Raw genomic sequence first — 144,179 nt, 5'->3', positions numbered from 1 at the left:
CTGTCAGGTCCGAAGAATCAGCGACCAGGGAGGACTCGGGAAGCAGGGCAGGAACAAACATGACGGACACACACAAAGACAAGAAAACAGGAGAGACGAGACAGGCACAGATCAAAAATAAAGACTTGCAAAAGACTAAGGAGATAAAACTGAAAAGGAAAAACAAAAGTAATAAAATACTAAAAATAGTAGACTGGAACTTTTATTAGGAAAAAGCTAGGAATAATTGACTAGAACTATAAACAAAGTTAAAACAAGACAGCAACCTTGCTGAAAACCAGAAAGAAAATAAAAGGAAAAGTTCAAGAACTAAACCACAAAGACTAGAACTAGACTATAGACTAAACTTAGGAACAAATAAAAACTATTAAAAAGAGGGAAACTAGACTGGATGCAATATACTGGATGCAAGCTCTAACAAGACTGAGGCTCTGTCCACACGAACGTGGGTATTTTCAAAACCGCATCTTTTTCTTTGTGGTTTGGCCATTCACCCACATTCAAACGCAGCACCAGGTCAATGAAACCCAACATCTTTGAAAACTCCTGCCAGGTTGAAGATTTTCAAAACTCCGGTTACAGTGCTGTCATATAGACAACGAAAACCAAAGATTTTGGCTTGTGCATCGAAATATGTGTCGTTATTTCCAGCTACTGGAACCTTTTTTAGGCTTCTGATTGGCCAACATGGCTTTACAGTTGAGATTATATCACCACTTGTTGGCTTGGCCTGCGCTTGACAGTGCTTCATAGCATGCTTTCACATTTTCATGTGGATGGAGTTTATTTAAAAAAGGGAAAACTCTGTTTATAAAAATACCCATGTACGTGTGGACATGACCTTAACACACACACACACACACTAAAAAAAGGCAGGACAGACAAGGCTGTCAGGGCAGGATTCTGACATTTCTTCCCTTGCAATGCAGCATAAAAATAATCCTTTGGAATGTCCTATCAGTCGGATTCCACCTTCATAGATTCACCTGCAGAGCAGTTCATTAATTCAGGACACAAAATATGCTTGACTGATTATGACAGCTGGTTCAATCTATTTAAATTTATGACTTAGTTAACTAATGTCTAGACTTTTTGGGGTGGTTGCTATTTAACAGACAACCAGCATAACATATTTTGACCACCACATATACAAATGATTATGTAGGAAACAGGAGATATTTGTATAAACATGTATCAATTGCAAGAATGTACCAAAGCGTTGGCAATTTGTTCAATTCAATAGTATGGTTCTTTTCTGGGCAAGAACTCTCTGTGTATCCATGCAGCCTAGCATGGATAAGAGCAGCGATAACCCCCCAGGGTAAACAAAACCAACAAAAAGGTCAATAATTTTATGTACACATTTTAGTAGTGGATGGGGATGGAGGAGGGTAATTAGCTACTGAGCAATGTGAAAACTGCTGATAATACTGAGGGACCTTATATAAGAATGCTTAGATAGGTTTCATATTTCCATAGGTAGACGGGGATCATCTGAGAGTCAGCTGATGTGAGCTTGATTAACAAGACCTGCTACTCTCTCCAGCTGGAGGCATGTTAGTGTTCCTCTCGAACAGCTAGACTTCTCAAGCAAGCTACTGCAGTGCCACCGAAGACTTCCGTAACCATGAAAGAAATGTGTTAAACGGCATGCTCTTGCTCTCGCTTGGGTCGCTGAGTGCACACATGTGCATAAGAATCCAAGTCTAACAGTGTAAATAACTCAGAATGCACAAAATAACATCCCCCCTGTTAAGCGCAGCATATTGCAGCAACAAGCGTCAGAATTCGCCCCAATCTAATGTGCACCAACACTACTGTGAAGACTGGTAAAACAATGCTCCTGTTTTCTTGTATCTGCTTAAAATTCTTAACTGACAATGTAAATGTTTTAATTGAATTCCATTTTAACACAAGCTGGAATGTTGTTTCAGCATCTGCTGTGATGTAAGCTGTGCACTTTAACAAAATATAAGTATTTGGTGCATGATGTAGTTTATATTAACAGTTGTTGTGAATGTATTCATTTAAAATGACAATGTCAAGGTTAGATGCCTTTTTAAGGAATGTAAGAAAATATCAGTAGAGAAAAAAGGTACTGTTAAACCTAAAACACAACACAATGCAATTTTTGGTTTGACAAGAAAAGTCTATGGAATATAACATGAATTTGCTGTTAAATTGCTACCAATGTGTTGTGTTTGAAAAGATGAAAAAGAAAGAAAATTGTGCTTTGAGTAATGTTGTTTGCAGGCACATCACATAATGTTATTGTCTGTACACTGGTGCAATGAAAAACGTGTTGTAAATAGGCATGCTATTCACAGTGGAATGCATCAGAGGAAAAGGCGCTTTCATGGTAAATTTGTTCAATCATTTGTGCTATGCTCTTTAGAGACATTCACCGAGAAAGAGAAACATGTTTAATCTTCATTGTTTTGTAGTTTAAAGGTGAGTGAAAGATAAAAGCATTGAAATTACTTTTAAAATGCATTCCAGAGAAAGGCAGCTAGGTGTTATTAGATACATATCTTCAGGCTTAGAAAAACAGAAACACACAGTTAATTAAAAGATATAATCTCTAAACAATTTGTACATTTCACATTACAAGTTTGTGGGGATGAAATATGTCCTGGCTGGGATTTCTACATTTTATGCTGACTGGTGGTGCGCGGTATTACAGCAGCCTGGCAGATAATTTCTTGGAATCTGTCATTTGCCACAACAAATACAAAATAGTTATTAGGACAGTCCTGATAAGTGAAATTTAATAGACACAATAGCACCATTCTCTAATGCAGACTGCATAGGGCACCAATTCCCAAGGGGAAAACTATAGTATAATCCTGCAGTGAATATGCAAGGTTTCTGGTGTCAATCGCTTCTAGATTCAGTATAAGCTAGGCAAAATCTGTTCATTAGGCTGCTTGATGTTGTAAAATAATTCATTATCATGATCATGAACACACAAGTTTGCATTGCAAATAGTTTTACTGTTTACTGCACAATTACTTTTCTTAGTTCTTTATATATAACAGCTAATTAATTGGTCTCAACCAAACATAGAAAGTAGCTTACTTCCACGTTGAAAAATAAGATCTTTATTTCCAAAAAACTGAAATTAAAACCTGAATACAGAAGTTTGTATAATTTTCAGAATAGTGCTATAAAATAGTATAAGAAAGCTTATGTGTACACACACACAAAATTCTGGTAAAAATATGGCCTTAGGACTGCGGCCCTGAAACTGCAACCTCCAGACCTTCTTTCTTATTCAAACCACAAAAGAAAAATTATATTTTCCAAGTGTACTGACGTTATGCAATGGGGTTTAGCGAAAATTAAATGAAATTATTAACTTTTATTTAACGAAAACCCTGACCTTGACCTTTGACCTGAGCAGTTCACACTAGCTCGCCCAAGAAAGCACACAACGTGCCTGGAAGAATTGTTCTAATATATCCATGAAGTTTATAAGACAGATCTCTCTTCCTCTTCCTCAAGGTGAAACCAATAATTTCACTCAATAGGCTTTATATTGTACAAAGGCCACTGTCACATTAAAAATCTGCAAAGATGGAAAAGCCAACAAGTCAGCCAATCGCTGTATCTTCATGTTCAACTACAGATTCAAAAATACATAATGAAAACAAAACAACACTACATTTTAAAGGGTAAAGTGATATGTATTTCTTTGCCAGTTTTACTATAGCTTCATTAGCAAGAAATCAATTAATGAAAAGTATATTCACATCAGCACAACTTAAATCATTGCCTAGTATTGGATTCACAAGAGACCAAATAGACAAAAGCATAGACAAGCATGCAGGAAGCAGGTGGACTGGGGAAGACAAATATCACTTGACAGCAACTTAAGTTCATCGCAGGACACAAAATAAAACCATTGTCCAAACAGTGTTTCATAAAAGAAGACAGTCACAAGATATCAATGTCCATCTTGAGTGATCCAACCCATCTTACTCTCATTAGCTTTTATCCAAGCACAGCACTAATCTATGACCTGGCGAGTTTTGTAAGTAATGTGAAATAAGATTTGAGAACTACAGTTACAGATTATCAGTACATTCCTCACACAAAGCAATTGTATGGTTTTTAGAAGGCTTGAACTATAGCACATGAGATCAATTCAGTTCAACTTTATTTACAGACTCAAGATCCATTAGCAAGAAGCTCTCAATACTACAAACCAGAACAATAGACATAAAAAAAGACACTTTTACAAATACTTTCCTCATAGAGGACTAATATCGCACTTCAGTAAGTCTAGGATTTGACAACAACATTATTATTTGAATTGTCCAGCCGACCAAAAAATATATTTCTACATCAAAATTTCTCATTAAAGCAGCGAATGATTGTACTCTTGCCTTGCAGAATAAATCACTCGCACTGCTCCATCTTGGTTTTGTCAGCAGGATCCTCATACAGTCATTGTATGCAACCTGAAGCTTACATAGGCTTTCTTTCTTAAACTTAACCCACAAAGGAGCAGTATAACAAGAAGTAGAATATGCTCTAAAACGTTGTATGGGTGTTTTGTGCTTTTCATTAAATTAATGTGACAGTGCACTAAATCACATCTCTCCTTTTTATACAACATTGTGAAGTGGTATAATGTATGTAACAGTGCTAACTGCCCACTTGTCTGTTCATTATGCAGATAAACGCAATAGTGTTGAGTGATCACATAGTCTTATGTAATTCATAAAGTACCACAACTAAAAATATCTTCATATTGGTGAAACGTCCCCCACTTAGTGCTTAACAGGCTGAGAGGCTAATATGGTTCATCTAAACATATTGCTTTTGAAGTTTCTTTTTTGTGTTACTCAAACTTGTGGTAATATTCCCTACTTCATTCAAATATGTAAAGATGGACAAGATGCCCTGTCCATGCACAAAATGCATGTGTAAACAGCTCCTGGAATTAGTGCTGTGAGCAACAAGCAATGTGTGAAAAAATGAGCAGTACGATGAGTTAGCTTTCTTGTATTGCACAGCTCATAACAACACATCAGGCTCTAGCTGGCACTGAAGAGTCAGAAGTCAGCAGACTGGTGAGGTCAGCTCAATATTTCATGGTGAAGCACGGTAGTCATGAAACTTGACTTTACAGAGACAAAGATGAAAGTCAGCATACTATCTTACATCATGGCAGGTCATTAAGGGAGAGTGAAAAACTCTGGAAATAGTTAAAGATCATTTTCACTGACCCGACACTGAAAAACTTCTAAAAACTGTGCATATCATCATCAAAAATATATGTATAATACATCAAATATTATATGGTGACATTTATGTGAATTGATTCAAATTAGCTTATTTTAACTGATTTAAAATTCTTCTTCATTCACATAGTCGTATGAAAATCAGAAGGGGGGATTGCAGACAACAGTGTTCCTCAGCCCCAGTGACACAACTTCCTACTGAGATAATGGCTTCCAGGAATATCTAACAGGTATCATTTTATTTGCCCACTGAGGTGCTTTTTTACCTCCAATTCATGCTAATGAGCCATTGTTCTCCTTGCCTGACATCCAACATGTTTCTGAATGCAAATGCTATATAAAGTAAAGATTGCTATGCGTGGTGACTATGTAACCAAGCATGTTTCTAAGGTTTGCCTAACCATAAATGACTAATTAACAAAACGAGAAGTGTGTGTTCATTGAATGTACATCTGCTTTGCTCCCTGGAGGTATGAAAAGTACCCCGGCAGGCATGAACATATTTCTACCACAAGCCCTGAAGGAACAAACACACATCACAATTATTCATAGGGCAAAGTCACTACAGGAATAGCATTCTAATTCGGTCTATTACAATTGTTTACATATGCCCAGTGCTTCTGTTCTGATTGATTTGCTGCCAAAATGGGGCCTGCAATACGTGACTCGGAATCCGAAAGAAATGTCACAGGCAGTCATTTAATCTTTCACCCTCCTTCATTCTTAATCAGTGAGAGTGACAGAGCCACCGACAGAGGAAGGGAAGATTTCAGCAATAACAGATCGACCTTGTGCATCCTGCAGGTATTATTTTTTTCCGTTCATTATTTTTGTCGATAATTTGAGTAAAATCATCAGCAACTCTGAAACAATGGAGCTTAGAAATATTATATTGATCAGGTGCTTCCAAGGCATGATGAAGATTATTGTTTAATTACATAACTTTCAAGACAGACCAAACCTTTTCCTAGAAGTTGTAGCTTAAAACGGTACTACACATTACTAGGTGGCCTTAACTACAATGTACTTACATTTTCATTAATCATTTAATACAATGCACTTGTTGTGTACATACATGTTTTTACATTGTAATCATATTTTTTAAAATACCTGCATGTAATTCAATCTGTAATTAAAAAATACAAATAGTAAATGCACAAGGCAGTGAGGATGCCTTTCTGTAATTTTGAGAAGTAGAACTATTACAAGCTTTATCATAATTTTCTTCACGTTTTTTTAGGTATTTTCCTAGTTTTTTTATAAATAAAATTGTTATTCCTCTCTATACCGTTCTTTGATGAAGCATCGTAAATGGTCTGCTTCTCCTCTGTAAACTGATGTAGCATTAGTTCACAGAAGTTCTTGTTTGCCAATGGTCTCAAGAGTCTTTCAAGAGCACTGAGCTCTCAAAGAGGTGATCTGAATGAGGCTGACTGATGACGAACATTGAGATGTGTGTGAATTTCCCTAAAGAGGTGGCCATGCCCCATTAGAATAAGAATGGCTCAGCTGGCTGATTGCAGAGTATGTGTGAATGTCCCTGTGCATGTGTGGAGATATAAGATCTTGCTCATCAAGTATTTTTACTTCCTTTAATTTGTATTTTATTTATTAATTAATTTTTCTGCTGCTACAAAGGCTATGCATTGTAAATCTGCATCTGTCAGCTACCAAACACAGCTATAAACGAAACAGATTAAATACATGTGAAATACATGTAAAAACTGTGAATCCAGTGAGCAGTGCTTTACCTTTCAAACTGTTAAGTTCAAACCAAGGGTCAAATCAGCCATGCTCATCAACCCAGAAAATCAACCTTACGCAACACAACTCATCTTTAATTAAGACTTGCTCGATGCCCTCTATTATACTGCATGACATAACAGCAATTTTCTGATAAAAGTAAAACTAGAAGTATAGAGAGTCATGTCAGATTATTTTAAATTCTTCACATCCAACATTCTCATTTGAATCCTTTTCTCGGAATTCTTTCAAGCAGCAAGTTTGAATTAGTCATAAATGTAAACAGTGGCAAGATTCTGAGCTTCTGCATATCTCAGGTAAAAGGAAATTACACAACGTTCGTGTTGAGTTTAACAAGCCACCATTTGTTCCCCCCCAAAAACTGCTAAATATTAACAAATTTTCCACACATAAAAAAAGTCATGTGTAAAACTGTTTAGCAGCCAATAAAATGTTCACAATTCTTTTGAAAAACAAAAACTATTAGAATTTTTTTTTTTTGTATGCAAATCCTGTATTCGTTCGCATGATTCACTAAAACATGAAAACTATTTTTTACACTTTTTTCATACAAGTAAAAAAACAAACATACATGCCATATACTGTATATCAGACAGACGTTATGTGAGTTTCATGGTGGATAGAGAGAACAATTCAGTAAATGTGAGTAACATACACTGCCATAAACAACTGTCTCTCAGGCTAATCAGACACTTACAGTATGTAGAATCCAGTGTGCCTGCAATATCACTGATACCGAGTTTGCTCAAAACGAACTTTCCCTTTTACATCACTGTAATGGATAGCAGAGTTTTGGCAGATTCACCACAACACTGTTCCACTCTGCCTGTGTGTTAATTGGCGCAGTGTCAGTTTCATCTCTGCCAGGCTCTGAGGTTTAGCTGATCCATGCCTATCCTTAGTTGGCTCAATACCACCCCCAGATGAACTGGTAAAGAGGACTGTTCACCAGATGGTGAAGTCCATCATCCACCTGCCTTTAGGCTGATCTCCCACCTGATCCTCATTAGTCTCCTGCTCCTCCAGAATGTACAACCTTTACATCTTACATGCTCAACAGTGTACCTTATATGAAAAATGCATGTTTTTTACAACCGCACAGAGGAGGTGACATCACTCCCAGTAAAAAGGAAGGCACAGCAAAATAGAGCTGAAACTCCAGATTAATTTCAGTCAATATTAAAGTGATATCACAACAGTATGCGTGTTTATGTTTTGTGTATGCAAGAGACTAACAGCAGGATTGCAATTTTGATGTTGATTTTATACTCTAGTTTTTTATAAAATAAATTTTTTTTTCAATGGAATAAAAATGGTTTGCTTTTTTCATGCATTGTCTTTTTTTCACTTTCAATGAACAGTTGTTCCAAACCATTGCATGCATGTCTCTGAGAAACACAGTAGCCTAGTGGCATTTTGATTCTGTGAACACATTCTTTTGAACAAAACAGTTGAGTGAATTGCTCAATGACACACAGTTGCTTTTTTTTGTTCTTGAACGAATCAATGTTTTTTTAATAAATCAACTGACTGAATAATTTAATTACTCACCACTGAGATGTAAGGGAAACAGATCAATGTATCTCAAAGAGAATCATTTAAGATTTTAAAGGGAATTTGAACAGAATCACTGTTTCACGGCTGATCACTGAGATGTTTAACATTAAATCTGCACTGGATATTAATATCCAAAGTATAGTGAAAACACTATCAATTAGCACAGTAACAAGATTGGCAGTTTAAGACATTAACTTGTAAGCAGAAAACACAAGATACTTCTCTTTTCAATATGAATAAGGCTTTATTAGATAAATCTAAGACATATAAGCTAATCTAACACATGAACGCACGCACTCACACATTCACACAAGTTTCAGGAAGATAGAAAGTTAGGGAAGAATGAGTTTAAGAGAATGAAAATGTGGAATCCCAAGTTTACAGCAATATGTGAAATTGCATAGACATAAACAGCCATCAATCACTTAATTAACCCTCGCATTGAGTTCCTCAAAGAAGTTAAAATTATATTAGATACACCAGTACAAATGTGAGTCTGGAGGTAGTTACTTGCGTCATCTGTGTAACAAGATTCCCTTTGTTGTCATTGAAAGGGGTTTCCCGATGTCGCTGATTGGCTGGAAGTTCAGTAGTCGCTGAAGTGACGTCTTGGGAAGCCCGTGGTTGGGCGTTGGCTGAAGATGCAGAGTTGTGTGGCTGGTTGAAGTTGAACGGGCAGTCGAGGTCCGACACAGCGTTACAAAACTTAACTCAGAACACGAAACTCTCAAACGGAAAACAAAAGAAACTAAAGTAAAAGAACAAAAGTAAAGTTTGACGAGACTAGGTGGTGTTTCTTCTCATCGTGCCTAAGTAGCAGCAGGCGTGCAGGCCGACGCACACTGGAACCGCACTCAAAGAACGCTAACAGTGATGATTAAAAGCAACAGCTGAAAAGCGAATGCTAAAAGCCGAATTTGATGGTGTCCTGAGTATTTAAACTGGCCTTTTGGCCACACCTCAGATGTTGTCTTGACCAGTCAGATATTGTCTTGGCTCGGGGGTATCATAAATCATATGTTATCTTATCAAGCACGTGGTCCAAATTTTCCCGCTCTTGCAGGGTCTAATTTTGGACATGATTCCTATAACAAGAATATGATACATTTGACAAATAACTGATGGTCATTACTTCTGTTTCAAGCAAGCAGATTCAAGCACATTCATACTAAACATGAATATGTATCCTTAAACTATCCAATAGTTATTAAAAGACATACACAAAGTTATTATAAACATGATAGTCAAATGTGTGGGTTACATATAAATGAATATGGAGTTAAGCGATGGACTGATATTCATTTATAAGTCCTTTTGAGTTCATTTTGGTCCATTTATATCTAGAAAAGACAGTTTCTGTGTCATTCTCTGACATAAAGATTTCTGTGGAGACCAGTGCCGGTTGCATGAAACTCCTTAATTGAGGGTTTCCCTGAGGGAGAAAAAATCCGTGAGGTAAGGGATTTCATTAAGAGCGTTACAAGAAACCTCTTAACTGTCACCCTTACCTAAGTGTTTATACTAAGCATTTCACAGTAGTTTCAGACAACACACGGCAAAGATCGCCGCGGTTGCTATAGTTACTACATCTAACAGTAAACAGAACATAACGAACTACAAAGCCAAACGCTTGCTAAAATCACACTTGTATTACAACCCGAATTCCGGAAAAGTTGGGACGTTTTTTAAATTTTAATAAAATGAAAACTAAAAGACTTTCAAATCACATGAGCCAATATTTTATTCACAATAGAACATAGATAACATAGCAAATGTTTAAACTGAGAAAGTTTACAATTTTATGCACAAAATGAGCTCATTTCAATTTTGATTTCTGCTACAGGTCTCAAAATAGTTGGGACGGGGCATGTTTACCATGGTGTAGCATCTCCTTTTCTTTTCAAAACAGTTTGAAGACGTCTGGGCATTGAGGCTATGAGTTGCTGGAGTTTTGCTGTTGGAATTTGGTCCCATTCTTGCCTTATATAGATTTCCAGCTGCTGAAGAGTTTGTGGTCGTCTTTGACGTATTTTTCGTTTAATGATGCGCCAAATGTTCTCTATAGGTGAAAGATCTGGACTGCAGGCAGGCCAGGTTAGCACCCGGACTCTTCTACGACGAAGCCATGCTGTTGTTATAGCTGCAGTATGTGGTTTTGCATTGTCCTGCTGAAATAAACAAGGCCTTCCCTGAAATAGACGTTGTTTGGAGGGAAGCATATGTTGCTCTAAAACCTTTATATACCTTTCAGCATTCACAGAGCCTTCCAAAACATGCAAGCTGCCCATACCGTATGCACTTATGCACCCCCATACCATCAGAGATGCTGGCTTTTGAACTGAACGCTGATAACATGCTGGAAGGTCTCCCTCCTCTTAAGCCCGGAGGACACGGCGTCCGTGATTTCCAACAAGAGTGTCAAATTTGGACTCGTCTGACCATAAAACACTATTCCACTTTGAAATAGTCCATTTTAAATGAGCCTTGGCCCACAGGGCACGACGGCGCTTCTGGACCATGTTCACATATGGCTTCCTTTTTGCATGATAGAGCTTTATTTGGCATCTGCTGATGGCACGGCGGATTGTGTTTACCGACAGTGGTTTCTGAAAGTATTCCTGGGCCCATTTAGTAATGTCATTGACACAATCATGCCGATGAGTGATGCAGTGTCGTCTGAGAGCCCGAAGACCACGGGCATCCAATAAAGGTCTCCGGCCTTGTCCCTTACGCAGAGATTTCTCCAGTTTCTCTGAATCTTTTGATGATGTTATACACTGTAGATGATGAGATTTGCAAAGCCTTTGCAATTTGACGTTGAGGAACATTGTTTTTAAAGTTTTCCACAATTTTTTTACGCAGTCTTTCACAGATTGGAGAGCCTCTGCCCATCTTTACTTCTGAGAGACTCTGCTTCTCTAAGACAAAGCTTTTATAGCTAATCATGTTACAGACCTAATATCAATTAACTTTATTAATCACTAGATGTTCTCCCAGCTGAATCTTTTCAAAACTGCTTGCTTTTTTAGCCATTTGTTGCCCCTGTGCCAACTTTTTTGAGACCTGTAGCAGGCATTAAATTTTAAATGAGCTAATTAAGTGGATAAAAGTGTAAACTTTCTCAGTTTAAACATTTGCTACGTTATCTATGTTCTATTGTGAATAAAATATTGGTTCATGTGATTTGAAATTCCTTTAGTTTTCATTTTATTAAAATTTAAAAAACGTCCCAACTTTTCCGGAATTCGGGTTGTAATATATTTTTGCTAAGGAGAGTACAAACATAACAGAAAACAAAAAAACGTAAACCAAACTGGACAGAGGACGAAAAGGCAATTCTTTTAGAAGAATTCACAAAAAGAAAAAACATTCTCCAAAGCCACTATAACCCATCAGTCAATCATTCGCACAAATCGAAAGCCTGGGAGGAGATTACTGAAAAAAAATTCAAGAAATCTTGCTGTCAAGCGAACAGTAGAAGAAGTTATGAAAAAGTATGAAAACATAGTGGTGAGTTCAAGAAAAGAAATAGCAAACAATAAAAAAGAAACCGGAAAGACCAGTGAGTAAAGTTCATGCTCGTGCCTGATAAATTGTATCAAAAAGGTATCGCGCTTGGTATGGAACAATGTTATTGTTTTGCTGTGTAAAGGAGGAGGGCCACCGCCACAAGACCTATCCGACACAGGGAAATTGGTACAAGATATTTTAGGGAAGGATTCTCCTTCTCTAGTCGGTATTCCAGGCGTTCCTCAAAGCAGTTCGGGAAGCAGGTAAAATAATGCAAATGAGCGCTACAACCTAAATTACATATAGATACATATGTATAAACTTTTTTTCGTGCAGTTTGTAAAACATCTTTTGTTTTCATAAGTGGTTATAATAATAATAATAGTTTTCAGCCTTTCATCAACCATTCATCGTCTCCAAGGGATTATTACAATCATTAAAAACACGCCTTGGTATTTCCTCCTCTTCAATTAACACTAAATCAGCCATCGTATTTTGAGTTTAAGTTGACTTAAGGGAGCTGTTTCGGTCCCTTAAATTTATTAAGGTCAAATGGTCACTAAGGACTTTGTAGCAACGCTTAAGGGAACACTTAGATAATTAAGGGGGAAAACTTAATAACAGCCTTAAGTTCCTTAAGGAAACCCTTAGGGTTTTTTCTTGCAACCCAAGTTTCACTAAGCGTACACTTAACCTTACATCTAAGGGATTTCTTAGCATAAGGAGTTTCATGCAACCGGGCACAGAGGATAAAAGGCCCCCCTTAGGAATTTCAGTCTGGTTCTGCTAGGTGGGGGAAGTCAATCCAAGGATCTTGTTTATTACTCTCATGGGTTTACATGTGATGGCCGGCATTGCATCTCAATTACTTGCCCCAAATTTGACAATCTCTTCTCCGAACTGAAATTGTCAATAATTGTTCTAATGGTGTTAATGTCGAAAGCTGTTCTGTGAAAAAGTTGGTTGGTTGATTGGTTATCTTGCTTCTGACTCTGGCACTAGGAATGATTTGCAACATCCTGTTGCCTTTCTGAGGAATTCGGCTCATGTTTCAGTGCTCCTGATCGACTCTTTAATTTGTCTGGTTCAGGTCTGATACGCTACAGAGACTTATTTCCTTCCTGAATGAATCACTGTTTTAAACAAATCAGGTTAAAGAGATGTGTATTTAATATAGAGAGGGAGTGTGTCCTAGCCATAAGGCTTTTCTAGAGTTTGGGAGCCAAATGCCAAAAAAAGCTGGGCCCGGTTCCCCAAAACGTTCTTATCGCTAAGTAGTTCTTAACCTATCCCTTAACCTCTCTCTTAACGTTATGGCACGATTCCCGACACGTTCTTACGCTAAGTATATCTTCTGTAAGTCATACTTTCGTAAGGTTGGTCTGGACCATTCGTAAGTTCTCTCTTATCGTTGTTTGAGATCAAGACGCTAGTTGCCGCCACTGTGTAGTCTTTAGAAATCAGGGCCCGGTTCCCCAAAACGTTCTAATCGCTAAGTAGTTCTTAACCTATTCCTTAACCTCTCTCTTAACCTTATGGCACGGTTCCCGACACGTTCGTACACTAAGTATATCTTCTGTAAGTCACACTTTCGTAAGGTTGGTCTGGACCATTCGTAGCTCTCTCTTAGCGTTATTTGAGCTCATGACGCTACTGTACAGCAGTCTTTAGAAACCAGGGCAGCGAAGTACAAGTCAAACTATGGTATGTTGACAATTTTGTGGCTCAACAATGATTTTCTGTTATTTTTTAAGACTCATAATAAATTATGTTCGCAATGGACACAGGCCTATTTATAAAGTTGACTTTATGTGGTTACAGAACTAATAAGGTGGTAATTAGCCTAGGCTTTTTCGTAATGTAATTAAAGCGAATTGGCAATCATTTTTTTGATAAGATCTTTAAATGGGTAAGCATGGTGGTGTCCAGTAAGCGACCAACTATGGCAGTGATCCAACGTGTTCTTGTATTGAATCAAAGACGGGGCTGGACTCGGAGCCGTTTAGTCCATGTCAGTTTTTTTATTCGGCAAAACTTAAGCCCTTTTGACATTTTGCCTGACGTGGCTATATTAAAAAAAATCCCCTCCCAAGACAACTCATTGTGGAGCAGCTGGACCTTCCCAGACCTGCGCTGGCCAGACTAATGCGGCGGAATTCTGCTTTAAGCCCTGAAGCCCAGTGCTACTTTTTTTTTTTTTTTTTTTTTTGCTACTTTTCATCGAGATTCATCGAGGTCGTGGGAGAGGGCTACAGCCTAATCAAGACCTCTGTGTGGAAGTGCGTCCACACAGTCACCAACGCCCTTCTGCGCAATGCCGGGGATTGCATCCTGGTGGATGGCACTCATCCCTATCGCCAATCCATCAGTGAATGATCAGGCGTAGGCTACTTATCGCGAAAGGAAGACGCGGCCATAAATGTGCAGGTTATAGTGGACCATAGGGGTGTGATATCTGACCTGGTGGCAAGGTCGAGCAACACTTCAAGTTCCTCTGACGAGAGGCTTGGTGCCCTTTTTTACGTTGCTTTCGCAGCATATTTTGTATCTAACTCTCTCTCTCTCTCTCTCTCTCTCTCTCTGTTCATTGTAGATAGGTTGCTTTTTATTAAAAACATAAACCAATTGCAATCAATACCGCATTAAACAGAAGTAACTACAGCTGCTTGCCAATCAATTCTAATTGTAAAGTACCTTGCCATTAATATAAAAGTGCATTATATAATTTTTATAAGTCGTTAAACCCATGTCAAGAAGCGGCACAAGTGGCACAACGGGATGGATGATTAGCGAGGGATACCCGGTTTGTCTTACCGTCACAACATATCGTGTGAACATTACTGACCCTTTGATAATTTAATTTATAGTCTATATTTTACTGATAACTTAAACTACGTTAAAATAAATGTTACTGTAATAATTTGAGGAATGTTTCATTTGCATAGAATGTGTTTTCTTTCTTAACGCTGTATTGCACCTTCGCCTGAAGTGGAAAATCGATTCATGAGCAATCGATGCCAACTAATTCAGCACCCTGACTTTGGACAGCGCTCTTGTAACGTCGGACGTAAGAGGCAGCGTGCTAAGAAGCTTCCTAAGGGACACTTCGGGGAACATACTTAGAAACATCAACAACTTTGGTAAGATATATCTTTCGATGTCTTCTTAGCGCGCTAAGAATGAACGTTATCGGGGAACCGGGCACAGAGCAGCGCAGTACAAGTCAAACTATTGTATGACGACAATGATTTTATGTTATGGACATTTTAAGACTCATAATAAATTATGTTCGCAATGGATACAGGCCTATTTATGAAGTTGACATTATTTGGTATCAGAACTAATATGGTGGTAATTAGCCTAGGCTTTTTTGTAATGTAATTAAAGCGAATTGGCAATCACTTTTGATAATTAAAATCTGGATTTAAATTAAAAACAATTTGGCTCTAAATGGCTAAGATCTATAAATGGGTAAGCATGGTGGTGTCCAGTAAGCAACCAACTATGGCAGCGATCCAATGTGTCCTTAATTGAATCAAAGACGGAGCCGGACGCAGAGCCGTTTAGTCCATGTCAGTTTTTTTATTCTGCAAAACATAAGCCCTTTTGACATTTTGCCTTACGTGGCTATATTAAAAAACAATTCGCCTCCCAAGACAGCTCATTATGGAGCTGCTGGACCTTCTCAGACCTGCGCTTGCCAGGCTAACGTGGCGGAATTTTGTTTAAGCCATGAAGTCCAGCTGCTTGCAGCGCTACGTTTTTTTTTTTTTGCTACAGAGAGCTTCATCGAGTTCGTGGGACAGGGCTACGGCCTAATCAAGACCTTGGTGTGGAGGTGCATCCACACTGTCACGAACGCCCTTTTGCGCCATGCCGGGGATTACATCCGTCTGTCGGCAACACGTCAGGAAGTTTGTACTGATAACTTAAACTATGTTAAAATAAATTTTACTGTAATAATTTGAGGAATGTTTCATTTGCATAGAACGTGTTGTCTTTCTTAATGCTGTATTGCACCTTCGCGTGAAGTGGAAAATCGATTCCTGAGCAATCGATGCCAAGTAATTCAGCACCCTCACTTTGGACAGCGCTCTTGTAATGTCGGACATAAGAGGCAGCGTGCTAAGAAGCTTCCTAAGGGACACTTCGGGGAACACACTTAGGAACATAACAACTTTGGTAAGATATATCTTTTGAGGTCTTCTTAGCGCACTAAGAGTGAGCATTATCGGGGAACCGGGCCCTGTACTACTTTATTGCACTTTAATAGTTACTACCAAAAGTACAGAGCTTTGCGACCTTAAGGAGCATGATGGATTGTTGTGTGACAGAAGACTAGTTATAAGTAATAATATTTTTAAACTGATACGAAATGTAATAGGTGTAGAGACTGTAAAATTGGGGTAATATGATCATAGTTTATTGACCTGGTAAGGACTCTAGCAGCTGCATTTTGGACTACCTGTAGCTTGTTTATTGAAGATGCAGGACAACGAGCAGTGCATTGAAACAGGTAACATGCTTGGCACTGTTTTTAAGATGTAAGAATGCTGTTTTTGTAACGTGAAATATGACTTTCAAAAGACAAGTTGCTGTCTAATATAACACCCACATTTTTGACTGTAGAGGAAGTAACAGTACAGGTTCATCTCAATAAATTAGAATGTCATGGAAAAGTCCATTTATTTCAGTAATTCAACTTAAATTGTGAAACTGGTGTATTAAATAAAATCAATTTACACAGACTGAAGTAGTTTAAGACTTTGATTCTTTTAATTGTGATGATTTTGGCTCACATTTAACAAAAATCTTTTATTTTAAAGAAAATAAATTCACTGTCTCAACAAATTAGAATACTTCAAGACCAATAAAAAAACATTTTTAGTGAATTGTTGGCCTTCTGGAAAGTTTGTTCATTTACTGTACATGTACTCAATACTTGGTAGGGGCTCCTTTTGCTTTAATTACTGCCTCAATTTCGGCATCGCATGGAGGTGAACAGTTTGTGGCTCTGCTGAGGTGGTATGGAAGCCCAGGTTTCTTTGACAGTGTCCTTCAGCTCATCTGCATTGTTTGGTCTCTTGTTTCTCATTTTCCTCTTGATAGCCCATAGATTCTCTCTGGGGTTCAGGTCTGGTGAGTTTGCTGGCCAGTCAAGCACACCAACATCATGCGCATTTAACCAACTTTTGGTGCTTTTGGCAGCGTGGGCAGGTGCCAAATCCTGCTGGAAAATAAAATCAGCATCTTCAAAAAGCTGGTCAGCAGAAGGATGCATGAAGTTCTCCAAAATTTCTTGGTAAATGGGTGCAGTGACTTTGGTTTTCAAAAAACACAATGGACCAACACCAGCAGATGACATTGCACCCCAAATCAAAACAGACTGTGGAAACTTGTGGAAACACTGGACTTCAAACAACTTTGTGGAGAAGCTATGAGCTTCTCCACCCTTCCTCCAGACTTTAGATTCCAAATGAAATACAAAACTTGCTCTCATCTGAAAAGAGGACTTTGGACCACTGGGCAACAGTCCAGTTCTTCTTCTCCTTTAAGCCCAGGTAAGATGCCTCTGACGTTGTCTGTGGTTCAGGAGCTTACCCTCCTTGTGAAGGGAGTAAATGATTGTCTTCTGGACAACTGTCAGATCAGCAGCCTTCCCCATGATTGTGTAGCCTGGTGAACCAAACTAAGAGACCATTTTGAAGGCTCAGGAAACCTTTGCAGGTGTTTTGAGTTGATTAGCTTATTGGCATGTCACCATATTCTAATTTGTTGAGATTGTGAATTGGTGGGTTTTTGTTAAATGTGATCCAAAATCATCACTTAAACTTCTTCAGTCTGTGTGCATTGAATTTATTTAATACCTGAGTTTCACAATTTGAGTTGAATTACTAATTCACGACATTCTAATTTATTGAGATGCACCTGTACATCCATCTAGATGCAAATTATAATAGAGATTTTGTGATATAAGAGATTTGGTGTAATGTTATTAGGTCCAATAAGTAATATCTCTGTCTTATCCAAATTAAATAGGAGAAGATTATTGGTCATCCAATCTTTTATTTTCTATTTTTATCACAGTTTTTTAGCTTAGAATTAGAATTTGAAGATCAAGGTAAATTGTTCTTAATTTGTCTTCCAGGAAAAATGAAGGATCTTCTGTTATTTCCGAAGGGCAGTACTAAATGGAAATAAAAAATTATATAAATTACAACAAAATAAGAAAAATTTCTTAATCCTGTTCAAAGTTTTCACCCCCTGGCTCTTAATGCATCGTGTTTCCTTCTGGAGCATCAGTAAATGTTTGAATCTTTTTTAATAGTTGTGTTTGAGTCCCTCAATTGTCCTCAGTGTGAAAAGAGATGGATCTCAAAATCAGACATTCACTGCTGGAAAGGGTTCAAATATGCAAAAGATGCTGGAAAACTGAAGAATCAGCAGGACATAGAGGATTTTTCTGAAGATCAGTGCTCAGTTAAACTGTTCAGAACAAATAAGGAACTCATGAACAAATGTCACAAAAAAAAAAAAAAAAACATTACTGGATCATCTATGTAACGACACAAAGTATTAAGAACGAAGGGGTCCCCAAACCTTTGAAGGGGGTTATTTTAATAATTTCAGTTATTTTTTTGTTTGTTTTGTTTTGTGGACTATATGTAAACATCTTTTATGTAAAGTATCTCAACCAGGACAGTACTAAATAAAAAATAACATGCATTTTGTATGCTCTCTCTTATTTTGTTAAAATTATTCACATTTTCTGAGATTCTGCAAGGGGTTCCCAAACTTTCGCATGCCACTGTATTTGATTATCTTCAAAATAAATATGGGTTGCACATTATTTTACAATACGTGCACTTACATGTACTTATAGTGTACTTACAGTGTATTCATCTAAGAAAGTTCTGGTAATACAGGGTAACTACACAGGGTAGGGTTAGGTTTAGAGGTAGGTTCATGGTTAGTACCTAGTTATTACATAGTTATTGTATAGTTAAGTAGTACATAGTATGTACATGAGGAACAGGACTGTAAAATAAAGTACCACCATATGTGCACCTAAATCATCTATAGTTCTTCCATTCATATGCAAATGGTACTGCAGATAAAACAGCTCATGATTCAGCTGAAATAACAGAGAAATGGTGAAAACATCAATTGTTCCTTTCAGTAAAATAAAAAAAAAGCTATCTTCCAAAAGGCATAAACCACATGCTGAATTTCCATCCTGTAGTTCTCCCTCAAGATGTTTTGTTTCCACCTACATATATTTAGCTTTTCTTGCAGCAACACTTCCTGTATGAGTACAATTTAATCTAGACTGGGAAACTGTGATGTTTTAATGCAGTGTGTATGTGACAAATAAAATATGTTTTTCATGTTCCTACCATTCTGAAAGTTTCCTTCACAGAGTAGGGATCTGTATACTCTTGCTATTCACACTATTTCTTTCTTTCTTTCTATTTTTCTTTCTTTTTAATCGTTACATAAAATAGGCATACATTTGCATTTTTTGCAGTAAATATGTAGCATGTCCTTTTCAGCATTTGCATATTTGTAGCAATGAGGTGTAGGAACACTGCTTCAAATGTGCTAGTGGCTCATCACCTTGCTGTTCTTCCTGCCAATACCCTCAGGTGAGCGTGTTAAGAGCAGATATGAAGCACTTTCCAGGGGTCTAGCTGGTCTAAAGCTGGACAGTCATGACTAGAAGGAGGATATTGCTAACCGCTCCCCAATTTAATTGCCTACTTGAGCTGACACAGATGTGCCAAATCTGACCACTTCACCAGACGATCTGAAGTTTGGTGGAAAGAGTTTAAATTAGTGAGAGAAAAGATCTTATGTACATCTCAGTAGGATGGTAGAGGTGCCAAGACATGGGCATTTTAGAGTTGACATAGATCCTTTTTTAAAGGATCCAACACTGACTGGAGGGGCTCATGCTGAACTGTTACATTATAAAAAATTCTGAAGTAGGCTTAAGTTTGTCAACTACAATAAGAATTCCTTTAATGTTTTTTTTTAAGTAATTTTCTTAAATGTTTAATGTTCTTTGAGCTCATTTGTGTTCTCACTGAGATTTCATTGGGAGTGTGATGTAGGCCGAATGAATTAAAGCAATAGTGCAGACAAAAATTAAAATTTGTTGAGAATTTAAATTTATTCACCATTGGATTTGGAAAAATGTAGCATTACATCACTTTTTTCACCAGTGGATCCTCTGCAGTGAATGGGTGCCGTCAGAATGAGAGGTTAAACAGTAATAACAGTAATCCACACCAGTCTATCGATTAATGACTTGTGAAAAGCTGTGTTTGTAAGAAACTAATTCTTGATTAAAGTGTTTTAACTTTAAACCATTGCTTCTTGCAAAGTTGAATTGAGACGACATTCACTGGAGAAGGCAATATTATGGATAGAGGACTCGTATATTTTAGTTGGAAGCACTGGTTTGAAGTTAAAACACTTTACTGATGGATTTGTTTCTTACAAACATATAGCTTTCTGCTTCACAAGACATTAATTAAAGCAATGGTGTCGTGGATAACATTGGAGACTATATTGTGATGTTTTTTATCAGATGTTTGAACAATCATTCTGCCAGCACCCATTTACTGCAGATGATCCATTGGGAAGCAATGGATTAGGAAAGTAATGCTAAATTTACCAGATCTGTTCAGATGAAGAAACAAACTTATCTACACAGCCTGAGGCTGAGTACATTTTCAGCAAATTTTGTATGCACGTGCTTGTGTGAATAGTGTGAATGTATGGGGAATAAGACTTCTTTATAAGACTTGATGCACATATTCAACACACTGTGCTGTTTTATTAAAACATTCGGGAGGTATAGCCTCGTTTACTTAATTATGTTTGTTAATAAACTTATGTTCGAATATGTTTATTCCTCAGGGACCTTGTAGTGTAATATGAAGAACAGTATGCAGAATATTTAAAAGCAACAATAGTTCTTCAGAATTATAAAATACACACCTATTAGGCAAGAAAAAAAAGCACAGCTACAAAACACATGATTAAGCCTAGGAAAATGCTATAAAACACTTAAGAACAAACACACAGATTGTTCCCTCTGAAGGGCATATAGTTGTGTTTTCTCCATTATCTCTAGCTGCATCTCATAATAAACTGATTTCAAAGGACAAAATGCCAGACGTCTCATCTCACCATGTCCAAATAACTCATCTTACTCACCTTGGGCAGCCCAAATACAAATGTGTGACTTGCACCTATACACCTTGTTCCTTTCACATAGCCTCTGATTTTCACATTACAGTACATCAGTTAAAAATTTCAGTTCAAATTTATGAAGTGCTGAATGCCATTATGCTGTAAAAACATCAGTTCACAAATAAAATTCCTATTTTTATTATATTTATATATATTTTTTACTTAAAGGAGCATTGCGTAGGTTCTGAAATTTCTAACCGTTACTGACACCAGTGGCCGTTAGAGGAACTGCAGCCAGTCTCATGCTCGTTCTCAGTGCGCAATGCGCATGCTCTTTTTTTTTTTTTTTTTTTTTTACTTACGAGGAGTGTCCGTGTCTGAATTGTGCTGGAGGCTGGTCGCTTCTTTCCATCCGCAGAGTCCATTTGAAAACACTATTGCTGCTGCTAACTATAATGGCTGGCGTGCCGTACGGTTGTAAGCCCAAGTAGACGAGAATGCGCATGACGTCGCATTTTGTGAATTTTCGCGCCAAATCGGGTCCGACTCCTCCACACCGAGCGCCAACCTCCCGCTCTCTCTCGTGAGGCCAATAAGGAAGTGACTAAAACTGCAATTCATCGACTGTCCGCTTGAGGCTGGCTGCAAAAGAGAGTCAGTCCCATAGACTCCCCATGTTAAAATGCCTAACTTTACAGCAGGAAAAAACATGTTTACAGTCTGGTTCAAAAAATTATTTTGGTCTAAATAGCTAATTTTGCCCTTCATGACAACTGTGAGGGGGGTGAATTTTTTTTATAACTCATCCGTTTAAATTATATTAAGACTTAAAGTTCTGCATAATTAAGGGCGTGGCCACTTGAGTGACAGGTGGATTGCCGCTGCAGACACTGCCGTCGTGCTAGGTGGGTGTGGAAACAGCAACTAGCTCCCGCCTTTTTGCCCATTTTTGATTGTCCGGGAGAGTCGCGTGGTGACGCGCTGCCAAGATGGCGACGGCCCGCTCTACACACTTTAGGCTTCAAAAACTATCTTCAGGAGTCTACGGGTGACGTCACGGACACTACGTCCATGTTTTTATACAGCCTATGCTCCACACACAATTGAGCCTACAGGCTAATAGATACAAACGGTTGGTCTGGGAACGCCCCCGGGAACGCCCCGTCACGTGATGTGAATTTAGCCCGTGGGGGAAAACATTGCCTTGGCGCCAATTGAAATACATGGGACAATCACGCCGAAGAGTTGCTGTGTCGTTTTCTGTACCTCCAATAAACTAACAAATTATGAATTGAAGTTCTACATCCTTCCTAATAAACATACAGAACCGGAAAGGATGACAAAATGGCTACAAGCAATAAGTTGTGAGGATGATCAAGGGAAGTTGTGGAATCCCAAGACTAAGCGTGTGTGTGTGTAGTCGGCTTTTCAACACAGGCAGGCTATATTAACATCGTGTTCATTATTAACGTTATCAAAACTGTGTAAGGTTGTTTCAGTAAGTGGCATGCATATATAATTAGCCTTATCATTCTACCTGAAGCAAAACTATGTAACGTTAGCCTAGTGTCGAACATAAACCCACTTAAAAAAGCGTGTGGACACGTAACAACTTAGTTTTGTGTCAGAACTTTTACACTTTCATTCATAAATTCACCCTGTCTGTGTTTGCGAAACGATTGAATCGCGGAATCCAGTCAAAAATAGAACTTGCTGTATAAAGCAGAACGTCACGGATTTTGGCTATTTTTGAATGAATACATCTACATTAGGGCTGTAAAATGAATCAAATATCGATATGGACTAGTGTATATGAATATTAAAGTTAAAAGAGACTACAATTGTTCTACGTGTCTCTGGGAATGAGTGCTCAATATGTGCATTTTTGTCATTCAAATACATACGATGTTCGCAGTGTTTTCCCCCACGCCGACTCCGCCCTCGCCACGCACCCAGCTATGACTAGATGCCGACTGTATCTATAGAGGCAACCGTGGTGGAAAGTCGAGGTGTCATTCTTTTTTTTACATCATGGTTGGCTCATACATGTACAAATGAAAAATCTTAAAGATTTTTTAAGTAAAAACCTCCACATAGCTCCTTTAATTCTTATTGCTATTATTTTAGAGTAAAGGTAAAAAAAAAAAATGTTTTTTTTTTTTATACACACACATTAAAACCCAACAGCAACATTTTCATTTTCTGAAAATGAATGTTATTTTCATTAATTTAAACAGAGCAATGAAAGAAAGATATGGGTATAATAATTCAAGATTAAAATTTTACAATTTATATAAGAATTTAATCTTATCTCATGATGAATTCTGTCAGAGGAGTGCATGCAAGTGCGTTCTGAATTAAGCAAAGTGTATATTGTGACAGATGGGGAGCTGAAACACAATGAGCTGCAACAGCTGGACAATGAACAAGCAGGTTAGGGTGAGAGAGCTGGAGAGTGTAAGTGTACATAACTATGTCCCCCCCCCCCAATACAGCAGGTTCAGACATGCATGAGATGGACAGCAGCATGTGAACATGTTTATGCCAGTCCCACATATTTCAGTCACTACGATCTGGGGAATACAACTCTCTCTCAAATCATCTGAATGAGGGAACAAAAGGGCAGACAGTTGCATTCTCTCCTTTGAGAATTCTGGGAAAAGAGAGAGAGAGAGAGAGAGCCAAGCAGCTTACAATATAATAAGTAAAATGGTGAAATCGTAATTTTTTTCTCCATTTATGTGAAGAATAGAACTATACATGTATATTCGCTTCTTTACTTATATCAAGCTCAAATTAACTCTTAGTTTCTATTCAGCTGAAGGAACCATGGACTTAAAGTACTGCGGTTTAATTTGAACACTGATTTGGGCCACAAAGAGCCCCCTGCAGAACAAAAGAGAGAATTCGAAAGGGGATAAATCATGTTAGACTGGCCACCTGGTCTTCTAATGAAAAAGAGACTGGACAGACTGTGGCATTAGAGGTGGTTTAATGAGGCTATGGGTACAGTCAGAACCCAATCTTTAGAGGCTTAAATAAAATATGTGTTCATCCAGAGCTAAGAACAGTTGAATGCATGCTGGGTCTTGTGACTGGATGGACTGCTGTGATCTTTGCATTGCATCAAATGCAAGTCATTTTGATATAAATCTAATCTGACTGGGCAATCAGTCAGTCTGAGCAAGCAGTCAGTCTGAACTTTTAGATTGGAACCTAATTTTTAATTCACACCATTATTAATTCTCAGTAATAGCTGTCAGTCAGATGCTATCCAGTATAATAACTGAAAATCAACAATTACACAATTACTCTTTCAGCTCTGAGATGAGCTGATCCTTGAGGCACAACCTATCAGTTTCACAACTAACTCTAATCCTATAATGGAACAGGCTTGCCTCCATTCCAATTGACTTTTCAATTTCTAGCATATTAACCACGTCTCCTTTGCTGCAGACTGCATCAGTAGTTTTGTCACTCAGACTTATTCTGAAACAAAAAATGGGCATCAGCCTTTGTTTGGCTTTATTTAGAGCTGTATATTTCACTGATTTGAAGAATCTATTCTATTCTTATAGATAAATCTATATTTGTAATATTCCTATTGTCCTTACAGATATCTTTTTGTTTTAAAAACTATAGCCTATATCTTAAAACTATAGCCTATATTATCTATCTATCTATCTATCTATCTATCTATCTATCTATCTATCTATCTATCTATCTATCTATCTATCTATCTATCATATATATGTATGAAGTATTTCACATGCTTCAGGTTAATTTTCAGGCCCCATCATAGCACAGACCTGCACTTGTTAAAATGACAAATGACTTCCATCTTGTGTCAGACCGAGGCTGCATCTCATTGCTAGTTTTACTTGATCTAAGTGCTATGTTCTATAGAGAATAACATTCTCATAGATCAATTACAAAATTATATGGGTATTCAAGGGCATGGTTTAGATCCTACCTATCTGACTGTTATCACTTTGTTTAATTATGTGTGGAACCATCTCAGTTAACCCCAGTAAAGTATGGAGTGCCACAAGGATCTGTGTTAGGCCCTCTGCTATTTTCAATATACAGTGGCATGCGAAAGTTTGGGAACACCTTGCAGAATCTGTAAAATAATTGTTTTGTTTTGTTTTGTGATGGTTGTTCATGAGTCCCTTGTTTGTTCTGAACAGTTAAAAAGAGCACTGTTGTTCAGAAAAATGACATGGAGGATTTTTCTGAATATTAGTGCTCAGAAAAATAAAAATAAAAATTTTCACAGATTCTGCAAGGGTTTCCCAAACTTTTGCATGCCACTGTATGATACATTTTTTTTAAAGTTAAAAGTTATCCACCTTTACTCATTCAAACCAGGGTTATGCCAGTTTTGGATTTTCTTTGTTGAAACCAGAAGCATCTTGTCCATTCAAACTAAGATTTGAGAGATTTTGATTAAACAAACAAAATAAATAAATAAATATTTTTACCTTTGACAGTAAAGTTGGATGATTAGCCAGTTGTAGATCAAATATTATTAGTGCTGCAAACCTTGCCTGCTGACAAAATTCAGACGTCACTGCACTGACTATACAGAAGTCTATAAGCACATGAATAAAATATGTGTGGTAAAAGTGTGTGAAGTAAAGAAAGACCCTTTATTGTTAAGGGGCAGGACACCATCTGAGAGCACAAAAAGCTCAAATGCTAAAGTCTATCTCTCTTTATTTCTTTCTGCCTTTCTCACACACATACACAAAAACTCACACTGAAATTGAATCGCCAAACTCTGAGCATGTCCACAAAAAAAAAAATGAAAAGGCGGCAATTCACACATACAAATACATGAATGGAAAAATGGCGAGGAAGCGTTTTTATTTTGCTCGTATCTATGACAACCTCTTGTTGTGAATGATCAGAGAACATAAAGCGTATGTGTGTGCGGATTAGTATTTGTGTCTTTGGGAGAGTGCTGGACGGTAAAAGAGGCTGATTTAAATTCATACATCTGAGGAAAGTGTTTGATGTCATTGATTGTTGAGCAATTACAGGTCTTGAGAGAAAGTGGAGAATAACGGAGCCACTTAGTGTGTGTGTGTGTGTGTGTGTGTGTGTGTGTGTGTATGTAAGTGAGAGAGAGGGAGAATGAGAAAGACCTCCACACTAATACTAAGGTCATATCAATTGTACCTGTTAGAAGATACAGTCCCTATTTCTTTGAAATAGACAAGAAACTACACAAGCACCCAACTGATGGAGTGAAATGGACGTATATTAATCTCAAGAGATACTTGTAGCCTGATGTGAAAAGTTAAGACCCAGTCAACTACATTCAAATTCAACACACTGACTATAAACCATCAACAGTACTTTTTTTCCCCTGCAGTATTCTGGGGTCAATATAATAGACCAGCTATAATGTTGATTACCATAAACGTTTATTTAAATCAATCCTTTGTTATCTTTAAAAAGCAAAAATGGAAGTTATACAAGCATTAGTATAATGCTTAGTTATTAACATAATTACTTCATGTATTCATTCAGTTGTTGAAATGGAATATGTGTATTATATGATCAGTAAAGCTGTTTAAATCCTTAATTTGACAATCATTTTATGGTTTATGGTGTCACAATGTCTTGGCAGTTAAGTTGTGAAATTGGATTTAAACTGTATACTTTACATATCAAGGGTTAGCAATTTTCTTCACACTAAAATCATGTCAGCACAGGTATCGTTTACATCTTGTGGCTGTATTTTTTAAACAGTTATTTTAATGTTTTGCCCTTATTGCCTTCTGTTTTAACTGCCTCACTTGTAACCCAGAATTTAGTTTGTTTTGAAAAAGGTAAATAAATGTTTGTGATAATCAACATTTTGCCACAAATGCTGTCAATGAATGAGCTTTGCTTGAACTGTATATGGCATGTTGTTTAATGGAATAATTTCAGTTAACGGCACTAAAGTATGGAGTGCCATAAGGATCTGTCTTAGGCCCTCTGCTATTTTTAATATACAGTGGCATGTGAAAATTTGGGAACCCCTTGCTGAATCTGTAAAATTGTGAATAATTTTAACAAAATAAGAGAGACCATACAAAATGCATGTAATGCAAATTGATCCAGACAAATCCAAAAAAAAGCATAAAACTTGCACAGATACTGTCTAAATGTTATGGATATTGTTGGTTTCACCGTTTTTGTTTCACAGTGAAAAGATGCAATCCAAATACTGTGAGATCCCTCTGGTTTTAATTCATACTCGTAGTGGGCAACATTACTATTGTATTCAGGAACTGCATGAATCCAAATCCAGGCAGAGATTTGCTATATGGGGTTTTTATGACAATAATATTGGCTATGTCAGGTGAAACAAAGGATTTTGAGTGATTTTAGCACATATTTTTTTAAAACATTTTGGTGGAACTGTGGAAAATACAACCTTGATAAAGGGAGAATGGGGAATAGAAGGATGGAGTGCTAAAAAGGATGATGCTGACAGGAGAACAGAACCCTGTATGTGTATTTGTCTGTATGCTGAGTAATGATGGTGTTAAGGGACATGGCTCGGTGCAAGATCAAAAGGACCTAACAACTGCACCTGTTCATACTAGAGCTATTCTGTCTCCATCTCTTGCTCTTTCTTTCTTTATGTCACACATATAACACTGCTTCTTTGTCCCTGTTTCTTCCTGTCACATGCCCGCCTGTTGAAAACACTTTACTCTGGTGCTATAACTTCTCCAGTGTGTTTTAGATGGTTTTCCTAGAGTCCATAACCTATCTAAACAATTTAAAGCATGCATTACTGGAATGTAAGTTACTTTAGAAACCTAATATCACCTCTAGTTTTAGTGTTATTGAACTTGACATCTCATTAAAGCTTAAGTTTTAAATTATGCTTAAAATCATAAGGTATTTTTCACAGAACCTTTCCTGAAATGGAAACTCCCCTCTGATTTCTTTTATTAATTTTTCAATTACCCCTTTAACATACATTAAATGGAGTTTTTTAATAACTGTTCAGTTGATTAAAAAGAAAAACAATCTCCATTCCATTTTTAATCAATTATGGATCTAATTGATTTTACTTTCACATTGTAATATCAGTCACTGTATGCAATTATCAGATAGATAGACAGATAGACAGACAGACAGACAGACAGACAGACAGACAGACAGATGTTAGTCAGTTTCAATCGAAGTATTAATAAATCCATATTAGGGAGTCCATTTTTTTTTCAGTCCATTTCAAACATGGAAGCACACCTCTCTTTTTGACTCATTATTGATTTAATAAATTTCAGATAAGAACAGCTCAAAATCACAAAGAGACACTATATCTCATTTACGTGGATGTCATAACTGCACTCTCAGTGTGGCAGCAACTGCACTATATTTTTTCATGCATTTTTCTACAATTTCTTCATAATGTGAAATTCGTGCTAAATTACATGAAAAGCAGAAACTGCTTTGTAAATACAGGTAACACTGCTAATCACCAGCTTTCAATTTCATGCATTCTAAGCATTGTAGTCACTAAAGAAACCTGAGATGATAGAGCAAGGACACCTTTTTTTCCTTTAATATTTATGACTCTTCACAAGGAAGAAAAAGTATTACTTTATTTTAAACAGGTGCACTTTCTCATTTAAAATGTAATCCCATTTTCAACATTTTCAGCTCTGAAATGAATTGAGTAATTGGAAGTTGATTAAAAACAGCTTCAGTTCATTCAGGTAAGTCCAGCACCCTGATGATTTTCATCATATCAAGCCATTTAAAGCTTGTAGACATTTGTCTTTTTTTTATTGGTGCATTTAAGTAATTGATATGAATGCACAGTAGCCTAATAGCTATCCAGTCCAGCTCTATTGTCTATAAAGGTCGTGAATCTACAACAAACCTCAATTATTGCCTAAGAGAACTTCAGAAATAATTGCTGTAATTATCTTCAAATGTTATCAATTAGCATCTGTTGTTCTTTGCTGAAGAAGCGTTGTGCCATAAAAGGACAGATGTTGATGCTTGTGGGTACATCTGTGTTTGTGCGAGACTGACAAACAGAAAGAAAGAAAGAGAGAAAGAAAGAAAGAAAGAAAGAAAGAAAGAAAGAAAAAGACTATTTGAGGAAGCCTGAAAAGATCAAATCTCCTTTGAAGAAATTCAACTGACAAGTAAACAGCATGAACAGATAATACAGAATTCCCTCTTTGACTGACATCTCCGTTCGATCAAAGTATAAGTTTTGTGCTCCTGCCCTCTCCTGGCTGATACATGAACTACAGCCAACCGTTTTCACTGTCTCTCTCTAAATGATCGAGTCTTCTCTGATGGTATAATTGAACGTTTCTATAGCCACCTCATCATTTCTATGATTTGCATCCAGCAATAGTCAAGAAAAGATTAAAGAGCATTAAAGGCTTTTTGTGTAATAACCAGACATGATCGGAAACGGAGTCCTGCCTCCTTCATCAAGGCTATAGTTTGATATTGAGTGTTCATCATCATCACGACCAAGCGTTACACATTATATTTTCAACATTACTTTTCTTCCCTCTCCTTCTAATTGAAATGAATGAGCATTGTATAAACCAATGAACACCTAGTACTGTAGAGTCAGATACAAGTCACAATGAGACCAGATAGTTTTTCCTTTCATATGCTGTTCTATAATAATGAGTCACGTCACGTGTGGCTCATTCGTGAGTTTAGGCTTTACTCGGCTTTTTGAGAGCCAAATAATTTATGCACAGGCTAAAAGATTCCAAATGAAATGTTTCCTTATCACACTAATTTGCAGTTGGTATTTATTCATAAGGATAACTGAAGAACAGAGGTGGAAAGTAACGAATTACATTTACTCGCGTTACTGTAATTGAGTAGCTCTTTTGTGTACTAATACTTTTTAAAGTAATTTTTTAAATCTGTAATTTTAATTTTACTTAATTATATTTTGTTTGAAGTATTGTACTTCGCTACATTTTAAAACACATTAATTACTGAGTAAAAAAAAAAAAAAAAAAAAAAAAAATCGCACCCTGGAAACTACGGCAGTAAATAATGGGCAGGAGAGCAAACTGGCACTAAAATCACAAGAAAGATGCAGACGGACAAAACAGGCGTCAGTGGTGCAGACACCGCTGAAAACTAAACCCCGTCATATTCTGAAGTTGAACTCGAAGGAAATGAAGTGGCCATATGTATGCTCTATTATGCAGTGTCAACCCTTCGCAAGAATGTAGAGGTAAGCTAAATAATTGCATCGTTGCATTGGTGGTTAAAATGAAGCTTTGACATTTTAGCAAGAGGTTTTGCACAAATTAGCTAAAAAGACCGTGGTGAGGAGTGTGCTATTTTTGTTTTAATGATGTGCGCGCGCATTTATAGTGCGTTCTTTTCACTGTGTGATTCAGTCTCCTAAAATGCATTTAGAATGATCACAAAATTGAAGATATAGTGGCAGAAAATTCACATATTTATATAATTTCATATATTAAATCAAAATCACACAAAGAATGCCATCTTTTCCTCCAAAAATCATCATGAATATATACATACATATAAATAACAGTTCAGTAAACAAGTTAATTAAGAGACTTGCGTTTTAGACACCATATTGCCTTTTTTAGCTCTATTTCTACAACAGAAATAATTCCAAACACAGCCACCAAAGCACAGTTTTGCGTCTCTGAGCAACGTGACAGTGTTTCCTTCCTGAATGAATCAACCGTTTAAATGATTCGGTTCAATCGCAATGACTCACTTATTAACAGTGACTTGCTGACACATACTGGCCATTTTAATTTCACATTTAAAGTATCTTTTGATTTTTTTAAATAATTAATTTCTTATCATTTCAAATGAGTATTCAACATTTTATGTCTTGTATATCAAAACATTATTCATGCATTTGTAACTGCAGGTTAAATGCATTCTTGTCCTGCACTAAACAGTGTAATACATCTAAATGCCACTTCCAATTAATCTTCTGCATTTCTTCTGCATTAAAAGATGAGTTTGTTGATACTGATTTGCCTGGTAACAGCCCAAATGTTTTATTATTCTAAATAACTGATTCCTTTAATTAAAAACAACTAGTTTGAGATTAATAGACCTATCCCAGCGGTGTCAAACTCAGTTCCTGGAGGGCCGTAGCCCTGCAGAGTTTAGTTCTAACCCTGCTCCAGCACACATATCATGTAGTTTTCAAATAAACCTAAATGATTAGATTAGCTGGATCAGGTGTGTTTAATTAGGGTTAAATCTAAACTGTGCAGGACTGTGGCCCTCCAGGAACTGAGTTTGACAACCTTGGCCTGTCCCATTTTGACTCCCTCCCACTGTTAAAATGTAACTAAGTAATTTTTACTCTGAGTAAAGTTTAAATGAACTACTTTTTACTTTTACTTGAGTAGATTTTTAGACTGGTACTTTTACTTGTACTTAAGTAAAATTTCATTAATGTAATGGTACTTTTACTTGAGTAGAATATTTTTGTACTCTTTCCACCTCTGCTGAAGAATGGGCAATAAACCAAGGGAATATTAAAACAAACAAGCTGAAGTAATTATAAATTATTGAGTCAAGTAATATTAGCTTTGAAATGATTTGTTCAGCAACATTGTAAATATTCCTATAAGATTTATGTCCATACTTATTTTTACTGATGTTTAATGCAATCAGAGTCTATCAAAAATAGCAGTTTCCAACAGAATTTAAATACTCGTGTTGACAATCAAGGGACATGATTGTAACACATTTAGGCCTTCATCATACACTCCACATTTGAACAATTTTAATAAAGAGCATAAGTACGGCATTGATTTTTTTAGGGATAGCATCTAATGTCACTAAATTTGCATGCTTGGCAAATCCTTAGCAGGCTGTATTAGCCTGCATGGTAAATTGTCAACTTCAAGCAAAACCAGCCAACCAGATTAGATTTTATTAGATATGAAAAAAGGTTTTTGTGTGCAATAGGCTATGCATCACATGCTGAACTTGACAAGAACAAAGCATAGGCCTCCTGCTTGAAACATTTCTGGCTTCATAATGCACACAACTTTATTCATTAATTCAGGCCTATATACTATTTATACTCCACAATATACACTGTACATACTGTACAGTACTGTTCCATTCCACTTTCATTGCTACTAGCATGACATCAAAGGCATTTAAACCCCTAGTAGTTCCAGTCCTGGCCAGATGAGGCAGTGTTGCGCTTTAACTAATCCTTCACTCCAGCAAAGCTGTAGGACACACAGTGTGTGCTGTGTTTATGAGAATGTTGTAACTAACAAGAAAAACTTCTTAGATGAATGTGAATATTATTTGTGAATAATTATTTGTGAAATTTACTAGCATTTTAATTTAATTAAATGTTTGTGGTTGTTTAACAAAATGGAACATAGAAATAAAGCCAGTGGGCATTCTGTTGTTGTGCTCATTTTCTGATAACAGAAATAACACGCCAGCAGAACATTAGAACAAATAACAAATATTAACCCAAATTGTTGGGAGGTGGCACAATTCACATGTTTTGTCCCAGTACACAGACACACAAACACACACACACACGTTTAGCTATCTAAATGGGGAGATTCCATAGACGTAATGGATTTTATACCGTAGAGACAGTATATTTTATTGCCCTAAACCAACCCTACACCTATCCCTAACCCTTACAGGAAACTTTCAGCATTTTTACAATTTAAAAAAAAAACTTTGTTTACTTTATTTTAAAACCATTTTTACAAATGAGGACGTCCCCAGAGAGAGGTTTTTTGGAAATTTTGACAGGTTTAGCTCACTGTCTCTGTGTGTGTGTCTGTGTACCATATTTTGGAGACAGATTTGTACACACACACACACACACACGCATGCTCAACAGTATACTGCCTAATGTACACAATGTATAGATCATAAGCTGATAAGGCTGTTTATGAATGTTATTTATGTTCGTGATTTATTAGTATATTTCTAAACTCCACGATAAGACGTCAAATAACAAACTAAAATGTTCTGCTTTTGTATACATACTGTATTTTGTAAATGATCTCTCATCTTGTGTATTATCTCTTTACTCTTTCCACCCTCCCTTCTTTTTAAAGCACTATAACTGCACCTTACTTTTTTATGAATGAGCTATCTTCAAAACATTGCCAGTGCATGCCACACACCCCTATGTATCTGTTATGTGATTGGTTAGCTCAATCACAAGGTGCTTTGGCAGTCATTGGCTAACAATACTGAGTCCTTACTACATGTTGTTTTTCAAAACCTTTGTACTCTAGCAGGAAAATCTGAGCATTTAACAGATTATAAGACTAATACTTATATAGACTATAAGAAATTTATACTACATTTGCTGTACTTCCAAAAGTACTCTTTTGTTTTATTGTAGCCAGAATATATATATTTTTTTCTCCAATTATTTTTTTTCCAATCGCTATGACCGTTTTTTCAATAGTTTTAACAATTTTCCTAAACTGTTAACACAGTTAGCACAACATCCATCTGTGTAGGCTTTACAATTAACACATTTCTTGTTGCTTTGACACAAAATGCTAAATACAATTCTTGAACTTCTCTTACACACAAGCTCAAGCAAGACCAAAACAATGGATTTTTATTGCCAAATTTACAAATGCTTTCAGTCTGTTTTTCAGAACAATTAACATCATGTTCTAAACCTAACTTATAGGCTAAATTCAGTCACAGTGAACAGCTTTTCATATTGTGAATTGAAACACAAATATATCCCCTGTATTTTATTCTATTGTTTATGCGAAACAGCTGATTGAAGATATTCAAATATATAAATTACAGCTAGGAAACACACTTGGGTGTTGAGGCCCTTTCAATTGCATGGCCATATGGTATACAGTAAAAGACAACACTTTGGACGTATTATTATTTTTTTTTTTCTATGGCTTATAAGATTATCATATATTTATCCCTTGTCCATTGTTAAAATTCACTACCCTTTTATTATGTTCGGGATGAAAACTGTATCAAATAAATATTTTTTTCAATTTATTTTGCATAAATCTATTAATCAAACTCAGTCCTTATCAAAACTACCAAATGTTTAAAAAATTTTCCAAGATGTTAACTCTTTAATTGCCAAGTTCATAAATGTTGTCACTGATTTGGGGGGAAAAACAAACAAAATGACTTATTTTCAATATAAAAGTAATTGTGGCTGAATATTTTTTTTTACCTTATAATGGAAGTCAATGGGGCAAAAACAGCCACGAACAATAAATGAGGGAGAGGGAGAAAAAATTTAAATCTAATGCTGCACAAAGACGAACAATGCATCAAAGCCAATGTTATTTCTAATCTTTGACATGCCCAAGACTGTGATAAAAGGTAAAAAATATCCAGTCCACAATCACTTTTTATATTGAAAATAAATCATTTTGTGTGTTTTTTTTTCGAAATCAGTGACATCATTTATGAACTTGGTAATTAAAGAGTTAAAATCTTGGAATTTTTTTTTTTTTATATTTGGTAGTTTTGATCAGGACTGAGGTTGATTAATAGATTTATGGGATATATATATATATATATACACTCAAAAATAAAAATACTGGGTTGTTTAACCCATCTATAGGTCAAAGCTGTTGGGTTAAATCTTTTTATTAAATTCATTTTTTTACCCAAAAGTTGGGTTTGTCTATATGTGAACCGTATTTGAAACAACCCAGCATTTATATGTGTTTATTTATTTTATTTTTTCACATAATAGAAGGCAGCTGTAATTACATATTTTTTGTTATCTTGCAGTAATGTCTTGTTGCAAATAAAGCATTTACTGCATTAATTCTGACTCTGTGGTCTCCATTTATTTTCATAAACCGCACATTCTATAAAGCTACCTGAGATCGGTCATGTACTTTTTGTACTGAATTTCTGCAGCAAAAGAAACAAAATGCACGCATTTACCAAACAGAACAAAACTAAAATGCAGAGAGATTTCAAAAGAATCTGCAGTGCAAAACACAGTGTATGATCAATACAATATAATGTCTATTGTATAAGGGGAGGCCTGAGGCATATAAAATAATTGTTTCTGTAATTCCATCTGATGTTAGTGTTGACATTGTGCTATGATGGACCAAATGTTTCTATTGGAAGAGAACACATGTTATTTTTTTGGAATAATTATTTGATTTTGAGACATGTTTGCAGTGTATACAGAATGAGCTTTATTGCCAGGTATGTTTACACATACGAGGAATTTGTTTTCATGACACAAGCTTCCGCATTGCAACAGAATGACAGCGACAGAACAAAAGCAGAAAAAAAGAACAAGTAAATAAGGAATAACAATATACAAATTTATAGTTTTGTATGTACTGGTAAATTATGTGCAAATTTGAAGTGTTTACTAAGTGTGTGTGTTAGATAAGTGTATGAGTGTATTACTAGTGTTGTGTGTTCCACAGTTATTGTTAAGTGTTCATGAGATGGATTGTCTGAGGGACGAAACAGTTCCTGTGTCTGGCCGTTCTAGTGCTCAGAGCTCTGTAGCGTCGACCAGATGACAACAGTTCAAGGAGAGAGTGTGCTGGATGGTTTGGTAGTCACAGTGTGTTGTCTTAATGTATTATTGTATTTTAAAAATTAGTGTTGGAGTTTTGTTTACACTGTGTGATTTTGAGCATGAAATAAACTGTTTTGACATTTGTGTGTTGTAGGTGTGTTGGTGCATTAAGAGTTTAGGAAATTTGTTAAAAGTTGTGAAAAAATTGTCAATCGTAAAAGAACTGTTACTTGCTAATGATAAATGTTGAGCATTCTCGAACAGCAGCATTGTTTATTCAAATAACCAGCTCTCATTAGCAATTTGAATATTATCAACATAATTATTTGTTTGATCAGAAGGGGTAAAAGAGGACCTAAAGGACCCAACAAAACCCAAACTAAATTATATTGCCAAATATAATTTTGTAAGAGATATTTTAGTAACTGAGATTTGAATTTTCATAAAAAATTGCAATGCAATCCTTTTTGTATCTGATAAACCCTAGCAATAAAATCAAGTTTCTTCTATGGTGAGCTCTAAAGGTGAAGTCTAAATGTGAAATGAAGATGAGCTACTCTGTATTTACAGCTAACAGAAGAAAAAAAAGAGCAAGAAAAAAATTATATAAGCAAAATGCAACACATCATCAAGCATTCACACAGCAATGTATTGCCAAAAATTCTGTGGAAGAGGATAAAATTGGCCCTTGAGCTTAATCCCATGTCTCAAAGGATGGATTAGAACGTTTCAACCACATAACTTCATGTTGTGTCGGGGGGGGCATAAGGATGTCTCGTCTGATGAGTCAATTTAAAGCAGCCACTTTAACATTTTCATTATTTTGAATATGCTGCTATTCCACCCAGACTTGCTGCTTAATCTCTGCCACACTTCATCGGGGATTCATTTGATCTGTCATAACATCCTGCTGCTGAAGCGTCTAGAGAGACTGTAAGAGAGAAATGAGGAAGGCAGAGATGAGAAATACATTTTCCCCCCCATTTTTACTCAAATTAAGAGGAATAATAAGGTGAGTCATTTACATGCAGTTGTGTTTGTGCATACATATCCATATATACAGTACTTAAAAAAAAAATGGTAAATTTCCCCCTTAATGTATGCATCGATTTTATAAATGCATTTCTAGCATGCTCTTTAGTGCTCACTTTCATTGCTAGAATTTAGATTATGATAATGATCCTTTGTTTAAAGGTGTCCAGAAGATGCAATAGTTAAGTAGATTAATGATAAAGGCCAATTATAATTAAAATATTATGTTGAAATATTATTTTTGTGTCGAAATCATCACATTTATTGTTGAGCAGCCACAGTTTATTTTCATGCAATCATGTGCCTCTCTGCCTGTCAACCATTTCAAGGTTTCTCTTTTTCTTTACACCACCATGTCCTTGACAGTAAGACCAGACAATGGAAATACATTGACTTGCTGTGGGTTCGATTTTGAATGTCATGATGAAATGGTAGGCCTAAAAAAGTTGCTGAAATTACATTTTGAATGGTGACTGTACATTAAAGCGGTTCAGCTGAAATCCTAGCAAGCGTCTGTGGAGAAGAAAAATAATATGTTTGAAGACTCTATCTCTGCAGTCCTGCGTTGCACTGTGATAACTATGAAATCATGTGCGCGTGGTGTTGAAGGATGAGAAGAGCCTCATGGGGTCTCAGCTGTAGAGGAGGAAGGATGGCTGTAGGGAGTTTCCTGTCTGCCTCACGCTTCTGAACCACCCACTCCCCCTCCTCAGAAAAGCTGCCTCTCCCCAGACGTTATCTCTCTCCCACACATTGCCACACAGATGTTGTGCCACAAAGCACTACTGAATAAGCCACTACAGGGCAGAATTTCCACATGGCGTATTGTCCTCTCAACCAGACAAAAATTAAATCTAGCCTGTAAAAAGGATCTGCGTTTGCACGCCCTTTCTGTGCATTATGCCACTGCATGCCATCTTCCTTCAGTTTGTGAGGCTAAATAAGATTCTTAAGATTCCAGAATACGGATGAAAAATTATTCTAAAGATGATTAAACATTAGTAGCTAAACATTATAATCCCTGCTTGTTAACCATGGGTCACATCATACCTCAGAAGAGCAATGGCTGAACTCATTATGCCCAAAACAATGAACGATTTAAATGGTGTTGAAGTTTTAGAGTTTCTTTCCTTTGCTTCACTTTTAAACTGTAAATCAGTTTTTAGGATGACAAAGTCATTTTCTATAGGCCTTAAATGACGTATATTAATACTAAAAATACATTTAACATGTATCAGCTATTTGATTTCATTCCTAGCACTAGTGTGTATTAACTGTCTATTAATGCTGAATAATGTGAAAGAAAGTCTGTGTATAGGAAAACTTCCATGTGGTACATCTGACCCATACAGATTTAGAAAAGACCTTAAAACAGCAGTTCTTAGGTTTGTAGGTAATAATCTACACAAAGAAAAAAACTAAAGACCTTCAAGTGAGGTCCACCTTAAGTCAATAAATGTTCCTATTCAAATGAAATGTGTGTACTAGCATTCAAGCAAAAATATAGTTCTAATTCTATTAATTTTCTATTAATTTTTAAATTAAATAAATTTTAAATAAATTAATATTTTAAATAATGTAATGAGCTTTTTGAGAACACTGAATCATGTCCTTTGTGCAAATGAATGAAATGACTAATTGTCTTATTTTTACAAAGTCAGTATGTCAGTTATTGCTCTTCAGTTGTGTTTGCCTGAGGATTTGAAAGAAAGTGTCCAGTCTTCACACTTGGAAGAACAATCTGAACTTGAAAGATGATTCACTTCTAAATAGCTCAAGGGCATTCACATTCTAAAGCTTTGAGTTTTGGTACTTTCACCCAGATAACGTTAACTTCGCTCACAATGGATTTCAGTTAATCTCCCAGCTAAACGATATAACTGTTTATTTTCCACTCCTGAGCATTACAAATGGAGATATGATTATGTTTGCTTTGTCATAAATTTGTTTAAATATGAGCCAACCCAAGGAGCAAGGCTTCCCCGGTCGACTCTCTGTTCCTCCCAAGGTTTCTTTAAGATCTTTCAGTTTTTCAACAGCTGCTGTCAGCTTTGCCACTGTTTTTTGTAAAGCTGCTTTGGAACCATAGGCACTGTGAAAACCACAACACAAATAAATCAAACTGAATTTAAAATGTAATGGGATCCTGTGGTTAATGGAGCTAAATTGCTCAATGAAAGTATCTTTAGCACCTGCAGTTATAGCATCTGAAATATGTTTTTGGGTGAAGGACAGACATAGGCTACTGTTTGCACTTGGTTTACAGAGCAGACACAAGCAAAATGCTTTCAACACATCAGTTACGTATACAGCATGTTGTTTTTGTACCAGCATATCTATACAATCGCATGTCCTCGCATGAATGATAGACCATGTTTAGTATGTAGCCTTGTTGCTGACAGTCATTCTCAACAAAGGGCAAACATCTGACCCATCTATCTGGTGAGAAGTGGTTCCACTCAGGTGAGAGTTTGAACTCTGCTCTGTTCTGAATCAATAAATGTACTATGAGTACACAAGCTTATTTACTACAGGGGAACAGCCCACTGAGCATCACGACCTGATTCCCTCCTTCAGTCCCATGGAAACCGTCCAACACATACATCACGTACTGCACGCTGGCACCTATACGAAAACCAGGGCCTGTTCATTCCCAAACTATATAGTGTTCAGATTTACATACTGCTATCTTGTCAGACAACTACAAAATATTACAACTTAGTTTCCCCATCACTGAGCTTTGTTTTAGTGGAAACAGGTGACTGTTGCTTCAAATTAAACAAGAAGAGAATATCTAATCAGTGCAGTACTGTTCTGTGAAAAGTATTTGGCAAAGCAACGTCATTAAACCTTATCAAGAAGTTTAAAACTTTGCTTAACTCTTTGTCACTTCAGTCCACACACACACACACACACACACACACACACACACACACACACACAAACACGTCTGTGAAATATGGGGACTTTCAATAGACTTCTCTTACTTTTATACTGTTTATACTGACAACGATATTTTCTATCCCCTAACCCTACCCTTTTTAAGATAAACATTATGTATTTTTTATGTCTAAAATTTCAGGTTTTACCATACTTGTGGGGATATTTGGTCACACACACACCCATGCCAACGAACAGCTGACGGCAGTGAACATCAACAAACGCGTGTCCTGAGAGGGAGGTGGCGTGCGCTCGCGTCATATGGCCCGCCGCTCTCTGATTGGCCAGCGCGACTCACCAGACATGACCGCGCTTGTTTTCTGCAGAGGAAGCGCGCGAGTGGCACTATTGTACTGTGCATTGAAAGAGACAGCAGCGTTTCACGAAGAGATGTGACCAAACAACACATCCTAAACCAGCTTCTGTCCGATTAGCGTTTCGCAAGATAGCTTTGAAAAACACCGACGCGCTGCCGTTCAGACGTAGACACTGCCTAAAGATCAAGGTGGGTTCCCACAGCCGACACTTCCACTGAGAGCAGTCTGCTTTATAGGGTTAGAAGTATTTGTAGCACAATAGCTTGACTCTGTGCATGATTATTTTAAACGTTTTTCCACATTAATCATTAAGTTTTCGGTTCTCGCAGTGCCAAATGCCAAGACTAGAGGAGCACTGCTGGAGCTGCTCCTGTTCATCGACTGTAAAGACTCAGGATCTGTCGAGCGCCCGGTGGATTGTTTGTAAATCAGGAGAGATGATGTCCATCATAACCTCAGTCCTGGGACACGCATACGGCTCTCTGCACAGCCTCCAGTCCGCTAATTTAATACGACGGGGGCTCGTGTTGTTTATAGTCGGAGTAGTTCTCGCCTTGGTGCTGAACTTACTCCAGATCCAGAGAAACGTTACATTGTTTCCAGAGGAAGTGCTGGACACGCTGTTTTCGTCGGCTTGGTGGATCCCCCTCTGCTGTGGGACAGCTGCTGGTGAGTCACTGTTGTGTTTGTATCGATAGGACAAAAACCTTCTGCGTGCCGCAGGCATTTTGTTATCGTATGTGCATTACGTAAGAGTCCTCATGATGATTTGGGGGCAGTTTTGTTGACATTGGGCTCCGTCGTTATCGGTTAGCGCTGCCCTGGAAACAGCCGGGCATTCGGGGTCAGTCTTTGGGGTGCTGCTCTTCCATTGGCTGCGCTCAGAACGGGTGAGCTGCGAGGAGGCACGCCATTGGCTGGAAGGCAGAACATGCCACTTAGCAGAAAAGAGAAACACGGAAGTCGTGTGCAGCAGAAATAAATAAATAATTCGTACACACACACACACACAGCTCCTCCCCCTGCATTCCTCACAGTCCACATAGTAGGCACATACCAGACTACATCTTTTACTGTAGAAAATGGCTTTTTGAGAACATTAACTCTTCATTACTAGTTAATGACTAACACAAAAGTTGTCTACTTGTGTTCTAAAAAGTAATCAAACAAACAATACAAATTAGACTCCGACATCGAATGTGATTTGTTTTTGAGGAATTACTGTTGTTTAAAGCACTTATGTTTTCTCTTTCCTCAGCTGTGGTTGGTCTCTTGTACCCCTGCTTGGACCATCATCTTGGAGAACCGCACAAGTTTAAGCGGGAGTGGGCCAGTGTGATGCGCTGCATTGCTGTTTTTGTGGGCATCAATCACGCCAGTGCTGTATCCTTACCAGTCACGCTCATGAAACTGTAGCCAGTGTGGACCATGAAATGTATTTCATCTGTTTTGAAACCACACAACCTTTCTGAATAGTTTTTTAAAAGTGTAGGCATCATATGATGTTCGAAACTGGAACAGAAAAATGCACATCTTTGCTAGTAGATACTTGATAGATGAAAATAATTCTTAACATTTGTACTAAAAATATAAAAGAAAAATTTAATCTGAGTGTTTGCGCATTATACAATAGTTTATAGAAATGAAAGACTTTTTCACCAACAAGCATCGACTCCACCAGACTGCATTTTGGTGCAAAAATATGGACTAAAGTCATGTAGTGTACACCAGCCTTTAATCAAAAATATATATTATTACTGGAATTACATAGAAACTGATTTCCTCAAATACCAGTAAGTCCTTCAGTTTATAGTCACACATGAAGTCTCTAAATGTATTTAACATTTATCTAAGGAAAGTTTTAACTTAGAACTAACTCGTATTTCCCTTAAGTCAAAGTACCTCACAGAAACTGGACTTTGCCAATAATGTGCAGCTTTCACTAACTCTGGCTGCCCTGTCTCTGGGCCTCTGGTGGACGTTTGACCGCTCCAGGAGTGGCTTCGGTCTAGGGCTGACCACTGCTTTTCTAGCCACCCTCATTGCTCAGCTGCTGGTCTACAATGGCATCTACCAGTAAGTTATAACTCGCACAAATTGAGACATTGCAGTCGAAAATAGTTTGTCATGTATCATCAATTACCAAGTGACAGCTGAGCCACAGGCTCACTTCTGTATTTATATTACATGTTTAGTCATCAGATATGAGATTTTTTAAATTCTGAATGTGTCATTTTCTGATCGAAGCCTAACAGTTTTTGGAAGTCATAAGTGAGTTGTTTCAGTGCATTTCTTTTAATGTTTCTCAGGTATACATCTCCAGACTTCTTGTATGTACGTTCATGGCTGCCTTGTATATTCTTCTCTGGTGGAGTGACCGTTGGAAACATCGGCCGACAGCTAGCTATGGTAAGAAACGTTTCCCCATATTTTCTGCTCACCAAACCCTTTTCCTGTCATTGATTTATTTTTGTAAAGTACCTGTTAGATTACTCCTGTATTGTCTTTAGTTTCCTGGAGTGCTCTGCAATAGGCCAGGCAGCTCTTTTGTGTTCAGAAACGAAACTAAAATGGGGCACACCTACAGAAGCAAATGTGAAACTGAAATATCTTGGAACGGTGTCATCAGCTATTTACAGCACTTTAGTGCAAATGTATAAAATAACCAGGCGGCCTAAATATTCTAGGACACAGTTTAGACTTGGAGCCAGATTATTACACACAACAGTCTGAGTGTGTATAATTTAACCTACAAGTATTCAGACAAGATCAGTTTTCTAAACAACATTAGAGATATGGCTGTTACCATAAGAGGTCTGTGATTTCATAAACTGATTCAGACGTATTCCAGCTTTTAACGCTAGCAAAAGGCAACACGGTGACAAAGCTAGCTTTCGTTTTTGTATTTGTTGAAGCTAAAAAATGGTAGACAGCTTGCCCTGTAACTTTTATAGATGTTATATGTTCGATTTGGAAATATAGATGTTTATGTGGAAAACTACTTTTTTGCATTTTTACAGCACACCTAAATTCGACTAGAAATAGCTTTTCTATCAAGTGCATTCCTTTTTAGTGATGAGTTTGTTAATGGTTTCCAGTGCTGGGCTGAAACGTCATGCCTGGACATCTTAATTAGCTGCTGATTGTAGTCTGAGGCATGTTTGTGCCATCCCCTCCAAGCCTTCTCAGTCAGCTGTTGCTCTTTGTTTTGCTGACATAACCTCGTTCTTTCTCAATAAGGGCGTGAAAGCAGATTACGCTCCTTGTTTTTCATGCTAATGGTCAGAGAGATGGTAAACAAAGTGCTTTACTGGCTCCAAGTGGTGCATTCGACATGTTTTTCCCGAGTGTTTTTTGTTTTCGAGTTGGCACCGGATGATGTTGCTTGACCAGCTGGGATTAGTGCTCTGCTAGGATTTTTCTCAACTTTCTTTATGAAGTGGCCAGTTAAGAGATGCAGTGGACTGCCAAACTGGATCTATCTGAATACACTGAATAGAGACAGACCATTGATGTGTCTGTGAATTTCTATTTTGTAATCTAGAGATGGCTACATCTTCTAAGTATAGCTCTAGAATTAAGATTGTGCATCTAGTAGTAACTAACACTATTCAAACAAAGGCAAAGAGAGTATTATAACTACCATTTAAACCATTTGCACTATACACTGGTTGGTTTTGGAGGATTAAATGTTCTCTCAGAGATTGCTCTTTTTGGAGACTGGCCAGCTGCCCATGGGTGAGGCATATGAGAGCGTGTTGGCCTATGAAGGGCTATCATATTTTACAGGGCGCCACATCCACACAAGCCTGGTATAATTTGTGCATATACAAGACTCGTCATATATAGTGCATACTAATTATAGCCACAATGTTGCGGGGCCTAGTGGGCTTTAACAGGAGCAGATTCAGCTTTGTGACAAAACCAGTTTTGAGTTGCTCAAAGCACCTTTTTGAATGCGCACCTGTGGTGCTGGAACATATTCAGGTAGTTAGAAAGTAAGGCAAGTGCTCTGACTTCCAATACTTAGTGCATTTTAGGGCTGTAGGTATCGAATATTTTAGTAATCGAGTATTCTACCAAAAATTCCATCGATTAATCGAGTAATCTGATAAAATGTGTTTTTGCTTAAGTGCAATATTAATTATGCAAGAGAAAATAAGACTCCTGGGTCTATTAAAATGCAAATCAATCAGTTTCCTTTTTTTTCTGTTTGGTTATGCAAGATGTGCAAACACTGCATTTTCTTTACTAACAGACAATCTGTTTCTCCACAGGGCTCAACTGAAAAGCCTCATAATGACTAAGTGGGTGCCCGAGGTCATGAAGTGAGCTTCAAAGAGTGCCAAAACAGAGGGCCTTCAAACTGAGACTCAGTATTGGGTGTTCCTGTTTCTGTCCAAGCATAACTTTTGCTGTTAATTATACTCCTCTTTATAATGATGCAAGAAATCAAAGAGCAGGTTGGTCTGAATTGGCCCGGTGTGCCATGAACAGCCAAAAGAATCCCCCTGGCATTCATCACTACCATCAGCGTTACAGCTCCTTGCAGTAGTGTTACTGGTAACAGCAGTCTCCTTATTACCTTGCTGCTGGAGTGCCACTATTGGACTGTATGAGATCATAACTAGCTTCACTTTCACTGAAGGTGAAAGAGTGAAAAGTAGTGGTGAAACTTTGTGTATACGAGTGTGTGTGTGCTGGTCCCTGTGGATAAGGCCAGGGGAAAAAAGGTGGTGTGCACAAAAGAACCAAAAGAGAAATCAAAGGGAAAAAATTAAGACAAAATACCTAAACTATCCAAAGAGGTCTGTGTACTGTCTATATAGGATTTGTTGTAGTTTTATTAAAAAAAAAAAAAAAACTCAGCGCTGCGAGTCTCTCGTAAAGACTGACCACCTTGAGTGTTATGTTGAGTACCAGAGAGAGGTTTGATTTGCCAATCACATTTGTGCCGACTGGTTAGTGTAGTATATTGACTGAATTGATTGTGTTTTTATCATACTTTGTTGCTAATGCAGACCAAAAGTAAAACTAGAAACACTGGTTTTCAAGAAATTAAGTGGCACCTTGAAATAAGAATCATACGTAAGTTAAAACATCAAGGCTTAATTTGTATTAATGTAAACTCACAAAAATGGTGTAAAGTCAATTTAAAGGTTTTTAAATCAAAAGGTTGTAAACTTGGGATAACTAAACGTTCAGAAGATATTTTTACTGTGGCCTCAAGGGTTTGCAATCTGTGATTGCCTTTGTATTATAGAATTAAGTGCTTTTGTCACTTCCTCTCCAGTACAGAGTACTTTCTCTCTACTTTATTCATTATGTATTGCTTATCACCTGTAGCTGATTCTATTTCTAATATAAGAGGAATCACTGGGCTAGCGTAGGTTTGGGGGTCTTAGCAAATGAAGTGCAATCAGTTTCTGTGAGTCTGGTATTCTTTCATATTTATTACTTTATAATGTTAAGGTACTCCAGACGACTCATATGCAGTATAGCAACATACCAGCAATAAACGCATTGTTTATACATATATGTGAAGATGTAATATGACAGCAGACGCTTTTTTTTTTAAAAGAAGTCACACACAATATAATATTGCAGATGATACCAATGATCATATTCACTGGGAGAAAAAACACCATGTTCTGTGTCTTTACTAGCAGTAGTAAATTGGAAAAATCATTTTAAGAAAATGCTGTGTGTTGTATTTTGGGAATGTCTGAAGAAGAACATGAGGGAATGTTTTAAAACGTTGCTCTCAGGAGTAAGAGGCTCTTTCTGAACCTCTGGGCCTTAGGGAAGGAGAGATGTTAAACTGAATGAAAGCTTTATTTTGAGGGGAGTGAGAAATGCGATAATGTGTTTCTAGGAGGGAGTGTACCCTGTGTGTCTTTACCATTTCATTTATACTGTTTTAGGTTCAATGAATGAAATTCAATAAAATCGTGTGTTGTACAATGGTCTTTTGAGTTATTCATTCACTCTTGCTATTTGTGGGCCAGGCATAAAAAATGCATGCATTTTATTCAATAATACCAGGACTAATTTTGAATGTTTCTTCTTAGGGTTTATTATTATTGTGGTTACATTGAGGTATTAAAGCAGATGGGATCAAACAACAGGAAGGAGGAGTTTGTGACATTAATTAATATAATGTTCAATACATTTTATATGTGAAACGTTATTGATATCTTGTTGCTTTTGGCAAATCTTACTTACGTTTGTAATACCTTTGTACAAGTTAAGAATCTTTGTACAATAAAATGTTGTTTACAGTTATACATTTAGTGCGTACACAAATAAAAAACTGATCTTAATTTGTGATGTCAGACATTAAACTCCTCAGAATCCAAATAAATCCTTCTCCCTTTGCTGTCTCTCTGACCTCATTCTCTTCCCCTCAGACGTCTATGAGGAGGGAGTCATCTGAGACAATTTATCCTATCCCCTCATCTATATCCATTGGGATGGACCATACATTTAAATGTGTGAAAGCACATACATGATAATCTTTCACCCACCTTTTAATTTATATTTCCAGAATGTATATTCTTACAAAGAAACATACATATTTAAACATATGTTTAAACAAAGTCAAGAGCAAACGTGAGCTGTCCAAATGCATGTAAAATGAATGTTTAAAAAATGAATCCTAGCTGGTGCAATGCCACTTCTTGGCAAAGGGGCCTGAACTTGAGATAACAGTGTTAGCATCTTTCAGGGTTTTTTTTTTTTGTTTTTTTTTTTTTGCAAAAAACATTTGGTTAAAGTAAATTGATTTAAGCTACTACTATGACTTTTTTAATTATTAAAAATGCATATTTATTTAATCTAAATATACATATAAAAGTGTATAGGATGAAATACATACATCCCATCTTCTCTACCTTTTAAACACTTATTATTCTTGCTAGCATATAAAAACATTTTAAATGCAGCCTGACATTATCCAATACAATCAGTAGAATGCTCCTCTTGTGTGTTTGGAGTGAGGTACAGAATGTGTGAATTCATATACCAACAGTTAATTAAGCGGACCAATAAAAGTGAAGAAAAATAATTAAGTTGTGTCTTGCACGTACATGAAATGTATTATAGCTATACTGGCTAATTTTGACGCTTCAAAGAACACTTTCATAAATTTGGTTCCAATTTACATCAGCAGATGGCAGTATTGTACATTTTTCAACAGTACCACGTTACATTAAAGAGGGACCCCTCCTGGTAGCATGAACCCTGCCTGCTCCTAGACAGACTTCAACAGTGACAAGCATGGCATTGTGGATGTCCCTTCACATCTAATACAAAAGCCAGATGTTTCAAAGGACAACTGAAAATGATGGAAATCTCAAAATAAACCAGCTTTTTAGCAACGTTGAAAGTACATTTCTGCATTTCTGGTGGTTACTGAACACAAAATCAACAACACTTGTTGAATATAGACATAAAAGCATAAAGAATGTGTGAAGTTGCATCAGAATTGCACTCAACAGCACCAGATTTCTGGCGGTGAAAGTGTTGTGTGGGCTGAGATTTGAACCTTGGTCGATACATTAAAAATAAATGTTTCTACCATACTTTATTTTGCCCTTGAGCATGACACTTAACCTCGGGTTGCTCTGGAAGTCGGTCCCTAAAAAAATCTGCAAGTTCTTTTCAGTAAAAGTTTACATCAGCCATTCTGTAGGGCAAAAGAAAGGTACAAGCCAAAGATAAAGAACAACAAAATAAATGTTTGTGCGTGTTGGTGGATTTTCCATGTGTTTGTATGGAGATGACTTGCAGAGGTTTTAACAGGCGTTGAGGATTTAGATTGCTCTTTGGCCCTGGGTAAGGCCCCCCACCCACCCCACCGCTCCTCTAATGGAAGATGATTCAGTCGAACGGACGAGAAGACAGAATCGCAATTACCCAGACTTATTGAACTCACCCCTGACATTTCTTTGGCTTCTGACTGAACTAGCACAGGAGTACCAGAGGACAGGGAAGTGGAGGAGAGATGAAGGGGAGTGGGGGGATACAGAGAGAGAGAGAGAGAGAGAGAGAGAGAAGATAGAATATGTTAATGACAAAAGAGACCGAGACACTTAGAAAATATATTAGATTACACAGAGTACACAAGACTTCTTAAAGGTCTTGCACCTGAAAAGATATAATGCAGCCATATAGAAACATGCACAATTAGACAAAAAAAAGAATAAAAACAGAGACAAAATTAATCACCGCCTTTTTCAACCAACAAAATTATCTTAAATTGGACTGCCAGGCTGTGAAATAATTTCTGCCTCAGTCAACACTGTCACCGATTCTGGGGATTGACGTGTGCATGTTAAACCACAATGGCAATCTCTCTCCATTCTCTCGTTCGGTATCTCTCGCTCATTGTCTCATCACCGTCTCACTCAATCTTTGAGGGTAGCAAGATAATGAATTGAAGAATTAGACCTAATGGGACACAGACCAGCGACGGTGTTACAGGAGGGTGCAAAAAAAAAAAAACAGAGCACCATTTCAGTCCAAATTGCCCGCGATGCCATTCAAATGCCAGTCTGGCATTTAAACATGTCTCACCCCTCACAACTGACCAGGACTTCCATTCGCCTCAGTCAGTCTGATTCAGCCCTGCTTGTTCTAATTGGTTTATGGATTCCATGGTCGATCACAAGACAAGAACTCTTACAGCAAAGATAGGTGGTGGCAAAGTGCTTTTCGGTAAGGAGGGTCAAGGTCACAGGATTCAACAAGGATTCTGTTATAATCAACAAGGGTGTAGCTGTAATTATAACAGCATAACAAATATATATTTCTACAATTGTTCTAATTTAGGATTCATATCCTGGTCTAACAAGTATCAAATGGGTCTCAAAAATTTTAAATATACTAGTTGTGATATGCAGGGGAATGAAGGGAAGGAGACAATATAGAGATTAGATCAGTCATTTATTACCATGGTTCTTTATATCAACAGTGTCATATAATGAAGATTACAACAGATATTCTTTAGGCATTGTACAAAAGAAAATCAAACGCACTTCCCTCTTGTGTGCAGCGGAATGAATTTCACAGTCCTGCGATGGCTGCAGTCAGAAAAGTAAATATCAGGTGGTGACACATGAAGCGTCTGATCCGCACAAATCCTTTACAGTGCAAATGAAATACACATGGCATTACGGTCTGGGATTAACAGACTGCTGACTGCCGTTAGGCCTGCCACTATTACAACCTAATCAAGCACATGAACACACACTCTAATGGTAGGCCAGTGCTGCAAAGCCTGTTGTCCGGGGATTGTATTTATTTTTTACTATATGTCTAATTAACAATGATAAAAATGCAAAAAAAAAAGAAAAAAAAAAATAGGAGAAGGATCATATCATTTGGGAAAAAATTAAAGAGAACAGATTCCATTCCAACTATACTTCGTGTTTTCAGAAATCAGCTTCTATTTTGACAATTTTAAGACTTGAGTAATACAACTTATTTGGTTTTCTTCAAAACACTCATTTAATTTTTAATTTTATTAAAAAATCACGTAAAATGACATACATTTAGCTTGAGGTCAGTGACCTTGTTATGGGATTCTGCCATGTCACTTTAAGATAAAGAGTTTTTATATTTAGTCATTTGACATTAATATTTAGCAGGGACCCCTTTTAATATGTTTCTGGTCCCAGCCCAGCCCCTCAAATGCTTGTATGTGCCTGGGACACATAGAAAATTATGATGTGAACTTCCTCAGCATGAGCTTTTAACAGTTCACACTCTACTTTTGTGATTCCTACAAAGCGTGTAACCGACAAAAGCCACATTTATGAAAAGAAAATGAATACATTTAGTAAAACAGATATCATTTTAAAAAGCAGTGTAATTTCAAGATACAATTATTTCCTTTCTTGTGATTCAAAACTGTAAAACCTAAAAAATAACTTGCAGGCAACAAAGACAATTTCATGTCTAGTGTTTTAATTCCAAAATTATAGGCTAATTAATCTCAATTATTATTATTTTTTTAACAATGCACTAATTATTAATCTTTTTTTAAATGTTTCTAACTCACCCAAGAATAGATCTTTATACAAATAACTAACCATTAGAAAATAATTTAGTAAGCCTAATTACCCATCATATTCTGTCTCCTATCGTCATTACATGTTCACCTTTAATACGAGCAGCAGAAGGAAGGAGAAACAGGAGGACTAGACTGAGCACAATAGTCTTTATTTCTAACCCTTTGGGAGCATAACTTGCTCTCGCCCTCAAGTGCGTTATTGCGTTGAACGTTTATTGAGAGACAGTCACGTTCATTCACACATTATCTTTCATCTGTTAGCTCAGCTGAGTAATCTTAAATATTTAGAAAATTCAATTTACGTATATTACAAATCGAATTCAGACATGATGACGAAAACGGTTCCATTAATCTTCCAAACACTGTGCAGAGATTCCTCCTTTAAATTATTTTTTGACAAGTGATGTCAAATTTGTGAAGTCAAAGCATAAAGGCATAGGCAGCTTATGTAGCGGAATATTTTAAACTTGAATGAAGAATACGAAGTGCAAAAAACAGTGAAGTGGAGATAAATAGGTTAGTGTGTGAGATGGTGAAATAACGCATTCCCCGTCACAAAGCAGGAGAGCAGCTGTGGACGGAGCAGGTTCCGCTCGAGTACAGACGCACAAAAGACCACTCCAACTTTCTCAGAGAGGCACTGGAAGGGACACTAGGGGAAGAAAAAAAATACCCTAGCCACTCTGAAAATATCTGAGGTAGACATTTCTTCTGCATTCAAAACTTTAAACGTAATCGCAAGAAACACACTGGGACCTTTGACCTCATATCAGGTCCATGCCTTACATGATTGGCATCCTCGTTTCAGGAAGTCCTCTCATCTCAGCTGTGGTCAAAATAAATATCTTAGGGGTTATGTGGTTAGGTTAAAGGTGGGGCACGCGACACAGCCTCTTCTCTATATATACACTTGCTGAACCTGAAGATATGATTAGTGATGCCACACAAGGAGAATATCCAAGCCCATTTACAAAAAATAAATAAAGAAACCCACTATGAAACTTGGATAGAAATAACACTTAAATTATGACTATAGGTCTATCATATCACGTGTTTTTCCTAACCAGCCCCTTTTTATTTGATACTTGCTTATTAGGCTACATATTAATTCGCCAAACCCTTCTGACCTTTTGCTGTTGTGTGCACGCGGGGACTTGACAGACTGAGCTAGGTGTAACGTGCTTATTACGTATTTACATAGGCTACTAATTGTTTTACAAAATAAGTGACGCTAACGTGAATCAGCCTAAGCAACAAGTGCACAGTGAGGTGGAAGTGAGAATAGTGTTAAGGGAAGTGATTATTGTGCACATGTCACACGCCACACTTGTCGCGAGGGCCGTAAACAATCACAAGCACGCGGAACAGGTGCCAATGGAATTCAAAGCAGCTAAACTCCCGCGAAGAAACTAGGATCACGCCCTGTGACCCACCCAGGGTGTTCAGACATCGCTACAGGTAACCTATAGAATGCGGACCTGGCGCTGTCTAATGTAACTGATTGTTTCCTATTGTTTTCTGTAGGTGTACCCATTTATAAGGCTCCTTCTTCTCATGCTAGGGGTTAGAATAAAAAAAAAGATTAACCCTATAAGAGTATAGCCACCACGTGGTGTTTATTAGCCATTGTCACAAGTAAGATGTCCCAGTACCTGAAGGGTGCATATACATTTATTTATATTCAGAAAGGGACCGACATTAACTGTGCATTAAAAAAAAGAAAGTCGCTATGTTCGCTAAATAATTATTTGAACTTATTTTGCACATAACTTTTTCAACAGAACTAGCACTGTGCGTTTGAAATAATTTGTTAGTAAAACGGGAGAATAATCTTCCAAGCAATCAAAGCTTATTTGTCAACATTTTCGGGACATTTTAATTATATTTAAATAAATCATATTTTGATTTTTACATTGATTACGTTTATTATAAGATAAATTATTAATATGATAAAACGTCTAATAATTATTTTACCTGTTTAGCAAACTCCCAGGTAAATTTACTAAAGGAAAATTTCCTGAGAGGAAATCGGAGAATAATTTATTGAAACAGCAAATATAGTCTATTGATAATGTTATTCAAATAGGTTTCTTTCTCTTTTTTTTCAAATGAAATGGAAATGAGAACATAAAATGGTAGGCTACTAGATATTATTAACGAATTCTGGCCATGTTACAATGTTAAATTGGCATAGATAGACATAATCTGAACAGAAATTCAGAATTCAGAATAATTAAGCGTGTTTTTGTTAGTTTAATCAACCATTCAGTAATGTTTACAAAATTAATATACGCAGTTAAATTGAAAAGAAATGTATTCATGTATTAAGTTAAAGGAAGTTGCCTATACAATTTTGAAATCATTAATAGAAAAACGAAAACAATTTAAAAATGTTAATCTCGTACCAGTTCTAACTAAATTACCTCAAAATCAGATTACTTTAGTAGAATATTCATTACAATCATGGTAGCTTCGTTTTAATAAAATGAGGGTAAGAATAAACTGGGCATAACACAAAGTGAATATTTAAATAACATGTATCCCGACTACACCAACTGACCAACATATAAATGGCATACATTTAACCACTTGGAACAAAGACGTTTATGCATGGATGTAGTCCTCATTCATGGATTCCTGTCAGGGTTTAACAAAATACAATACAGACAGACTAATGCATAATATTACTCATACATATTTTTACAAAAATAATAAAGCTTATATATATATATATATATATATATATATATATATATATATATATATATATATATATATATATATATATACATACACACACACACACACACACACACACACACACAAATGTTTTTCAATGAGTCAATCAGTTAATTAATCTAAATGCAATTTGGGCTTCTTATTCCACATCAAACATGAAGAAAATGTATTTATAACAATTCGTAATAGTGTAGACAAGTTTTTTTTTTCCTTTCGTAAAAATTACTGACAACCGGTCACAAACCAATTTGAGAAAATGCGTTTGATCCGTGATGTTAATGAAATATAATTGGGCTGACATCTCTGAGAGGCACTCTAAATGCGTGTTTTCACGGAGAGAAAATGCTTGGTATTTGTGAAAGTGAAAATGCACCTGTGGCACTTTCTTTCATTTGGCAAGACAACCGACATTAAACGTTTACAAATATTTTAAGCATCATCACAGATTTTTAACGTTAGTTAAGGGAAAAAAGGTCTAACCACGCAAAAACGTTTCGTCTCTCCGATTCACTGAAATCTAAAAAGTGGGATGACTGGAGAGGAACAAGGCTAAAGCTTTGACTGTCAATGAAGCCATTTTCTCCAAAAAGGGTCTCAAGATGGGAGCAGCATTCAATTAACTTGATCCCATCTAAAGAGCCTTAATTAGGTTTGTGGAGGACGCCACATGCACGGTGGGTCAGGGACAGCGAGACTGTGTCGACTGAAAGGAGACTTATTTACGCCAGGACGATCAGACGCTTTAGAATTAAAGGCATTAAAACCTATCAACTCTATCCTCCCGGCGTTTTCAAAGTGTCCACTCTGCTAGGATCCGGACCCCGACAGTTCCCTGGCTTTGATGGAGGAATCTGGATTTAAAACAAGAAGCATCAGTCATGCATTTAGACCAATACCCACAGAGGTATTGGTTGCACTTTTTTTGGTATTGGACCAAATATTCAGCGGTGGATTGCAGACTTAAGTCGCGTTTCTCAGGTATGGATTCCTTCCAATCGTTACATTTAACCACATCAACTCTGGGGACCCACCGGTGGGTCCAATATTGCATATGCCTAATTCTCAAAAAATCAAAATAACAGCTGAAATGGTTAAAGAGCTTTACAAAAAAAAAAAAAAGATATTTGTTTGTCACATCGAAAGTAACTGTCATCGTGTCATTGCAGATCCGAGTGCTGGTTGGCTGGGTTGGATCCTGCCCTGCATGGTGTCAGGACTCATATCGCTGGCGTGCTTTGACTGACCGTGTTAGTTTGAGTGTTTTTTGAGAGCAAGACAGTGTGTGTGTGTGAGAGTGAGTGAGTGAGAGAGAGAGAGAGAGAGAGAGAAAGAAAGAGAGAGAGACAGTTGAGGTGGGTGTGTTATCCTTTATATCAGGCTGCAAGCTCCATGATCACCAAGGCGCACGCACGCACACACACACACACACACACACCATCGCGTCCATTCACAAATCGAGTCAGCGCGTCAGCACCTATTGTAGTGACTGAGCCAGTGGCATATACTGTGTGTTGGGAGCACAAGAGAGTCCAAAGACAAAACACAGTGGGTCAAACACTAAGCACTTCCAGTCTAAACTGGAACAAAATATTAATTTAAATAAAAAAAAAATCCGCCCTATACGCTGACTATCACATATTGATAGGCCTAGGAGGCTCTTAGCCTTAATATACTAGACACTTTGCAAGAGCAAACGGCACATCACCTTCACACCTTTGCTGTGGGACAATAGTTTGAGTTAGTTTTGTATTTTTATTTAATAATATTTATAATTTATATATGTTTTAAGTAGCCTATGCATATTGACAATTGTGTGTCTGTTCGGATATTGCAATTTTAAAAATAATAAAAAATAATAAATAAAGAATAATAAGAATAATATTGAGTTATTTCGTCTTAATCCGTGCTTGTGTTTACACATGCTTGGAAAACACGTTTGCTTTCCAAGTGTGATTAGCGTTTGCATATTCCTCCTTACAAACAAGAAAATGCTACATAGACTATTCATATCTAATATAATAGTTTAATTTATGTTTAGAGATTTTTCCGTTTGGTCAATGTAAATAGCATTAATGAACGATATTTTGTCTATCACGCAAAACAGGGAACATTATCGCACTTCGCATAGCTAAATAAATAAACATGAAAACATGAATGAAACTCTTAGCTAAAGTAGCCTATCCCTATCACCAAAGCTTACTTTAAACAATGTAAACACAGAAAAATATCTTTGATTATCTAAAAACGAAAGTTATTGATTAACCTCAGTAAACAAAAATGTCATTGAGAATCGGTTTACAAACAAGACTGTTATTCTACTTAATTGACACTGTGCCATTAAACTTTTCCTCGGTGCTCCAATTGTGGATGTTTCTTAGGTGCAAAGCAAACAGAATGATTTATAAATATATTGCCTTATGTAGAAAATATTAAATTTTTCTGTACGTGTTCTGGAAGATGTAATTGTCAACCAGACCTCATAGTTTTGGCATAACGGCGCAGTGAAATCATTTTCTTTTTTATGAATAAGGATAAGTAAATGAAGTGTCCCCAGGGTGAGCTATATTCTGGAGACCAACATATAGACAAGATGCGCACGTGAACGCCCGTGTGCACGACTGACATGTCACAGACAACACAAAAGACGAAATACTGATGTCATATCAAAGCAAATAAAAACATCATCGTATAGACTTAATCATATGCACAGGGTTTCGCTATCGGTGCAGGTGCTGTCATGTTTACCTTAAAGCACTATAAGAGACGCTATAGTGTGAAATTAACGTGATATTAAAGAACTGCATGAGCCTGCCTGAAATAGCATCATAGTGTAATTCATCATATGATGAAATATACAGAGCGTAAAATGTTGAATATTCAAGATTTACCCTAGATGAACTTTAGAAAGCTATATTTATTGCCGATGATCTTCTTTTTGCTGTATAACAGCCTCTTAACTGTTATGGGAGGGGACGCCTCATATTGGTTAGTGACATCACAGGATACAGAGGATGAAGCAGCAGAAGTGGAGGGTAAATGAGGAGACAGGATGCTTCATTTATGGAGCATCACTGATCTAATGCATTGCTGTTTTATTTTAATGAGATAAGTTCTGGCTTTAACAATCCTAACATGTAGGCTAACTGTTGTGATTTGCATGTCTGATAAGGAATCTATTCTACGCGCAAAACAAATAATTGCGTAAAAAGCATTTCGCTCTTATGCCAGGCCGAGCGTTTCAGCCCTGACTGTAGCAAAAGAGAGACAGTGATAGAGGGCAGGCCAGGGCGCTTGCGATTTGTCAACCGCTCTATTGTCTTTCAACCATTCCGCGCATAGAGTGAGTCTACGGTGAATTTCTTGCGGGTGATTAAAACCGCTGTAAAAGAATGCTCCCTTGTCATTAATGCCAAAGCATCCTTGAAGACCCTTAGATTAGAGCCGTGTCCATTCCACTTTTGAGAAAGGCTGTACAACAGGCCAGTGGCTATTGAACCGCCATGGACCATTCACATGGCTGTTGTCGGGGGATCTCCATCATGCAACAATAGGCCATCAATATGAATGTAGCCAATATAAAAAACATGACTAAAATTATTTTGACCCATAGTTTATTCCCCCTAACAAAATAATTAATGTTCACAATAAAACAAAATAACCCACAATGAACAGCAAATATATATGCACATATATATTCGGACTGTTAATTAAAAATATATATATATATATATATTGTTATTTAAAGGTGGGAAATCATGAAAAATATAGAAAAAACATGCCTTTTAAGTGGCATTAAAATAAGGTGGTTAGGCAGATGATATAAACCAATTTGTAAAGAGACTGCACGCTCTTGGCTCGCCACAGAAACTTCCTAATGAGAAATGCAATCACAGAAGGCCTCTTGAGAAACCTCTTTAGTTAGAAAAGCTATAGCTACTGCACTTTCATTATGAGAAGCTAACCATCTATACCGGCAGCTCCAACAAGGTGATGTCTTTACAAACGTTATACTAAGGGCATGAGGGTCGATGCTAATGTTGATTTCGTTGTGCTATAGGCTGTAAAGGTCACAGCCAGTGTAGCCCAATGTTTAGGCTCCTTGGTCGCGATTAATATACGTAATGACTCTAGGCTGCCTGATTAAGAATAAAGAATGAAATGAATCCGAATCACAATGATGTTCACGATGCATTTGCTGCTCCTTGGTACCTGGAGAGCGCGAGACAGTAACCGTATCTGCAATACAAGGCCGTTGCCACAGCGCCTAGGCTCTGGTTAAACCTTATGAACGAGTGAAAGAGAAGTTCTACTATTTCATTTTTGGCGCGACTAAGCGCAAATTAATATTTTTTGAAATACTAGGTTATGTTTAAAGAGCCATTGGCTTCTGTCCAAAGAAATAAGCATCCAATCATCATTACCATTGAAATATTGACTGGTCGTGTCTATAGCCTAGATGAAGAACTCTGTGTGTATTCCTTTTAGTTTACTTTTTCAGTTTTGTGTGCAGTGTATAGTGCGTATAAATAGTGCGTAGGCCTACTCATGATTCTGTAATAGGCTAATAATGCCGAAAATCTTTATCGCTGTAAATCATGTCAAATTGAATAAAATTGCTCTGAATGTTGAGAAACCTGAATTTGGCCTACTGCTCTTCCATAAAAAGTCATCACACATCAAGAAAACAGTACTGGTTGTTATGGCTTTGGAACACCATGCACACCATTGCGGAACGATGTTGCCTCCACTCGTTTTGGTTGAACACATGCTATTTTAGGCTCCATTACACAAAGCTGCAATATAAATAATACAATAAAATGTTTTCCCTTCTCAGTAAACTTAACAGAACTCAATAATATCAGTATAGTACAACATTTCTTTTCATTTTTTTATTTTTACGGATTTTAAAATCTGTAGGTTCGTGAGTGCATTCGGAGAGTTAGTTGATGACCAAACCTGGTTAAATGATACAAAAAACATGCACAGCACACATAGTTACGCTACAAGTAAACCTCTATGATTAAAACGTGAAGACCGTGTTCAGTAGGCTATGTAGGCTGCGTTTTTGGCACTGCCTGAATTTGTATTTTGGTGAAGAACTGTGTCTTTAAATGTGCAAGGATGAGTGTTGTCTGTTACTCTCGAATCAGGGTCATGTGACTAGATCTTGACTATTCTATTGGTCAAAGGCACGTGTCTAGGATACCGGAGTGTAACGTCACTGGGGGCTCGTATTAAAAATAAGAACAAAAATCCGGAGTGAAAGTATTTCAGGAGCAGTTAGGAGCCCCACTTCTCTGTCCTCAGAGTGGCCACTAACGTCCCGATAGTTGCATTGCGCAGAAAACAAATAGCATCCAACTAGCAGGTTACGGTTCATCAACCTTAAACAGAAAACATTCCGTGATTGGAAGGCGTAATTATGTTTTTCCTTTGTGACCACGGTGCGCAAAGGCTTTTTACTGTCGCTAAAGCTCACTGACAGATTTTCTTGCTCAGTTCTGAAATTTTCCTGAAGTGAACAAAGTGGACGGAGTCGCCCGTGGAGTGGGGTGCGACTGCCTGAGTGCTGGAGAGCGATAAAGGGTTAAGGACGGAAAGTGGAAAGTGTGTCTCAGCATGGATGAGAATGAGCAGAGCGCAAGAGACGCGGAGCAGCGAGGAGCGGCGGACGAGTCCAACAGTGCCATACGACCCCTTCTGCAAGCTCCAGGGAACCTGCAGCTCCCGCACCGCATCACAAACTTCTTCATCGACAACATCCTGCGACCAGACTTTGGCCGCAAGAAAGAAGCGAACATCACGCGCGATGAGGGCAATCTCGGCGCGCGAGAGAATCTCAACCCTACGGGTCCTAGCACTGGACAGGTGGTAAGTACTGTACCAGCAGAGGGGACTTCCACACACACGAGCAGCGGAGGAAAGAAGGCAGAGATAGAGAGCGAAGAGCCCCTGAAGACCCGCGGGGAGAATGTGGATCAGTGCCTGGGTTCAGAGTCGGATAGTTCACAGTCCAATTCAAGCGGACAACTTAGCCAGCCTATGCTGTGGCCCGCTTGGGTTTACTGCACACGATACTCGGACAGACCGTCGTCAGGTAGTACGTTTTCCTTTATTTACTTTTGCCATGTGCCAGGAAACCTGTTTAATATATGCAAAGTACAGAAAGTTCTACTCTGCACTATATTCTGATCACGTCCATCCAACATTTAGAGGGCTATGTAATTTTAAAACAAACTCAATAAGTTGTAATAGCCTAAAAAACGCCAAATACTTAAACATATGATTAATTTTACTAAAGATATCGGATGAACTAAAATCTTTCATATATTTTTTGAAACATTTAGGCCCAATACTGGACCAGTTACGATGGGATTTTATGTTATCTAAAAGTAGCCTGAACGATGCTTAAGATCAAATCAAAACGTTTAGAAAAGTATACAAAAGTAATTCGAACACATTTATGTCAATGCGACCAAACTTAGATTATTGTTTCAGTTATTCTTAATGTAGGCCTATTTGAATTTTCTTTCATTTCAATTCCATATCGTTTGCTTGTGGATTGGGAATGATAGCCTAATGTTGTCCACCTATTTTTTTATCCTTTTAACGAAGAGATTGAGAAACAGAATGTGTCGAAATGGATCGGCTTATTATAAAGAAGTAAATAAAATATCACAGAAACGCTGAATAAAACGTTGAATAGTTGTACAGGAGAGGTTTTGCCCCGTGAGCCTTTCGTCTTTGTTGATATTTCATTAGCATATTTTTGACAATGGAGCAGGCCTCGTATCTACTATATTGTGAGTAAGCAGTTGCTTTTGAGTGCTTGTGTGTAGTAGGCTAAAGTAGCCTACATTTCCTGACTTGAACATTTAACTAAAATTGTATTTATATTATTTCAAAACAAAAGAAAGCGATATGTGCGTAGCTACTGATAGCTAATAGCGCAAGCTCAAGCAAGAATCGTCATTTAGACTAGTCCGTCGAAATTTCTTTAGGCTAGTCTACTTTTAAAAATATCTGGAATAGGCTACGTTCAACCTCTATTCGCAACAAAATTCTCACCTCTCATTTACGCTCTGCTTAAAATAAAGAGCGGAATGCTGTCTTAAAACCTACCTTTTTAGCTAAGAGAGAGCGTATTTAATAGCCTACTACCTTTCGAAGTCTATCATTTTATTTTCGTTCATAGAAGTGAATCAACTTAGCCTGTTTCGTTAAATGTGGCGCGAATTTCGCGTTGAAATTCAGGCTACATTAAAGTCAACGTCTTCTCTTGTTAAAAGCACGCTATTTTTATCCAAATGGTCACGAAATTATTATTCAACTGCATTCGGAGCGTTTTAGCCGTGGTAAAGCAATTGTATTTTTTTTTTCTTATACTGCTCTCGACTAACACTAGCCTAGTTGTGATGTCGAATGGGTTAATTTCACGTAGCCTATCATCGCCATATTACCTCACTCATACCATTTACATACCTAAAAAAGCTTCTTTTTTTAAAGAAAAATAAAATGTCCAATGTGGAGCAAGGCGAATCCCTGATTAATATTCTGCTACATCTCTGAGGTTTCCCGCATTGGGTTACCTATTAATGTAGCCTCCACTGAGCGACATGAACACGCAGAGAGAGAGAGATCCATACTGCTCACACCCAAATGTGAGGCAAAATAAATAAATAAAGCCTACGTAAAACAGATTTATAAATTATAACTGCTTTGAAAATGTTTACAGCCCCCAACTCTTCAAAACCACTCATGAACACACAGACAATATTGGTACAATTTGTGTTTCTTTCTTATAACGGTCTGTTATTTCTTCCACACACGCAGGTCCTAGATCTCGTAAACCAAAGAAGAAGAACACAAGTAAAGAGGACAAACGTCCGCGGACGGCCTTCACGGCGGAGCAGCTTCAGAGACTCAAGACCGAGTTCCAGACCAACCGCTACCTGACGGAGCAGCGACGGCAGAGTCTGGCGCAGGAGCTGGGACTCAACGAATCACAGATCAAGATCTGGTTCCAGAATAAGAGGGCCAAAATCAAAAAAGCCAGCGGCACCAAGAACACTCTGGCATTGCACCTGATGGCGCAGGGACTGTACAACCACAGCACCACGTCAAAGGAAGACAAATCAGACAGTGACTGAGACAGAGAAAGTGGGGAGGGGTGGAGGCGATGGGTGGGGGTGGGGGTGCATGGTTATATTTACAATGCAATAATTCAAAAGAATAAAGGGCCAGTTAATAAATATACCAGCATTACTGATGTTAAATAGAGGCTATATCGAATTATGTCAAAAATACATTTATTGAATACAATTCTCTTATAATGTAATGGTCATATAATTTCAAAAATAGGCTATATGGGTGCCGTTTTTTGCACTTGGGCAGAGAGAGTGGCTCTCTTTAAGAAACAAGTGTTTTTATCGTTCTTCTTTGTCAAGCTGTCACTAGAACCAAGCGTTTTCCACGATTAACACAACGGCCGTTTATGTAATAGCCTACATTTATTAGTTATGTTGAGAAGAGAGAAAAAAAAGCGAAAACCTTGCTTAAGTCCAAAGAGTCTTTTCTGCTGCATCCAGGCAACTGTGAGTACTATGAAATGCATCTTATTTCCACGTATATCGTATTTGATTTGATGTTTTATACAAAATGGACGCAGCAATCGTCGGATGTCAGCAGGATTTTTTAAACAAACAAAAAGAAAAAGAAAAAACACTGTTCTTTTTATTGTAAATAAATTCACAATTTTAGCCTGGTTAATTATAATGAGTGAATTGGGTATGATGGGGTGGGGGGCTCAACCCCGTCGTTAACAGCAGTGCATTATGTTGTATAGGTTGTCTGGTTGGACTACCATGTGAAATAGCTTAACATATACGAAATAACATTGGATTAACCTTCATAGCCTGGGCAAAACATTTCAACTAGGTGCGCTAAATAAATAAACAAATGTACCACAGCGTCTTAAATCGCATAGGCCTACATAGTTTTTATAAAAGAGCAATATAATCATCTTTTGTAGCAAAGTATGTTTTAATCATCATAATACTGCCTATAAACGTGTAGCACTGACAATGATTTCGCTTATGCGCACTCTTGACAAAAGCCAGGGTAAGCGCCACAACACATCACAGAAATATAAACAAATATATAAATATACAGTTGTCTCTCTCTCTCTCTATATATATATATATATATATAAACACACACAACTATGGAATAAAAAATAAGCAAACCAGCTGTTTACTGTATGACAGATGTTAAAATACTGTTTTAATGTTGACTTCATATTTGTTATGTATTTATATAGATTATATTACGAAAAAAAAAACTTTATTCAATGACCGGTGTTGCTTTTTATGTAAGAGTAGATTTCTAAGGTGTTTAAATTGCTTATTTATATTGCAATAACTTCTTTATGTGAATGAAGCGGTATTGGGGCCTTTGCATGAAAGCTGCAAATTGTCATATTAGGGCATATTCACGCGTGTTTAGAAAAGTAAAAAAGGAATGATCGAGATTTAAGTTGCAGACTGTATCCATATACCAAATTGTGGAGTTTTTACTTTTTGAATCTTTTTTGTTTTATACCTAAAAAGAGTGTGTGACTATATAGCCACCAAACTTAACACACTTTGCCTTACAAGTTCAAGTGCGAACTTAATAACACAGAACTGTGCCGAATCAGAGAAACAATATTAGTTCAATTGCATACGAGCATATCTATGAATATGGCCTTCTATCTGATATACGACCTAATGAATTTACTCATCAGCGAAGATCTATCTATAAAAGCTATGTTGAAAGCTTAAATGAAAAAAATAAAATAAAAAATGAGATAATACAATGATATTTTTATTTTGTGTTTACAAGTAATGTTTGTTATATGTGTAAATAATTTGTATCACGTACGTATTAATTGTGTAATTAACTGCCTCCTGAAATCTTGATAAGAATTAAATAAACAATAAGAATAATAATTCTCAATGTTTTGTTAGTTTCTTTATTTTCTTCTACTGTGAGATTGAAGAACTATCTCGCGCTCTAGCCTTATCTTGCTCTTGGGTTGAAAAGAACGTGCCACAGTCTAGTCTCATCAAATGGGAGCTGAGCCCAGCGGACATGACGTCACACCGTTGGCACACAAAGCTTTACCAAATCAGGAGTGAGTCGCTAATGCACCATCAGTAAGGCATTTGAGAAGCACTGCAGATATCCATAAAGCTTATCCAATAATCACCATCAAACACATGGTCCTTTGGGTGTTTTTTCTTTTCTTTTCTTTCTTTTTTTTATTTACTTTTTTTGAAATCTCTGCATCTGTAGCCTACTAAATCTCTGCATGGGCGAATTTTTGTTGGAAAACTTTACCCTGTCCCATGCACCGTGAATGGGACGACAGAAACAGAGTCATTGCCACAGGAGAGATTGATAATTAATGGATGACTTTATTCCATAACTAGCCTTTGAAATCACTCAAAGTAGCCTATCGATTGCAAATTTACAAAGTAAATCGTATATTTGCTTCAAACTTACTGAAATGTTTACACAAGGAAAAAAATCTCAGTATCCCATGCTTATTCATAACAAAATTAAGAACATCTATGTTTGGTGAGACGAGGCCTGTGTACAGATTTTCATTTGGGAAAAAAAATATATTAATTTTGTTTTATTTATTTAAAAAAAAGTTCCCATTACGTAGAAAACAAATAAGACTATTACTAGTTTTATTTAGACCTGGGGCAGAAACGATGATTTTGGATAATGAATAGGCCTACAGCTTTTTTAGAAAACACAATTTCTAATAATTCCTGCTAAAATATAGCTAATAGGAACAACCTCTGCTTTTGACTAACGCATTAATTAATTAACAACCTTTGTTGGTATTATTTAAAACAACTGTTACGCATTTATTTTATTTTATTAATTTATTTTAATTTGCAGGGCGCATTATTGTAAACCGAAAAAAAAAATTTAGAATCCAGAAAAATTACATTTATCATTAAAAGTCACAAACATAACCTTCAATCACCAGACGAAATATATAAGCCTATATCAGCGTAATAAGGAGTGTCTTTGATTAAAAGCGTTCCGCAAATCAAATAGGCTAACTGTATATTCAAAATATAAAAGGGTTGAGGGCCCTTTTAAACCATTTAAATGAAATTGTAAAAAAATAGGCCTACACTTTTGATCAAATAAAAATAAATATATATTTTTTTTATTTAATGTAGGCTAATGAAAACAAATGCATTTGTAGTAAAAAACTAAATTTTAGTTGTATTGTTTACATGTGCAGTACAACAAACTTCATATAAACTTCTTAGACCACCTAATACAACATCCTAAATTATTAACAGACCAACTATAAACTGAATAGACCATGTGATACAATGCTCTAACATATTTGCAGACCAACAATTATGTTATTTATATACAAAATAAATTGAAAGCAGGAAATTTGCCTTTAAAAAGACAAAGTGAGCTAACAAAGTTTTTCGGTGACGATTCAAACCAATGTTTGCCTCAGAGCTGCCGGAGATCCCAGCCATTCAACAGCACTCAACTACTGTAGGTCTACATATAAACACATATAAAGACATGCCCTTTTTATATCAGTTAGATAAGTCACTCAAACAGTAACTTGACTTTCCCATAATATGTATATGATCTTCATTTAAAAAAAAAAGAATCATCTGATCATGGTCTACCTGTCCTCTGGGGGGAGGTGAAGGGGGGCACAGACAACTGGCATTTCCCATGCACTGACCTGCTCAATGACAATGCCTCATCTACATTTCTTTTCTAGCGCCACTTGTATGAGGAAGTGATGCCCAATGGCCGAGGGGAGAGGTCCCTGACTGGCTTTCAATAGAGCAGAAGTATGTGTGTTTGTGTGAGCAAAGTAATGAGAGAGACAGACAGAGAGTGAGAGAGAGGGCGAGAAAGAGATTTAGAGACAGAGAGAGAGAGAGAGCGAAAGAAACCCCAAATGAAGGTCAAAACCTCCTGTCATGGCTGCAGGTGGCTCATTTCCTCTGCAAGGAATAGTCCCCAGTCCTGCCCACACCTCCTTCAGCTCTCGCTTTCTTCACCTTACACCCACATTTAACTTCCTACATCGCACACACATACACCTTATTTATATAATTACCCTTCAACTTTCATCTCAAATTCATATAAGCTGCAGAAGGTAGTTTAAGTGTAAACTTTGCACATAGAAAAGCTCATCAGAAGATTGTAGAGTAAGAAAGTACACTATTGTCAAGGACTGAAAACTGCAGTCACAACAGGTTGTATTTACACTGCTAAGATACATTTCTGGTCATGTCAGAGTGCTTTCATTAAAGGCGCCATTCATTTATATGTTATCAAATTATACACGTTTCTATCAAACTTCAATTTGGCCTGATATCATGGCAACTCAGACAAACAACAGAAAAGCCTGAGGTGGAGGGAAAGTATCAGAATACGGATGTCTACTCGTCTGCTTTCCATACAAAAGATCCACACACCCTCGACCCCCCCCCAAACTCTCCAAACACTCCCACTGTGCTTTTCTGCCCCGAGTTCTCCAAACCCTTCCTATGGACCACTGAGGAATGTGCCTGCGAGGTTCGGAAACGTCATTAAAGGAGTGAGGGATGCAAATGGAGGACAAAAGGGATGACATCAGGCCGATTTCACACCAGGCCCTCGGATGGCCAGACCCAAGCCAGGGTCCTTACTACGCATGGCAGATCAAAAAGACTGCTGCACATACGCAGACCGGTCCGGCAAAGCAACGAAAGGGATGGTAAAGAATGCTAATCCGCAGGACAAATATATTTTAATCTCGTTACAATACAATGGTTAATGCTGCAGCTAGTTGATGGGAAAAGAGCATCTCATATCTTACCTCAACTCTAGTGTATCTGATACAGGTGCACACCTATATAACAACTTTAACTCTCAGACTACACAAGACATTCACTGAGATTCAGTGGAAGACCATTCAAGTTACCTTCAGATGCTTCACAGAACATCCCCTGACTAAATCCATAATTAGAGAATATAGTAATAAGATGGAGTCAGTTCCATCATAACATATTTCCAAAGTAATATCATAAATAAATCCATTCAGGACCATCTTCTTCAACACCTTACCGTTTTTAGAAAGCAACACACACACACACACACACACACACACACACACACACACACACACACACACACACACACACACACACACACACACACACACACACACAGAAATACACACATACACAGGGGTTGGTTTTTCATTTAGGGGAAAGCTCCACTGGTGGTGTCAGTGACCTCTACTGAAACCCCAGCAGGGCTCTGACATGCAAAGGAAATGAGTCTGAGTGAATGAGTGTGAGTGTGTGTCTGTGTCTATCTCCTGAGCACCTTGGTAACTCTTGATCTCTCATGTATGGAACTCCGGCACTGGGCTCCTAAGAAGTCAACTCAGAGGACAAAAGGAAGCAGAGGCATTGAAACTCCAGTCTCTTGCTTTTCAAGTCTCACACACACATACCAGCACCACCAACACATGGGTTACACCAAATAAAATTTTTTAAAAAGCCTAATGAGAAATATTAATGAGCATGTAAGGTACAAGTATCAGTCATTGAAGTTAGTGACTGGCATGTGCACCCGTTAACAGTGATTTCAGAGTTAAATCAATATGAACAGCTCCAAAGTTTAAAATAACTTCATGGAGACCACAATATACAGTTTTTACCTGTCCACTAAAAAGATTAATTGCCTTTAATTGTATATATATATATATATATATATATATATATATATATATATATAAACAATTGTACTCATGGAGACATAGATGAATATCTATTACACTATGGTTCAAGGGTGAAGCAGGATTAAAAAAAAAACACTTATTCAGCAAATATGTTATAAAATGGATGTGACAGCAAGGAAATTCATAATATTACAAGTGATTTCTTAAAATAAATGAAGTTCTCTTAAACCTTTTATTCGTCAGTTTCCACAAAAATATTTTTTCAACAATGATAATATTAACAAAAAGCATCATGAAAAGCAAATCAGTAGAACGATTTCTTAAGGATCATGTGACACTGAAGACGGAAGGAATAAGTTACATTTTATCATACATTTAAGCAGAAAGCAGTTATTTAAATTGTGAAAATACTTCAAAATATTACTAAATCTGCCTAGGGATTTGGTATTAATAAAACAGCAGTGCTAAAAAATATTCCATAAGTTTCTTTTACAAAAATAAAAAATAAAAAAACACTGATTGGCCCTGAATAAAAAAAATGAAACCAATGTAATGTTATTTAAAAACAAAAGTACAATTAAAGTATTCTGATGCAAACATGTTAACATTTACTGTAGTAAAATCTTTTAAATCACTCAAGTGAGCTAGTGAGGGTTACATTTAAAGTTTGTTCAGTGTCTAGAGAAGCACACCACAAATATATAATTAAAATAACCACCATTTACTCAAAAACTTAAAAATCTGACTTCAATGCAAATGAGACCAGGGCAAATTTAAAATCTTACTAACCTGAGAACATCTGGATGTTCTTTTGTTTACTTCTGTCATTTAACAGGGAGACATATCATTAATTAAATCTAATATAAAGTTAATCAAAAGCTCAAAGGCGTCATTGTGGCACTTCGCTTTGGAAACAAACTGAGTGGCTGACCTTTCCAGAATGGTTACTGTCATCTTTCTAATACAGCACAGCGACTTTTGACCTTATACTGTACAACATTTGGAGACATAATTGGCCCTGACGCCAACTAACCATGAGCAGGACAAAATAACCATTTAAAATATTCTATTCAGTTTAAAGGTCTACAAATATTAAGCGAATTATGTGTGTATGCTAGCTCCTTCCTGATATAAAAAAAACCTGTCAGTACATGTTTAAACTTAGTTTTAATGCACATTAAAATCGAAAACTAAATGCCTGTGGATTTTCTTTTTTTACAATTGAGCATACACTACAAGCACTCATTACAAATGTAAATAATAAAATCAGTAGAGTGCATCTAAAATGATGGTGAGTTGTGCTTATTAAGAAAAGCTGTATTTCTGCAGCATGAGCCTTTAAGAAATAATAATAAGACAAAATACACATTTATCAAACTTGAGGCTCAATTATATCTTGATATATTTATCCGGATAATACATAAAGATTTCATTTATTACAATGACAAGTGATATATATTTAAAGAAGACATTTGTCAAATTAAACAAGCTTGAACAAACAGATTAAATATGACATTAAGAACAATTCTAACATTGTTTTATCACAGTGTTGATCATTTGAGCAACTTGTCAAAAGAACTAGAACTTATTGTAACATTAGCTTAAGCAAAAAACAGTTAATATTATAGTGATTTTTAAAAATTTGCTATATATCTGTATTTAAGGAGGGTAAAAAGGCACAACTCTGTGATGGTGGAAATAGTGAGAGAAAGAAAGTAAGAGCAGAGAACAAGTACTTTATAGAAAGTGAGGGAGAGAATAACACAGTAAAAAGAGATATACATACAATCACTATTATTATTGCTACCTGTATCATCTCTGCAGGCACATCAGCTCTGTTCCTCTTCACTATCCTGTGACAAACAGACAAATTCACAAAAAGAACAGCAGTGAGACACATCAATGCAAAATACGAACAATGCAGAATTGATATTCAGTAGCACCATATAAAAGTACAGCATTCAAGAGTGTAATTTTCAGTCCGACATGCAGTGATCTGTTCATTTGAACTGTCAAGCTCCATTTTATCATAAACTCAAACTAGAAAACAGGGTGGGTCACATGTTTTCCATAGAGTAACCTTGACATATCCTCCTAACATGCTCACACACACGAACACATTCAGTGAGACTCAAAATCAGAGAGGGCAGAGACAACACGTCTGCTCCATTATAGTATAGTCAGGGGGAGTTATATTACATCCTTCGTGGACCTGCCCTGCCTCTCTCTGGTGTGCTGGCAAAGCCAAGCACAAGACAGGCAAACAAACTGGCTCATTGTTTTGACTGTTTCTTGGTTACAATGATTTAATTAAACACTTTAGTGAGTTAAACTTTGCCATAGTGTCTAAAATTACATGCTTTTGTCTACAAATGTAGAAACTTACAGTTATACGGCACATAACTACGATCGGAGTACCTTCATAAAAGCATAATTGAGGAATTAATGGCTCAGCAAGGAAGGAGAAAATGCAGTAGATGATTCTGCAGTCAGTCAAGTCAATCGAAGGCAATGTATAGTTCTATATGAAGAGTAGATTTGCGAAAACAGATAACTAAATTTTTCAAATTTTCAAAAATCACGTTTTTTTTATTATGTTATGTTTTTATTGCATTTTATTTAGTGCTGTCGATCGATTTATTGTGATTAATCGCATCCAAAATAAACATTTGCGTTTGCATACTACATGTATATTTATCATGTAAATATAAACAAATGCATGTATATGTTTAGGAACACGTTATGTTTGCATGTTAAATATTTATTTATAAAATATAAGAATATAAATATATAAATGTATATGCACGTAAATATTTTCAAAATATATACTGTATGTGTTTGTGTGTGTATATATATATATATATATATATATATATATATACACATAATAAATACACATCGTACACACACATATATATTATGTAAATTAACATCAACAAATTGCGATTAATCGTTTGAAAGAACTAGTTTTATTGTTTTAGTTGTATGTTTTTGTTATTTTTTTTAACCTAATGAAAATAAACTAACTGCTGTTTGATTGAGATTAATTGGAATGCACAATGAAAAAACATGATTTTTTAAAATTGTTAAAAACGGAGTTATCTGTTTTTGCAAATAAACTCTTCATATATATATTTAATTAAGTGCAGATAGTGTATATTTTAACGGTCCCTACAGAACACAGTCAGTCCACTAAAACAGTTCAGTCGACGCCATGCTCAGAGAATGGCGGGGAATGTAAACACCTGACCAAATGCACTCGTTTCCCAACAGCAATCCAGATTCTCCGCTCTCAATCATCTGCCATGTGGGAGTACAGCAGTGAAAAACCCTGACTACTTTCATTCATCACAAATGACATACATATGACAGACTTCATTAAAACATTCATGACGTTTTGACTGCCATGAAATGCATTTACTAAAGCATCCCCCGTATGAGGTAAAATACTCCTATCACATTCTTCATGGTTGCATACAGTGCTGAAGAAAGTGTTCAGAGGTGTCTGATATGCATGACTGAAGGAGAACATCTAGTTCGTTTTTCATGTTTCATTTTAACACAAACCTGGGCACTTTTCAAAACATGGGCATGGAAGAGCTTGCGTTGATAAAGTCAATGTTAAAGGTTTGAGACATTTAGACTGCAAAGGACACAAGATTCCAGTCCATTTTACCTCAAAAGTGACAAAACATGGGAAAAGGCGAGCGGGGAAGATGGGTGGGGGAATTGGGGAAATGGAGGGGTGGGTGGAGAATCGGTGTTCTCTTGGCAGCTCAATGCGGCTGCCATTTTCTTGGCTCTGAGTGGCTGGTTCGAGGGCGGGGCAGGAGCAGCCATAACGACCCCCCACCACCCGCCTTTCCTACAAACCACCTCCATATCGACTGTTCCACGGTCAGATTCATCTAATCCGCTCCGAATCATACCTGACAGAACACTCGACCATCACAGACTCTGGATCTGTTGAGTGAACTGCCGCATGATGGCAAAGCAGCATTAGCGGTGCATGCACCCGCACAGGAACAACAACAGCGGCACTTCCTGCACTTTCAGTGAGCAAACTATGCCCACCGCCAACCATAATGAAAGGAAAGCCACTGCGTACACACAACATTCACACCAGCATTTCAGAAAGATTTTGAAATTGCAATATTCCTGTGACCAAATTTTTCACCTGTCATCAGGTTTTGTGTATCTAACTCCCAAAAGGCACAATCATCATATTTTACCAGAGATCTTGACTCAGCATAATACAAGAAAATAAGGACAATGATGTATTTTTTAAAATTCAGTGCCTTCCACCTTAACAAATAAATATTTTTTTCCACAGTTCACGACAACATTCATCCCTGTGCATATTAGATATAAAACCTATATACTTTTCCCCCCATAAAATAATAAAACAAATACTAGAAATTACATATAATTGACTGTAGCATAATATTTACATTAACTACCATATATCTATCAATCTAAATATAATGCATTTGATATAACATTTATAATGAAGGTCATTTACAACTTTATCCCAAAATGAATGTTTTTTTTATTTATCAATACCATCCACAAAGAAAGGCACTAAAAAAAAAAAAAATCAAAAATCAAAAATCTAAATCAAACGTAGTATCATTAATTTGTTTAATAAAAATACTTACAGAAAATGTGATGTCTCACAACGTGGGAAACAGGATCATTTTTTGCTGACTTGTGTCAGTAAATTTAAACAGGAATGATCCCAGTTTAAAAGTTTCAGGAAAAAAAAAAATTCTAAAAATACTTCTCTCAGACTTCTAAAATCCTCAAACTACATTGCAATTGTTGACCATAGTTAACACAAAAAAAACAAAAAAACAAAATTAAAGAGAGAGTAGAAACACTATATCAACAACATGAAAAAGGTCACATTATCCATTTGTTAACAGCAGAGTCTAGACAGGTCAAGGTGCATTATGTTTCTTCCCAAATGCCCATCTCAATATCTCCAGACTCCTCACATGAATCTCTTCAGAAGGAGGGGTCAGCAGTGGCCAAGTGCAGGCTAATCAGGGCAGAGGGTAGCGTGACCCCCCAGTGTCTCCACTTGGCTAATCAAAGCCCCCAGTGCTGGGTGTCAGGCTCTGGGCTGCAGAGGGCAACGGGGACAAAGATAAAGGGGGGGGGGGGGGGGGGGGTTTGTGTCCACTCTCCTTTGTCTCCATTCAGAGAAAGAGACAAGCTTCCACTCAAGCAGATGACATTAGGGCTGGGTTCTTTTACTAAGGACGCCCCTGATTTCAGAACGAACGTACAGACAGACAGACAGACACACACACAATGCTGCTATCACACCCCTACACCATCTGGGGCCTTCATATCCCAAAAGGGCTGAGGAGGGAAACCAGGGTTTAGCACACCTCCTCTTTTCTCCCTCCCTCCCTCCTTCCTTCCTTCCTTCCTTCCTTCCTTCCATCTTCTCTTCTTTATTACTCGGGGCCTGTTTAAACAGACAGCCAGGACAGACACAGCAAACATACTGAAAAGCTTCACAAAATCCTCATGCAAATCACAAGCCAATCTGTGTAGAGAGAGACAGAGGCATTTTGGGTTTGGGTGAAAATAATTAACTCTCTTTTCTGTGCTATTTCCACCAGACACAGATGAGTCTGCGAGGCCTGTGCTGCGGAGGGTACTGTCCAAGTCTTCTATGCTAAAATTAGTTTTATTAACTTACCATATTGCACAGAGGAAGATTATCATTACAGCACAGCCGGATCACTCCGATATTAAAAGTGTGCAGACGTATAACACTTACATTTTTTTACACCTTAAATTTAGAATTTAGCATTATTTTCACTTCAATACTTATATTTCATTTTAAATTTCACCTTTCTGCTATAATGCATTTAAAAAAACAAACGCAAAGACGGTCTCCGAACTAATAAAATATTTTTTATAAAAAGCTGTAATTATTATAACCATGCATAAGAATTGAGTTATATATATATATATATATAATTATATATATATATATATATATATATATATATATATATATATATATATATATACACACACACACACACACACATGTTGTTTCTATGTAAATATAGTGTAAAAAATAGCGTTGATGCTTTAAAGCGATTCATTTGTTTAATCAAGTGTCTTCAAACTTGCATTAAGGCATTGTTAATAATGCAGCGTTACTCTATTGAATAGTGTCCAGTTACCAAGAGAAATATAATATAATATAATATAATATAATATAATATAATATAATATAATATAATATAATATAATATAATATAATATAATATAATATAATATAATATAATATAATATAATATAATATAATATAATATAATAATATTATATTAAAGAACAGTGTATAAAATAAAACACGTAAAAACACAATGCTCTATCAAACCATACAATATATAAAAAAAATAATCACAATAAGACAACTTGCATGACTTCTTATACTGAAGTTGACTGTGAAATACTGCTGATTGAAAGTTGCTGCCATTTTTTACCAACATGTCAAAAGTCTGTCAAGTCAATTGCATTACCTCTTTTGAAGTATATATATATTTTTTTCAGAGTTTGATGGACATCCACACAGCTAGAAGGCCAAAGACAGCATGTGTTTTCTTACTTCATATTTGCCTGAAGCACCCAGTTAATTAAAGTCTGCGGCAGCATCTTTATTAAAGCAGCATGAGCGGAGGGGGAAAACCAATAGAGAACATGAAAACAGCTACAGAACCTTTTTTGTGTGCTAACTGACATAAGATTTTTTTTTTTAAATCTCAGGTTGAAGCATGTAATATGTATGTAATATTTAGTTATACATTTCTATAAGCACACACTGTGATAAATGAAACAGCCTTTCATTGATGATTTCTAATATGCTCCCATTAAAAATAAGGATTCTGATTGGCTAGAGAGGATTGCGTCATTTTAAGGGCGGTGCCAAACCATCCTCTCTGCATAAGTTTAGAAACTTCTATCACAACATTACAGAATCACTGATATTACAGAAAGCACAAAAGCCAAATTATAATGGATTACCTAAGAGATTGTGGCACTTGATTAAGTGTCACACATATTCTGGACATTTATTACGAAAGTATAACTCAGCATGAAAAATAAATAAATCAAACCCGTATTTACTGTGATGGTTACTGGTTGGACAGTGCATAGATAAACTATACTGCTAACTGTGATAAGTGCCAGTTTTAAATAGTAAAATTACATAGAAAATTATTCTTTATCAGAATTATCACTCATACTAGTTTTAGCTGTGGTTTTGTTCATATAATAGTAAGTACATTTTTTCCTTACATGACACCTTTGATTTTTGTCATGTCTATTTGTCTATTTTTTCCTAAAGTAACCCAAGGAACAGAAAAAAGTCTTATTTTATGCATATTTATTCACTCATTAGGCACTTTTGACAGTATCTGTTCATAAGTAAAACAAGTACACACATTCCAAAGCTGCCAGAATCACCAACAAAGTATGTCAGAAATGATGCTAAAGTAGCAGATGCTTACTGGTTGGACAAATGTAGATAAACTAGACTCTAAAGCTGACTATCTTGAGAGGACATTGATGCATGCTTATATAAGACTGCTTGTTATGGAGGACTGCTTGTTAAAGATTTATCAGCAAATAAGTATCTTTTTTGCGAGACATACACTGCTTACAGCACAAATCACACACCAGTGAAACATTATTTTCTTGTTTGCAAAAACTCATAAAAAAATGTGCACTGTGTAATTTACATTTTCAGAACGGAGATGGAAATTTTTCTAGATGACTATATTATTTCAGTAATCAATCAAAACTTTATCCTTAGCATTAAACATTTAAATGAAGCTCGATTTCAAATCGCTTCCCGTTACAAAATTCAGAGATATAAAAACAGACTTCCATCTTGCTGCACAGAACATCTAAGAGTGTTACATTCTGTTTTAAAAAAAAGTGTTATTTTCCAACTTCATGAAGCATCGCCCGGAACAAGGCGTTCTTCATGAACTTTCTGCCACAACTAGAGGCCAATTATGAGCACACAAATACACTGCTGTATATAAGTGTTAATGTTAATTACAGTTCAACTATTTGTATTAAAGTTGACACCTCAAATCTACCTTTTAAATATGTAACTACTACAGTAATGAGAATTTAGGGGCAAATGTGCTTAATTGTTCTGAAACTGCAATGCAAACCTTTCTTTAGTGTTTTGCAAATGCAAAATTAAATTAGTTATGTTTTCTTTTGAATTTTGGGTGAAATGTAACAACAAACATTTTGTGTGTGTGTGAGATATTCACCTATGATGTCTAAGCACTTATTATTAACATCAAGATTTTAGGTTAAAATGTATATTTTTTTTAACCAGGCCAAATAGTAACTTAAGCACCTGTTCACCTTTTCTTAACTTCACAAGTTAATTTAAAATGGTCTTAGAGTCTGAATTTAAAAAAAAAAAAAAAAAAAAAAAAAAGACAATTTAAAAGTATAAATATTTAAATGTAGCATCTCCATTATTACAAGGTCAACAAGCAGCAAGTAATAACAAAATTAGCTAAATGTTTTAGAAGGAATATTTCACACAAAAAATAAAATTCTGTCATCATCTATTCACAGGAGACATAAATTTGATTGGCCACCCTAACATTCTAAACTGTCATTGGCTATCCTCAAAGTCAGAGACAAAACCATTAATAAAACCATATATTCATTTATATATTTAATGGAAGCATTGAATATTTAATGTTTGACAATGTTTTAGTTTCATTTTAATTTTATTTTTCTCTGATCTGTGTTTCTCATACCTTTCAGTGGTTTAAAAAAAAGCATGAAAATATATAAACTGGGAAATGGTAAATACCATCCGATATATAAAATATAGAAACCCCAATTTTCATGATTGTTTCACTGAAATTGATGCGACTGGAAAGTTTTCAATAACATTCTCGGGCTTAAGCCGACTTGAAGTTATTGTTCTAAAACCTAACTTTCCTGAGGAGATTCTAACGTCAGCACAGGTTCATGAATACAGAGTAAGGTCAGCAGCAGTTTATTCCCCGTGTGCCACGATACACCAACATTAGCCAGACTCAAACTGTGAGGTTCATTCTGCTAGCCTTGTTATAAGAGAAAGGCTGTCAACTCTGAATACATTGCTGATTCACTCTCACCTGAACAACAGCAGCATAACACAACACAGCATGACTAATCACCAAATATCTAACCCTCCTTCCAAAACACATTCATGATAACATGTCCACAAAAACATATCATTCCACTTCCCCCATTAAACTAGTAGTGAATACATAAAAATGACAGACAGAGAGGCAGACGGAAAGAGAGAGAGGTCATCACTAATGAGGGAAGCAGGTGATCCCTACAGTTCAACAGTGATCCTATCAGCTTCCTCTGTGTTGCAGGGGTTAATCCCCTTTAGGCACTAATTGATAGGAGATAACATGATACTACTGCCAAGGCCCTGTTTGGTGCAAGCCCTGCACTCTCACACGCTGAGTGTCAGTGGGAGGCCAGACGTGAAATTGATATTTGGGATGTTTGCGTGCTTAAGCGCGGCTCTTTCTTATCGAAGAGTTGCAGTGCTCATTTGGTGTTTGTGTCACAGACTCTTTGCTGGGATTAACCACTCGGTCTTTAATCACTGTGACCAGTTCAGTTGGTTTTCAACCTATCAACACATGCTTTAGCAGAACAGCATCAAAACCAAAGAACTGTTAATGAGTCCGAACGCTTTGACTGGTTGGCGAGCCTTAGCACCTGACAGAATTAAAATAGGGGGTCAAGGTTAAATCTTAGCGTCACCTTTTGAGATCAATCGAAACAGCGCTAAGGCAAGAATATACGCAGCTAAACACAGGGAAAGTTGAACAGTATGGTGGTATCAAAAGAACAAATGAAGATGACCCTTTAACTGCTCGCATAGGAAGCGATATTTGACATATCCGCAGTCACAGAGGTGTGCGTTTCTCAGTGATTTAATGTCAAATAGTGGCATACAGGAACTGGTCGGCATCATTCAGACTAATTAAAAGGCCATTAAGTGATCAGCAGCTGTGAAAAAGTAAAAGTGTGTGTGTGTGTGTGTGTGTGAGAAAGACAGAGATGAGATTTGATTAAAATACTATCTATGCCTTTAGGCTGAAATGGAATAAACAAACCTTCTTTCTACTTTTCCTTCAAAACTTAATAAATCATTCAGACAGCTTAGGAAACATGCATAGAACAATAAAAATAAAAAATAAAAAGGTGAACAAATAACATCCTGCATATAAACAGTTTGCAATGAGAAAAAGAAGCAGAATTCATCTGAAAATGATTGTTTTTGAGTTGCACAAAAGCCTGAACAATGTTATTCAATTTAAAGCTTTTGAATTACAGGTTGATCCAAACGAAATAGAAAAAGAGTTTAAAATTCACCCAAGGTGGACAATGCGTAATATAATGCGCTCGCAAATAGCATCAGCAACTTTGAAAAGCCATTAAAGAGGAATAAAATTGTACAAGGACACAGCACTTTAAAAAGTCATTCACTGTTCACACCTAACAAATCCAAGCTGTGTGTTTTGGCCTCGTATTCTGTAAACAGAGAGTGAGTTGAATCAGTAAAATACCAGGACTTACCGATCATATGTGCAGGAGTTCATCAATTAAACCAAATGAACTACCCTCAGCGATGACTGGCATTTCATTTGGCATAGCCTTGAATCAGATAACCGCTGGCCAATGCCAGCGTATCGAATCTACAGTTTACTATCCGGTTCAAATCATTAAGAATGCTATGAAAGGACTGACATGATGGCATGAAGTTCCTGTGCCAATTCTCAAGACGAATGTTATAACTTTTACAAAGTATCAGCGACAGTCAGACATTAAACATGCTTTGTTTTAGCATTCTTAAATTCATTTAATAGATTTTATGCATAAAAGGATTCATGTAAAATTCCTAAAATGATAGAAAACCTTCAGTACTCTTGAATATCTCTGTAAAAAAAATATATTAAAGAAACAGTGCTAATATTTTCAGTGTAGACAATTATGCAGATATAAAGGCAAAACATTATATATAAATGTGGAATAAATTGCAAACATATTCCTGAGCAAAAGGATGTGTGACCTCCATTGCAGCAGTATATAACATTTTAGCATTTTCACTGATATGTTTGAAAAAACAACAAAACGTCTTCAAAACTGTAGCAAACTACATTTTAGAATCTCTAGAGCACTGAAACAGTCATTATTTTCCCCCACTGTTCTTACCATTTCTGTCCTCGCACAGTATATCCAAAATGACTATAAAGTAATAACATTTCTATTACAACTGTTAACACTCTTCAAAGGTTTATACATTAAACGTTTATTATATATTATCAGCGCTCAATAGTTATACAAAGACACAAGGGCACATTTAAACATAAATCATTTCTATATACAATTTGTTTTACAAACGTTATGCTCGAACTTAAAATGCGTTTCATAGTGTTTCTCTTAAACGCAGCTATACCAATAATCACAAAAACACCCCTCGTAAGTTTCGCATTTCGAAGCTTTTCCATTTCCGAGCAAGTTTTCAGGGCCAATGGGTCACTCAAGAGGCCGAATCTTCCAGAACACTGTGTACCTCAGATACTGAAGCACAAGGCCCCAGACACTAAGACACAAATCCACCCTGCAACACGCGGACACACACACACACACACACACTGTCAGTGCCACCTTTGTGGCTTTATACACGCTCTACACTTCAAACCAGTCTCGTTCATATCATATTTGTATCACATGAATCCATCAAATGTTTTTTAGCAACACAAATAGACACTGTTATATCAAAGCAATTAAAAGAAGTTTTTTATTACAATAATAACAATAGACAAAATAATTACGATAAAACAGTCAAACTTAAATTTACAGCATGAATACAAGACAACACTGATTTATAAAATCAATTTAAAATATTTTTATTTAACGCTGATAATAACAACTCCTGTATTCACACAAACTGACAAAACAATCATTTTAACAATCACGGGAATGGTTCAAAAATGATTGAGAAAACACTTATCAAAATATACTCTTTCTTGCTAAACGTATTTGCTTCAATGAACATTTACTACAAACCGTGCACATGTTTTTATTTGCCCTGTTCACAACACAAATACTGAGATCTTTAGAGATACTAACTAATGATAGAGATAGGAATAATTACAGAATACTCTAATGCAGGAGAGCATATAAAGATTTTGAAATTGATGCTTCAAATAAATACATAAAATTAAGGACACATTCAAAGGACTCAAATTCTGGACACAAAATAAATAAATGGTTGAATCCTGCTAAAGCAATCTGTAATTTAATATACATTTAGGTTCAAATTTATCTTGCATTTTAGGTATCGTTCGAATTCGCTACCCGGGGGTTTAAAAAAGAAAAAACTAAACACAGCATACTTATATGCCTGAGTAATATACAATAAAATAAAACAAATAACATTTCACAGCGGATTAGAGCACATCATCATTTACCAGTAAAATCCCAAGGGCCTGAAGGCACCATTTTAATTGGATATTGTGATTTTTTTGAACTAACTAACTAACAAACATGTTACTTATATCAAAATCAGAAATGTGTTTAAAAAGCAGATTAAAATCTTTTGGTGCGTAGCCAGAAAAAAAAAGAAAAAAGTACGATCTAAAAATGTACCAATAACACCTATGCAGGAAATCAAAAGTAGAACTAGAAAAAGGTGCATTTGCTTCAATTTGAGACGGGTAAACTAGTTAAACTATATTCCATGTAATCTCCTATAAACACAACAAATGCAATCGCAGCAAATTTCGGGAAAATGTATCACATTCGGGTAACAAATGCACATCGAATGACTGAACATAGCTAAATATTGCAGGCGATGCCTCAAGTCAGAACTGATTCACGCTGCAAATTCTGGTACTGTGGAAAGGGTATCCATCTTCCTCTGCAAAACTCCTCCCTAAAATGGAGGCAGCTGTCCTAATACATCCAATGTCTCGCTCCAGCACTTGGGTAAAGCTTTGAGAAGAATCAGACATTACGCTGCCATCAGCACGAGGACATGAGTAAAAGGAAGAAAGCAAGTAAGCCAGGACAGTCACCAAAAAGAGAGAGGCTCTGTGTTTTGGCTGCCTGCCAGTGATCCCTTTAAAATGCCATTGTGGCTTTGATATTGAATATATGCAAGCAATGCAGGAGAGTGAGAGCCTTGTTCTTTCACACACAAAATCCATAAGCTTGCTCCACAAGACCTGGGGGGCGCTGTTGGACATTACAACAAAAATGGCTGCCATCTTCATACGGAGAGATATCATTTCTCATTTCTAGCTTTTTAATCATCCATATGAAATCACAAAATGATTTTTGGAGTCTCTCTCTCTCTCTCTCTCTCAAGAGTCACCCTGTAACCTTCATATTCAAACATTAGGCTTTTTCTGTGCCAGACTGTCTGTACAGTTTTTTTTTTACCTGTCTGTTAATCGACCTGTCTAATCATTGTGCTCAAGGAAGAAATGAGTTAGAAATGTATATAAGAAGCGGGTACGTTGAACTTGGTGTGCCAAGCTGAAAGTGTGAATACTCAGCAACATTTCAAACATTAAATATGACAAAGAAAAACAGAGGTTCGTTTCGGTTAGCATAAGCTTCTCTGATGCACACTTGTTAGCCTTCAGGGTTTCATAATTGCACCTTTGCACACCTCTCTGAACTCCTGCCTTTCCACCTCTCTCTCCATGACATGCCCAAATGTGCTTCACAGAGTACTGGGTGCGAAATGCCCTTTTAAACCTACCGGCAGCACGGCAGCACAACCGCTGAACACAGGTATCACCTTTATGTGTAGCTGCAGCTGTGACAGCTCCAAGAGGTCATCAGAAGACTGCAGAAATGTTATCCTCCTGCCTATAACAAGAGCCCAAACACAAAGAATTAAAATCAGCCAAAGTAAAAATATACATTTATTGCAAAATTACAGCTATGATAATACCACTCAGTGTCTGATACACAATTATACTTCAAGTTAACAGGCCGTTGACTATGTTGGGAAATTGCAACATTTATTTTTTTACCTTTCTTTACAGATATCATGCAATTAAATACAAATATTACTTTTTATTTCATAATTCTTCATTGTAAATAAATGTGGCAATGTACTTAAAATTTATCAGACGGCTGTAACATTTTTTTTTTTAGCTCTTTGAAAGCATAAAATCCCTGATAATACTTCACCTTCAAATGCAAATACTAGTATAGGAACATAGTTTCACCAACAGGTTGTGGAGGTGCATGGCAGATTTTTCATTTTCAAATACTAATCATTATTATAAACAAATGTTTAACAGGGCTTTGAGCTAAAGCAACATGCACACACACTGCCTGGCATGCAGAAACAGTTAGGACACTGATAGGCCTAAGATGAACTGATAGACAGAAGTGTGCAGCGGAGCTTTTATAATACCATCAAACATTACAGTAATGAAAACTCTGGGTCAAGTACAAGGAACAACGAACACCTTCTACATGCACCAAGCTGCTTAAATTCGCTGAAAATATCGGCCCATTAGTTTGTGCTGTAGGAAAGAAAACTCAACAACAACAAAAAAAAAAAGACACATTTGTGTGCCACACCTATTCTAAACTGACCATTTGCGCCAAATGTAATACTCTGTTTACAAAATATTTAGCAAATACCTTTAACAAAAAGCATAAACTTAAAATCTTAAATTGATGTACAGTTACAATTACTATTAAAATAGGAGTCCTTCAGTGCCCAGTTTCACAAGTATCTTAAGTTTTGTTTGAATGTCGTATAATGCATTTTTATTTTAATCAAGTTATACATAAACAGAATTTATCAAACCTAGAGGCCATCTACCACTACAAAATAAATTAGCAAATAATTTCACACCACAACCTGGTGTGACCTTTAAAGATTTGTTACATCCTTGTGTTTAGATCATATGCATCATTATAATTACATACCTGCACCAAGGAGAATGAGAAAAGGATTTATTTGTCTGTTTCAGTCTATTCCATCATAACTTGTAACATATATTTGCTTAGATGTTTTTTATTATTATTATTATTATTATTGCACAACCCCTATGGGTCAGGGCATGTTACTGTTCTGTGCATGCTGTGTCCCGATTTCTTTCACTAAGACTATTTAAACTGACTCGAAACATACTACAAAGGGACCACTTTATGTATATAGTCTTGTGCCTCCCGTGAAGCAGCCATCTTGTTTTGCATATGACTGAAAAGCTGAGTCCCTATGACTGCTTATTTGATATCAATATCAAAGAGAGATGTCTATGTCTGCTTTAAAACTACGAAGGCCTGAGCATGCAAAGCCAAACCACATGGCCAACAGATTCATGGTGCCTTATCAAATCTGGACCAATATGAACATACAACAGGTCAAAAGAGGGACTATTAGAAAAATTTAAGAGGAAGAAATCAAACCTAACACTCAAAAAGCTTAAGACCAAAGATAAACCTAAAGGTAAAGTTGAGAAACAATAAATCCAAAAGACATCCTGGAATCCCGTCCTGAATCTGAAATGTTTTAATCTACACACCACTGATGAATCCTCACAAAGCACTGCATTTTGATTAACATTCAAGATTCTGATCTAAAGAGAATAGAATGTAACAATCAATTGGTACCTTTTGAATAAAGTAAGGGGAATCATTTGAATAATAAAAATATGATAAAAATAGCCAGCTTAAGTAAATGCCTCATAATGAATGTTTTTATTATATAATATAAAGGAGAACCAGGACTAGTTGTCATAATTTTTATTCCAGTGAGTATTTCTCAGTATTTTCTGCATGTTTTGGCTCATACCTTATAGTCTTGGTGATACAAAAAAGCTACTGAATATATTTACCTTTGTTTTTTTGTTTTGTTTTGTTTGTTTGTTTGTTTTGATGAAAACTGCCTGTTTATTGAACATACATTAATCTTTTGTGGTAGGGGATACCTATGTTGTCATTACAGTAGCTACATGAAGCCATTAAACAGCCTCTTATTGACAAATACGAAACACATAAGAATTAAACAGCAAACATGTAAAAGTTAATGTACAATAACCTCGAACCATTGTTTTGAGCGTCAATATTGCAATTTAGAAATCGTATAGGTTATTTGTATATTTTCACAATGTAGCCCAACAACACGCCCCAACTTCACATTTATGAAACTTTTGAAAATATAAATAAATAACTTTTAGCTGAATAATCATTTTCTATTACAAAACAAGTTAATAGTTACATTTGTCCTTCATGATATAGCCTACATCATTTTGTCTGTAGACCTACACTTCTTCACAAAAACGGCTCTAAAATATGACGATATCGGTATTTTAAAACTCACTAAAAATATAACTCAAGACATTTTTGTATGAATTATTAACAGAACTCTTAGTAACAGAACTTTCGTCTTTGCTCATACTAGCCACCTCTTCCTTATATTTTTGTCGGATGATAAAAGTAAATAATTGTATTTAGTAGATTATTTGGGAATTTATGTTACAACTTAATTGGCTAAGGCAAACCAGTTTAATTTAATTGAATGTTTTAGGCTCCCATAATAGCTACTGGGGAACGAAGCACCCAAGCGCGCGACAGAAGTGCACTGACACCAGTTGCGCGCTGAGAGCGGAGATATCACGCGTTAGCGCCACAGTAGGAATACAGACACTGACACGCGTGAGGAGCTGTCGGCGCTTTATTTTTTGTCTGTAGTTTTGCCAAATGCCACTGAAGTCTATGTACTTTCCTAACCATACCTTAGGCTACCCAAAACCCCCAAAATATATTTTTTACTAAGAAAAAGATTTAACGCCAAACCACGGTGAATTAAAACGCAGTCATCCACCGCAAGCGAGATTCTCACGCGCAAAGACGGGCCTTAAATTGCGGATAAACAACAGCCGTCCTGGCGCATGGCTGCATGCTTTTAAGCGCACCGTGCACAGTCCAGACACGCTGATAGAGACTCACACTGCAGCAGTGTTTTGTCATCACGAGTTCACGGGGTTAATGAGAAACCGTGCTCACGTGAGCACAGGTGCGTCATCTGTCTGAAGAGATGATCGCGATAAACTCTTTCTTCCTCCCGCCGAACGACATGCGCTAACATGTAATCACATTAAAATGAGCACCCTGCAGCCGAGCAGCGGTTCACATGCGCCGTCCGGTTTGCTCTGATCAAACGACATCACACAGTTAACTAATATATTCATGAACAACACAATCACCATAACAACGGCAGACTGTATCAGACAAAAAGATTTGCGCCCCGCCACGATCATCTTACCTGTGAATTATTGAACTGTCTGTCTGGTGAAAAACATGGAATAAAACTTTGAAATGCGCTACAACAGAATCTAGTATTCAAGCTACGATCGGACTACAGTGTTGGAGGATTGTATAATTCCGCTCTGTCTCCCTTTGTTTTTCTAATGACTGTGAGCGAGACTCTGGATGAACTCCATCACCATTTTTATCAGTTTCAGACAGACTCCAGACACTCTCTGGCCACTCGCGTGTCGTGCACTGTCTGCGCGGCGCGTTCACGAGCCTCGGCGCGCCACAGACTGACAAGCTCCAGACCAATGGCGTCCCGAACTGGAGCATGATATCCAATAACAGCAGCCCAAAAATCATAACCTCTGAATGACTCCCCGGATGGATGCAGAGAGAAAATAATCTTTAGGAAATGCAGTCAAAGAAATATGACTGGAGGTGGGGATGGATCGGGTTTATCCAGCAGACATTACGCTTGCTGATATGGATATAAACTCTTCAATCGAAGGAGAGAAGGAAACGGCATAATAATGCGTTAGCCTACTCTGCTCGCGACCTTAGCTTTAAACAGCTGTCTGATTTGCATCATCAAAGGATAACATATTTAATCAAAATTGCTGATGCTTCCAGTTTGAGGTGTTTATATAATTTTATTTCTAAGAGAAATACTTTATAATATTTATTATAAAAGAATAGTAGGGAGTTGGCCAATTTACAGCATTTGGATAGCTAACTATTAGCTACTGTACAATACACGAACAAAGATCTGATAAAATGATTTGTGTTTTTAAACACTCTATTATTCGATCTTAATAATAATAATAATAATAATAAAATAATAATAAATAAAATACGCTGTTGAAACTAAAGTCAAAACCAAAACTTTATTGATCCAAGTGATAGCGATACAAATGAATAGATAAATAAATAAAGTTTGGGTAAAGATCAAATGTAACATATATTATTAGACTATGATGGAGTAACTTGAGTGAAACTCATCACTTACAAATTCAACCTTTTTTTTTTTGGTAAGCTAATTCTTCCCAAACTAGTGAAAGTGAATTTTGAAATTAAATTGACTTACTTAAAAATCACATGTAATATGCTAAAAACAGTCAAATGCGTAGTCAGGGTGATATGGAAAACTGAGAACAAAAACGAGATTCTGCCATTGCCAAAGTTGCGTAGAAAATAATACAACAATGAAATCAGTGAAAATGAAAAAAGTACAAAAAGCTGCTGGCACAACACAAATTTGTTTGTTTAATTTGGAAAGCTTGAAACAATGTTATGAAAATGTATATTGCAACTTCCATAATCCACTATCCAGTAAAAACAATATCTGCAACTGTCAGGGCTGCCAACTTTTCAGTTCAACTTGGAGTGAGAATTCTCCCTGCGGGTTTATGGTTGTATTTGGGGTTTATATATATATATATATATATATATATATATATATATATATATATATATACCTTATGCAAAACATCTGTCTGAAGAGTTTTGTTTGACATCTGGACTTTATGGCCTATGTTTTTATCATAAAAATCATGTAAAATAACAGTTGCAGGGCTGCAAAACTATACCTTTTTGTCAAAACAGGAATAGCAATGTAAAGTGAAAGAATTTCAACTGCATATAAAAAATATTTTGACTCAAAATTATTATTTTTTCTCTGTTAGTCTGCACTGCTTGAACATCTGTTTTGAGCAATTATGTTTTTCTCCCATTCGCAAATGAATCCCGCATTCATTAGGAATTAATATCTCACTCCAGAAACTTTTCTGCTTGTAGGGTATATGGCTAGTAACAGCACGAATTTTTTTTTTATTCAAATTCTGAACAGATTATATTCAGACTAGAAAAGGAGCAAATAGCTCTTAATTTATAATCTCAATCAGCGCTACGAAAACACGTTGTAAAATAAAATCATTTTAAGATTTCCAAACTGAAGTCCGTCTATCCTTTACCTTTATTTGGAGTTTACGGTAAAGCTAAATTATGTCAGGCTGGTGTAGTGACGCACAGCCCTCACATCATACCCATGATGCAGCGCGGCTCAGTCCGGTCGCCATGATTCTAGCGCTGTGCAGATGTTTTCAGCTCAGACTGACGAGGTTTGAAGCTAAGCTAACGGCCTGAAGCTCTGCACTTAAAACAGTTTCAATGCGCTCATCGACGTTATAGAGATTCCATAATCTCCAAGATAACACACAATCTTGGGTTATGGCGACCAATACCGAGGGTATGATATATTTATATATGCAATATTAATTTACACTTAGTTTAGCTCCCAGCTAGTGCTAACGAGGTAGCTGCTTTTGTTTCATAATTTGCTGAGCTTCTGGTCTGTTGGTTTACAGATTGAACACAGTTTACCTTGATGCCACGACTATCTGTTAGGATGCTTTTTATCTCTCTAGTGTGTATTATTAATGATCGTTAGTTATTAGCAGACGTGCATTTACACATTTCTATTCATTTGCGGTTGCTAACTAGCTAGTTGAAGGGATGCAATGAATGCGCAGCCCGTGTGTTGATATGCAAAATGCAACGAATGATGTATACTTGGATAGTGATTTTGAAATGTAAATGGTGGATGAAGAACAGTTGTGTGTAGACCCACGAGGTTGGGTCTGTATGGTTATGTAAGTGTCTGTAATCTGTAAAGTGCCTCTACAGACAGCAGGACTGTTGTTTTATCCAGGCCAGAGATGCAAATGATGTGTTTTGAGAAGATAGATAGATCTGTCACTGGTATATCAAGTGTGTGTTGTAGTGGTTTATTACAGAGACCAGGGTCTGTTCCTGTAAATGCCTTTAACCTGTCAATCTTACACATCACTGTCAGCTGCAGGGTTGCTGATCTGATTTGAGATATCTGTATTTGATTTGGATTACATGCAAATGAGCTTACTAATGAATATGATTATGCTGTAAATTGGTAGTTGAGCGGCCTAGAAAGTAAATATCACAAGAACTGAACTAAATACAATCTTTCAGTTGCTTCTTTAGAATAACATTTGTACTGGGTAATGTTTTTTGGAAAACTGAGCTGATTATATGATAAACAGCTGTTGCCAAATTGATGGTTCACACCAGAATTAAAACTCTTGTCATCATTTACTCACCCTCATGATGAATAGGCTGTGACTGACTGCTGTGGTACATAAAAGAAGATATTTTAAGTAATGTGTTTTTGTTTATGTAATGGATTTCAGTGGTCGCTGTTCACTGATTGGTTTCCAACATCATAATTTATTTTGTGTTCTGCAGAAGAAAGCCATACAGGTTTGGAGAGACATGAGGGCATGTAAATCATCAAAAGAATTTTTGCTTACAAAGAGAAATTGCTGCTTCAGAATCTTGAACCCTAACATCTCTATATATTATATATATATATATATATATATATATATACATGTCTGTGTGCCTGTGTGTGTGTGTATGTGACCCTGGATCACAAACCCAGTCTTAAGTGGCAATTTTTCGAAATTGAGATTTGTACATCATCTGAAAGCTTTCCATTGATGTATGGTTAATTAGGATCGGACAATATTTGGCCAAGATACAACTATTTGAAAATCTGGAATCTGAGGGTGCAAAAAAATCAAAATACTGAGAAAATTGCTTTAAAAAGTTTCCAAATTAATTCTTAGCAATGCATATTACTAAACAAAAATTACGTTTTGATATATTAACAGTAGGAAATGTACAAAATATCTTCATGGAACATGATCTTTACTTAATATCCAAAAGATTTTTTGGCATGAAAGAAAAATCGATATTTTTGACCCATACAATGTTTTTTTTTCCTATTGCTAAAAACATACCCCAGCGACTTAAGACTGGTTTTGTGGTCAGACACACACACACACACACACACACACACATATATATATATATGTATACATATATGTGTGTGTGTGCGTACGTGTGTGTAATGAAAGCTTAATGTTTTTCATTCTCTTGTCTGTGTGTAGACGATGAGTTTGATGAATATAAGCCTGGTGCTGAGAGGTCAAGAAGACGGAGAGGAGAAGATGATGATTTGGAAAGGTGAGTCTTCACTGTAGTTTTCATGGCTCTATTAGGCGGGATGAAAAAGACAAATAAAGAGCAAAAGTTTACCAGAAGCACAATAGCATTCCAGCAAGATTCTTTCATAGGGTTGGGTGATGTCTACAGTGAAACATTGCGTTGGACAATGACAATGGTTGGGGGGGGGGGGGGGGGGGTCACGATAGTGATGTCGTCAGCCATCGGCGATGGCATCATCTAAGGGCCCAACCCTAGTCTTTCTTAAAACTCAAAATCACACCAGCAAAGATAAAGACTTTATTGGTTGCCATGAGGCCAAGCAAATTAAGTTTAATAAATTTAATCATATATTTATCAATTCACAGTGATCTGGATGAGGGAGACTTACTTGAAGAAGATTGGCTTTCATCTAAAAAGGTAAACAAGTGATTTTCGTCATTGCCAGTTTCTTACCCCTCTGCTGAAACTTATTTTTATAGCTGTTGTTCTTTCAGTTGCTGCCTTTTTCTGTGTTTTTAAGCAATCTTAACTAGGGGTGGGAGAAAAATAGATTCTGCGATTCTGGAGAGAGCTTAGTTTTAAACCAGATGTGCGATGATGCTGAGTTGCTTTAGAAACACCTGTATTCTGCTTGCTTCCAATTCCCCACAAACATATACTACTCGAACCTTCTGTAAAATAATCATTCATAAAGTTTGGAAAGGTTGAAGCGGATCCTGCGCGACTCCGTGTAAGTGCTTTAATGCACTTGCGTCTCAAAATGGTTTTATGACGCAAATTAAACCCAGCCAGTTATGTCTTAAGGGATTAAACGGACAGGACAAACCACATTACTTCTTATATTTCAAAAGAGCTTACAGCTTAATAGATCTCCTGCTGTCTATGATGTCATGGTAAAAAACAACAGTAAAGATGAAGAAAATCACTCGCAGTTCTTGAATGGAAAACATTCAGATAAACGTAAATACTTAAAAGGACTCTTTGTTTGATGTTTGTAATCTGGTTCTATGCTACTCCACATTATTTGCTACGTCTTGTATGTTTTGAAGTTCTATTAGTATAAAATTCTTAACATACAACTGTTTGAAGAATTTATTTTCAATTTGTAATTATTTTTAAAAGTACTTAATTATGTAAGGATATGTAAATGTAAGGATTTTAAAGTCGGTAAACGAATGAATTAATAATGGGGGAAAAAAGTAGATCAAGAATCGTTCTGGAATCGGACCGTGAGGTGAATAGATAGAAAGATTCCCACCCCTAATCTGAACTGATAGGAATGCATAAATTGTTTCCAGCAGGTGTACTAATATTCAAGACTTATAAGGCCAACAACATATGTAACAATCTCTCCAAAATTTCAAGTATATTAAGCTGAAGATTTTTGATTTTATTCTTTTTTTTTGTCCACCCCAGAACCCCTCAGAGATGTCAGATGAGGAGCTAAACGATGACCTCTTACAAAGTGATGAAGAGGACCAAAACACAAGGTGCACTAACTAAAACCTACAAATAAAACCCCAGGCATTTCAAAATCTCTAAGTGATCTTGTATTGCTGTTTTTGGGCACTTCTTTGCCTAAAAAACATAAGCTGTTGGATCGTTTAGACACGAGACATGAGTGAAAATTCATTACTAAGATATGTTTTCAGTTGTTGTGTACAGAATTGGGTTTCCAGATAGACCTTTGTTGTTGTTTTAATGGGATTTGTTTTGTGTGTGTCTGAGTACAAGAACGTAAGTAATGTTGTGTCTTTTAATGTAACCCATTTTGTGCTTGAGGTTATATTGCTTGGTTTGATTTTGTATGCAAGTACTTTTATGTCACTGTTTTATGAGCACTGACTGAAAGTGCAATATGAAGAAAATTGAATTGCTATTAGTAACTGCCGAATTGTAAGACATGTCTGGTCATATGATCACATTATGGTGACACCTTTGCCTTGGAAATATGTAGATTAAAAAGATTTGTTTAAAGAAGACTGATATGACACTCATATCAGTGTAAACGTGTTCAAAATGGTCTTTTCTTTTGGGTTAAATGTCAAATTACTAGTTGCGGATCTTCTAAAATGACAAAATTATAATTGGTGTAAGTTATGAGAGTTGATGCTGCTGCTTGCTAAATCTAATGATGAGATGCTCTTTCTGTTTCTGAGTTCCAAAATAGTCTACAATATCCCAGAATAGCCGATATTAAAAGTATTTTCCCCTTTTTACTTTTTATTATTGTTGCCTTGAAGAACGTATGCTTAAAATTAATATAAAATACAGCATTACCAAAACTGTTCACTTTTCAATTTGTGGGGTCAAAATTGCCTTCACTCCATAATTTATGCAAAGCTTCAGTGCTCTAAAATCAATAGAGCAGTTCATCCATAACATAATTAGAGATGACATTGAACTAACTTTGACACCTTCTGCCCTAATCAAACGGCTTTTTTTCCTTGCAATATAAAAAAAGAGTTTAAAATGGCAATTTTAGGAGACACGCTTCACTTCAGTCCCTAGTTACAGTTGTAACCCAAGGGCAAGATCAACAAATTCATCACTTTATTGTCCAGAGTTTAACAGATGTTTGTCTGTTGGTGTCTGTGTGTCTAGTGCTCAGGGTGAGGTTGTGAGTTTAAACGCCACACTGGGTCTGGGCTCGTCTGGTCACCTTCAAGATGAAGACCCTGATCGAGGCGGATATACCGAATACGCCTATGAAGAGACAGAGGGCGGCCAACCGGGTTTCTCTCAGGGTGGGGAGTATGAGGGAGAAAATGAAGGGGTGGAATACACAGCAGACCAGAACTATGAAGTATATCAAGATGAAGTGCTGGAACTACAGATCGACGAGCCACTGGAAGACGATTTTCAAGTACGTAACGCTTTCTCTTGCTATCTCTGTTGCTTACCCACTCTCCATAATCCCCCACCACATTTCCTCCACGTCTGCAGGCTGACACCTCATGCTTTGTGACCCTCAGGCTTTAAGGTTTTGTTCAGGGCGAGACTCTTTTCACAGTCTTTGTTCAGCAGATGTCCTGCCAATCCATGCTGGCTAATGGGAAGAGCTCCCAGACAGGATCTGATAAAGTTGGCTGTAGGTGAAAAGATTATTGACCTTGTTTAAAGTAGTCTTTAGCAAGCATGACACGGGCTCATGATTGATGAGTTGTGTGCTTCCTGTACATGTTTATTTATTTTATTTTCTTAGATCTTAAAGGCGCAGTTCACCCAAAAATGAAAACGTCATGCGCTATGAGAATTTGAGACCCAAATCATTCAGATCAATTTAGATTTTTTTAAACTAAATCATTGAAAAGATCCTACTAAAAATGACATAATTTATAAATCGGACATCAGACAAAGTTAGTAAGATAAAAAAAAGAGGAAAAACAAGGAACTGAAGATTCTTGAGTCTTGAGTAGACTGGATGCTGTCTGACGAGATTGAGTAAAAGCCAATCTTAGGTCAGATGCAGGGTGGGTTTTTTTTATTTTATTTATCTTTTTATTTTTTTTACAGGAATTTTCCAGCTCTATGCTAATTAAAAGCATATTCAAAATTCCTTAAAGTGTGATTGTGTCAACAGTCATGGGAAGGTATTTTGTTGTACATATGAAGGTGATAAACTACCTTTGCCAGCTGTTTGTAGCCTACCTGCCGAGGCTAAGCATTTTGTGTTTACTGTTATCCAGAGTTAATGTGTGGAACGGTTTAAAGGATTACTATTTGCCCTGTAGGTGGTCAGTTCCTGTGCAGTGTGCTGGAAACATGTCATAGTCATTTAGGTCTGTCCCACTTTGTGTTATGCTTGTTCTTAGCACATGAGTCCATGATCACAAAAATAATCTTCCATCCATTCAATAATCTTCCATTCATCACCAATGTCAAAGCATTTGTGGCTCAAGGCCATCTTCAGTGTGTTGAACAGTTAATCCCTCCTCCCACTTTCTTAAAATCATTAATTCCAATGATGTCCTCATTCATTAGCCAATATTTAGTCACTAAAAACACACACGTTCAAGTGAAATACTGGACAATTTCCATTTGTAAACAAATCATCACATCCACCTATACACTATATAATATAAACCCATTATACCGGATCCTATATTTTTTCTTGTATGGTTTTGTATTACATATTGAGATTTGTGCTAAAAAAAAAAGAGATTACGGAGCCAAAACCAGCATTTTGATTGCATTTCTATTAAATTGAGGCACTACTTATTTGTATGTGTACTAGTATGCATACAAATGTTTTTTGGAAATATTTTTAAAGAGTGTTAAAAGACACACAAAATAGTCTGGAGCTTAGAAACAGTTTGGCGAAGAGTGGTCATGAAGCATCAGGGTCAGTCACTTTACACAAAGACAGAGTCTGATAAAATCCTGCAGGAGTCAAGACTCATCAGACTGCTCCCTTTGTTCTGACTTTCATTGACCTTTAATGCAGGACAGATGTCGTTGATCATTCTGCCTGTCCATGTGATCGCTTGATCATCGTGTCCAGGACAGTGCTGACAGGTGCACGGAGGCCTTGGTCTCACATCACATTTCGCAAGTTTGTCTGTTATGTTTCTGTACATTATTATAAAGGCTTATTCGTACTACTAAGATCTGGATTCACAGTAGCAAAATGACCTGGAGAGTTTTGTAATAGCATACAGCAAGCATTTTCTCAAGGATATGACTGGAAAAAAACTGTCTCTTCAAATATAAGTTTGCTTGAGCACTGTTGACTTTCCATAGCAGTGAAATTTGTGTTGTCTAAATGCATTATAAAAGGTGCCCTCTGATGATAATTTCTGGTGAATAATGTGCTAGTGCTTAAAGGTGAAAAGTTAGTCTCTATAGGCATGTTGGCAAGAGTCTAATATGTACATGGCTGGAAGTGAGAAGTAATGCTTTTTGTTTTTGTTACTTGCATGAGAGAGACTTCTACAAAAATGCAGAGTGGGACATGTCCCAAATAAGCTAAGAGGAGGGGAGCTTGTTGTTATTTGAAAATGAAGAGTAGGACACATGTTGGGGTTTGACTGAAAAACAAGTCTGTAATTAAAGTTGGTTGTACGGTTTCTTTAATCATTGGATCAGTGGCTCGCAACCAGGGAGCTGGGGACCTCAGCAAACATCCAAGTGGTATAGAGCACTTAAAAATATTGAATTTAATAAATTGATATTAATATACTAAAATAATCTAACTAATTTAAAATGCTAAAAAAGCTTATAACTACTTTTTTATTATTATTTTTTTTTTTGAAGAACAACATGCCGTTCTTGAAACTGGAATCACAAAATGAATTGTGGTTAATAAATGTAAAATATGAATACTTTCAGTTTCTGCTAATAAGAAATACAGAAATACAGAAAACCTTATACAGGGCATTCAGATATTGTATTGGACAACGCAGGATCTTCAACTAAATAAAGGTTAAAGAGCCCCTGCTTTTGACCCAACTTTTAAAAAAAATTACTTGAATATATTTTTATTTATACAATTTGTTGATCTGCCTGTGTTTACATTAATGTAAGACAAGGTAATGTAAAACCTTCTCAATACAGACAGCTTGACTAAATTTTTAAATGTATTTGGTTGTTAATAATGCACATTAAACACATCATTTATAGATATGTTAGTTTATAATAAAATAGATGTTTGATACCAAAGTTCTGGTACAATGAGGTAAATCTAAATTCACTTGAATGTCTTAAAAAAAGGCTATACGGAGTGGCTTTTTAGCAAAAGTATTTGTTGTAAATGTGCAGCGAAAATGTCTGTATTGTGGGTAGTTTTAATTTAAGAATGCCCACTTTTTCTTTAGATCCGTAGGTTTAGTGTGTTCGGTTGGTTACAGCGTTTTCAGATTCACACACCCAAAATAAAATCTGGATTTAAAGAGTTAAATGTGGACTTTAGCAGAGGGAACGGTCTGCTGGCTCAGTGGGCTTTTACAGGTGGCTTGTAGGTGTAGCAGGGGGAGACAGGACCTGTGGGGGCTACAGAAGCAGGAGCGTGAGGAGCGGGAAAAGACCTGTGGTGGAGGATGTGAGGTTCAGCAAGCAGAAGTCGTGTGCTCCCGTCTCTCCGGATGCTTTTGTACATTCTCTGCTCGAGCGTGTGTGAGAATTTGCTTCGAGTGAGATGATGATATTTTCCCTGTCAGTGAACTATGTGTGCGCCAGAGCTTTCTTTCTGTCTGTTTATGTGTGTAAAGACAACACAGTCAATGATATTTTCACCACCACTGAGCCGTGTGCGTGTTTATCTCCCATTCTCTGTGTATCATGTCAAACATTTACATCTCATTGAATTTCAAATATCAGCAGGAATGGTAATAGGGCATAGTAATGAGACTGGGCTCCTACTGTTATGCTAATTTAGGAAGACTCCCCTTCAGCGCCCCCCTCCCCAACTTCAGAATGCTGCACTGGGCCTTTCTGGCCTCTCTCTCAGATATGGCATTAACATTTTCATTCAGAAGTGATTTGGCTTCATTCTAATGTTTTATCTTCATCAGTGTCGTTTGTTGCATTGAACAGGTTCTGGTAGTGCCGACCCATGACATGCTCCACAGCAGGTGTTTCAGTGGATGACGTACAAGAGATCAGTTTAGCCCTGATGTTCATGTCCTGCTTCAATTTCCATTGAATGGAGTATATATTTGATCGCTCTTCACAGGTGGATGAATACCCGACTGAGTATAGTGAAGAGCAGACTGACCGACAGGAAGTGCCTGAAGAGGAGGAGCATGAGGAGGAAATTGAGGAGCAGGACAACTCTCAGCTCACAGAATTAGAGGAGGTAAAGATCGGCTTCTTCAGAGAATGTTTTCTCCTATCCTTCATGAAGATGCTCTGAGGTTTTGTGTGTGCTGTATGCTTCAGGTGGAGAATGAAAACGATCCAGAAGCTGAGGCCGAACCGGACGCCGATGTGAAGGAGGAATCTGATGAGGAAGAGGAAGATCTTGAAGAATCTGGCCGTCTGAGATTTAAGACAGAGCGCAAAGATGACACCGTGGTCAGACTGTCTGATACCACCAGTAAAAGGAGGAACATCCCAGACACACTAGGTTAGTCATTAACAAATGAAGCAGCTTTTTGTGCTGTTATAGGTTTAAAAATGTCATAGTTATGTTTTGAGGCATCTGAAAAATTATTCTGAATGCTACAGTTTTTTAAAGCATTTATGATCTAAATTACGATGCATTTTTGTTATTTGGCCACACCACTGTGACTGACTAGTCTACTGTTTGATTAGGCCATCATGGCCCATCCCTACACTTCACGGTCTTCTTTTCAGTCAATAAGGTAGACCTACTTGGTTACTTAGCATAATTAATTGCATAATGCAATTAATGTTCATGAGCAAAGCCTTTCTATTTTCTATTGTCCCATTCTATTTTTAGTTGATGTTTTTGAAGTAATTTTTTTACATTTGGCGGTTAATATTGTGATTCCAAATACCAAACTTTCTTTAAAAAAAAAAAAAAAAACCTGTCATTGTCTCCCAATGTTATGTAAGTGCATATAATCAAAAATGTTATTACATTAATATTAGTTTATTATCATTAGCCTAAGCAGGACAAAAAATGCTACAGCGATCCTTCAGGAGAACTATTAGATAAACTCTTAAACGAGCAACAGCTTCATTTTTCAGTATCTAATAAGTCTGTATTTGTATTTGTCTCTTCTTTCAGAGCTCTCTGATGCAGCTAAAGCAGACCTGCGTGAGTTTGAGGAAAGGGAACGTCAGAGGAAGCAGGGCCGTTTTGGAGGACGAGGGAGAGGAGCAGATGGAGGGAGGGGAGGAATGGCAGGTAGAGGTGGGATCAGGGGAAGGGGAGGAGCAGGAGGACGAGGAGCCGGAGGAAGAGGAGATTTCCCTCTGTTTGGAATGGGAGGTTTCCGTGGCGATGGAGTTGGAAGTCGAGGGAGAATAAATGAGCAAAGGCCTCCGCTGATGCAAGTGAACTTAGGAATGCAGGTGAGAGATTGATGACTGAAGAGACACGCACATAAAACTGATGCTCCTACATAACCTGTTCTAATAACACTAATACAATTGTGTGACAAGACCGCGTTAATTAAACATTAGAGATGCAATAATTATTATCAGACAAGTTCCCTGGAAAAGGCCAGCACTGTTGTCATGTAAAAAAAACTTTGCAGTCTGTAATTTAAGAAACACTCTTCTCACAACTAAACTTTATGAAAGTATAAGCATTAGTTTCATGGTGATTACAAACATTTAAATGGGGGTAAATTCAGGCCTAAAATGGTCCAGAAATAATATAAGAGATTTTTCTTTCTTCAGGGAAAAGCAAAATTTATTATAATATTAGGGTGTAAACTAGAGTTCATTAAAGTTATCTTTGAAAGAACTGAATGAAGACCAGGTGAACCAAATGTGTAGAACTTTGTTTTGAAACTTTGTTTTGTTTCATTAAAATTGGACTGATTAAAGGCTGATTTATACTTCTACGTCATTTTCCGCGTCGCCGTTCAGTACACATGCAAACCGCTAGTCTGCAGTGTCCACGGGCATGTTGCTGGTGTAACCGCAGACCACGGCAAAAACCGTCGGAGAAGCATTATAGTCTTGACGGCGGCAAATAATATCAAATCATTATTTAAAACTACAAAAGGAGACAACAACGGACCAAGAGAATGCGGCATTCTTTCCATCTCCACAAGGACTTGTATCATGGCAGATCAACATTGTTGTGGACTAAAACATATCTGAACGAAACCGCAGATTCACTCTCTGCCAGCAGGTGGCGCTTATGAACAGCAATGATTCAGTGTTTTCTTGGTTACCGCTGTAAACAACGCAGAGCTGCCCTTATGAACACTAACTTAATTTAATTTGCTTCATTCAGAGGCAAGATGAAAAGAAAATACCATCTAAACTTTTCTAAAGACAGTTCCCCTCAGAGATACATTCATTTAAACTCCTACTCCAATTGTATTGCGATTTGTTTGACATCTCAACCGATTTGAATCGGCACATATTTTAATCGATTTACAACCAGTTCGCGGTCAATCGTTACATCACTCTTTAATCCATACAGTGAGTGCTATAGGGTAGTTGTGATGTAGCTCAAGATTTGGGAAATCAAAACCGTCTCTGGGCGAGCAGTATCTAAATCACTTGATGGTGAACTGAAGAAGAGAGGAGTACTAGTTTTCAGTTATTTATATTTATATTTCTTTATTATATTTACATAACTAGGCCTGCAATATTAATGTTTTACATCATTTTTTATCAAATAACTGTAGTCTTGGAGATCATCTTACTGACCTCAAACATTTGAAAACTAGTGTATAAACAGTAACATTCTTTACAACCGTTAGAAGTGACAGCTTTTCTGTTATTACCTTCCCTGGTGGTCAAGCCGTTCTCTTGCGATTGGATTGGGCCTTTTGTGGCTATTAAAGATTATGCATCAGTTTTAGATGATGGTGTGTTGACTGGTGTCTTGTCTCACCCTTGTGGAGTGGAGTCAGTTTGCTTTTGAGTAAAAGTCAATTATCACCGTTCTCACTCCCTCTTATCCATGTTGATATATGGATTATGGCAAATAACTTGGCGGGAGTCCATTGAGGAAGCATTACACCAAATTAAATTTGTACTTTGCTGAAGGATTTAGCTTCCTGTGCTTATTTTATTATTAAATATCTGTCGAGGGTGTAATCCCTTTGCGCTTGAGCTGTTCGTTTCGTTCGTTCGTTCCTACTGCACCTTTTTTCCTTTTTTTTTTTAAAGCTGATTTTCTTTTACAGAGAAGGCAAGGCTTTTCAGGCTTTTGACATAACTTGTCATTCCTCGACATTGATGTGTTCTTTTACGTTACGCTTCAGACAGCGGTATATACAGATAGCAGCACTTCCAAAATGATTTAATTAAATTCCCTCCACCCTTGACTATGAGTACAAGTTATCTTCATCTGATGATGGGTTAATAAGTCTAGTATATATACGCTTTTCTGAAAGAGACTGCAATGTCTATTTTTGAGTTAAAGTAGTCAATCCTTCAGTCATTATTTGAAATAAGATATTGTTCTTTTGCATAATCAATGAGGACACAGGAGCACAATGCATGTTTTTTTAAGAGGGTACTTAAACATTTTGTATTCCCCCTAAACTCCTCATTTAATTCAGATTCACTCCCCGTCACATGGCTTGTGTGATTGATTACTTGATTAAAGGGGTCGTCTTGAGAGTCAGGGTCACAAAACTACAAGATAATGATTTTTTTGAGGTGAAAGAGAAAGAGCTTATGCTATTGATTGATGGTCTTTTTGTTTCACTTCTTTTTTTAAAGCAGCAGCTCAGAATGACTCCTCCGCTTCAGCATCACCACCATCAGTCTCGTCTGCCTGGTCCCAGAGGCAGTGGAGGTCCCGGGCTATTCCCGGATCCGGGCACCCCAATTCCTCAGCAGCCGCTGCAGCTGATGACGCCTCGTCTGACCCACCATTCCCCAGGGCCCAGAGCACAACACGACACACACGTACAACGCTTGTTGAACTCGCCACCGCGGCACCCACGAACACATCCCAACCAACATCAACAGCATCAGCAGCATCACCCCAAGAACATTCACATCAACCCTCACTTCAGAGGACCCTCCTCCTCACCTGTGCAAGGTACGATCCCAGACACCACCCACCTGATTTTTATATACTTGGGTGAATGAAGGCTCTCTATGTATCTGATCTAAGATGACTTTGCAATTGTAAAGTGCCTAGCTGCTTGTTAAAGGGCTCATGAATCAAGTTTGTATTGGTATTTACACATAATAGAGGTTACTCTGCAGTAAAAACATACAAGTTTCAGAACTCCAAACTAAATCCCCATTTCAAAATATGTAATGTTCTTTTCTAGCCTTCTTAAAAGCCCAGATTTTAAATCAACAAGATTTTTTAAATGCCACTATTCTCCTCGACACATCCCTTAATGTGTCATTGTCATATTGTAATCAAGGAGGTGTGTTCTAAACAACTCATATTTGCCGTTAGGTGAGGGAAGTCCTTTATAAACTTAATAAACTATCATCAGAGAAACAAAAAAAGTGCATTTCATGATCATCATGACCTGTGATGTGTGCACTGTTCTTTGTCCAAAGGGTTCTACTGCTATCTCTATTTGTAGCTTGAAAACCAGATTATTGTATATACAGAAAACATTAAAAGATCATTGTTTTAAAATAGTTGAATCTTTAAATTCAAAATGAACCTATCAGTTGTTTGATTTCTGCATTTTCTCCAAAACTCTTGTGTGCAAACACATTTTACACTGCTCAACGAGTCTTGTTTAAGTAGTGTTTTCACTGCATTGGTTATGAGGACAGTATTGGTGAGACAAGCAGAAATCATGTTGCAATAAGGAGATCATTGCATTGTGTACTCAGTAGACATTACTTTTTTCGGCTACAGTGCAGTACCTTGGTTGGAATGGGAGTAGTTCTATATATAATGCTTATATAACATAATTCTATATATAATATATAATGCTATATATAACACTTTTCATGGTTATATAATCTTGTTGGCTGTTATAGTAAAAATGCAGTAAATGTTTTCAAGAGAGTTCCAATTATAATGCTCATTTCATATGAAAAGATGCCAATCACATCAGTGAGTGTTAGCATTTAAATCAGAGGGCAAAAATCTGAGTAGAAGATGACCATTTATCTCTAAATAATGACCATTTTTGAAAAAAAAAAAGATTCTCAACTCAGGAAGTCTCGACGTATCACGTGTCACCATTTCCCTGTCTAAATGCTGCATTAGGTGCCAAAACAAACAGCAAACAGGGTTGATATACACTCACAGTGTCGTGTAATATAAGAAAAAAAAATCTATCTTCATAGTGAACTCTCAGATGGCCAGACAGTGACTCATTATTGGATTGTTCCAATATTGATGTCTGGGATGCCGTGAGACTGTGGTGTACACTATAATGTTTTTTTTTTTCAAGCTTTGCTTAAATGTGACACCATGATTAAATAGTGCTCATAACCAGCTGTTGACATCGTATTCTCTACTGAAACGAGTTTAGGCTTGGACCCGGAAACAGTATTCCTTGCGTCACAACTTAAAATGCAGATCCCTGTTCATTTTTAGGTTTTGCACTTTTGGTTGATGCTTACTCACATTTTCACTCAAGTCCTTCTTAGAGTTTTTTTTTTCTCTCCTTTGGTATGGCCTTCACTCTGTAGGCAGTCCATCAGCATTAAACCTGCTTTCTGAAATGCACACATCTGCGGAGGTGAAATTATTCACAGCGAAATTACTCCTTTTGACTGTCAGTTTATCTCATTAGGTGGCCCAGTCTGCTTGAGAGAGAGATGCACAGTTTAATCAGCAGAACAGCCCTCTCTCTGTGACCAGCTGTGACAAACCATGGTTTAGACACGTGGCAAGAAGAGACTTCTATGGTGTCTCTTACGCCGCCCCACTCTCTCGTTCTGCATCCCTTTTTCTGACTCGTGCTTTTTCTATTTCCATTTAATCTTAGTTCCCTCAATGCCTCCTGTGCAGAACCAACCGAGGCCTAACGTCGCTTCACAGAGACTCCCGGTAAGTAACCTCACGTTGCTTAAAGTTAGAATTAAGTGATTTCACTCTGCAAAGAACTGCGGTGCGTTACGGTCGAGACATCATGGTTTTTCTTGGTTTGACTAAAATGTAGCCACCGAAAGCAATGTTTGTCTCGCCGTGTGGATGGCATGTCTCTAGAAACTAGGGATGCACCAAATTTTCTGACGCTGAAAACATAAAATATACATATTATATATATGGCTCGTTCTGGCCCACTCAGCATAGTTTCACTCTCCTCGTATTTGTGCAGTTTGACGCTCCGTTCAGTTTTCCGCTTTATGAATGTGCTTGTGTACCGATCACCGGAAAAGCAAAGTGCGCTCAAATAATGCGGTGACAGGATATTTCTATGCAGTATACTTGTTCCTGTTGGCAGTAGCACTACTGTGCTGTATCATGCTGTAGTACAGCAAAACTGGGCGACGCTGGTAAAATAATCCTTTCAGTGACGGTATGCTCTGCTCACATGCTGATAATAATAGTTTAGGACTATAGATTATTTGGATAATTAGTCCAAAAAAACAACAACTTGTATCTGATTCTGTTACATAGAAGTAAATAAAAATAATATATTGATATTTAATATTAAGATAACACTTTACAATAAGGTTCCATTAGTTAATATCAGCTAATGTCGTAATTTCATTTTGGAAAATGGGGGGGGGGGGGGGGGGTTCCCCCTTTAGGTGGCTCCCCCTTTAGGTGGCTCTTATGGTTGGGGGGGGGTTAATTTGAGGGGGGAGTCAGGATATATTTAATTTATTTTTTTAGACAAATTTTTAAACTACAATCATCCAACCTAAATGTTTCACGTTTAAATATTTGTGGGAATTTCCCCCGTTACAAGCGCAGAAACTGAGTGAATCAGTAGAATTATGTGCAATCCCGCACCAAAATTCAAGTCCTGAATGTATTAACTAACATGAACAAACCATGAACATTACAAATATTACAGTATTTTTTCATCTTTCTTTGTTAGTTTTAATGATAATACAGTGTTCACTGTTAGTTCATGTTCATTCAGAGTGCATTAACTGTTGACAAGCACAACTGTTGAAATTAACATGAACTAAGATTAATAAATGCTGAAGAACTGTTGTTCATTCTTAGTTTAACTAAAGTAGTTAACAAATGTTAACTAATGAACCTTACTGTAAACGGTTACCAGTATCATTATCAATTCTGTCCAGTTTTATTGTTACTTTCAGTAAAAGTGTGGTTATTTTATTGGCTTGTGTTTTTTTTTGTTTTTTTTAGTATCATTTAAAATGATTGAGATGAATTAAAAAGTCTTCCAAAATGATTTTATATATTTAATATGTTATTAATCATTACAAAGCATTTTCGGTTTGGGTTTTTGAGTGCATCCAGAATTTTCAGTTTCAGCCCAGAATTTTCGTTTCGGTTGCATCCCTACTAGAAACCTAAAAACATCCTCGTATATTGGTTGAATTTGCAAGTTGAGATCGAAATGGAGACCGTGAAAACACAGAACAGATGTAAAAGCCCTTTACTTGCCTGCAAGGATGTAGAGCTGCCTATGCTGTGGATAAAGTGATTACTGCTGAGGAGGAAACCATCTCAGCCCCAGTTCTCTTCTCTTTCCTCTCTGTTAAATGTACTTTAATTTTCCCTTTTAATATTGCCATTGCTGTCTAAAGGATGTATAGTTTAGTGTTTCAGTCTGGAATATGGCAGTGACAGGAGTGCTGTGTAAGGCTAAACTTAAAGTTTTAATCTAAAAATGTTATAAACAACATTTTTCTAATTTGTATAGAATTAAGACTACATGTTATATTTTAGCTTTTAAAACTGACCACGCCACCAAAAAAAAACATTTAACTGCAAAAAAACAATAAGTCAAATCACCAAAAATATACTCTTTCTATTCTGAACTTGAATCTAATTCCTGATTGAAAAAGGAAAGTTCATGTCCATGTTATTTGTCACCTACTCGTGTACTGTGGCCCCTTGTTTGGACACATTGTGGACACCTAAAATGATTGGACGTTCCTAATCTTGCTGAATAGGAGAGAAGTTCCACACACACTTCCAGCTGTCTGTCTCCCAAAGCCAGTCTGGTACAGACAGGACACCATTTAAAATGCCAATGGCATTTTGCAGAGAGCGGCGTTCATTAGCCCTCTGGGCACTTGATTATCATACATTAGCATATGATCACATCTCATCTTACAATAGGCTGATCCACAATTTTTCTATGAATATTTACTACTGCAGAGTTTTTGAATATTAATCTCCATACTACATATTTATATTGTATTTTATGTTTGATACTGCTCATAGAAGTAGTGTCGTAAAACTCTTTAGTATAAAAAACATAGCTTTGCTTCAATTTACAAGTTAGAAGTTTAAGTTAGGTTTTCTTAACATTTATTGCATAAGGAGGCATTAGTTGGATGGATACATTCCTTTTATTTTGTCATAAAGTAACACCATTAAAAGGATTTCTATGTGTATACGTTTTTATAAAAAAAACACACCCGTAGAAAGGAATAGGTTTAAAAATAGAGTTTTCATATTTTACGTTTTGTGTGTATATCAGGGTTGGGAATTAACAGGGGCGTGGGGCAAAAAAACAACCAAAATGGACAAAAATCTGCTTTCTTTCTGTGTATAATTTATTCACTGTTAAAATGTTCATTTTATGCTGATAAGACAACCAATGTGAATTTTTCTAATCTGTAAAAAGCATAAACTAATTCAGAAATGGTTCTTAGTTTTTGTTTGTTCAGCCAGAATGTGAAGAGCCTTTTCCCCAAATACAAACATGCTTTTTGTGTTTTGTTAATCAAAATTAATAAGCAGCATTAAACAATCTGTGTAAATGGACATAAATGCCATGTCAGATGCTGATGATGCTGAATGTTGATGATTAAAAAAAATAAAAATGACGGGTTGTGTTCTGAATGATTAAAGTGCTTTTTGACATAAAAGGCAACAAAGATTGATCTTTGAGAATTTGTCCGATACCTGAAGCGCAGAAATGAATAGGATTGCCGAGTGTGTTTTGAGTCACACGAGGCTTGTCTCAGAAATGGCAGCAGCCTGTGTTTGGTATTTGTCTTTCCCACTCCCTCTCTATCTCTCAGGCAGATCATAACTGGTTACATATTGAACAGATCCATGGGTATTTACGAAAGATTAGCCCTCCATAAGGACATGCTGCTTTTATCAAACGAATGCAAACTTGCAAAGGTATTGTGAATGTACTTAAGCTCCCATTGTGTTAGAGGAGCTGACCTTTTGAATAGAGCAATGAAGTCCACAATAACAATGTGATTCTCTCTCGCTCCCTCCTGGCCGTTGCTTAGCTAAGCTGCCTGATTGACTTTCTGTTAAGCAACTTGGCTGGCCTTGGTGACACTCACTGGCCGACTGAAGATCAGAGCTGAAAACGTGGATTAAAAGTTTGATTGCATCTTAAGTCATTTATAATGAGTAAAGAGGTGCTAAGCATCACAATTTGCTGGAGTGTGGCCCTTTTGAACGAAGGCTAATTTCTTAAGAGCGAAGGATATTTTTAAAGAATAAAGGAGAGGGGATTCGTATTCAACCTCAGGATTAGTAAGGATCGTTATCTTTCTTTCCTCTGGAAAGGTAGAGGGGGGATTTTGAGTTTTATGAGCAATGGGTTAGGTAAGGACGGAGAACGGATAAAGATTTATATTCAAGGGTGTATGCAAATCGCTGTCTTTCTGCCTAAAAGATTCCTCAGCGGTGTAAGCTGATGGTTATGATCTTAATATGAAGAGTTACATTTTAAATAAGAAGATAAGGAGCACAGATAAGAAGCTTTTTGGCTTTGAAAATCATGTCAACAATAATATTTTGGTGCTGGGATAGTCAGTGTGATTAGATTTTTATTTCTTTTTTTTTTGCCTTTGTCTGTCCCCCTCCAGGCTCCTCCTGATTTCCAGCAGCATCTTCAAGGGAATTTTGGCCCACCTCAACGGCCTCTGCCCCCCCAGGATCAATGGAGAGGACCACCACAACATCATCAGGATCCAGAGCACTTCTTCCCTGCTGGTAAGGTCAAGTTAAGGTAGTCACACTGGTTAAATGCATAAACCATACCTGCATGATTTTAAATATCTGTTTTGACTTTTGTTATTCCATCCAGTCGTTTACCAGCAACTGAAGCAGTCAGAAATGATGCTGTAGGTATCTGGCTGCTCTTTTATTCCTTTCTTTTCTCTTTTCTAGAACCACGTTTTTCAGGCCAGCACATGTTTGACCAGCCAGGCCCTGCCCCCCTCATGAATAACAGTGTTCTTCCGATATCGTGCCAAGGCCCTCCATCTTTCCCCCCACAAGGGGGGCTTGGAAGTCCTGGATTTGGTTCTCTGGGGCTCAGGCAAAATCAAGGGCCTCTGGGAGGAGGTATTTTCCAGAGAGAGCCCCCTCCAGGCCCCCCTGGTCCCCGTGGCTTCGTGGGTCACAGACAGCCCTTCTCGCCCCAACAGCAGGGGCCCCCCTTTAGCCCCCAGCACATGCCGTTTGGTATGCAGGTACGCCAGAGAGTAAGTCAGTTTACCAGATTCTGCATGGCCTTGCTGGCTTGTTGAATCCTGCATGTTAATTTACACCATGGCGTGGAACTAACATGAAAAATATATACAAAATATTGGGGTTTCAGTGTCTTATATTTTGCTTTTAATTCATTTAATGTGCATTTTTACAATCCTTGAATTTGTATTTGTTTCTTTGTAAATAGTCTTGTGTTCACCAGAGCTGCATTTATTTAAACATACATACAGTAAAGCAGTAATATTTATAGAATATTATTTCGATTTAAAATAACTTTTGTATTAAAAAGTTAGTTTATTCCTGTGATAACAGCTGAATCTTTAGCAGCCACTACTCCAAACTTTAGAGTCACATGATCATTCAGAAAACAGCGTTTCTTTTTCAAGATTATTTTATGACTGTTAAGATAAAAAAAACAGCATTTAGTTGAAATTTAAATGTTTCCTAACATTATAAATTTCATTACTGTCACTTTTTAATCATTTAATGTGTCCTTGCTAAATAAAATGATTATTAAAAAAAAAAAAAATCATACTGAGGCCAAAATTTGTGAACATCCGTGTACATGACAAAAAGACAAAGCTAAGGTGTTTTGGCTTGGTTGGAAACCATTGTTAGGTGTAGTGGTGACTGTGCAAGGAGAAACTGCAGTCCTCATTTTAAGCAGCAGACAAGGCTGCCCTCTTGTGTTAGCACTGTTTCAGTTCATGGTTATTTGAGGTCACTGGGTTAGTTGTTACACATTAGAGGTCTAGCTTTCTTTCATGAAAATATTTTCTCTTGATTGTCATCAAACACAACTTGGTATAATTTTTTTCTTGACTTGAGATATAAACTGGTTTTAGCTGTTAAGTTCAGTTAAATGTGGCAAATTATTAATCTTTAAGACTACTGAAATATTACACAGGGCTGACTTCTAGAGTACTCCCATTCTCAATCACGACTGGCCTATATTTCAGTGCAAATGTCCTCATTTTGGCTGTATTCTTTGTGTTTTGTGGTATTCAGGGTCTAATGCAGCAGCCCCTACATCATGATCTGCCACTGTCCCATCAACCCTTGCACCAGCAACACAGACAGGACTTGCCCCCCCAGGGTCTGCCTCACTCCCAGCCTCCACCCCAACACCAACAGCACCACCAACACCACCCAAGGGACCAACATCCCATGGTGCACCTCTCCCAGCCCCTCTTCCGCCAGTCGATTCAAAGTGGCCACAGACAGATGCAGTCCCGACCACAGGGCAACCAGCAGCGAAACAACCATGCCAGACCCAAAATGGTTAGCCATTCAGATGTGTATTTTTTGCAAAGAGTAAGATGGCGAGATAATTATTTCGTTCAAATAAACATATATTTAATTCATGTCTGCTCAAAAGGTTTTGTTGTACTTCTATGAATGTCAATCCATTTGTCTGACCACCTCCTCCACTTCTTCAGACGCCTCCATCTCCACTGCAGCAGATTCCTCCTCAACGCAACAGCAATCTCCGTGAGCTGCCTATCGCCACAAGCAACAACAATAACCGCCCGCCAGTGCCTGGTGGGCAAGCAAAGCCTGTTACCAGGGCTACACCGAATGTAAGGCAAGGGCCGGCTGCTCGTGCTGGACCAGCAGGAAGAGGAGGATCTGTGGCACAGGGGCAGGGAGCTGCCAAAGCACCAGAGCAGCCCAGTGTGCCCGAGATGAAGAAAGAGTGTCCAGCTGCACAGTCAAGCACCACTCCAGAGGTAATACTGCGTGGAATGTCATTGTGGGGAGGGGTTAACTTTCAGCATGTTTTCCACCCATAGACTTCTGCAGTTGCAAGTATTTTAAATGCTAGAATTGTTCTGTTTTAACCGCATTTTTCCACTGCAATAGCCTCAAAGGTTTGTTTATGTGCAGCATAGTCCTATTATTGTTGTGGCTGATTGTAGGACTGTGCAATTAATTATTATAATTATTAAATATGGGTTTGATTTCGATTTGGCATAATATCAATCAAACAATAAAAGACAGACAAAATCACTTACTGTTGTAGACTGAAGAAGTATTATATAGCTTTAATAAGAAACAAATTAAGTTTATTCTTGCAGTGAAGATTATCCTGTTTTTTTTTTTACTAGGATATTCATATATATATATATATATATATATATATATATATATAGTGTATGTGTATATATATATATATATATATATATATATATATATATATTGTGTATGTGTGTGTGTATATATATATATATATATATATATATATATATATATATATATATATATATATATATATATATATATATATATATATTGTATATATATATTGTATATATATATTGTATATATATATATATATATATTGTATATCTTTAAATAAATCATTAATTTAAAGTTTTGGTCATATGGCCAAATTATAATCATGTTTAATAATCATGATTACAATATTGACCAAAATATTTGTGATTTTTGTACTAATCGAGCAGCCCCAGCTGATTATCTAACCTTTTTACTGTTTTTGTACTGATACTTGCTTGTTTTAAACGGAATACAGAAGCAACAGTAAAATTAAGAAAATATTTTGCCATGAAAATAGCCATAGAAGTTGGCATGCCATTAAAAACAGACAAAGATCTTTTGAAAATGTATGGCTTAAATTTTAGCCAATTAAAAGAAAAAATAGTTTTTTCAGTCACTTTAGTCAAACTCATACAAAATCATACCAGTTAAAAAAAAATTTTAAGTCAGAAAAATAGATATAGATAATGTGAATGTAGCTTGATTTTGTCCTACATTTGTAAAGGGATAGTTCAGCCAAAAATGAAAATTCTGTGACTGATTATTCACCCTCATGTCTTTCCAAACCCATAAACCCTTTGCTCATCTTCAGAACACAAATTAAGATATTATTTTTTAAATCCGAGAGCTCTGTGACCCTGTATATACAGCAACTTGACACATTCAAGGCCTAGAAAGCTAGTAAAAACATCATTAAAATAGTCCATAGACAACTTATGAAGCGACAAGAATACTTTTTGTGCAAAAATACAGACCTGATTTAACAATTGTTGAATTAAACTTTGTCTTTGTGCACAAAAATTATTATCATAGCTTCATAAAATTACGACTGAACCCCTGATATGACCTGGACTATTTAAAAGGGTTTGGAATGACATGAGGGTGAATAATCAATGACAGAATTTTTATTTTTGGGTGAACGAACCCTTTAATTGGGTGACAATTGGCCTCTGGTATGTGCACATAAAGAAGTAATGTGCAAACTATTTATTCCTAGAGAATATGTTGTGTATACTTGGGCAGAGAGATGAACACTGAAGCTTGATTACACTAAAACTAAACTTAAGCTTACTGTATTTTTACAGTGCACATTTTTTGTTCACACCTTTTTCATCAAGCCCCAAAAAACGTTTTGTTCATCCGGAATTTTTATTTGTCGTTGTTTAGGACCCAGATGAAGATGAGGAGACGCGTCAGTACAGACTGAAGATTGAGGAACAGAAGCGTCTGCGAGAGGAGATCCTCAAGCGCAAAGAGCAGCGCAGGCAGATGCAGGCTGGGATGCGCAAAAAAGAACTGATGGAACGGATCAGTGGCCAGAACCCAAACCAGACTCCACAAACTCCAATCCCCACACCCAACCCAACCCCAGCAGCCCAACCCCCACAGCCGGTCCCTTCACTGATCTCTAACGGAACACCCCAGAACCCTTCGACAGGTCTTAGTTCCCCTCGTCCAAATGTGAAGGCCCGTCTGCAGAACACTAAACCTCTGGCACAGACTTCAGGTTGGTCTGGGCCGCAGAAGCAGCCGAGCGCTGGTCCTGATGCCAGCCAGCAGGGCCAATGGCAACCGCAGCAGAAGAGGACCATGACCCCACAAAACACTCAAAGACAAGGTGCTGCTCAGACCAGCCCACTAGAAGGGCCACTGGGTCAGCCTCAACCTGGAGGAAAGAGAACAGTGATGCAAAGAGCTAGCAGCATCGAATCTCCTCAGGTTCCACAGAAAGTACGTGTAGTTAAGCTTCAGGGAGAGGTGAGTGAATTTGTTATCGGTTTAAACCCTAAATGTGCTCTTTAAAGTTCATATGCCACTTTTTTGTCTTTGTCCTTTGGGGGTTTTCTTGAAGTAGTTGTCACCAGAGCTCTTTATAGAATAAATCAAAGAACTCGGAACGTGACAAGGAGGATTTCCAATTACTCTAAAAGTCAAGGTGTCTACTTTTTTGACCACTAAAGTTTTTAGCACTAAAAACTCTTTAAGGCATAATGCGATTTTCTCTTTTTGAAAGAATCGATACAGAAAGTGGTCTCTATGCTGTGATTTGTGACACCACACTTAATTGATGGAACACTTTTACCTTTCAAGTCCATAAATGGCACTATTCTGGCATCATTAAAGTGAGTCGCTTGGCATTTGCGCCTTTACTTTGAGTGACAACACATCCAGACATTGTAAAGGTTTGTGTCTTCTTTAAGTCAAGGCGCTGTTGAATGTGACAACTGGAGAATGGCACAATGGAAGTTTATGTGAAGTCATTTAACACTAAGACTGGAGTTTGAGGTGCTTATTTACAAATCTGACAGGACATTTGCTGCATCTCAACCAAGAAAAGAAGGACCCAAGGATGATTTATGGGCTCTAAGAGATGATTTGCTGCATTGAATGAGGAGAAAACATCCCCTTCCAGTCTCCTGCCTGAAGCAAAGCTAAATATTTCCTTTGAGTGTCGGATCTCTGTGGATGAAGATAACTGTGTGTCAACTTAGTTAATAGAAAGCTACATGCAGCTATCTGAAGTGCCGTGGCTCTGACTGACAAAGAGGAAGAAGGGGGAGGGGGTGTCAGACCGAGAGAAGCTGATCCTCTAGGTGCTTCTCTTCTCCTGCTGTCAACCTCAGCCGCCTGACAATGTTATCTCTCTTTCTTGTTCCCCCTTCTAACTTGCGCTCGCTTGGTGTTGCTCTCTTCATCTATCTCTTCTCGCCTCTCGCTTTATCCATCCATCAGCTCATCAATGAAGTGTGTTAGAATAGGTGTCAGTCGGGGGACATCTGCAATTAATCTTCCTCGTCTATGTTGATATCGGTGTAATAATACCTGCGAGAGTTTGGGAGAAAGAGACATGGTGGTTTGGGCGGATTTGTATTTTTCCCAGCTTAGCCGCACAGATAAGAGCAAATTAAATTTTCATCAGAATGAATACAAAGCCTGTGCCGTACAAAAGCAGCATGGGGGAATAGAGGTGACGGGGTGGGTGGGGGAGGGGGAGGTGCTTGTCAAGTGTCGTCACCCCGCCCGGGTTTATCTGATCGATGTAATCTGAAGGTGTGGATTTTGTATTTGGTTAGATTAATCCATTAACCCCCTCAGATGGAGACACAATTGAGATAATGCACATGGGTTTGAAAAAGACAGATGGGGAGAAAAGGATGAGTGTAGCTGGTTTGGCAATAATGTCTTTGTTGTAGACTGAAGGAATGTGTTTACAGGGCACATATGTGACCCTGGAGCACAAAACCTAAGTCGCTGTTGTATATTTGCAGCAATAGCCAAAAATACATTGTATGGGTCAAAATTATTGATTTTTCTTTTATGACAAAAATCATATTAAGTAAAGATCATGTTCCATGGAGATAATTATTACATTTCCTACCGTAAATATATCAAAACTTAATTTTTGATTGGTAGTATGCATTGCTAAGAATTTCATTCGAACAACTTCAAAGGCAATTTTTTTTTTATAATATTTAGATTTTTTTGCACCCTCAGATTCCAGATTTTCAAATAGTTGAATCTCAACCAAATATTGTCTGATTTTAACAAATCATACATCAATGGAAAGATTATATATTCGGCTTTCAGATGTATAAATCTCAGTTTAAGAAAATTTACCCTTATGACTTTTGTGATCCAGGGTCACATATTTGATGCTTTACCAGCCTGAATATACGTGTTGCTGTCGGATAAAGAATACATGCTGATGTTTGTTTCTCTTTGTAGTGGCCGATACTCAGTTTAGGGGTGCACCTATACAATACTGGTCTGGCATTGCTGTCTGGCCTGATTCAGCTAACATACTCGTTTTTGTTAAAATGTTCTTATACCAAAAACAGATATAGCATTGGTCTTAGGCTACATCCACAAGAAGCCAGAGATGTTCCTATCCAATCTTTTCCCCTCGTCTCTAGAAATAGATGCGTACATATGAAACCATGTAGTATACATTCCAGACCAGTATGTGGCACTGTAATTCTGCCACAGAGGTACACTAAAAACAAAGAAGAAGACTTTGACTATGCAAACTTTGTGTGCTGTATACAAACAAACATGGAACAATACATTTATTAATCCGTGTTAAAGTTGATAAAGACAACTGTTCAGTGTTTGTTACATGACATGGTAACAAACGGTGTCTGACTAGGGTCGAGATGTGGGGTGATGATATCATCATTTCATAAAAAAAAAACAGATTGGCTGTACACATGAAAATGCAAGCAGGGCTCAACGCTAAGAATGTTTTTCTACTGCCCCTGTAGGGCCAGTGGTTCAAATTACTACTTGCCCTGCCATACGTTTCCATATTCTTCACCGTGTTGCACCTTGATTTTTCATAGCCATTTGAAGTTAGTGTAACCACTACATTTTAATCATGAATCGATTAAAAAAGATTATACATGTAGCTTGTGCAATGTTTGATTGAAATTAGACCGTATAATTTCAAAATATGAAGCAAAAACAGAATGATCTGACTTTGTTAAATTAGGGTACATAAAACACCTGCATGAAACAGAAACATCTGATTGAGATGCAGATTCACTCTCTGACAGCAGGTGGCGCTTATAGCTCAGCAGTGTTAACTTGGTTACTGTTGTAAACAAAGCAGCGCTGTGCATATTAGCACTATTTTAAATGCATTTTACCCAGCCAAGATGCAAAGGAAACACCATGTAAACTTCTGAAAACATTCAGTTCCCCTCAGAAATACATCCATATAAAATTCAATATTTAGGATTTTCATTCTATATTTTGAAGTGATCTTGCTCTGCCTGCTAAGGGGAAGTCGTGGCCTAATGGTTAGAGAGTCGGACTCCCAATCGAAAGGTTGTGAGTTCGAGTCCCGGGCCGGCAGGAATTGTGGGTGGGGGGAGTGCATGTACAGTTCTCTCTCCACCTTCAATACCACGACTTAGGTGCCCTTGAGCAAGGCATCGAACACCCAACTGCTCCCTGGGCGTCGCAGCATAAATGGCTGCCCACTGCTCCGGGTGTGTGTTCACTGCTCTGTGTGTGTGCATTTCGGATGGGTTAAATGCAGAGCACAAATTCTGATTATGGGTTACCATACTTGGCTGAATGTCACGTCACTTTTCACTTTCACTTTCACTAAAGTATGTTCTCCTCTTTGCATTCATTTTCAGCATTGTGGGCCTCTTTTACTGGCCGTTTACAGACTAAATATAATATTAACGTTATATTTCCACACAAATTACATTTTGAAAAAATATTGCGATGCAGTTTGTGCAAGCACAGAACAGAGATAACTTGGTCTGAAAAAAAAGGTAGATAGGTGCATCTCTGCTCTAATAAATAAATTAAATGTAGATTAATCATTGATAAAGCTACAAAGTTACTCGCCAAGATGGGTATTTTGACATACTTTTGTATGTATTTGTCCGTTAGCGCAAGAAAGACGTGGAAAGAAACTCAACTCGGGCGTCAGAGACGCAGATGTCTGTGCTGTACACACAGAACAGCACACGAGTACTGAATGGAGTTGTCTTTTACGCCTTGCTGGAATGCTTTTAAGTTGCTTTAATCTTTTCATTAGCAAGGCTTAAAAACAGATACAAATGATAAACTTTTTGTGATGATGCGGCAGTGGCCCTATTGGGCCGGTAACAAATCCGTCAGCCGTCCCGAGTGTCTTTCACGCTGGCCCGGGCCATCGAGCAGTCCTTATTTTCGAGCCTTGGCAAGATTGTCGGTTTCAGATATATCCTCTCTGGGACCCGGTTTCAAAAAATAGCGGTTTCACGCTCCCAAAATGCCAGATCCACCTGGACGATACGATACAAAATTTTTGCGTATACAGCTAATCCTTGTGGACAGGGGCTGAAACTCAATTCCTGGAGGGCCACAGCTCTGCACACTTTAGCTCCAACCCTAATCAAACACACCTGATCCAGTTAATCAAGCTCTTCAGGATTACTAGAAACTTCCAAGCAGCTGTGATTTAGAGCTGGCTGGAGCTAAACTCTGCAGAGCTGTGTCCCTCTAGGAATTGAGTTTGACTGCTGTATAGTGTTTGTCCACACCAAAAAAAAAAAAAACATTGACAACAGAACAAACAGTGAGCAGAATTTCCAATAAGGATGGCTAAGATGTAAATATTAAACCTAAATTTGCATTTAAACAAATTAAATTTTTAGAGCACTGAGCTGATTGAGTGCACAGTGGCACAGACACGCAAGTGTTTTAGTGCACATCTAAACAGTGTTGGAAAGTTTCTATTGTCTTTTTTTAATAGTATATTTGAATCGCATATTTTCTAACAAGGAAAGAGAAAGAAAGAGAGAGCGTGCTTTTGTATGCATTGTTTACCATTTGTTCACTCGGCACACTGTTCGGATTAAAACTAAACTGTATGATTAAGTAAAATATTAGCGGTTACATATTTTCTCAAATGGTGTCTCTGTGTAAACCTACTGGCACAGACGGACGAGTTTGTTAAACTGTACTTTTAAGTTAGTATGTAACGGTCAGATGTACGTTTAGCATGTGCAGGATTATGATACATCAGCCTATGTGTTATTAAGTGAAATAAACAGATTAACAAACGTTTTTTTATTTCAAATTTATAAAAAAAAAATAAACCTTATCTGGGATAGACGTCCCCTTGGGTAAACTTATAATATATATAAATGGCATTATAATATATATAAATTTTGATATTCTTTTTCATATTCATATATATTATTTGTATTTTTTGTGTGTCATGTCAAGTGTCATGAATGTAAAATACTAAATCAACTGACAACAAGGAAAGCAGAATCCAAGTAAAAGATAATGAGAAAATGTATTCTGTGACTTGTTTAAAGAACTATAAATATTACAATTAATAAATTGACATCCCTCAATTAAGCCCTATTCGGACGGGACTAGTTTTACAGGGGGTCGTTAGAGAAATCTGTGTTTCACAGACGTACTTGGTGATTTTAATCCCGTCTGAATCTGCCACGTCTGTGTTTTTCTCACACAACCTCTGAGATAATTCCAGAGCAAATTACCTACTGTTTTTCAGCAAACTCAGTGATCCTCTGAGAAAACTAATCCCGTCCGAATGCGAATGTCTGTGATTGCCGGTGATATTTTATTTCACAACGCGTTTCCTTGTGTGTTTTGGCCAACGTGAATTACCGTAGATGCTCTTACCGCGTGCATGTTTGATATATTTGCTTAACGGCAAAGAAATAATAATAAAAAAATAATAGAAATAATAAAATCAAGAGCAAGATCACGTAAACTGTTAATACCGGCGATTGTAATATCAGCATCTGGTAAGATTACTCACGTTCATTTATGCATTCAGTTACATAATGTTTTAATTACATATGTACCTTTATGAAAATTAAACATACGGTAGGTTTAGCCTACTACACAAAAAAAGGAAAACAACTTAAACTAAAGGAACCACACATTAACATAATCTTGCTATACTAGCCATTTAGTATTTATTGTGTAATAATACTAATGGCAATCCTTCTGAATGAATATGGAGCACGTGATCTCTGTGACGCCCAGATGCACAAATCAGACCCTCCCACCTCTGTAATAAACACGGAGATGTTAGTCCCGTCCGAATAGGGCTTTAGCCTGTAGGTTTTAATGGATAGAGATGTCAGAAATGAACATTTGACTCATGGGACTATTAAAAATAACTTTTAAAATTTACCATTTTTATTTACAAAAATTATTCAATGTATTCAATGAAAAATATCTTAAGAACATTCCATTTTGGTCCTTCAGTGAATCTTACCCCAAAGGTCTAATTTTACCTTTTTAGTTAAAGAAATGTATATATTTTTGCTCACATATCTAAAAATGTTAATGTATCTGTTAATGCAATCCAACATTAACATATAGACACAAAATCCTTTTACATTCAACATAACATACACTGTCATAGATCAGAGTTTTCCAGTGATACAGTTTAAACTAGTTAACCTGAGACTTTTTGTGACCAAATACATCTCACAACTGTTGATATTCAGATGACAACATCATTCATTTGTGGTCATTTGTGGTCATTTGTGCACAGCAGTTCATTTAATGTGCTGAGATTGTGCCGTCTGTTGTCAAGAGAATAGGAGACATCTTTCCCAGTTTACCTTATGAAAAGTGCCCATTTTGTGAGATTTAGTGGTCCTGTGAGCAACTTAAATCTGTCCATTTTCAAGGCCTTCTACATCTAAAGACTGCCAGCGGCCATCAGATAATGCAGAAAATTGAAAGGTTTTCCTGAAGATGAGGAAACGAAATGATTGAGAATTTGGAGGAAGAGCCAGAGGCAGTTTATCTCGACAGGTCCACATCCATGGCATTGTGCCCAGAGATGCAGTCATCACTCTTCTCAAAGATGTGTAATGAATTCAGCTGTACCTTATCCTTCAAAAATGATCTCAGTGTCATCCCAAAATCCAAGCTCTAAGACTGACGTTTTATTTATTACCTTAAAAAATTGTGGTGCAGTCAGACTTCAGCATGGTGGACTGTAATTTTTGTTATTTGGTGTGCCGCTGGAGATTTTCTTTCTGTGTGGGTTGTAAGATGTGTCTGCTCTGTATTCAGCAGGCAGATGCCGGTCCCAACACTGGTCCCCCACAGCAGCAGCAACAACCAATCGGTCGGCCTGCCCCCCAACAGAGACTTGGTCCCATCAGAAAGGTTACCATGGCAACTGGTGGTGTACAAAATCAACAACAGGCTGGCCGTGGCACGGCAAACCAAACGAACCGGGTATGACATTGAATCTGGATTACTCTCATAAGCCCTTAATTGGACAGGTGCACAATGGGATTTTGCACAGCTGACACTAAGCCCTGATACTAATGGTGCTTTCAAGTCATGTCCACATGAATGTATTTACCACTTTTTTTATTGATTTATTATTTTTTTTAAAGCCATGGCTTTCTGAGTTGGGAACGTCTGAATTAAAGCATTATGGTGGAATCTAATTGCTGTTAGACTTAAGAAGTTGTAACTGTGAAATGTTTTTATGCATTTTGTGCATAACTGCATTACTGTTGAGGAAAATGTTCAAACTTGCCAGAAAGCAGTCCATTTAACTTGTTTGAATCTGATCAAATTCCCCATCTCCCATCATCCTCTGAGGTGCACCACAAGAGTGGAAAAATGTTTGGGGTCAGATAGAATTTTTTTTTTTTTTTTTTAATGATTCATAGAACAAGGATGCATCAAATCATAAGTGACAAAGTTACAAAAAGCTTACAAAAGCGTAATATACATCAAAGAATCCTGAAGCAGCATGTTCTCAACATTAATAATAAATGTTTTTGAACACCAAATCAATATATCAGCATGATTTCCGATGGATCTTGTGACACTGAGAACTCGAGTAATAACTGCTGAAAATTCAGCTTTGCCATCAAGGGAATGAATATAATTTTTAAATATATTAAAATAAACCAGTTATTTTAAATGCATTGTAATAATATTTAACAATATTACTGCTTTGCTGTATTTTCGATCAAATAAATGCATTATTGGTAAGCGATGTTCAAAACATCTCACTAACCCCAAATGTTTGAATGATTCTGTACATAAGCATCCTTTACACACACATTTTGCTCTTTGTAGTTATGTTAGCGCTCAAAAGTTTCATGTCTTTGGCAGAAGGCGGAAAAGTTAATTTGCTTGTGAAATTGGTCATTTTTCATATCAACATAATTTGATTTATTCATTTATTTTGACCAGAACTGCTGCAGTTCCTGCTGGACTTGTATGGTGTTGTCCAGAATATACACTTCAGTCTTTGTTAGGCTCTTTTTTCTCCCTGTCATAAAGAGCTGCTCTAAGTGGTTCTCTCAGCTCTAGTAAAGACGGCAGATTTGGTTTCCTGCTATGGCTCAGCTGTGTCACTGCTTCTCCCAGGGGACTGGTAGCTGTTTTGGAGGAGAGCAGGAGCAGTAATGATATGGAACAGAGTGCCAGGTGTGATGATATTGACAGGCTGAAGCAGGAGAGATGAAGATCCCTTGGTCTTTTCAGCACGCTGCTGTCTCTGTACAGTAGTCCATCCTCAGGGGATAAATACAGTGCTAACACGTGTCAGTCAGTCACAGCAGAGCGCTCACGCTGTCTCAGTCCGGCTGTCTTGCTGCATCTGCCTGAGCTCTCATGTTGAGTCAGATATTCGAAACTCTTTCTGCTGTTTACTGCTATAACCGTGGCCTTGTAAATCACTCACTGACACTGGAACCCAGTGTCTCGCTTGGAGCAAATGTGAATAGTAAACTCAGTATGTGTAAGTGTTGAGAGAGCATCTAGCTCATAGCATCGGGAACCCATAAGGGATTTTTCAGCGTGCCTGCTGCACTTAGCCAACCTGGCCCTTTTGATGCCTCTCTTTCATTTAAAAAGGACTGTATGGAATGAAATGAAATGTCTTTGCAAGACAAAATCTCTTTTCACCAACATAATCTCTTTACATTTTGTTCTCTTTTGGAAAGTCATAGAAGGGTTTTTTTTTTCTTCTATTTTCAATTCAAGTTTACCCAACTATGACATTTTCCATTTTTGAGAACCCCACAGAAATGTGAAAAGAATCCATTAGAAGGATTTCTGATGAATCATGTGACCCTCAAGATATGATTGACTGACAATTCAGCTTGTTATTGTCTGCAATTAATAATAACATTAAAAAATATATTCAAATAGTAAAGTTGTTTCAAATGATATTTCCTAATATTTTTTTTAGATAATTTTTTGATCAAATAAATGCAGTCTTGTTGAGCGTTAGAGACTTCTTTCTAATTCTAGTGTAAATCTCCAGAATTTCAGTTCAAATTAATTTTAAACTAATATTTTTTATGATGTTCATATTTAACATTCAAAGTAGCTTAACAAGGAACAGTGCCTAAAAAAAAAAAATACTTTATTGCCTTATAAAAAGAGAGGCTTATGCTGAGGCGTTATCTGTCTCTGGTTTGTGCCCGGCACAGAGCTTTGCTTTCAAGGCCAAAGAGCTCAGCTTCAGTCTCAACAGACCACAACATTTTCATTCAGCAGGTTTTGTCACATGGCCTCTAGCAGACTCCAGGCGTGACTTAATGATGGCCTTTTTCAGAAGTCTCTTCCCTCTAGCCGCTTCACAGTCTAATCAGTAAAGTGCTGAAGAGATTGGTGGACTGTCTTTCCTAATTCAGACAAAAGCACTCTGTATTGATGTTGCAGCTGGTTTCCTCGCCGCAAATACACATTTATTCACTGTATGAACTAGTATTCTGTAGCTTTGATTGTTTAATAACTGGTAATTCAATCAAGGCTACAGGAAATGACTTACTATGGTTCAGCTTGCTTTCTGAAACTGTTCATATGGTTAAACCATTGAAGTCTAACAATGCCTCTGATAATATAAACATTAGCATGAATTAGAATGTCTGTTTTTAAGAGCAATTACTGACTTGCCATATTTCAGATAAACAGCTGTGCAAAAATAGCTAACGAATATAACAGTAAATTAACAAAGATCTTTAGTTCCAGCAACATTATCTTTTTCTTATTTTTCTGTTTTCTTTTTTGTCATCGAGGTTGTTAGCTGGTAGGGTGTACCTGTTAATTGCTCTTTCCATCTTTATTCAATATTCCCCTTCCTGATGTCCCCAGGTGGTAGTTCGGGGTCGGGCGCGAGGCCGTGGTGGGGGGCGTGTGATGATGCAGCAGAGCCCAAGAGCTCAGGATTGTCAGAGAAGCACCGTTTGCATTGAAGGTTTATCCACCACCACAACCACCAAGCAGCTCATGAACCTTCTCAACTCCATCGGCCCTGTTGAGGTAACTCGCTTACCTTCTTTACTTTTTATTACTCATCAAGCATCAGAAGGGGTGTATGTGTGAATTTTATGCATAACTTGCTATTGTATCATTGCTGCAATACCCTGAGCTTCCAACAACAAATTGATGATGGCGCCACCTGATGGCCAAAGAGCATGAAACAGTGTTTTTTTTTATGTATATGTATTTACAGTATACATTACTAAGTGTCAACTTCAAACTGTTTTGAAGACAATATCTTCAAAACAAAAAATCAAATTCATATTTTAAATTAAGTTGGTTACACTTTATTTTAAGGTGTCCTTGTTACAGTGTAATTATACATTTAAGTACAGAGTAATATTAATGAACTACATCTACTTACTATATGGTTAGGATTAGGGTTTGGCTTATGGGTCACTTGCATGTAATTATTTGTAATCTATTCTTATTATAATAGTAAAAACATGTAATGTGTAACAAGGACACAGAGTCACTTATGCTCAGAGAAACATTCAGGAGCACAGAAACCCTTTTATTAGTAAAACCGCTTAAGTAGTGAAATGCTTCATTATGTTTCTCAGCTGAGTGGTGCTAATGTATCTGGTTTTGAAGGAATTAAACTCACAGCTTCAGGATTAGTTGAGACATGCTGCACAGGTAATTCATATATCTTCAGATTCTAGATCTAACGACCCATAGATAAAGTATCTAAAGGAAATATTTGATTGGTCCAGTTAAAATTTCATCTGCAGAAGTCAGTGACAGCATTACCTTTGACCATTGGTTTTGTGGGAAAATACACAGCTAGGTTGTTCTTCACCTCCCTGTTGTGTATTAAAATCATTTAATGCCCTCCTGACTGTAAACTACCCTTCACAAAATAACATGATTTGGAAGAGAACGATTTGCCTCCTCACAGTGATCCCAAGAATAAATGGATAGAATATAGAGTAGTCCTCTAAAATAATATTGCAATAGCGCCATCTAGCTGTGTGTAGTGAGGGCTGTGCTCCTCCCAGCTCTTGAGGTGTAGCAAACAAACACGCAGATGAGCATTTAGATAATAAAACCATCTGCTAATACATAACTTGATGGTTATTTTGTAGATGTTTACAATGGTGCCGGAGCAGCGGAAGGCCATTGCAAAGTTTGTGAACCCTCAGCATGCAGCAAGTTTTCAGCACAGCTTTCACAGGTACACTTTTAAATTCATCTTAAACTGGATTGTGCTATGTGTTTATACACAATGCATGAAAATTAATAAAGTCATTGACATTTTATGGATAATTTGATTTTGGGACTTTTTTTCATATTTTTAAGAATGAGGTCTATTAACACCAAGACTAAATATTAATTTTAAATGTCTGTTGCAAATAAGATTTTGAATAGAAACTGTGAATTCCTATAGACTTATGTCTGTTTCACATTAATAGCTAAAAAAAAGCGTAGTTATCAAATATAAAGTCTGCTCATATACACTACCAGTTAAAAGTTCTTGAACAGTGGGATTTTTAAGACATCTCTTCCGCTCACCAAGCCTGCATTTATTTGAACCAAAGTACAGCAAAAACTGTAAAATGTTGAAATATTTTTACCATTTAAAATAACGGTTTTCTACTTTCTACTAGTGATTTCAAAGCTGAATTTCTCATATCATTACTCCAGTCACTTGATCCTTCAGAAGTCATTCGAATATTCTGATTTGCTGCTCAAACATTTATTATGTTTTAAGGTTTCTTTGACGGACTTGCAGTGCATTCAGTCTATACATTTATTTATTTATTTTTATTTTACCAGTATGTGTGTTCCCTGGGATTCGAATCCGCTGCCTTTTGAGCTGCTAATGCAATGCTCTACACCTGAGCCACAGGAAAACTCTCACTGTTCAAAAACTGTCTGGTAGTGTATGGTGTGGATATCAAGGTGTATTTTCTGTTGGTGCGATTGGCTGAAGCAGATCAGAGTCATTGTGCCTAATGGTTTGTGAAGGCAAATGAAATGTCAATCAGCAAGTGTTACTCATCAAAACAAGAACAAGAGCTCTACTGTGACTCTACTGATTGTCATGTTTAGATGGAGATGCCTCAGACTAGCTTGCCTTTAAGTGTCTCATTTCCATCACATGTTCCCTTGATTACATAGGCACATGATAGATTTGTCTCACATCGATGTTTCCATTATTGACGGCTGAGGTTCAAGCCAGTTCGACAACAGACAAGATGACGAGAAGTGAGCGAGAAGAGAACGACTTTTTCTGAGGAGGCTAAAGCTTTGGGTGCTGTCGACGAACTCGAGCCACATGCATGAAAGAATCAAAAACAAAGAGCCAAACACCAGCTGTGTCCTGTTGGAAATGGCACAGCACTGATCTCACATTGTCAAGGACTTTTGGCATGAAGTCTTGCTCTCGTTTCTGTACTTTCATTTATATGTGGAGAGATCAGTAATGGTCTGAACCAGCAGCTGAAAAGAGAGAAGGTGGTATGAAACCAGGACATGTTTATGCCAGCTGATAATAGTTGCTCTCAAGATAATCTTTTGAATGTCTGTTTTTGGTCAAATAGGAATTCTTGAGTTACTGTGGAATGACTTGAAGAAAGTGTTAAAGGGATGGTTTGGCCTGATTGAGGATTGTTGCACATGCTGCAGTAGGTTTTTTCAGCTGTAGAGGGCAGCAGATGTCTTCGGTATGTTGGGGCATAGCTGTGGACATCAGAGCCAAAAGCACTGCTTGCTAGAGACATGTCATCAGAGGCGTATTTATTTGGGTTGAGTTTTTTTTTTCTTGTTGCGTATCTTTTAGAAGCCACTGTAATAATGCAGGCGTCTCTTTTTGTGTATTTGTCTACGACTATTCATGATCTTAAGTTTATTCATTGTCCCTTTCTCCATTATGATTGTATCGCAGTTGGGTTTTCTTCTAGAGAGCTGAAGTGAACACAACAGCTGGAAAACAATTTGACAATAAATGGCTTTTATATTTTGATTTTAGGTTTTGGTGCTAGAATTGCATATTTAGATTCTTTTAATCGTCGTTAGAAATGGCTTCTAAGAAAGTATTAAAGGCAACCAGAAAGTCCCCTTCTTTGGTAATACTCTTCTTTTAATGCGTTTAGTTTTCAGCACATGTTGTGTGGACGAGGATTGCTGAGTCATGGCCTGTGTGATGATTCCATAGGATTTTATTGAATGCTTACAAGATGCAGGATGTCCTGTGGTTATTTGTTTGTGAAGATACTGTTTGTAATGATATGCTTATAACGTTGGCTCAGTTAATTGTTTTGAAGTTTGTTAGATGGCTGAATCTGAATTGTGAGTTGTTAGGGATAAAGACTGGTCAAGATCAGCTTCTAATATCCGTTATATCCATTTTCCCACTTTATTTTTTTCGCTTTAGATTTTTGGAAGGTTTTTTTTTTCTTCTCAGTCTCCAGTGAATATATTACACTCCTTACATTTCATGGCTTCAATCATGAGTATTCCATGCCTCAAATTGTTATTATATCACCCATTACTATTTACAGTAGTAATAATAATAATAGTTTGTGGTACTGTGCAAGCATAGTGCTTGGTCATATCTAATTGTACAACTTAACCTAACAGATAACTGCATAACAAAATCAAATGATCTTTTAGCCATTTCAATAGAATAAAATAGGTCTATAGATATTAACACATCCAGGTCTGCTATTTCAAAGGATTTGGGAGCAACTGTTATCAGTGGTCACTTTCTTGTATATAATGAAAAAAGAAAAAAAAAAAACCTTGTGTATGAAGCTGTCAAGTCTGTTGTTTTCTCATCTTGAAATCTTTGTGTTTGAAATCGTTTGAAAATACCTACTACTACGTGACTGGTGAATTTCCTTCCTCAATTTGTTTTTATATATCGATATAAAAAGTATTCCTTGGTCATTTTACAACAGTTTTGTTATTGGAGAACTTATTATTTGAGGATATTTTAAAGATGAAAAATAAAAGATGGTCACATATATACCATGTAAATACGGTTATGTGAAGCCAGCTGTCTTGATCACCATTAACTGTCGTCTGATGTTGTTTTGTGTTTGAAGATTCCCTCTTGCATATTATTCTGAACACGACATTTCCTCCCTCCTCATGAATGTTTCTCTGTTGCCAGCCGTGCAAACTGATTTTGTTTCCGATTAAGGTGCCACAGTTTCTCTCGAGTCAGGTGAATTGAAACATCTGAGATGTTTTGTGTGTTCTGGTTCTAATGCTCACTGTGTCCAAGACTTTGGGCCGTCATGTCTATGAAGTTCATTTGTAAAGCTGCTACCCTTCAGCAGCCTCTTGTTTTAAGATGCACTTGTAATTTGCTGATATGCTGTCTTCTATTATAATATAATAGTTGGGTCTGGTTGATTACAGTAACTTATTTGTCCATATGTTTGTATTAATAATTTGCTCCATGAGTTTCTAGGAATTACAGAAATACATATAATGGGTAAGATTATGAATAATGTTATAAAGTGCATATGGATCCACTTAATGACAAGCTTTTTAAAAATTTTTTTTTTTTTTTTTACTTTCACTTTTCTAGACATGCTCTGTTTAAAATTGGTATAGGGCACAGATTTTTTTGTTTTTTCAGTTGCAGTTGCACACATTTATTTATTTATTGGTTTTAATGTATTTATGTCAAAAGAGTTAATCCTATGGATTTCAAAAGTTTTATCCAGTCTGAGAGACTTTTAAAAATATATATCTCTAGGTATAAATCTTCTAAGACACATAATATTTATAAAGAGTCTTTTAAGAGAGAGAAACTTGATTCATATTGAATCTTTTAGTAACTTCTTTGTAAGTGTAGATAAACTTTGGGGAAACGGTCCCTTTCTGGTCTGTAATCACACATGTGACAAATTGAAGTTTTCAGAGATTGTCTGTTTTTGGCAGATATTTTTTACAAGCTGTGTAGTCCAAAATAACGGAAGCGGTATTACGTGATCAAATCAAGAGTAGGCTAAAGGTTTACTTTTTTTTTGTTGGGTCTTGTTTTGTTTCTTTATTTCTGTCAACACTCCCAGTCTTTTATTTTTTACCACAGATCCTGCTGCAGTAGAGCAATTGGCCTCTTTATAAAAACACCAGTATTGCCTATTGCTTCAGAATTAGATTACATTTATTTCTCATAATGGTAGATGTGCCCCCCCCCCCCCCCACCATAATTACATTTGAGACTCTAAAAATTCTGGTGCTTGTTTTGTTTAATCATTTTGCCTGTTTTTACTCACTGTTTTAAGCGTCAAACACGATGCACTGCTTCCCGTTGGCAGCAGTATGATTATTTGTAACTTGTAATTAAACCGTTTTTTCTCTTTTTCAGGACCGAGCTTCCAGGAGCACAGAAAGGAGGGTTTTTCATAAAACAAATGCTCTGCACCCGTATTCTAAGATGGCATTGGTTTTCAAAAGGACTTTTAGAAATGTACAGATTGTTTGGTGTTGTAGTAGCAGATTGTTTGAAGTAATAGTGGGTGAAGCAGTTTTATACATCAGTTCTGGGGTCATTCTGTGGTGTGATCATAGCGTATATATGTTAAATCACCTATGAGTGACCTGATGAGATTGTGTTTTGAGAATAGTTATACGTGCTCACACTCGCAAACAACCATTGCTGCTATCACTAATAACTAGGACAGGACTGTGCTTTAAATATATATTGTGAAGTCTACAGAATGGCAGATTGATTTTGAAGATTGATTCAGTCTGGATCAGCGCTCTGTTGATCTGGTACAGAATCAGGTTCATGGCTTCTAAGCAAAGCTTAGCTGCTTAGTTTTTGTTGAACTAAGATGTTAGATTTGTGCATGTGTCTTAGATTGGTGTAACGATTGATGTTCCTCATACATTCCCAGTTCTCCTGAGTAGCCCAGTGCTATTGAGCTGCTCAGAAACATGTTCTGAATACAACCCGAATTCCGGAAAAGTTGGGACGTTTTTTAAATTTTAATAAAATGAAAACTAAAAGACTTTCAAATCACATGAGCCAATATTTTATTCACAATAGAACATAGATAACATAGCAAATGTTTAAACTGAGAAAGTTTACAATTTTATTCACAAAATGAGCTCATTTCAATTTTGATTTCTGCTACAGGTCTCAAAATAGTTGGGACGGGGCATGTTTACCATGGTGTAGCATCTCCTTTTCTTTTCAAAACAGTTTGAAGACGTCTGGGCATTGAGGCTATGAGTTGCTGGAGTTTTGCTGTTGGAATTTGGTCCCATTCTTGCCTTATATAGATTTCCAGCTGCTGAAGAGTTCGTGGTCGTCTTTGACATATTTTTCGTTTAATGATGCGCCAAATGTTCTCTATAGGTGAAAGATCTGGACTGCAGGCAGGCCAGGTTAGCACCCGGACTCTTCTACGACGAAGCCATGCTGTTGTTATAGCTGCAGTATGTGGTTTTGCATTGTCCTGCTGAAATAAACAAGGCCTTCCCTGAAATAGACGTTGTTTGGAGGGAAGCATATGTTGCTCTAAAACCTTTATATACCTTTCAGCATTCACAGAGCCTTCCAAAACATGCAAGCTGCCCATACCGTATGCACTTATGCACCCCCATACCATCAGAGATGCTGGCTTTTGAACTGAACGCTGATAACATGCTGGAAGGTCTCCCTCCTCTTTAGCCCGGAGGACACGGCGTCCGTGATTTCCAACAAGAAGGTCAAATTTGGACTCGTCTGACCATAAAACACTATTCCACTTTGAAATAGTCCATTTTAAATGAGCCTTGGCCCACAGGACACAACGGCGCTTCTGGACCATGTTCACATATGGCTTCCTTTTTGCATGATAGAGCTTTAGTTGGCATCTGCTGATGGCACGGCGGATTGTGTTTACCGACAGTGGTTTCTGAAAGTATTCCTGGGCCCATTTAGTAATGTCATTGACACAATCATGCCAATGAGTGATGCAGTGTCGTCTGAGAGCCCGAAGACCACGGGCATCCAATAAAGGTCTCCGGCCTTGTCCCTTACGCACAGAGATTTCTCCAGTTTCTCTGAATCTTTTGATGATGTTATGCACTGTAGATGAGATTTGCAAAGCCTTTGCAATTTGACGTTGAGGAACATTGTTTTTAAAGTTTTCCACAATTTTTTTACGCAGTCTTTCACAGATTGGAGAGCCTCTGCCCATCTTTACTTCTGAGAGACTCTGCTTCTCTAAGACAAAGCTTTTATAGCTAATCATGTTACAGACCTGATATCAATTAACTTAATTAATCACTAGATGTTCTCCCAGCTGAATCTTTTCAAAACTGCTTGCTTTTTTAGCCATTTGTTGCCCCCGTGCCAACTTTTTTGAGACCTGTAGCAGGCATTAAATTTTAAATGAGCTAATTAAGTGGATAAAAGTGTAAAATTTCTCAGTTTAAACATTTGCTACGTTATCTATGTTCTATTGTGAATAAAATATTGGCTCATGTGATTTAAAATTCCTTTAGTTTTCTTTTTATTAAAATTTAAAAAATGTCCCAACTTTTCCGGAATTCGGGTTGTAGCTTGAACTTAAGTAGGATGTCTTTTAATAGTTATTGTAATGAAAATGATTTTATTGATTGTTCGAGTGCCACTCCACACTCTGTGCTTTTGAAAACCACTGCATAAGCAAATCGGACGAAAACTGAAATATCGAACTGATGTGAAAAACCCTCCTTTTGATTTCAGTTCTAAATAATGTTGTGTCTGTCTACAGTAGAGCTGCCTCCAGACGATGCTAACTTGTCTTCATTTCTCAACAGGTGCTCTTCAGTTTAACTGGTGCCAGATATCCCTTCTTTCGTGTTTTTTCTCTGTTTTTCCGTTTCGTTCTCCCTCTCTTTCTCTCTCTCTCTCTCTCTCTCTCTCTCTCTTTCACTCACTCTTTTGGAGGCTGGATGGGAAAGCTGTTGTTGATCTCAATGTGGTGTTTGTGTGAACATAATCCTTCTGTATTAAAGCAGGGGGACCTTGCTTCTGGATTTCCTTACTGTATTAGCCCACGTCCGTGGAAGTTTTGCGTCTCTGGGACCACACCCTTCTGAGTTCCAAAGTTCAAAAACTTGCACAAAGCCCAAGAATGATCTGTACACTCTTGCCAGCTTAGACACACATGTTGTGTTGCTGAACGAAAAGAAAACATTACTTGGAAATCATTATTGTTTGGGGGAAGTGATTTATGCTGTGTTGATGGCCGTTTTGTTGTCCCTCGATCTTGTATTAATGAAACAGTTTTGGAGTGTCTGAAATGTGTACACCAGACTGTCCTACATGTTGAATTAGCAAGAATATAAATGGTGTTTGTTTAGTAAGCTTTCACGGAGCTTGTCAAATGAAAACCGATAAAATGCCTTGACTGTACTTATGAATAATTACTCGAAATAAATCCTTTTCCTGGATTTGATCTTCTCTATTGCCCGTGTTGTTTTTATGGACTCATGAATGACTTTTGACACTCACCTTGCATCTGCTCTCTGAGAGATGTTTGTTATCAATTGTGAGACGCTCATTTATTAACTTTTGTTAACATTCCTTCAAATGTTTATGTTAGTGATTTTTTATAATGTTACCAGATACACATTTTCATCTGGATGCATTAGTAAATGTTAAGTCAAATAAAAGCTGAAGAATTGTTAATTCATGTTAACGAATGAAACCTTATTGTAAATTGTGTCCTAAAAAGTCTTTATGCCACACCACACCACACCAAACTGGTCTCGCCTGTATTCTCAGTGTTTTCTTTTAAAATGCAAGTTTAATGGAACTTGTAGATTTGTTGAAGTGGTTGTCTTTTGGCTAAATATTAATGCAATCAAGGTGAATGATTGGAATTTCATGATAGGAAAGCTGGGTTTCCTTCGCACTTCACAACAGTTGCCAGTCTTTTTTTGTTTGCAAATGCGAGCGAGCGTTTGTTGAAACGGTTGCTCTCTCTCTGCAGACACAAGGCCCCTCTGAAGGATTAGTTGGTTTTATTTACCTGCTCCGAGGAATGCTTTCGCCCGGTCGCTTTTGTGTCTGTGTAAATGCTCAAGGTCAGGGCTGAGAGTGAGCCTCACCAACAGCTCTAAAAAGCAGCAAAACCTGCAGCACAATGAAGTCTTCTCAAGAAATGGTAGTGGAATTTCTATTCGTGTTGCAACAGAGTTCAAAAGCTCAAACTTCCATTCACTCACTAGTTAACACCCCTCAAAGTGTCCGTGCACACACATGCACACATTCATCATAAAAGACAAAAAATGGATATGGTTGTATATGCTGTTAGCGCAACACAAAGACGGTGAAGACTCTAACCTAGCCCATCTTTTATATTTATTGATCCTTCATGCTGATGTTTTTGGCATTTGCACGTCAGTCAGGCAAGAACATTCCCTTCAGACTTTAGTACTGTTCTCAATAGCCATTTTATCCACTGAGCTCACACTGATAATATTATTCGGCAGACTTCACATGAATGATATCGAGGTCTTGGAGGTGCTTGTGAAAGTTTTTAAAAGTTTTGAATCGTGATGGTGACATTTGGGTCTCAGCTTGACAAAACAGCACCGATTCACTCTGCTATGGATGTGAACAGCTTTTGTCATCTCAAAGGTGAAGGCTTATAATTGCTTATTTATTCATTTCACACAGATAGGGAATGTCTGATGTCTGGACTTGTGAATGGGTTCGGGGCTGTCATTTGCTTGCATGCATGCAGAAGCCACATTATAACGTCAAAATTAACCAAAGGAAACCTTAGAGTTTGGGTTTACTAAACCGTAAGTGAGAAAAGACTCGTGCATCATGTAGGCTAGCCTGTTAGATGTGAAGTGGAGCGCTTTCTCTCGTTCTCTCTTCTCTATAGGGAATCTTCACTAGAAAATCCCAATTACACGAAGACTGGAAAACTGTGTTCATGTGTTTAATCGCAGCCATGGGGTGGTGGGGACTTTGTTCTATGTCATCCAGGTGAATTTCTTCAAAAAATGTGTATTTGATTGCGTCACATGATGTTTTTGACTGGAATTTTCGTCTAATGCACGCAAACAATGGCCTTTTTAATCTGCGCGAGAGGTTTTCAGATGTTATTTGCGAAGGACTGTCCTCTTCATATTTAACATGGGACCACAACTTTTCGCAAGCATACAAAATCCAGATCAAAGAGTTTTTCGCGTCTTACCGACAGGCGTTTTCAACGATCGCGAGCAGGTTTATTTGAATGGACTTCTTGTTTCTCCCACTCGAGTTTTATGCAAGCTGAATAGCCCGATTTATGTGGGTTGGAAATGGAAACATTATTGGTCGACTCTGTCAGATAGCGTTTTTATTGTAACAATAAAACACAAATTGTAGGCCTATTTAATTCTATGCATTTAAACAACCTTTAGGCTATATCGTTTTTCTTGTGCCATGTGTTGAACATGACACAGCAGTGAACATTACCAGCCCAGTTCATATTTGAATAGCAGCCCTTGAAAGCCGACTATTTAAACAACCACAATGACATATAATGAAATATTTATGGGCGTTAATAATAATAATAATATCAATAATAATGATGTCTGATTATTGAAATGATAGGTGAAGATATTTAATGTCTGCATTTTCAGAGGATATTCATGAAACAAAACAAAACAGTTTGGATATTTTTTTTATCTCATTCATTTATAATAAACATATAAATAATAAATTCTATACATTTCCTGACACCTTGCCTTGATGAAAGGTAGGTTAATTGGTATGGCCACTCAATCATATGCTATCCAAACTGTGCATCAGCTGCATTTTATTTCTATAAAACTATTTACCTATTACAAAATATGAAAAGAAAAATACATTTTAGTAAATGTACAGTAGTTGTTCATTAATTTGTTTAACGAAACCCTTTGTTCTTTACTGTGGGACTATTATCGTTACTGAATTGTCAGAATGTGCATTTCGTATTTTCTTCAAGAAATACAAGAAACAATGAAAGCAGAGAAGAGTGAACAAGGACGTATATGTCTGTCCCACTCTGACAACCAAAGCAATGACAAAATGATAGAGAATTCTAAAAGAGAAAACAGCACAAGACTGCAAAGACTCTGCACCTATTTTAAATTAAAATATATTCTCGTATCTTACACTATTTCAAATAACGAAAAGTGATTAGGTAACGATCGGTCAAAATCCTAATGTACAATTCTGTGTATAAAAATATAATTTCTGGAGCCCCACGGCGTTTGCTTACCCCTAAAATATAACAGTCATTTGCACATATGCACAGAATGTTACAACCTGTCATGAAAGTTCTTTCTCTTTTCCTACTTTTCTTGCATTTTTTTTTTCCTGTTTACATGAGATATACAAAAATAGATTCTGCACCGCTGGATGAGCTCACACTGCATTCGGATCCGTCTGTGTGCCTCCAGCCTGAGTTCACGCGAGAATAAATTATGCAAAGAAAACTTTTAAGGCTCCATTTATTCTTTGAAAATGACATTTCTTTTAAAGTCATTGTAATAAATATCCCAACTCCTCTCGGAGCCTTTGTCTCTCTCTCTTTCTCTCTCTCTTTCTGTATATCTCTCACTCTCTGTTTCTCTCTTGCTTGTACTAATATTGTCTTGTATCCTACATTAGTGTGATTTCTCTTGCTTTATTTCCACACGAGGGTTTCAGCTTGAGTTTACTGACATCCCCAAAGGATGAAGCACGTGGCTGTCCAAAAGCCACGTCCCCATGTGATACAGGAGCTTGGAGTACCAGTGGACTCCCTCCTGCTGTAAAGTCGCATTGGACTGACTGATGAAGTTTTTGGGGAACAGGGCCGATGACACGCTATGATGGAGCCTGACGGGCGCGAAGGCCAAATGCGCGAGACTGTGGTCCTCTATTACGGCGTAACAGGACGCCAGTATTCTGTCGACCACAATGGTTCCATGAGCAGTCACTGGTGCGAACGAGCCCTGGTGTTCCTCTGTGTATATCCGCTCCACGATGACAGATTTAAGATGACCGCTATCATCAACAACCATCACCTTTTGTCCGGCTCTGACACTGCTGGCAAACGCGGCGGTCATGGAGTGCAGATCATCCGTTGAGTTGTCGAGGACAAAAAGGAGGTGAGCAGCGGTGAGGGTGATCTTTTCAACGGGTTCTTTCGTTTCTATCACGTAAAACACGCGTCGCGTCGCGGAGTCTCGGTCTGTGAACATGATGAAGTCGCTGTACACGAGCTTCCCATCGCCGTCCGCCGCCAGCACCTTGTCACCTGGCTTCAGGTCCTTCACGGCCTTCTGTCCTCCGTCTCTGAGCGAGACCAGAGCCGAACCGGGGAAGCAGCCTCCAGATTTCGCCGCAACCGAATTTTCTGTCGAGATAAATAGCAATATTTCTTATGCTGCATATCGAGAAGTAACATCATAAGTGGCATTCATTTTCACTCTTAAAAATAAAGGTTCTTCAGAGCGATGCCATGGAAGAACCATTTTTGGTTCCACAAAGACCCATTCAGTCAAAGGTTAATTAAAGAACCATCTCTTGTAGCTATAATCTGAAGACAAACCACAAAGAATCTTTGGTGAAACAGAAAGGTCCTTCAGATGTTAAAAAAGGTTCTTCTGTGGCATCGTGATGCACCTTTTTTTTTAAGAGTGTTGGGTTGATATTGGTGAGGTTGGCCAGTCAAAAAAAGCTCAAGAAACATGGGCGTGAGGCAGCTAAATCTGCCCCAAAGTCGCCTCGCGTAAGAAAAAGTCTGAATAAACAAAAGAAAACGTGGCAACGGGAATTAGGCTGTAAATCGAAAGCTTTCCCAAAAAAAACAATGTCTTTGTGTGAGATGGAGGAAAGAGTCTGGACTGCTCTAATTAAAAACCAATAAAGCCCGCACATTGTCATTCTAATGCAGCTTGTGTACAGAGCACTCTTGGAAAAGGACACTTCTCCCTTTCCTTGCGCCTCTTTCATATTTGCTCAGGTGCAGAAACTTCTATGTGACAATTCACACTTATAGAATGAGAAAACCCCAAGCAGGCTCAAACAGTATTTACTCAGCCCAGACACTTTTCCAAGCCTCTAATAGTGTAGAATTGAATGTTAATTAGAAATGCTAGCGGTAGTCAATCAATGCCCTCTTCTTCTTTCCTTTCATTTTTTTTAAACCACCCTGCTCTCCGTTGTCAAGCTTAATGACAATAATTCGGGTCTTGTGGGATCTCTTCACATTCCGATCTCTCGGGTCGGTAAACAGAGCTATAGAATGGACTTTTCGTCTAATCCTCTCATAAGATTCTAGGGCATGAAATAAGATGGTGACAATTGAGAAACAGATTTGCGCGAGCTAGTTCGACCCGGCTCTGTTCAAAGCCTCTAATGTATTTGTAAATGTGTATAGAATTTAAATGATAAGATTTGGTCAACGCTTGTGAGCCTTTGCCAATATGTTCCAGATAAATTATTTTCGATCAATGTTAAACTAAATAAAATCCTGACAAGAACTACGTCGTAATTGCGCAAGTTATTCCTTCGTCGTATTTTTACAAGCGCGCGTGTAAAAAATACTATCCTCAGTTTTTTGTCATAGATCTGTAGTAAAATGTTTGTACAGTGTGTGTTCTGTTGCAGTGAGTGAGCTTGTGATGACTTGATAAGCGCTTCCTTCAAAGAAACAGAGTGGGGCGATGTAAGATCACTTCATACACTGGCTGGCAAGTCTTTCTGTGTTCAACACAACATATCTGTCCTATAGGAATTTCATAAGGTGTAAATGCTTAAAGGCAGGTTAAAAACAATTTGTAGGCTTTGATTGCTTATCACTTGATCATTACTTATAAATCCTAAAATATACAGTAGCTTTATTAATTAGAATAATATTTGTTAGAAATAATAATTCCTTTGCTCTGTTATTTTTATGACACTAATACACTACACTTCCAGTAACATTTTTTTTTTTTTTACTGCATCAGTATTTAAAATGAGTGTTAACTCTGCTTTTTTTTCACATGAAATCGAGTGTGAAACATTGTGCTCATCACTTCTTTATTTTGCTGTTCCAATCAAGCTGCCAGGTTCTTACCTGCTTTGACGGAGCAATGGATGTGGGCTTTGGATTCGTAATAGACCCAGTCAAATCCAGCTTCCACAGCTAACCGAGAGAGAGTCCCGTATTTGCTCTTGTCTCGATCAGAGGTGGTGATATCAACAGCTCTTCCCTCGTAGTGGAGTGATTCTTCAAAATGGTGACCATCCTCATCCCAGCCCTCTGTCACACGCAGCTTAACCCCTGGCCACTGGTTCATTACAGAGATGGCCAGTGAGTTCAGCTTGTCTTTGCATCTCTAATAGAATAGAGAGAGAACAGGAAGAGAGGTAATTAACTGAGTTTTAATACATTTCTATTCATTCATCCATGATGCCATAAGCATTTTTTTTTTTTTTTTTACAAATTTATAAATAATGTTCTGAATCTCCAAAAATAATAGCATAGTTTACATAAAAGCTGTTTGCACCCTCTTAATAAACCCACAGGTCTAATTTATTTAAAGTTGCATAAACTGGTTCAGCAGTATCTTATCATTTTCTCTAAACTTCTCAAGGATCACAGCTGCCCAGACATCATTTGTTGACAATATGTCTGTAATATCCCAATAGATATGTCTAGACAAATAAGCAGACTGTACGAGAAACCCTTGTTTACACCGGAAATAATTCAGCCTTGCATGCAAGGATGTTCTGCCCAAAGAGCTTAATGAAAAATTGATAAGTTATTGCATTCGCTTCACTGATCCAAAACATATAGATCCAACCATGGAGAGGTGTGACTGCATCTTGGCCTCTTCTCTTTCAAAGGCCTAAATACATGCAATGGTTACTTGATATGAGATAACAATACTAAAAAGGGATGTTTGAGTTATAGTGGTTTTGTACAATAACCTTCAGTTTAGAGCAGTGGCTTTTGCAGACGGTGCAGGTAGCTGTGGAATATTAGGCCATGTTTGGGTGGTGCACCCACTATAACCTTTCCCGGGACCTTGTGTGGAGATGCCTGGCCTTCTCCAGGACAACTCTTCCCAACACTTAACCAATATGTCAAATAAAACACCACAAAAGACTCTTTCACTGCATCCCAAAGGAGAAGCAACTACTCATTATTCTTGCAGCACAGGTTTGCTCAAGGGACGTGATGTGATTGCTTAACCGCCGGTCTTTCAGAGGTTATATAAAATCTATTCAAAATATGCTTGCAAATTGTGACACTAAGCCAAATTAATACCTGCAATAATTCACACACATACCCTCCTAGCTTTGACTTGCTTGCTCTCTCCCTCTTTCTCTCCCCCCTCATAAGTGCACACACACACACACACACACACACCATTCTTAGTCTAACATACACCAGACTACTATCACCTCACTTTCTACTTATTTGCGTGACTCTCTAATTTTCATGTGTGCAGTGAAAGCCACATGCATCTTATTACACCAGATTAGATTCCATCATAAATCAAAAAATGAATAAGTCAATTATAAAATAAAAAATGTTTCAATGTTTCAATACTTGGATTCTGTCAAAGCACCAAAAACGTATTGCACTTCACAGATGCATGCATCCTCTTATATGTGGCTACATGCATTCATTTCATATTGAGATACTGATTATTTGTGGAATATCTGTGGTCTGAATTGAAAATGACAGAATGGTACTTTTCCCTAATTGAAATAAAACGGATTTAGTGATAATACTTGGAATCTGCTGCCTTTTAGATCTACTTGTGGCACTTGAATGAGAGAGGAAATACAAACGAGGCACCGAAAGACACAACCTAGCACATTCTGAGCAAAACTGCTGGGGATTCAAGAGCCATGAAGCCTAAACTCTTTATTAATTCATTGGGTCGTGTGCCGCAAATCAAGCCACATTCTGTTCAGCCACCATGAAGCGCAGCGGGAACCCCTGCGCCGCCGCTTTGTGCTCCACACGAGGTTTGTTCAACAAGCCGCCTAGTCACAGTCAGCTACTAATCTCCTCCCGAAATCAACTGTTTTAGAGGAAACACTTATCAGCTACCTGTCAGAGCAAACAGCCTCCTGGATGCTCTCGCAGTTGCGCCTAATTTCGCGAGCAGCACCGTTAAGCCCAATTGATTACACAGCGTGTTCAACCAACAAACCATCTCTTCCACTCGGGTGCGCTTCTCCAAAACATTTGTTAACATGACACCTCGTTAACTCCCCTTGAAAGACTGAGACGATCATTTGAAGTTACAAGATTGCATGGGTAGTTTTCCTATTTTAACGCCAGCGTGTGTGCCTGCGGGTCATCGCACACTTATAATCACATTCACCTTAAGTAGAGTTTGATATAGCCTACATCTGAGAAAACCACACCAGACAGGGGTTTCATCTTTTTTTTTAAAGAACCAGAAAAGGGGAAACTTTATAATGCACCTGCGCAGCGCGTGTAAATCCACTTTGGTTGACATTTGGAATGTTTAAGCAAACCTCGTCCATGCGATAACCAGTCATGACTTTGAACCCAATAGTTATTCAGCAAAGACACGTCCGATATGGACTAACAAATATATTATATTCAGACTAATAGCTTTATAAATTAGACGGAAGCAATCCTGAATATGCATAGTAAATGCATCGAAAATATAGCCTATATATTTTTTTTTCTATAGGCTACTAAGCAGCAATGTTATTGTTCCTTTGCATTGCAAAGGGTCAGAAGTTCAAATGATCCCTGCTAATGCGACGAGAGTGGAAAGCCATGTTGAGGACAGACAGCCTATTCCCGATTCTGACTGACTTTTTCCCCCCAGAGCTTTGCTTTCAAAATAAAATAAAAAGGCCTTAAAAAAGGGGGAAAAGATTGAAAGAAAAAAAGATAACAGATGGAGTTGTGTGAGACGGCATAAATGTTATATAGCCTACCCGGACCAAAAAAAAAACCTTTATATAATTTTTGAGTAACACACAACTCTAGCATTAAACATAAAATAAATAGATCTAAGTCTTACTAGTAAAATAATGCACTCTTCCCCGCATCTAAGTGATTTTTTACATATAGACACCTATTTACCAAATTAATAGCACATAAACCCTACTGCAATTAAAGTAATGTTGCACTAGTCTACTCCTGGAGTGTACCACATAAAATGTATTTCAGGCTTTGTGCCGCTTGCTGTTGCTTATACAGTCTATCGCTCAGTTGTACAATAAATAAGCTATAGATTATACAGCATTGCCAGCAGATGAGCAAACTCCCGAATAATATCGAAAAAAGAGAGCTGAGGACACTCAGGCCATTGTGTCTGATTCTAATCTGTCACTAAGTGGTACCGCCCTGGCCCATTAATAAGTAGGAACAAATTGAAGAGCATCCTTCGAGAAATGTCTATATTTTCATGCCCTGATAAGCAGCATCTGAGAACGGGTGGGCTGCGGTCTGACTAAGCGATCCCTTGAACATGTATGCTTAAATTCGTTCTATATTTAGCTGTCGTAAGACTGACATGTTCTGACCATCACAGTCCCCTCGGATCAGGTGCTGCACCTATCTAGAAGGATCTCCACGTTTTATAAAACAGATAACGCGCGCCCGATGTAGTCGGATGAAAATGTATAGGCTACACAGAAAACAGAGAAGCGCATAAATATTTCACGCAACCTTCCACAATGAGGGTGGGCAAGGAGGTAACCAGCCGGTGCTCTCTTGATGGCATTTCTCTCGCACATCTTCATTAAAGAGATCCCTGCATGCCGTAAGACTAATTCACAGTCCCTGCACGAACTGTAGCTACTTTCCGAAGCTCTGACTCTCATACAAGCACCGGTGCGATTTCTGAAGCGAAGGATATTACCTGTGTCATGAGTCTGTCCGCGCCAGTGTTCTCCTCATCCTTAAAGATAATATCGGGATTGTAATTTGGAGTAAGTTCTTTAAATCTCTCCGAATTGCGCGTGATCTTGCCCTCGTATCTGCCGCTGGCCCCTAAGGTCTTCTCCGCGACATTAGGTATAAACTGCTTGTAGGCGAGAGGTGTCAGCTTCTTCGGATGTCTTCTTCTGCCGTAGCCTCTGCCAGGACCGCAGGCCAGTCCGGACACCACCAAGGACAGACTGAGAAGAGACACCAGCAGCACTCTCGTCTTAAACCGCATTTTGCCGCACGGTGAATCTCGCTGCGGTGTTCTCGAGCGCCCTGCGCGGTCTGTCTAGCAGGATTTCTCGTTCTCGCTGCGCGGATCTCCGGCGATGTCCTTCTCCTCAGCTCACGCGTGTCCCTCGGCGCCGAGCCCTACCGTGACAGGTGCGGAAATGTGCGTCTGATAACGCATCGGAGGGTTGCGGCGTGGATGGGAAAGGTATGACTGACCTCGAAATCACAACGGTACTTGAAGCCACAGCCACTTATGCGAGAAGCCTCTTTACTCCTATGTATTATAGCTTCGATCTGAGGTAGGGAGGGACCTGATTGGCTCGACGGGACGAACCCTTCTGATGTTATCCCACAAAACAGACGCGCAAAAACCTTTCAAGAAGGTGGGTTTCAGGGGAGGGACACGGTGAGATGTGAACGCATCAGTTTCCCCCCGCTGCTGTCTGTGAGGCTGCGACATGCATGTGTGCTCAGCCCCATCTGTATGTGACCTGCTAATGGACCAAGTCATTTCGGCTGTATTTATGGTTCTGCTTGAGGTGCATGCAAGGGTGAATAAATTGTGCGACTTTTCGTTAAAAGTTTCGTTTATCACAGTCAGTGCAGTCTGTGCTTGTGCACATGAATCCAAATAAATTCTAAAATAACCACAAAGCGATTCCAAACACAATCCAAAACATGACAAAAACACAGATGTTTTCATTTGATTCAAACTTTTCTTTTTCCTTTTCTTTTTATCTCTTTAATCACATACGTATCAGGTTAATCACTTGTGTTCCCATCAATCTCTCAACCTGAAAAAAAGTCAGATATAGTAGTTTGATTTATAATATGCATATTTATTATACCTGTGCACTGTCCTCTGTATCAGCATCATTTTACCAAGGTTTTAAAGTTAAAGGGTCAATTTCTAAACAATTTACAGGATTTCACTTTCTTTTAAATTTTGTCCAAATGTCTATTTACAAACTGAAAACCCAGGAATGTTTTGATTCATTTAGAATAAAATTAAATATTGTTCCTCTCTATCAGCTGCAATTCCATTGGCATAGAGATTGAGAGAGCAGGAGACAGAGATTAAGTTGGCTCTTTTGCCCAAAAACAGTTTATTTGTGATATTGGAAAGGGCTCTTCCTGTGCACACAAATGCTAAGCTGTCTGTTTGGGAGAAAGATCAGCCTGCAAAAACCCTGTCACCCCTTAAAGTCCACTTCAGTGACAGATTAAGCCATGGTAACCACTGTGTTCCCTGGCCCATAGCAGCGGGTAAGGTATGTGTTTCATTGTCTTATTTTCTCTGTTTTTCACACATTTTCCAGACTGCTCTATCAAAGATGGTGGCTGCTTGTCTTGAGAAATACATTAAGAAGAGCAGGGCCCCTGCTGAAGGTTTTGTTCAATTGAGCATGACACAGGTGATTTGTTGTTCAATTGGTTTGGAGTGTGCAATTTTCACAGATGCCATTAAATATTGCCAATTCATGAGTAAATTATTATGTTTAACATGCATCACAAAGGAAAAAATGTGTTTCTCTTTCCCCCCAAAAAAGTCATAATTTTTTATTTAGCTTAACTGGAAACAGATTCTTGGTCAATTAATAAAACTATATTAATTCTCAGGGTGAAGGCAGTGTAAACCTTTTCGCAGAATGTCGACAGCAGTTGAGTAGTTAATCTCTTCTAAAATAACTTTATAAGCGCCAAATATGCATCCGAAAGAGAGGTAGTTCAATTGCTGCTTCTAGCAAATAGTCACGCAGAAGTTACTTTTTGTCATCAATGAGATTATAACTATATAAGTGTGGTCTAAAAGAATTGAACTCTGCAGAGTATACTAACGTTTTCAATAGTTTTGGTCAGTGGGAATGACTACAAGAAAACACAGGAGACACAGATAGCCACATTTTGTAGTGGAGCATGATTTTCTTGCTCCTCTATTACATCTCCACAACTGCATTCATCAGCAGTTAAGAGATCACTGATGTTATTTTCCATCCCTTTATTGTTTTTCAGACTTCATGATTATGCAGACATACAATTTCAGGTCATGCATTCATGTAATGCGTAGCATGAATAAGCCCTACAAACAAACAGTGTCGTATAATTCTGGGACTCATTCAAGATCATGTGCCACCCCAACTGACTAATCCTTTGAGAATGACCCTAAGCAGTCAGTGTACAGCGAAACGGTCTTAAGGACAAGCATTCTGTGGAGGAACTTGGGCAGCTCTTTGTGTTGTTGTGGACTGCAGGGAGTGGAACGTGGGGAATTTCACAATCGCGTACCTGAGGTTCCAGCTCAGCTCAGACTCGGAGTGTGTAAAGAGTGTTTTATTTGCCTCGCTCAGCCGCTCCCTCTACTTAAACACAGCCTCAGTCCTCTCAAGGCCAAGGCAAGACAGCCAAGCCCCAGGTCAACCCAACACAGCGGGAGAGAGAGGAGAGTCTGAGAGATCCACAAATATGTGCATTTTCAATTCGAACAGAGATTTAGGGGGGCAAAGGGGGCTGTTGAGCACTAAGAGTAATTTATAAATCCTAGAACGATGAAGAAAAAAGCATGTTATCAATAGCATTTTCACATGGACTTGACACATTCAACTCAGTGCCATTAAAAATGCCAATGTGGAGGCTGAGAAAACCCAACCCGATCTCACGGCAATTCGTACATATTTACGAGGTGGCTTATTCGTACGAATTCGTACGACCACACTCGTACGATTTTATACGATTTGTCTAAACCCAGTGACGGTTAGGTTTAGGGGCTGGGTTAGGTGTAGGTCATTCGTACAAATTCATACGAATTGTGCAAACTGTAAAATACGTATGATTTGGCAAAAATCTTATGAATTTGTATGAGTGTGTTCGTACGAATTCGTACGAATAAGCCACCTCGTAAAATATGCACAAATTGCCGTGAGATCGGGTTGGGTTTTCTCAGCCTCCACAATAGCGTTGGAAAACCAATTTAGTCGCCATCAGCCATTATGTAATACTAATACTATAATGACTAGTGGTACCATGCTTCAACCTTTTGCTGTTTTCACTTCTATGTGTGTTCCATATTTATTTAGAATATTTAACACTCCTGGAAAAGAGATGTCAAAGACACCAGAAATGTAAAATGGTGATGGACAGCGGAAGAAAACATTATTGCTGTGATATGAGAAAGTTCAGGATACAAATGAGTGAGCACATGAGAGTAAACCATCTGCTGCAGCATGCTTTGTTCAATTGCCATTTGACCTGAGGACACAGATAGTATCTATTTAATGAACTTGGGGTGCTTGTGGCCTGTGCCATATTACCTGGAGCAACCATAATTTCTCTGGAAATGTAGTCAACGTTCAACACGGCTGACCACAATAACCACTGAAAAGTGAAAGCATCATTAAACACCCACTCACAGGGTAGTATCCATGCAAGTCAACATTGCACCATGAGAAGTGCTGCCTTTCTACCGAAGTGTTTAGAGACATTTCACAAGAATAGTGAACAGTGATTTCAAAACATTCCCGCACTCAAACGTCTCCTGGACAGGTTCCAGGATGTTGCTCACTGAATAACATTACAGCCAATATTTTTCATATTGATTGTAAAATAAATTGTTAACTACATGTGTCTGCACGCTTCAGCTTCTGAGGTGATGGATAAGGATGAGTGTTGTAACGTCATCAAGGATCAGGAGGGGAGCAGAATGATCCCAAACGCTACTGCTGCTGAAGAAGAAGAGAGAAAGAGAGAGAGAGAGAGAATGCAGCAGTTCCTCATCACAGCCTTGGATAATGACCTCATTCCAGTCGCCAGAGTTTTGCGATCAAGGCAGCATGATTGCACAGGAAAGAAGCAAAGCCTGAAGTGAAGAGAAGAGGGAAAGGTGTGAAAATAAAGCATAGGCTTTGAGGTGAGAATTACATGTTAACAACAAATGATGCTATGATGAACTACCTCAGATCTCTCAAGTCTCAAGGCACATCTCTTCAAGAGTCATTAAGTGATCTGACCCAGATGGTCTGTCTCTAGCACTAAATCAGCATTACATTTAATCAGAGTACTAGCAATATGTTTAAACCCTTGTAGACATTTTCTGGTACGTTTTGCGCTGTTTTCTTGAGCAACTGTTGTTATTGTTGTCATTATTTGGCTCTCTGGAACACTTGATACTGCTTTTTATTTTATTTTGTATAATTAACACTAAACTGTATAACTGACTTTTGTCCCAGGCAACCAGTAGTTTCATGTTTTATTTATTTAGTTCATTTTTTGTGTAGTCACTCTTCAAATCAGAGCCCTGATCAGCTAAAGATGGGACGATTGTACGTTATCCCTTACTTGTGTGATATATAGAAATGTAGAAAAGAAGAAAGCAAATAAGAAAGAGCAAGCTCTAAATCCCAAGAATATCCTAAAACAAATGGTTGAGAATGTCCAGAACTGTGTCTGTGGGCTTATTTAACATCCTCACCTTGTTTTACAGGCTCTAAAGCTCTGTCTTGTGGTAGCTTCAAAAGCAAAATCAGCTTTCTAAATCTATTTATGGATCTTAATAAACTCCAGACGAGATGTTTATGGTTCAGACATGCCTCTGTGTGTTTTATATTAGGTATTTGTTCAAGGCTCAGATTCATTTCTAACTAATAACCATACAGAGCAGGCATTTGTCAGTTTTATAAAAGCCAGCATCAACTTTCTCAACTATACTGATACAAGTGAGAATCTCTGAAAAAAAAAGCACCTCTAGATATAGAAACGGACACATTTATTCATCAGTAAAACATTACTTTTCAGGATTGGCAGGTCAGCTTTATCGAGGCTGAGTCTGCATGTTCAGATAATAGTTTCCTGTAGATGAGAATCACATTAGAAGCATTTGAAAGGTGTGGTTCAGATCTGTGGAATTTTCCCAGAATATGCAGTGGGGGATTACTGTATAGACACACAGACAAACCTGCACCAGCCTTTCCAGGTGTGTCCTTTTGCAAGAACAAAAAATCCACTTTAGACCTCAGCTCTACTGCTAACCTCCAGCAATACAGAATACAGTGCCTGTTAAACCATCTGACGCTCCTTCTCTGTGACTCTAAACATCTTACTCATGGCTCTCTTCATATCCACCGTTGTTTAGTATGTGGCAGAAGCTCAGCAGACAGACACATGACGCATGCTTGCAAAGCTTGCACCAGGTTGAGAGGCGGTACAACTTTAAAAGAATCACTTTTTCTCTCTTTTCCATTTCCTTTATTTGGTCGCTCGCTCATGTAGTCTGATAGCAAACATAGCACTTTTTATAGTCCCTACAACCTTACCAGAGGAAGTTAACCCCACACATGCAAATTCTGAAACCTGTTGAATTGAAATATTCTTGTTTTGGCTTTCACCCTATCTTTGTGTTCGCTGATTTCATGCCTAAATTAATCTCAGCTGTAATCATAAGATTATGTTAACACCAACCTAATACAAACAAGCTGAAACCATAACATGCAACCATCAACCACCAGTTTTAGCTGAAGAAGCCTTTGGGATTTACTTACCCACATTTTACAGAAGACAATAAAAATGACTACTCTGTGTACTTATACAGCTTGCAAGCACAAGCACTATAATAAATTCATGGAAGTGTTTGTACAGTTTTCTCAGTGATGCAACTTGAGGAAATGCAGAGCGCAGAAACATCAAGCATCAAGTTCCCGGATGTAAATAATCAAGAATATCACTGACAATCTGAAGCAGCTAAATCACAAGGAACCTTTCAGTGTTCAATCACACTTCCACTAAATGATGTCCTAATATGTATCAATATGGCTCATGTTGGCAGGTGGTTTGATCTGTATGTCTGCACAGGTGGGAAAGCACCTCGGCCTTTATCTTTATGACTGTAACTCCGTCTGACTGAAAGGGGGTGGGGTGAGTTAAAGCACTTCTACTAATGTGACCGTAAATGTGAAGACCAGCATCACAAAGACAAAGATCACAAAGAAAACAGACAGGTGTTAGTGTACAGTATGAAGATGAAAGGCAGAGATGTAGGAGAGGTATAGAAGAAGGTAAAAATGCATATGTACACACATTTGATACTGTATTCATGATGCTCCATTTCAACCACATCATGTTACATTTTTTAAATTAATCACACTAAATGAATTATTTGTACTTTTGGTGCTCACTAAGGTTTTCCAATGTGATCCCCATGAAATCAAACTCAGCAGCGTGAGACCCGCCACATCCGTGGACTGCGTCGCTCCAGCATAAATGACAGGAGGGTGCATAAAACCTCACCAACTTGCCACATTAGAACTGAAGACCCGGCGCAGACTAAGACTCACCACTCACAAATGTGTTGAATTTTTCTCCACTACAGTGCTTTTGTAATATATATGTCTATAGTGGAGAGCAATTCACAGATTTCTCATCTTTGGGATTACGTGCAGCCCTCAGCATTTGTAATAAAATAAACCTAAATATGCCATGCTCTGATGAGTCAAAGTTGTTCTTTTCATTCTATTGGTTCTTTTTTTGTGTGTTGTTGTAGTTACACATTCTCCACATGCAGTGGAGGACACTGTCTCTATGGCCTCAAAGATCCAAGACTGAAATAAGTGCAAGACATTAAACATCCATGGTTCAGTCGTTCATATTAATGGTTTACTGCCTGTAAGTATAACAATGGAGAATATTCTCACATTATCTGAAAAATATTATAGCCAGTGAGCAAATT

At 37.4% G+C, this 144,179-nt stretch overlaps 4 protein-coding genes and 1 long non-coding RNA gene across 10 annotated transcripts; 3 read left to right on the top strand and 2 right to left on the bottom strand.

The window, feature by feature from the left end:
- Window positions 1-40,166: 40,166 nt before the first annotated feature.
- On the top strand, window positions 40,167-46,082 carry insig1 (insulin induced gene 1). Its single transcript, XM_059533458.1, has 6 exons — window positions 40,167-40,306; window positions 40,448-40,787; window positions 41,377-41,501; window positions 42,028-42,194; window positions 42,428-42,527; window positions 44,396-46,082. Exons 2-6 carry the CDS (start codon window positions 40,454-40,456, stop codon window positions 44,423-44,425), a joined length of 756 nt encoding a protein of 251 aa, XP_059389441.1. The 5' UTR covers window positions 40,167-40,306; window positions 40,448-40,453; the 3' UTR covers window positions 44,426-46,082.
- Window positions 46,083-58,181: 12,099 nt separating this feature from the next.
- On the top strand, window positions 58,182-62,921 carry en2a (engrailed homeobox 2a). 2 transcript variants are annotated; one of them, XM_059533449.1, is made up of 2 exons: window positions 58,182-59,029; window positions 60,766-62,921. In XM_059533449.1, exons 1-2 carry the CDS (start codon window positions 58,552-58,554, stop codon window positions 61,080-61,082), a joined length of 795 nt encoding a protein of 264 aa, XP_059389432.1. In that variant the 5' UTR covers window positions 58,182-58,551; the 3' UTR covers window positions 61,083-62,921. The 2 variants fall into 2 exon arrangements, with proteins under 2 accessions (XP_059389432.1, XP_059389422.1); XM_059533439.1 differs by having other exon boundaries at window positions 58,184-59,032.
- Window positions 62,922-66,971: 4,050 nt separating this feature from the next.
- On the bottom strand, window positions 66,972-84,468 carry LOC132114623 (uncharacterized). 2 transcript variants are annotated; one of them, XR_009425337.1, is made up of 3 exons: window positions 84,090-84,468; window positions 80,559-80,668; window positions 66,972-68,562 (listed from the first exon to the last, which is right to left on the bottom strand). It is a non-coding gene; the product is annotated as an uncharacterized LOC132114623 (long non-coding RNA). The 2 variants fall into 2 exon arrangements; XR_009425336.1 differs by lacking the exon at window positions 66,972-68,562 and adding an exon at window positions 79,343-79,807 and having other exon boundaries at window positions 84,090-84,464.
- Window positions 84,469-86,117: 1,649 nt separating this feature from the next.
- rbm33a (RNA binding motif protein 33a) lies at window positions 86,118-123,367 on the top strand. 4 transcript variants are annotated; one of them, XM_059533418.1, is made up of 19 exons: window positions 86,118-86,324; window positions 88,063-88,138; window positions 88,486-88,537; window positions 89,537-89,610; window positions 90,725-90,986; window positions 94,794-94,916; window positions 95,000-95,186; window positions 95,814-96,100; window positions 98,441-98,765; window positions 100,639-100,700; window positions 104,642-104,768; window positions 104,946-105,250; window positions 106,278-106,550; window positions 106,709-106,999; window positions 108,714-109,304; window positions 116,121-116,288; window positions 119,178-119,345; window positions 120,434-120,522; window positions 121,470-123,367. In XM_059533418.1, exons 1-19 carry the CDS (start codon window positions 86,306-86,308, stop codon window positions 121,516-121,518), a joined length of 3,528 nt encoding a protein of 1,175 aa, XP_059389401.1. In that variant the 5' UTR covers window positions 86,118-86,305; the 3' UTR covers window positions 121,519-123,367. The 4 variants fall into 4 exon arrangements, with proteins under 4 accessions (XP_059389401.1, XP_059389387.1, XP_059389410.1 ...); XM_059533404.1 differs by having other exon boundaries at window positions 104,946-105,262; XM_059533411.1 differs by having other exon boundaries at window positions 86,119-86,324; window positions 98,444-98,765; window positions 104,946-105,262.
- A 6,512-nt stretch (window positions 123,368-129,879) lies between these two features.
- Window positions 129,880-137,906, bottom strand: shha (sonic hedgehog signaling molecule a). Its single transcript, XM_059533395.1, has 3 exons — window positions 137,166-137,906; window positions 133,376-133,637; window positions 129,880-131,668 (listed from the first exon to the last, which is right to left on the bottom strand). The coding sequence occupies exons 1-3, from the start codon at window positions 137,463-137,465 to the stop codon at window positions 130,974-130,976; spliced, it is 1,257 nt and encodes a 418-aa protein (XP_059389378.1). The 5' UTR covers window positions 137,466-137,906; the 3' UTR covers window positions 129,880-130,973.
- Between the last annotated feature and the right edge of the window lie 6,273 nt (window positions 137,907-144,179).

The sequence above is a fragment of the Carassius carassius genome, chromosome 3 (genome assembly GCF_963082965.1).
Source record: "Carassius carassius chromosome 3, fCarCar2.1, whole genome shotgun sequence".
Taxonomy (NCBI): domain Eukaryota; kingdom Metazoa; phylum Chordata; class Actinopteri; order Cypriniformes; family Cyprinidae; genus Carassius; species Carassius carassius.
Note: the sequence above shows the minus strand (reverse complement) of the source record. Positions and strands in the feature narration are given on the sequence as shown.

Coding starts and splice junctions, on each gene's coding strand:
- insig1 (XM_059533458.1), top strand. CDS start 40,454: ATGCCAAGACTAGAGGAGCACTGCTGGAGCTGCTCCTGTTCATCGACT. Junction 41,502..42,027: donor GCATCAATCACGCCAGTGCT/GTATCCTTACCA, acceptor AGTACCTCACAG/AAACTGGACTTTGCCAATAA. Junction 42,195..42,427: donor GTCTACAATGGCATCTACCA/GTAAGTTATAAC, acceptor AATGTTTCTCAG/GTATACATCTCCAGACTTCT.
- en2a (XM_059533439.1), top strand. CDS start 58,552: ATGGATGAGAATGAGCAGAGCGCAAGAGACGCGGAGCAGCGAGGAGCG. Junction 59,033..60,765: donor GGACAGACCGTCGTCAGGTA/GTACGTTTTCCT, acceptor CCACACACGCAG/GTCCTAGATCTCGTAAACCA.
- rbm33a (XM_059533404.1), top strand. Junction 98,766..100,638: donor CTCCTCCTCACCTGTGCAAG/GTACGATCCCAG, acceptor ATTTAATCTTAG/TTCCCTCAATGCCTCCTGTG. Junction 120,523..121,469: donor TTTCAGCACAGCTTTCACAG/GTACACTTTTAA, acceptor TTGATTACATAG/GCACATGATAGATTTGTCTC.
- shha (XM_059533395.1), bottom strand. CDS start 137,465: ATGCGGTTTAAGACGAGAGTGCTGCTGGTGTCTCTTCTCAGTCTGTCC. Junction 133,638..137,165: donor CGGACAGACTCATGACACAG/GTAATATCCTTC, acceptor CTATTCTATTAG/AGATGCAAAGACAAGCTGAA. Junction 131,669..133,375: donor CCATTGCTCCGTCAAAGCAG/GTAAGAACCTGG, acceptor TTATCTCGACAG/AAAATTCGGTTGCGGCGAAA.